The sequence below is a fragment of the Phyllobates terribilis genome, unplaced genomic scaffold (genome assembly GCF_046119375.1).
Source record: "Phyllobates terribilis strain yellow unplaced genomic scaffold, ASM4611937v1 Scaffold_2__4_contigs__length_985480577, whole genome shotgun sequence".
NCBI lineage: Eukaryota > Metazoa > Chordata > Amphibia > Anura > Dendrobatidae > Phyllobates > Phyllobates terribilis.
The window spans coordinates 932,197,307-932,341,485 of NW_027362762.1; the positions used below are offsets into that span (position 1 = coordinate 932,197,307).

The following is a 144,179-nucleotide window of genomic DNA, read 5'->3' on the forward strand; positions in this document are numbered from 1 at the left end:
CAGAAATGTTTGTGTATCAACTCGTACCTTAGAACCCACATCAGCTCTAACCAATCGGTTATTCAGATTCGTAGCTCTATTATTGCAAATTAAGGGAGGTGATAGAAATTCTTCGATCTCGGGATATGATTTCCCTAGTAATAGCCAATGATTACAGATTGCTTGATGGAATAAATATATAAAGGGGTGGTGTGTGTTCATAAAGGTCACCCTAGGGCCCTGAATGGATTGAACAAGGTTTCTGGATTGTGGGTATGTAAGCAGATGTTCCGGATAACCCCTGTTCTTAAATTTATTTTTTATTTCTGTTAATCTCAACTTTTGTGTATCCTCATCACTGACTATACGGCCAACCTGCTTTTTTGATATGTTTCGGATGGCTACTAGAAAAATGAAGAAGGCTATTACGATCTGTTGGTTTTACATACAGATCAGTACGTAATGACCCATTTGTGTTAAGGATAATGTCAGTATCCAGGAAATTGATATGATGACTGTCATAGTGTAACGTAATTTTAATTTCAGAGGTGCTGTTATTGAGTTCCTCCACAAATGTCATAAGTGACCCCTGGTCACCACCCCAAATCAAACAGATATCATCAATGTATCATTTCCAGAACAACTGGTGTCTCTGGAAAAGTACATTGTTATAGACGTGTGTAGATTCAAATTGAGCCATAAAAATATTAGCATACAAGGGAGCTACGTTAGAGCCCATAGCTGTCCCGGTATCCAACAAATGGGATGTATCCTTGAGAAATGAAGGGATGTCAGAAACAAGTGGTGTTAGGATCTTTTCTAACGTACTGGCTAATGGAGAAAGAAATGAATTTGTTGAAACAACAATTGGACAATCGGGAGGATTATTAAGGTCTTTGTGGATTTTGAGGAGGGTGTAGAAAACGGGTGTAATCAGATGTAAATTGACTAGAAAATCCCCCAATTTATGGTCAATGATACTCTGACTTTTGAACCTGTCCACCACCCTGCATATCTCCTGCGAGATCTCACGTGTGAGGTCATATGACAGGGGTGAATATGTGGATACGTTCCCAAGTTTTCTTACAGAATATCGTCCCAGTACCTCCTCATTGCCTGTTAGTAACATTAGATATGAACAATCTACAGTACAGACCAAAAGTTTGGACACACCTCATTTAAAGATTTTTCTGTATTTTCATGACTATGAAAATTGTACATTCACACTGAAGGCATCAAAACTATGAATTACCACATGTGGAATTATATACTTAACAAAAAAGTGTGAAACAACTGAAAATATGTCTTATATTCTAGGTTCCTCAAAGTAGCCACCTTTTGCTTTGATGACTGCTTTGCACACTCTTGGCATTCTCTTGATGAGCTTCAAGAGGTAGTCACCGGAAATGGTCTTCCAACAATCTTGAAGGAGTTCCCAGAGATGCTTAGCACTTGTTGGCCTTTTTGCCTTCACTCTGCGGTCCAGCTCACCCCAAACCATCTCGATTGGGTTCAGGTCTGGTGACTGTGGAGGCCAGGTCATCTGGCGTAGCACCCCATCACTCTCCTTCTTGGTCAAATAGCCCTTACACAGCCTGGAGGTGTGTTTGGGGTCATTGTCCTGTTGAAAAATAAATGATGGTCCAACTAAACGTAAACCGGATGGAATAGCATGCTGCTGCAAGATGCTGTGGTAGCCATGCTGGTTCAGTATGCCTTCAATTTTGAATAAATCCCCAACAGTGTCACCAGCAAAGCACCCGCACACCATCACACCTCCTCCTCCATGCTTCACGGTGGGAACCAGGCATGTAGAGTCCATCCATTCACCTTTTCTGCGTCGCACAAAGACACGGTGGTTGGAACCAATGATCTCAAATTTGGACTCATCAGAGCAAAGCACAGATTTCCACTGGTCTAATGTCCATTCCTTGTGTTCTTTAGCTCAAACAAGTCTCTTCTGCTTGTTGCCTGTCCTTAGCAGTGGTTTCATAGCAGCTATTTTACCATGAAGGCCTGCTGCACAAAGTCTCCTCTTAACAGTTGTTGTAGAGATGTGTCTGCTGTGTAGCATCGGCATCTCTGCTCCCACCCTCTTAAAGGGGCTGCGCGCGCCGTCCTAAGGAGTCCCCGGCCAATGGTCGGAGGACCTCTCATACAAAAGGCACCTCCTCCAAAATGGAGGTGGCTGTGCAAGGTTGTAGCTCTGTGTTCTAAACTCTGCTTCAGCCCTCAGGTCCCGCTGCTAGCCTGACTACCAGTCCAGTCCGCCAGCCTGACTACCAGTCCAGTCAGCCAGCTTACCAGTCCAGTAAGCCAGCCTGTCTACCTGTGTCCGCCAGCCAAGTACACTCTCCAGCCCGACGGTCAGTCTACGGTCCTAACCAGCCAGTCTGTCTATGGGCCAGGCTTGACTGCCTACCCGGAGAACGTACCAGTTACCTGCCGTGCCTACCAGCCAGCCTACCTGGAGGCTCCTGCCAGTTACCCGTGGTGTCTGCCAGTCCGTCTTCCCGGATCACCCGTCAGCCTGCCTGCTGTGCTCATCTGCTGTACCGGTCAGTCCCTGCCTTCTGACCCGTGTGAGTCACCTGCTCTCATACAAGGACTGGTCCAGAGTAGCACCTGGTCCCTCTGCTCGGTCCTTCCCTGGTTCACGGAGTCGATTGAGCCGCCGTGCGACCTTGGTCAGTCCGAGTTGATACCTAGTTACGCCCCTCTGGTCCCTCCTTGCACAGAGGTTCCACCACCCGGATCCGTAACATGCTGCTAGAACTCTGTGTGGCATTGACCTGGTCTCTAATCTGAGCTGCTGTTAACCTGCGATTTCTGAGGCTGGTGACTCGGATAAACTTATCCTCAGAAGCAGAGGTGACTCTTGGTCTTCCTTTCCTGGGGCGGTCCTCATGTGAGCCAGTTTCTTTGTAGCGCTTGATGGTTTTTTCAACTGCACTTGGCACTTGACACTTTCAAAGTTTTCCTAATTTTTCGGACTGACTGACCTTCATTTCTTAAAGTAATGATGGCCACTCGTTTTTCTTTACTTAGCTGCTTTTTTCTTGCCATAATACAAATTCTAACAGTCTATTCAGTAGGACTATCAGCTGTGTATCCACCTGACTTCTGCACAACACAACTGATGGTCCCAACCCCATTTATAAGGCAAGAAATCCCACTTATTAAACCTGGCAGGGCACACCTGTGAAGTGAAAACCATTTCCGGTGACTACCTCTTGAAGCGCATCAAGAGAATGCCAAGAGTGTGCAAAGCAGTCATCAAAGCAAAAGGTGGCTACTTTGAAGAACCTAGAATATAAGACATATTTTCAGTTGTTTCACACTTTTTTGTTAAGTATATAATTCCACATGTGTTAATTCATAGTTTTGATGCCTTCAGTGTGAATGTACAATTTTCAAAGTCATGAAAATACAGAAAAATCTTTAAATGAGAAGGTGTGTCCAAACTTTTGGTCTGTACTGTATATAGTAGCATTAATCGCCAGAAGGGTATAGCATCGGTACGATCTTTTCTGGAACAGAAAGGTTTTTCTGAAACACAAATGGACTTTTGTTTGACATTATTAACTCTAGTACTGACCAAAATTTTTTTCTTATTTAAGGATAAGTTTTACATAGAGAATACTGGGACAGCTATGGGCTCTAACGTAGCTCCCTCGTATGCTAATATTTTTATGGCTCAATTTGAATCTACACACGTCTATAACAATGTACTTTTCCAGAGACACCAGTTGTTCTGGAAATGATACATTGATGATATCTGTTTGATTTGGGGTGGTGACCAGGGGTCACTTATGACATTTGTGGAGGAACTCAATAACAGCACCTCTGAAATTCAATTTACGGTACACATACACTATCACGGTCATCATATCAATTTCCTGGATACTGACGTTATCCTTAACACAAATGGGTCATTATGTACTGATCTGTATGTAAAACCAACAGATCGTAATAGCCTTCTTCATTTTTCTAGTGCACATTTTTATGAGAATTACTATTAGATATTAAAGGATATGATATCCACTTTGGCTTTATTTTATATCAGCCAAATTAATTCTACATCTGATTTGAATCACAAAAGCTGCCAATGTTCCTATAGGTAAGGTAGATCACATATTTGATCAAGCCAGTACATAAAGTTATTAATTAGTGCCAATATCCTTAGATATCTTTATTGGTAGTTCCCAGGTATATGCAGTAAGCATCTTCTTTGAGCAAACCGCACCCGCTACTCATAGCATAGATCGCATCCTATTATACGACGCAGAATGAGCCAAAACTCCCTCAATTCTGGAATTGTTTTTTTCCATTTTCTCCTCCACAGGGGATAATCATATATTGTTCCAGTACGGGTCACTACGATTACAGCGATATCCAGCTTATATCAGATTTTTACATTTTACTGCTTTTGAAGGAGAAAAATCACTTTTTAAAGAAGATATATATTTTTAATTTGCATCATCAGAGACGTAACTTTTTATTTTTTCGGTCACAGAGCTGTAAGACGGCTTGTTTTTTTTTTGCATAACAAGCTGTAGTGTATACTGGCACCATTTTTAAATAAGTAAAACTCTGATCTCTTTTTATTTTATTTTTTTCTGAGGAGGGATAAACAAAATGTAACATCCCTGGCGGTGTGCTTGCATGGCTTACCATCTCCCACCATGCAAGACCGCAATCTTACCTATCAGGCCAGGCTGCACACTTTGCTCCAGTACCTGCTGTTTGTATGTCTCTTGTCTGCTGGCTTAGGGCGGCGGCGCTGTTACTTCCTGATTCTTAAAGCTACAGTGTGCGCAGTCCTAATGCGTCCCCAGCCTATTGCTGTGAGTCACTGGGTACTTAAACCCCCTCCACCCAGTAGGAGGTGCCTGAGCAACACTTTCCATCTGTGTGCTCCTTGCAACTGAGTTGCCAGGTCCTGTCCTGTATCTAGTCTGTTTCTGCCACCCTGGGGGCAGTATACCCAGGCCTGTTACCTGTACCTGTGATGTCTAGTCAGTTTCCGCCACCCTGGGGGCTGAGTTCCCAGGCTCGTTCCTGTATCTTGTTCCTGGTTCAGATCCTGTCTGAACAGTGTCCTAGTCCGTTACCTGTTTGTCTCTATGTCTGTACCTTCCCCTTTTCCTGCAGTATCTGCACCTAACTCCAACTCGTTGTCTCTGTACTTCTGTTTGTGAGTTTTGTGTCCACTCGCTACTTCATTGCAAGTACCTTGTGTGTATCTGGTTCTGCTTGTTCTGTTTCCCTGCCTCCGTATCTAACTCCTGTGTTCCAGCTATCTTCTTGTGTTTTCCAGTCTGTTCCATGTGAACAGAGTCCTGTCCTGTCTACCGCATCTGCGGGTTTTGCTTTGCTCTGCTTGTCTACCGCTTCTACGGGTTTTGCTCAGCTCTGCTTGTCTACCGCATCTGCGGGTTTTGCTCTGCTCTGCTTGTCTACCGCATCTGCGGGTTTTGCTCTGCTTCGCTTGTTTACCGCATCTGCGGGTTTTGCTCTGCTCTGCTTGTCTATCGCATCTGCGGGTTTTGCTCTGCTCTGCTTGTTTACTGCATCAGCGGGTTTTGCTTTGCTCTGCTTGTCTACTGCATCTGCAGGTTTTGCTCTGCTAGTCTACCGCATCTGCGGGTTTTGCTCTGCTCTGCTTGTCTACCGCATCTGCGGTTTTTGCTCTGCTCTGCTTGTCTACCGCATCTGCGGTTTTTGCTCTGCTTTGCTTGTCTACCGCATCTGCGGGTTTTGCTCTGCTCTGCTTGTCTACCGCATCTGCGGGTTTTTCTCTGCTCTGCTTGTTTAATGCATCTGCGGGTTTTGCTCTGCTCTGCTTGTCTACCGCACCTGCAGGTTTTGCTCTGCTCTGCTTGTCTACCAAACCTGCAGGTTTTTCTTTGCTCTGCTTGTCTACCGCATCTGCGGGTTTTGCTCTGCTCTGCTTGTCTACCGCATCTGCGGGTTTTGCTCTGCTCTGCTTGTCTACCGCATCTGCGGGTTTTGCTGTTTGTCTACCGCATCAACGGGTTTTGCTCTGCTCTGCTTGTCTACCGCATCTGCAGGTTTTGCTCTGCTCTGCTTGTCTACCGCATCTGCGGGTTTTGCTCTGCTCTGCTTGTTTACCGCATCTGCGGGTTTTGCTCTGCTCTGCTTGTCTACCGCATCTGCGGGTTTTGCTCTGCTCAGTTCTTCAATCAAAGCGTCATTACAAACAGAGTTTATTTCTGTTAATGTTGATGATTATGGCTTACAGCCAATGAAAACACAAAAGTCATCAGATGGCTTCAGATGCATTTAAAAAGGGCCCTTAGTCTGTTTCAGTAGGCTCTACAATCATGGGGAAGACTGCTGACTTAACAGATGTCCAGAAGGCAGTCATTGACACACTCCACAAGGTCCTAGAGTCTGGAGGAAGAGTGGAGAGGCCGCAATCCAAGTTGCTGGAGGTCTAGTGTGAAGTTTCCACAATCAGTGATGGTTTGGCTATCAAAGCCACCTGGGCTTCCATAACCCCTCAGCAGTGCCACAGGCTGATCGCCTCCATGCCACATTGCCGCATTGATGCAGTAATTGATGCAAAAGGAGCCCCGACCAAGTATTGAGGGCGTTTACTGAACATACATTTCAGTAGGACAACATTTCGGCTTTTAAAAACATTTATCAAACTGTTGTTATAAAGTATTCTAATTTACTGAGATAATGACTTGTGTGTTTTCATTGGCTGTAAGCCATAATCATCAACATTAACAGAAATAAACACTTGAAATAGATCACTCTGTTTGTAATGACTCTGTATAATATATGAGCTTCACTTTTTGTATTGAAGAACTGAAATAAATTAACTTTTTGAAGATATTCTAATTTAGTGAGATGCACCTGTATATGACTTTTTTTTTTAGCTTTGTTTTATTTTTTTTACAGATTAAAACATTTTTTTTTTTTTTTGAGAATGAGAAAATTGGGATTTCGGGGAGGATGTTTTACTTTATAATTGTTTTACTCCATTTTATTAATATATATTAGTTTTTAAACCTTTCATGACATGGCAGGTCAGTTTTACCATATAGGGAACATGGTAAAAAAAAAACAATTGTGAACTTGCACTTTTTTTTAGCAATTTCATCAAACTTAAAAACAATTCTCGTTTTCCGGTGCACTTGTCCCACAAAACAAACACGCCTTTACACGGCCATATTGACAGAAAAATAAAAAGGTTATTGCTCTGAGAAGAAGGGGAGCAAAAAACGAAAACAAAACAATCACCTGGGCTGAAGGGGTTAATATGCAATCTCCTGGTCGCATTGCTAGTGCACAGCACTATATTAGCGGTGCACAGTCAGTGCTTGATTGACAGCCAATCCGGCTCCGCAACCATTCCTTAGTTGTCAGAAAACCGGCAGCCCCATAGACAACGCATGGAGAGGTGACTGCGCATGCGCACTACAGAGCCTTGCTCTTTGTGCGCCGCACACGCCCAGACCACGCTGCCTGCACAGTAACCAGGCCACACAGCAGCACCCGGAGCGCATCGATCAGCGCGCCGCATCGTGCCTTCCCGCCGCCTGTTCAGATCCATCGCTCGGCGCAGCGGCTGCTCAGGTCTGAGGCGCAGTGTTTTGTGGGTAGCCGCCTTCTGTCTCCGCCTCCTGTCTTCTCGCCGGTTGTGTGCCCGTCGTTTGTCTCTGTCTCCCCGGACACCGGAGCCGCACACATGGCGCTGCACGTCCCGAAGGCCCCGGGCTTTGCCCAGATGCTCAAAGATGGAGCCAAGGTAACGAGAGCCGGCGGCCGGGCGGGGAGAGAGGTGCCATGTGCGGCACATGGAAGCTTCCAGAACAGGCCGGGGATGACGGGCACATTACTGGGGGCGCGCACATCACAGCGCGTTATGTGACAAGACGCCCTGTCTGCACATTACTGCTGATGTTACTGCGTTTATGTGCGGTTATCTCATCTATCGGTGTCTAATCAGACATGATAATGTGAAACGCCTCCTGTAGATGTACTGTGCTCCCGGCTGCAGTGACTCCTCCATCACTCCCCTTACATTACTGTAGATGTACTGTGCTCCCGGCAGCAGTGACTCCTCCATCACTCCCCTTACATTACTGTAGATGTAGTGTGCTCCCGGCAGCAGTGGCTCCTCCATCACTCCCCTTACATTACTGTAGATGTACTGTGCTCCCGGCAGCAGTGACTCCTCCATCACTCCCCTTACATTACTGTAGATGTACTGTGCTCCCGGCAGCAGTGACTCCTCCATCACTCCCCTTACATTACTGTAGATGTACTGTGCTCCCGGCAGCAGTGACTCCTCCATCACTCCCCTTACATTACTGTAGATGTACTGTGCTCCCGGCAGCAGTGACTCCTCCATCACTCCCCTTACATTACTGTAGATGTACTGTGCTCCCGGCAGCAGTGACTCCTCCATCACTCCCCTTACATTACTGTAGATGTACTGTGCTCCCGGCTGCAGTGACTCCTCCATCACTCCCCTTACATTACTGTAGATGTACTGTGCTCCCGGCAGCAGTGACTCCTCCATCACTCCCCTTACATTACTGTAGATGTACTGTGCTCCCGGCTGCAGTGACTCCTCCATCACTCCCCTTACATTACTGTAGATGTACTGTGCTCCCGGCAGCAGTGGCTCCTCCATCACTCCCCTTACATTACTGTAGATGTACTGTGCTCCCGGCAGCAGTGACTCCTCCATCACTCCCCTTACATTACTGTAGATGTACTGTGCTCCCGGCAGCAGTGACTCCTCCATCACTCCCCTTACATTACTGTAGATGTACTGTGCTCCCGGCTGCAGTGACTCCTCCATCACTCCCCTTACATTACTGTAGATGTACTGTGCTCCCGGCTGCAGTGACTCCTCCATCACTCCCCTTACATTACTGTAGATGTACTGTGCTCCCGGCAGCAGTGGCTCCTCCATCACTCCCCTTACATTACTGTAGATGTACTGTGCTCCCGGCAGCAGTGACTCCTCCATCACTCCCCTTACATTACTGTAGATGTACTGTGCTCCCGGCAGCAGTGACTCCTCCATCACTCCCCTTACATTACTGTAGATGTACTGTGCTCCCGGCAGCAGTGACTCCTCCATCACTCCCCTTACATTACTGTAGATGTACTGTGCTCCCGGCTGCAGTGACTCCTCCATCACTCCCCTTACATTACTGTAGATGTACTGTGCTCCCGGCAGCAGTGACTCCTCCATCACTCCCCTTACATTACTGTAGATGTACTGTGCTCCCGGCTGCAGTGACTCCTCCATCACTCCCCTTACATTACTGTAGATGTACTGTGCTCCCGGCAGCAGTGGCTCCTCCATCACTCCCCTTACATTACTGTAGATGTACTGTGCTCCCGGCAGCAGTGACTCCTCCATCACTCCCCTTACATTACTGTAGATGTACTGTGCTCCCGGCAGCAGTGACTCCTCCATCACTCCCCTTACATTACTGTAGATGTACTGTGCTCCCGGCAGCAGTGACTCCTCCATCACTCCCCTTACATTACTGTAGATGTACTGTGCTCCCGGCAGCAGTGACTCCTCCATCACTCCCCTTACATTACTGTAGATGTACTGTGCTCCCGGCAGCAGTGGCTCCTCCATCACTCCCCTTACATTACTGTAGATGTACTGTGCTCCCGGCTGCAGTGGCTCCTCCATCACTCCCCTTACATTACTGTAGATGTACTGTGCTCCCGGCTGCAGTGGCTCCTCCATCACTCCCCTTACATTCCTGTAGATGTACTGTGCTCCCGGCAGCAGTGACTCCTCCATCACTCCCCTTACATTACTGTAGATGTACTGTGCTCCCGGCAGCAGTGACTCCTCCATCACTCCCCTTACATTACTGTAGATGTACTGTGCTCCCGGCAGCAGTGACTCCTCCATCACTCCCCTTACATTACTGTAGATGTACTGTGCTCCCGGCAGCAGTGACTCCTCCATCACTCCCCTTACATTACTGTAGATGTACTGTGCTCCCGGCAGCAGTGGCTCCTCCATCACTCCCCTTACATTACTGTAGATGTACTGTGCTCCCGGCAGCAGTGGCTCCTCCATCACTCCCCTTACATTACTGTAGATGTACTGTGCTCCCGGCAGCAGTGACTCCTCCATCACTCCCCTTACATTACTGTAGATGTACTGTGCTCCCGGCAGCAGTGACTCCTCCATCACTCCCCTTACATTACTGTAGATGTACTGTGCTCCCGGCAGCAGTGACTCCTCCATCACTCCCCTTAAATTACTGTAGATGTACTGTGCTCCCGGCTGCACTGACTCCTCCATCACTCCCCTTACATTACTGTAGATGTACTGTGCTCCCGGCAGCAGTGACTCCTCCATCACTCCCCTTACATTCCTGTAGATGTACTGTGCTCCCAGCTGCAGTGACTCCTCCATCACTCCCCTTACATTACTGTAGATGTACTGTGCTCCCGGCAGCAGTGACTCCTCCATCACTCCCCTTACATTACTGTAGATGTACTGTGCTCCCGGCTGCAGTGACTCCTCCATCACTCCCCTTACATTCCTGTAGATGTACTGTGCTCCCGGCAGCAGTGACTCCTCCATCACTCCCCTTACATTACTGTAGATGTACTGTGCTCCCGGCAGCAGTGACTCCTCCATCACTCCCCTTACATTACTGTAGATGTACTGTGCTCCCGGCAGCAGTGACTCCTCCATCACTCCCCTTACATTACTGTAGATGTACTGTGCTCCCGGCAGCAGTGGCTCCTCCATCACTCCCCTTACATTACTGTAGATGTACTGTGCTCCCGGCAGCAGTGGCTCCTCCATCACTCCCCTTACATTACTGTAGATGTACTGTGCTCCCGGCAGCAGTGGCTCCTCCATCACTCCCCTTACATTACTGTAGATGTACTGTGCTCCCGGCAGCAGTGACTCCTCCATCACTCCCCTTACATTACTGTAGATGTACTGTGCTCCCGGCAGCAGTGACTCCTCCATCACTCCCCTTACATTACTGTAGATGTACTGTGCTCCCGGCAGCAGTGACTCCTCCATCACTCCCCTTACATTACTGTAGATGTACTGTGCTCCCGGCAGCAGTGACTCCTCCATCACTCCCCTTACATTACTGTAGATGTACTGTGCTCCCGGCAGCAGTGACTCCTCCATCACTCCCCTTACATTACTGTAGATGTACTGTGCTCCCGGCTGCAGTGACTCCTCCATCACTCCCCTTACATTACTGTAGATGTACTGTGCTCCCGGCTGCAGTGACTCCTCCATCACTCCCCTTACATTACTGTAGATGTACTGTGCTCCCGGCAGCAGTGACTCCTCCATCACTCCCCTTACATTACTGTAGATGTACTGTGCTCCCGGCAGCAGTGGCTCCTCCATCACTCCCCTTACATTACTGTAGATGTACTGTGCTCCCGGCAGCAGTGGCTCCTCCATCACTCCCCTTACATTACTGTAGATGTACTGTGCTCCCGGCAGCAGTGGCTCCTCCATCACTCCCCTTACATTACTGTAGATGTACTGTGCTCCCGGCAGCAGTGGCTCCTCCATCACTCCCCTTACATTACTGTAGATGTACTGTGCTCCCGGCTGCAGTGGCTCCTCCATCACTCCCCTTACATTACTGTAGATGTACTGTGCTCCCGGCAGCAGTGACTCCTCCATCACTCCCCTTACATTACTGTAGATGTACTGTGCTCCCGGCTGCAGTGACTCCTCCATCACTCCCCTTACATTACTGTAGATGTACTGTGCTCCCGGCTGCAGTGACTCCTCCATCACTCCCCTTACATTACTGTAGATGTACTGTGCTCCCGGCTGCAGTGACTCCTCCATCACTCCCCTTACATTACTGTAGATGTACTGTGCTCCCGGCTGCAGTGGCTCCTCCATCACTCCCCTTACATTACTGTAGATGTACTGTGCTCCCGGCTGCAGTGGCTCCTCCATCACTCCCCTTACATTACTGTAGATGTACTGTGCTCCCGGCTGCAGTGGCTCCTCCATCACTCCCCTTACATTACTGTAGATGTACTGTGCTCCCGGCTGCAGTGGCTCCTCCATCACTCCCCTTACATTACTGTAGATGTACTGTGCTCCCGGCTGCAGTGACTCCTCCATCACTCCCCTTACATTACTGTAGATGTACTGTGCTCCCGGCTGCAGTGACTCCTCCATCACTCCCCTTACATTACTGTAGATGTACTGTGCTCCCGGCTGCAGTGACTCCTCCATCACTCCCCTTACATTACTGTAGATGTACTGTGCTCCCGGCAGCAGTGACTCCTCCATCACTCCCCTTACATTACTGTAGATGTACTGTGCTCCCGGCAGCAGTGGCTCCTCCATCACTCCCCTTACATTACTGTAGATGTACTGTGCTCCCGGCAGCAGTGGCTCCTCCATCACTCCCCTTACATTACTGTAGATGTACTGTGCTCCCGGCAGCAGTGGCTCCTCCATCACTCCCCTTACATTACTGTAGATGTACTGTGCTCCCGGCTGCAGTGACTCCTCCATCACTCCCCTTACATTACTGTAGATGTACTGTGCTCCCGGCTGCAGTGACTCCTCCATCACTCCCCTTACATTACTGTAGATGTACTGTGCTCCCGGCTGCAGTGACTCCTCCATCACTCCCCTTACATTACTGTAGATGTACTGTGCTCCCGGCTGCAGTGACTCCTCCATCACTCCCCTTACATTACTGTAGATGTACTGTGCTCCCGGCTGCAGTGACTCCTCCATCACTCCCCTTACATTACTGTAGATGTACTGTGCTCCCGGCAGCAGTGACTCCTCCATCACTCCCCTTACATTACTGTAGATGTACTGTGCTCCCGGCAGCAGTGACTCCTCCATCACTCCCCTTACATTACTGTAGATGTACTGTGCTCCCGGCAGCATTGGCTCCTCCATCACTCCCCTTACATTACTGTAGATGTACTGTGCTCCCGGCAGCAGTGGCTCCTCCATCACTCCCCTTACATTACTGTAGATGTACTGTGCTCCCGGCAGCAGTGGCTCCTCCATCACTCCCCTTACATTACTGTAGATGTACTGTGCTCCCGGCAGCAGTGGCTCCTCCATCACTCCCCTTACATTACTGTAGATGTACTGTGCTCCCGGCAGCAGTGACTCCTCCATCACTCCCCTTACATTACTGTAGATGTACTGTGCTCCCGGCAGCAGTGGCTCCTCCATCACTCCCCTTACATTACTGTAGATGTGCTGTGCTCCCAGCTGCAGTGACTCCTCCATCACTCCCCTTACATTACTGTAGATGTGCTGTGCTCCCGGCTGCAGTGGCTCCTCCATCACTCCCCTTACATTACTGTAGATGTACTGTGCTCCCGGCAGCAGTGGCTCCTCCATCACTCCCCTTACATTACTGTAGATGTACTGTGCTCCCGGCTGCAGTGACTCCTCCATCACTCCCCTTACATTACTGTAGATGTACTGTGCTCCCGGCAGCAGTGGCTCCTCCATCACTCCCCTTACATTACTGTAGATGTACTGTGCTCCCGGCTGCAGTGACTCCTCCATCACTCCCCTTACATTACTGTAGATGTACTGTGCTCCCAGCTGCAGTGACTCCTCCATCGCAGTAATATCCGAACGGTTAGGATCTTCCACCGATAAGCTGTTTTTTTTCTCCCGTGCCAGGTGGAAGCACGGCTCCGTACACTGTTTAGTGGCTTTTCATGGCAGGAAAGATTGAAGTGAGCTAAGCTGCAGTTCCTGGTTGCGAGGTGCACATACAGATCTGTACGGACTGACCCCTCATATTCAGTGCAGCTCCCCTGTAATGCCTTCTGGCCAGTAAATGAACCATTTATTAGTCGCGTCTTCTCTTTTTCTATGAATATACTGATTTCTTGTCTCCACCTTTTCCTTGTAGCACTATTCTGGGTTGGAAGAAGCCGTATTCAGGAACATCCAGGCTTGCAAAGAACTTGCCCAGACGACCCGCACCGCGTATGGCCCGAATGGTATCCGATCCTCGCCTCCTCCTCTTCCTTCCTACCGTTACTTTATGATTCGCTATTAACTCATTTCTTGTCTGTTTCTTCCTTGTTTTCAGGGATGAACAAAATGGTTATTAATCACCTGGAAAAGCTGTTTGTCACCAACGATGCGGCCACCATCATCCGGGAGCTGGAGGTGCGTGATCCTCTGTAGATGTCCTTCACGTTGTACAATGCTGTGGGCGGTCGCTGATTTCTTTCATTACTAATGTTTCACCTCTTTCTATACATTAGGTCCAGCATCCAGCCGCGAAGATGATAGTGATGGCGTCTCACATGCAGGAGCAGGAGGTCGGAGATGGGACTAACTTTGTGCTGGTGTTTGCCGGCGCGCTCCTGGAGCTGGCGGAGGAGCTGCTGAGGATGGGGCTCTCCGTGTCTGAGGTGCGGCTTCTCTCCTGTCACACAACCTGGGAATTGTTTGCTCGTCCCTCACATTTCATGTTATATTAGGGAGAAGATGTAAATGTCGGATGGATGCACCTCTGACTGCGGTGGTCTTCTCTCATCTCTCTGAAAAAGTTATCTCCAAAGTATAAGGAGACTTGTGAGGGGTCTGCTGTGCACCCTCCAGGCTGGTCTGAACAAAGTCCAGTATTGCGGGTCCTAGTCTATGGAGGAGAGGGGTGTATGGCAGATACAGTGGGGTGGCACCGGCTCTTTTAGGCTGTTACTTGAGTTTGTGCCAATCGATTTTCAGACCCCGATCCATCGGCAAGGTCAGTAATCTGTGGCCATCAGACTGGAGCGCTGAGAATCGCCTCCTACCTCCCGGCATCCGCTGGCCTGGTGTGATGTCATTGTTGCTCTGGGACGCACATATGATGTTTCCCTGGGCCGACTAAGCAAAAGAAGAGGCACGATGGTGGGAAGTAGGAGGCTGTTCTTAGGGCTCCTGTCAGACAGATTACTGATGTAGCTGACGGACTGTGACCTGCAAATCGTGTGATTAATGGGGAGCCGACATCACAGAGGCAGATTCTCTGCTGTGCGGCCAGCGAGGCGACGGCTTCTCTGCTGTGCGGCCAGCGAGGCGACGGCTTCTCTGCTGTGCGGCCAGCGAGGCGACGGCTTCTCTGCTGTGCGGCCAGCGAGGCGACGGCTTCTCTGCTGTGCGGCCAGCGAGGCGACTGCTTCTCTGCTGTGCGGCCAGCGAGGCGACGGCTTCTCTGCTGTGCGGCCAGCGAGGCGACGGCTTCTCTGCTGTGCGGCCAGCGAGGCGACGGCTTCTCTGCTGTGCGGCCAGCGAGGCGACGGCTTCTCTGCTGTGCGGCCAGCGAGGCGACGGCTTCTCTGCTGTGCGGCCAGCGAGGCGACGGCTTCTCTGCTGTGCGGCCAGCGAGGCGACGGCTTCTCTGCTGTGCGGCCAGCGAGGCGACGGCTTCTCTGCTGTGCGGCCAGCGAGGCGACGGCTTCTCTGCTGTGCGGCCAGCGAGGCGACGGCTTCTCTGCTGTGCGGCCAGCGAGGCGACGGCTTCTCTGCTGTGCGGCCAGCGAGGCGACGGCTTCTCTGCTGTGCGGCCAGCGAGGCGACGGCTTCTCTGCTGTGCGGCCAGCGAGGCGACGGCTTCTCTGCTGTGCGGCCAGCGAGGCGACGGCTTCTCTTCTGCAGTGTTGCCCAACTCGAGTCCCACCAACAGGTCATTTTTTCAGGATTTCCTTACTATTACACAGGTGATGGAAGTATTGCCTGTGCAATACTAAGGAAATCCTGAGAACATGACCTGTTGGTGGGACTTGAGGACTGGGTAACACTGCTCTACTGTACGAGCAGGGAAGAACTCTGTCACATGATGTTGTAATGGTCAAACCACTACTAAAGGTCAAGTGCCTGGATGCCTTTCTTAATAAATATAATATTAAAGGTTATGGGAACTAGTCTGATTGCTGTAAATGTGGAGTTGGGAAGGCATTTTCCCCCTAGTATGGAGCTATTAGTGTCTTTCCCATGGGGTTTTTGCCTTCCTATGGATCAACATGTCAGGCTATAGGTTGAACTTGATGGACTTAAGTCTACCTTAAAACTATGAAACTAGTGGGAATGATCATTGATTTAGTGCCCCATCCCCATTTTTCAACCATTATAGTAGCCTCCTGGCCATCCAGTAGTGCAGCATGTCCCCATACAAGTAAATTGGGCCGCAGCTGCGGTTTCTGGCATAGAAGATTGTCAGAAGCGCTTGTCTGCAGGAACAATATAGCGGGCGGTACACCAGCGGAGCATCCCCTTTATTATGGTTGGTGAGGATAGCCAAGATCGAGCTCCAACTGATAAGAAATTGATGATATAACCTAGCAAGATGCCAACACTAGGGGATGAGAGGACTCCTTTGTAGAAACGGAAAAGTAGGTAAAAAAAAATGCACAAATATTAATAGTTACGTTGTGATACGGCATAAAAGAGGATTTTTGGTACTCACCGTAAAATCCTTTTCTCGGAGCCCCTGTCACAGCACTAGCCCTGCCGAGTCTCCTCGCCAGCTGCGGCCTCCGATCCAATGCTAGCTACGGCCTACATCATGGCGCTAGCCGCATCCCCTTCAGTGACTGCCACAGCCCCGTCACAGCGCCAGCCGCGGGCTCCGTCACAGCGCCAGCCGCGGGCTCCGTCACAGCGCCAGCCGCGGGCTCCGTCACAGCGCCAGCCGCGGGCTCCGTCACAGCGCCAGCCGCGGGCTCCGTCACAGCGGCTCTTGGCCCTCTTCAACCTCGGCTCCTGTCACTGCTTCAACCTTTAGCCCACAGGCAATCAACACCGTGGTCCCCCACATAGGATAAGGCAGACCCTGTCCCGGCCGTCGGCCCCTCGGGCCCAGTCCCCCTTTTTTCCTAAACTGTCCACAGAGTTTGTGGGCCGTTTGATTCCAAAGCTGTGCCGGGTGTGTGGGCCGTTTGATTCCAAAGCTGTGCCGGGTGTGTGGGCCGTTTGATTCCAAAGCTGTGCCGGGTGTGTGGGCCGTTTGATTCCACAGCTGTGCCGGGTGTGTGGGCCGTTTGATTCCACAGCTGTGCCGGGTGTGTGGGCCGTTTGATTCCAAAACTGTGCCGGGTGTGTGGGCCGTTTCGATTCCAAAACTGTGCCGGGTGTGTGGGCCGTTTCGATTCCAAAACTGTGCCGGGTGTGTGGGACGTTTCATTCCCAAACTGTGCCGGGTGTGTGGGGCAGACAATGCTAAGATTTATGGTATGAGGGTACCTAAATCCATAGGTCAGCAGGAATCTCCGTGCATTGACCGCAACAACCCCAAGCACACAGTTCTCTCCGGAGCTCCCCACCACCAGGATCGAAAGCGGTATTCCAATGGTTGCTGCCTTATTGCAACCTATAGATATTGGTACCCTCATACCATAAATCTTAACATGGTCTGCCCCACAATCTGTACAGTTTTGGGATGTCCCATGAAACGTCCCACACACTCTGTGGTTTTGGAATGAAACGTCCCACACACTCTGTGGTTTTGGAATGAAACGTCCCACACACTCTGGTTTTGGAATGAAACGTCCCACACACTCTGTGGTTTTGGAATGAAACGTCCCACACACTCTGTGGTTTTGGAATGAAACGTCCCACACACTCTGTGGTTTTGGAATGAAACGTCGCACACACTCTGTGGTTTTGGAATGAAACGTCGCACACACTCTGTGGTTTTGGAATGAAACGTCCCACACACTCTGTGGTTTTGGAATGAAACGTCCCACACACTCTGTGGTTTTGGAATGAAACGTCCCACACACTCTGTGGTTTTGGAATGAAACGTCCCACACACTCTGTGGTTTTGGAATGAAACGTCCCACACACTCTGTGGTTTTGGAATGAAACGTCCCACACACTCTGTGGTTTTGGAATGAAACGTCCCACACACTCTGTGGTTTTGGAATGAAACGTCCCACACACTCTGTGGACAGTTTAGGAAAAAAGGGGGACTGGGCCCGAGGGGCCGACGGCCGGGACAGGGCCTGCCTTATCCTATTTGGGGGACCCCGGTGTTGATTGCCTGTGGGCTAACGGTTGAAGCAGTGCCAGGAGCCGAGGTTGAAGAGGGCCAGGAGCCGTTGTGACAGAGGCTGCTGCTGGGTGACGGAGCCCGCGGCTGCCGCGGCGAGGGGGCTGCAGCAGTCATTGAAGGGGATGCGGCTAGCGCCATGATGTAGGCCTTAGCTAGCATTGGATCGGAGGCCGCAGCTGGCGAGGAGACTCGGCAGGGCTAGTGCTGTGACAGGGGCCGCGGTTGGCGCTGAGATGGAGGCCGCGGCAGGCGCTGTGGCGCCGGCAGCGTCTGTAGTTGCGACCCCCGCTGCGGCAGGCGCTAAGATGGAGGCCGAAGGCCGCGCAAGTAATGGCGCCGGCGGGAGAAGGAGGGGGCGGAGTCGAAAAAGTGCGCACAGAGAGCCCGCACTGAGGAAAAGAAAAAACAGCAGGGATTGGATAGAAATAAGGGGGTTAGGAAGAGTCCATGGCTCTGTGGGGCTAATGGTGCGGTGGGGGGCGTGTGGAATGGGACTAGGCCGAAGCCAGGGCCTAAATTTTGAAAGAGGGCTGGAAATGAGGGATAACGACTGGGAACAGTATCCAACTGGCTGTCCTGTGGAGCTCCTGCCACCTGAAGAAAGGACTGTAGAAAGGAGGGTACCTGTCTCTGGAGAGGCCCCGACTCCTTCTTCACAGTCCTGAAGACTGCATCAGCAGCCCGCGGTTGAGGGGGGTCGCTGGAATAGGAAAGTCTTCCTTCCCGCACCATCGCAGTCCCCGGCGGTGCAAAAGGATGAGGGGAGGATCACTGACTAGTGATCACCGTCTTCCTCCCGGCCCGCTCCGAGGAGGGGGCTGGGGTGGGGAAAGGCAGGACTATCCGCCACGAGTCACCCCAAAACGCTTCGGAAGAGTTAGGGGGAAAAAAGGGTCCTGCCTGTTAGACAAGAGAGTGGACGATGTGGGCAACACCACATTGTTCTCTCTGTCCCAAAAGGTGGGAAATCAGGGTGAGCTGTTACACCCTGTTGCCCGAAGTCACAAGCTGAATCTGAAAAAGAAAGGAAAAACATTAATAAAACACAACAAGATGGTAGAGACGGGTCTGAACGCAGACCCATGTCTTGCCTCCTTGGACACTAAGCAAAAACTGGTCAGTTCACTCCCAGTGTGGGTGTAGCCTGCTGGGGAGAAGTAAGCCCTTTTTTTTCTGCCTATTGTCAGCAGCATACACCCATGGTTTCCTGTGTCCCCCAATGAAGCGATAGAGAAAACGTCACAATGCTGCTCAGGATTCAGTAAGACTGTTCATAAGGCCCATATACACTGTGTTCCAAATTATTATGCAAATAATATTTTCTCAGATTTTCCCAAATTACCTATATGAATTGCAGTCATTGTAATTTTCCAGTCAAATAACTATTAGAGTACAATTGAAAGGTTTTTGTATAAACTGCCTATGATAACAGTATATTTTTAAAAAAATAAAACACTCAAACTGCACTCAAAATGCATGTTCCAAATTATTATGCACAGCAGAGTTTTCAACCTTTTCAATTTAATAAAGAACAAAAAAATGGTCATTTTTGAAATTATAAGCATTAGCAGGTTATTACAAACTGAAATCAAACAGTTTTCAACACAAAACTTTATTCTAGGTGATGTTACATTTGCACATAGGACCCCTTGTTCGAAAGGAGCTTCTGAACTCTCTCGTCCATTGAATTTGTCAGGTTTTGGATGGTTTCTGCTTCAATTGTTTTGCATGAGGACAGAATACACTCCCAGAGCTGTGGCTTAGATGTGAACTGCCTCCCGCCATCATAGACACTCCTTTTGATGATGCTCCAGAGGTTCTCAATGGGGTTGAGGTCAGGGGAGCATGGGGGTCACACCATAAGTTTGTCCCCTTTTATGCCCACAGCAGCAAGAGATGCAGATGTGTTATGTGCAGCATGAGACGGGGCATTATCATGCATGAAAATGATCTCGATGGTCCAGATGGATGGAGTGGAGGATGGCTGGTTGATGGACACCCCATGCAAACACGGCTACGGCGCTAACAAGGAGGAGGTGGAGTAATGTTTTGGGCTGGAATCATGGGGAGAGAGATTGTCGGCCCTTTTAGGATCCCTGAAGGGGTAAAGATGAACTCCATAATGTATGTTGAGTTTCTCAAACAGCACTTCCTGCCATGGTTCAAGAAGAAGAACCGTGCATTCCGCAGCAAGATCATTTCATGCATGATAATGCCCCGTCTCATGCTGCACATAACACATCTGCATCTCTGGCTGCTATGGGCATAAAAGGGGACAAACTTATGGTGTGGCCCCCATGCTCCCCTGACCTCAACCCCATTGAGAACCTCTGGAGCATCATCAAAAGGAGTGTCTATGATGGCGGGAGGCAGTTCACATCTAAGCAACAGCTCTGGGAGGGTATTCTGTCCTCATGCAAAACAATTGAAGCAGAAACCATCCAAAACCTGACAAATTCAATGGACGAGAGAGTTCAGAAGCTCCTTTCGAACACGCGGTCCTATGTGCAAATGTAACATCACCTAGAATAAAGTTTTGAGTTGAAAACTGTTTGATTTCAGTTTGTAATAACCTGCTAATGATTATAATTTCAAAAATGACCATTTTTTTGTTCTTTATTAAAATGAAAAGGTTGAAAACTCTGCTGTGCATAATAATTTGGAACATGCATTTTGAGTGCAGTTTGAGTTTTTTATTTTTTTAAAAATATACTGTTATCATAGGCAGTTTATACAAAAACCTTTCAATTGTACGCTAATAGTTATTTGACTGGAAAATTACAATGACTGCAATTCATATAGGTAATTTGGGAAAATCTGAGAAAATATTATTTGCATAATAATTTGGAACACAGTGTAGTGTAAACCATCAGATGTCTGCGGGACAATATGGAGGCACTTTCCGATCTCAAAAGATGCTGTTTGTTACACCCTGACATTTCCTTCACTGATCTTCATATCGTAGATTACAATTAAGGTTGTTAAATAGAAAAAAAAATTAAAGGGCTTGTTAGAGCTAGCTGGGAGTTGTAGTTCTTTGGGTAATGAGCGGGTTGTGTGCCATATATCCAGCAGTGGATCTCACTCTGTAATCCTTGTCCAGGTCATTGAGGGCTATGAAAAGGCCTGTAAGAAAGCGCTGGTGATCCTCCCTGACCTGGTGTGCTGCTCCGCCAAGAACCTCCGCGACCTCGACGAAGCTGCCGCCCTTCTGCAAACCTCCATCATGAGCAAGCAATACGGCAACGAGGCCTTCCTGTCCAAACTGATAGCCCAGGCTTGTGGTAAGAGGCGGCACACGTCCACGCACTGAGCAAATCCTCTCCGGACCACCTTCCTGCTATAATTTCTTGTCTCGTCATCTAGTCTCCATCCTCCCGGAGTCCGGACATTTCAACGTTGATGGCATCCGAGTCTGCAAAATCCTGGTGAGTCCAATCTCCTAAGCGTAGGGCCTGTAGTAATGTATTTGTATATATCAAATGTGTGCGGTCCCTCCCAGGGGTCTGGTATCTGCGCCTCCTCAGTCCTGCACGGAATGGTGTTCAAGAAGGAGACCGAAGGGGATGTCACGTCTGTGAAAGACGCCAAAATCGCCGTTTATTCCTGTCCATTCGATGGCATGGTCACCGAGACAAAGGTAAGTTAAATTTCAGGGTTGGGGAGGGAGAAGGTTGTGGCGTGCGAACATATTTACGACTTCATTCTCGGGTACATTCGATGGCATTCAGTGATTGACTATGACATTTAAATGGTTGCTGTTTTTACAGGCAGATGTCGGCTGTGTTACACAGCCGACATCTGATGCTCATGGCTAAGGCCACTCGATATTGGGGACCTGACATAGGGCGTAATAGTTTTGGGAAGGGATAAAGCACTGCAGCTGTCGGGTCACTATGACATACTTGTGTGTGTTCTCAGGGCACGGTGCTCATTAACAGTGCACAGGAGCTGATGGACTTCAGCAGAGGAGAAGAGAACCTGATGGAAGGGCAAGTAAAAGCCATCGCCGATACCGGAGCAAACATCATAGTCACAGGCGGCAAGGTGGCAGATATGGCTCTGCACTACGCCAACAAGTACAACCTCATGGTGGTCAGGTGAGCCCTGCGACTGATATCTGACTGGTCGTCCATATCTGTAGCCATTCTGCTTCGTGTGTTTTATGCCCTCGTGTTTCTAATGTTGTTTTTTTTTTTTAGGTTAAATTCTAAGTGGGATTTGAGAAGACTCTGCAAAACTGTGTGCGCGACTGCCCTGCCGAGGCTGGTAAGGCTTTATCCATTGTATTAACACTTAAAGGAACACTCCAGAGCTGCCGACCCCCGGGCAAGCCACCACAAGGGGCAGCTAATCCCCTCCACTGAACGCTAGGAGCACCATTGTGCAAGAAATACTTTTGATAGCCAAGCGCTGTTGGACCACCAGGACCCCCACCGTCACATAGATGCCAAATGGAGCATGACCATCTCTCCTTTCAAACCGAGACTCTACAAACCTGTTTTTTGGATCCCTGGGGGGCCACAGCAGCAATATGTCTTGTGGTCTTTGTGGTCAGCCCACTTAAAAGGGTTTGCTGTTTTTTCTTTCTTTTATTTTAGAAAACTTTTCCTGATTTGTAAAACCAAGCAAACTGTGCTGTACTTACCCTTCCGGAGTCTAGTGCTTCATCTCCACTGCTACCCTCGTGTTTGGCTGCAGCGCTGATCTCATGTCGACACGGGTGAGCTCAGCGGCTCTGTCTGTATAGACCGTACAAACCACTCGCAGCCTCTGAGCTCAGCAATTGGCTGCAGCAAAACGATGGGGACCGTGGCACTGCAAGCGATCCTAGGAGGGGAAATAAAGCTCCAGCTTGTTTAAAAAAAAAAAAAAAAATGAACTTTACATCTCAGTAAAAGCTTCCTGAAAAGAGACAACCCCTGTAGGTGTAATGACGATGTGCTCAAAGCGCAGCCAGGATTTGACTTCTGTGTTTTCCCTCCCGCAGACGGCGCCCACGCCAGAAGAATTGGGCCATTGTGACAACGTGTACCTGTCTGAGGTTGGGGACACACAAGTCGTCATATTTAAACACGGTGGGTATCACAAGCTGCCATTATTGTGCTTCCACAGGAGGCCTGCGAGCCCGACCAATATAAAGGGGAGATAAAACAAAACTCAATATTTCATGCAATAATTGTCGATTCTTTTTTTGTAGAAAAAGAAGATGGTGCCATTGCTACCATAGTCATACGAGGGTCTACTGACAATCTCATGGACGACGTTGAGCGCGCGGTGGACGATGCTGTCAACACCTTCAAAGTTCTCACCAGAGTGAGTAAAAGCGATACGGAAATTAGGAACGAACGTATATTGTATATAATTTATCAGCGTATTCAGAGGAAGATTATCGTCGGGGGTCTGTATTTGCCATCCACAATGGTGCAGAGTCTCACTGCAGCCCATAGTTGACTGGGAATTTAGAGCCCCTAATATACTGGGGAAGGCTCCCATAATGATACATTAGGGATTTGTAGGTTTAGCCCCGGGGAAGCTCCACATCCCTTCAGTGTTGCCCCTGACATTGGTTATAAGGATTTTCTTCTTTCTTGATAAAGGATAAGCGTCTCGTCCCAGGCGGCGGCGCCACTGAAATTGAATTGGCGAAGCATATCACTTCCTACGGAGAGGTAAGGTCGTGCGGGCCGGGCTGACTCCACTTATAATCTCTGCATATTACCTACATAACTGCTCACATCGCTCTCTGGTCCTAGACGTGCCCGGGGCTTGACCAGTACGCAATCAAGAAGTTTGCAGAAGCATTCGAGGCAATTCCTAGAGCCCTTGCAGAAAATTCTGGGGTGAAGGCAAATGAAGTGATCTCTAAACTGTACGCAATGCATCAAGAGGGGAACAAGAACGTGGGCTTCGACATAGAGGTAAGGGTGGATGCTGCGGCACCTGATGGCTGCGGCACCTGATGGCTGCGGCACCTGATGGCTGCGGCACCTGATGGCTGCGGCACCTGATGGCGTCTGCTTAACTTTTAGGCTGAGAGCGCTGCAGTGAAGGACATGCTGGAGAGTAACGTCTTGGACACATACCTTGTGAAGTACTGGGGAATCAAGCTCGCCACGAACGCTGCCGTCACTGTCCTGCGAGTAGATCAAGTAAGTGATATCGGGATAGCGTGCAGAAAATTAGCTTGTCTTTTTGCCAGGAACATTAAAGGGGTTATCCTGGGATTTTAACATTGATGGCCTGTCATTAGGATAGGTCATCAATATCTGATCTGTCGGGGTCTGGCACCTTCACTGATCAGCTGTTCCCGGTGTCAGCAGCGGCCGATTCTGCACAGCTCTGCTGATGGAATAGCTCATGCGGCCGGGTATTGCACATCCGCCCCCAATTGATTTGAATAGGCGGTAGATGTGCTCAGCTGCGGCCACCATCAGAAGGCGGAGCATTTCCGGACTCTCCCCGACACCAGGGACAACTGATAGGCGGGGGGCGCAGGTTGTCGCACCCCCACCGATCAGACCCCCACCAATAGGCCATCAATGTTAAAAGTCCAAGACAACACCTTTTTAAGCGTTAGACAAGTGCTGGATAATATTAAGCCATCAGGACTGATGCAGCAGATGGTCATTTCATGTCACCAGTTAGTAAAGTGACTTTCCTGGTAAGGATGACATATCTTGGCTTCCTATTAAAGAAGGAACTTCATCAATTGTCATAAACCCAAACTTAGAAAAATAGCACCACCCCCTGTCTACAGGTATCTGGTATTGCAGCTCAGCTTTATTTCAAAGCAGCAGAGCTATAGTACCACACATGACTAAGGGAGAGCCTTTTCTTTCTAATTATGTACAGTGCCTTTTTAAAGGGGTTACTCATAGAAAGAATGAAACTAGGCAGGGTACATGCTTTTCATCATTGCCGTCCCTGCCTTGTTTTTGCTGAAGCTGTAGTCTCCAAGAAGAATTCTTAGTATGAAGCTCCGGTAGAAAATAATCTGCATTTGGTCTGATAATCAGATGCCATACAGATGTCTCCACAGGCTTCTGGGGTTGTAACTCCGCTCTGTTCGCCTGGATGGGGCTCGGTGCTGCACCAGGCGCCGCGCTTTTCTATATCTTACAATTCTACCAATAATGAATTCTATACAGGACCAAAATCGTGACACTGAAATTCTCGTCAGAACTTGTACGGCCGGGCCTGATGAGTAATATGGAGGAGGTGCCCATGTTTTTTTCTTTTTCTCCACGCTGAATTTTGTAAAACCTTTATAGATTATTATGGCAAAAGCAGCGGGTGGACCAAGAGCCCCAAAGCAGCAAGGACACTGGGATAAAGATGACTGGCAGGATGAGCCCGACCAACCATAGGTCTCTTGTAAAAGAGCAGGTGCCCACATTGTGTGCCACGTTGCACGGACCACGCACTGCATGATGCCACGTTTACTAACAGCCTGGTGTGCCTTTTACTGTGTCATGTTAATAACCTTGAAGTTGTTATTCCTGAAATAGCGCCACTCTTGTGGCTGTGGACAAGAGTGGCATGGCTCTGGGGCGAGGAAGCGGCCATCCTTTGCTGGGAGTAGTAGTGCACTTACATCTTCTACAATGCGTGCAAGATGGCATCTTCTGGATGTTTGACTTTCTTTAGCTGTACAAGTTTTATATCGCCCCTCCACCTCTGATTTGGCCTCTATGTCAGTAATTGCAGTCCCCCAATCTCAGCTGGTGTGTTTTACACCCTGCAGGGCTACAGTAGAAAGGTAGTCAGGACATTATTACAAGGTGTTCCAAAATTAGGGGATTTTAGCGGCAATGTATTTGGTAGCCGTCTATCTAATACAATGACGGCTACACTGGGAATCTCTGGAGACGAGCAGCTCTCTGTACACAGAATAGTCACCGGCCCCCCACTTTGTGTGTAAGAGGGGTAAGTCCTGGCCTTCCAAGTCGCAGGGTGATTTTATCTAGAGCAGGTAATGAAGCTTTTTATCGGATGCTGCATGCAGAACATTTTGGTAACAACTTTTATAAACTTTAAACTTTTTAATTGCCTCCATCAGATAATCATGGCAAAACCAGCAGGAGGCCCCAAGGCACCGACGGGTAAGAAGGACTGGGATGAAGACCAAGACTGAGCCCCCTGTGTTATTTATCTGTACTTTTCCCACTATGGACATATACGGCAGAAGCTGCTGCCCCAAAAGATTTTTTTTTTTTTATTATTATTCTGTTCACTTAAGTTAATACTGTACAATAAAGTCCCACGTTCATAAGATGCCGAGGAGATGAGTTCTTATTTGAGGAAAAAAAATATTTCAGTGTAAATGGGTTTGAATTGTTGTATCTGTGATGATTTAGCCTAAAAGTGGTAAAATGGAAATGGGACCGAGAGCTGCGTCCTGGAGGTTTCTAAGATGCAGAGAAGTCACCGGAAGAAAGGAAAAGATCCTGCTCACCAAATCCCACCTGAGCAAGGAAGGGGGTGGGATAAAATCTGTGATTGAGCAGTGACTGAAGCCGCAGTCTTGATCTGTCGGGGTCTCCGCTGGGCGACACAGATGTCAAAGCAGGAGGCCCGGAAGCAAAGAAATATTATGGACTGTCAGCAGCATAAGAGGCCATATAAGATGGTATTGGGTGCAAAGAAAAACTGACCCAAATGGGACAGAAAGCAAGTGGTTTAACCCTAGAACGCATACCTGGGGCCTCGCAGGCCCGCCCTGTTAATTGTTTTCTATTTTCTGCAAGATTACTTTAGTTAGAATTTTGAAACTCTAGGTATTCCTCAGGTATATAGTTGTTTGTCATTTTTGTTTGAGTTATTCCATGTTATTTGCACATGGGCCTAAAAGGCCACAGGTATGTGAAAAAGATTTTTATGGTCATGCGTTCTAGGGTTAAAAAGGAGGAACAAGTGTAGTATCTTATCAGTTTAATATCTGATATATCCCTTACCTTGGGACCATATATTAAATGGATTTTTAGAACAGGGAGATGGAAAATTAAGATTTATCGGTCGATCATGGCAGCACCACGACGAGCGAGGTTCTGCCCACCAAGGACAGGAAACCTACAAGCTTAAAAGGGTGGCTCTCCCGTCTGTTGGCTTCCTGTCCTTGATGGGGAACCTTGGGCAGGCTTACATGTTAAAGATTACTGCTGGCGGGGTTGAATGTCCCTGTCCTGGCTGGCTTAGGACTCTGACTATGGTGTGCCCAAGGGGGCTGGCACCGTAGTTGGTGTACAGGCTGTTGAGCAGCACCCCTGTCTGGGGGCTGGCACCGTAGTTGGTGTACAGGCTGTTGAGCAGCACCCCTGTCTGGGGGCTGGCACCGTAGTTGGTGTACAGGCTGTTGAGCAGCACCCCTGTCTGGGGGCTGGCACCGTAGTTGGTGTACAGGCTGTTGAGCAGCACCCCTGTCTGGGGGCTGGCACCGTAGTTGGTGTACAGGCTGTTGAGCAGCACCCCTGTCTGGGGGCTGGCACCGTAGTTGGTGTACAGGCTGTTGAGCAGCACCCCTGTCTGGGATTTGGCAGCTCCGGCATCATGCAATGCGGCTTCCGGGTCTCCCCTCTGTGGTTAGGCTGCTGCGCACCTCACTGCAGGAAGTCAAGGGCGCAGCCTGATGTCACTGAGTGCTGTTTTCGACCGGTACCACATCAGGTGACGTGGTGTGCAGCGCACCTGGTAACAGAAGGAGGGGGGAGAGAAAAAAAACTCACCCAGAAGCAATTAAGGAAAAAAGGGCTGGTGCAGCAAGTGAGCATTCTATAGAACCCGGAAGGTAAAAAAAAATAACATAACTGAGAAAAAAGCCTAGAGCTGATGATGAAAAGTGCAGGAACCCCTTGGCCCAAATGTAGAGAGCAGGAACGAAGTGATAGAGTCTGGACGCATGTTGGTATTGGACAGATCGCTAAGACAATTATGAGGACTCTCCAGATGCAAACAGGGAATCTGAGCATCTGAAGCAGCTATTCTTGACAGATGGAGAGCTGAGACGCACTCTGTCCGATTACAATAAATCCAAGAGACCAATAGGACAAGAAGGAAGGGAACGGAGTGAAGATTACTAAAAAAGAAATTGAAGAAAGAGCACTGTAGTATTCAACACCGGATGCAGTGCCCCCCGACCCCTCCAAGGCACACAGGAGGCCGCTAGAGACTTAGTAAGCGTGCACACCTCACAAGAAAACCCGAACAAATGAAACAGAAAAATTTGTTTCCTTGAAAGGAAAGTAGAAACCTGCCCCTAGGAAGCTGAGGAACAAACTAGACACAAGGTCCCATAAATAGGGAGGAAGGGGAAAATAAAAGGCTTTCCCTACTTACACAGTGATTGTAGGAACCGGAGCTTGGATGCTGCATTTTGCAAACGGGCCATGAAACTGGAATGGTCAAATTGAAATAGCAAGAAGAGGGATCTGGAAACAGATATAGAAGTTTCCAAGAGGAGACTGTAAGATATGGTAGACTACCTCCATGCTAGAAGGCAGGAAGAAAGGGGAGGATTTGAGTGTAGGCGACTGCAGAAGTGTTGGAGAACAGCTGCTGAATTGTGGAACCTTCTGAAAAAAGAAAGGGGAAAAAGTTACTGGAAAAAAAAAACGACAAAACCCAAGGTCGATATGGTTCTAGTGGAAGACTCGTGTCCACTTCTTACTGACGCTAAGCTAAAACTGCTCCGGGCACTGGGTGTATACTACTGAGGAGGAGCTAACTTTATTTTTTTGTTGCCTGGTAGCAGCAGCATACACCCATGCTTATGTGCTCCCTAATGAAAAGAGCTTGCTCTGTCCCCTCCATGCATTCACCTGGTATTGCAGTACCTCCAGGATCGGTGCACACAATTATACATAAAATATACACACAAATATATCTCCACAGGAATGTGAATTATATTAATCCTTCCACGGTGGCCTCTCAGGACGTTGCTGGGAAGTGGCTTAGATCTGGCAACCACTTTTGTGGAGTGCATGATGTCTACCCCTAGGATGGGTGACTGCCACACCACCGCGCTAGGAAAGAAAACCCGAGATGGATGCCTCCTATGGACACGAGGCTAAAACACAGCTTGCTGGCGTCTGCGGAGCAGCTGTAAAGCCCACCCTTTACTCACCCTCCTAGTGGCACAGACTAGACCCATGAAATCACAATCCTTTCTTATACCACCACAATATTCTCCATTCCTCCATGTGCGTCTCCACTGTGACATTGGCTACTGACCAGCAAAATGGTAAAGGACAGCAGACATTTCTTCCAAATAACGTGTTGTTTTTTGTTGTTATTTTTAAGGAAGGCTTTTTCATCAAGTAACCAGTTAGTTGTTTTGTTACTGGGTTTTTTTCTTAAACCGGTCAATAGCAGGCGCTGGCATCACCAACACATTTCATACATACAAAATGCATTATAGAAGGAACTGTATATCATTTATTGCATAAGTACTGACACCCCTGTGTCAGAATATAACGGCTATGCTTGTGCTCTTATGTACATATTTAACACTTTATCAGCTCTGAAAGCAGCCGTTGCCTATACACGAAGGACGCGGCTGCCATTGTTTGCACCGTCCGATCCTGGTGAGTAATCTGAAAAAGCTCATGTAAAATAAATATTCCTTGGCATGTGAGTGCATGAGAGCGGAGCCCTGGGCTGGCCTCACAGTATCCTCTCGTAGAAGAGGAGGTAGGCCTGAGAGGTCAGCACTTTGCTTAGTGGCACGGCCTGCACGTGGCTGTCGCTGATGTGGTACCAGTGGCCGTTACTGGGTTCTGCGTTAGATTCTGCAAATAAGAAAGCAAATAGATAAAAGACTTTACAATAAGTTTATGGTGAGATGAGCATCCGGCCACAGGCAACTGATTTACTCCTGTCCAATACAGACCATGATAAATAGGAAGCGCTCCCGTTTTGGTTGCACAAGGACAAGTCGCAACTTAATGTGCAATTTGGGAACTTGCAACTCCTGTGAGACAGTAATAAATAAAATGCAAGTGAGCTGGAGCTGCACACCACATACATTAACCCCTTCCTGCTCCATGACATACTATTACATCATGGCGGGTTATATGGCCATTCTGCACACCCAGCCGGGGGTCTATATCCAATATTGAGCACATCGCTGGCTCCATTCACTTGCATTGTGCCGACATCTATTTGCAGCCATCACCTCAGTGTATCGGTGTCTCAGATGATAGATTCCCCCATATTTCTACTGCAGGGAGGAGACGTTCTAAGTTCATGACAAAAGGAGCTACTAATGGCGATCCTAATAGACAAAACCTCAAGAAGTTCAGGAGATTGTGCCTCTTACCTTCAGGAAACGATCCCCGAACGACCAGCTCGGACAGGTTAGGATTTGGAGTTCGAGATTTCACGTAGGCAGTGTAGTGTCCAGAACGCATGGTGCCGCTGTGCTCAATCACCCCGTACAACGCGTACAGCAGTCTGCAGTCACCATCACAGATAGTCTGGGGGGCAGGCAACACACACAGATCAGTATCCCCATCATGGGCCGACTGGCTGCAACATCGGAGTATCGTCAGTTCCCAGCGTTGTGCTGTGATCCCAAAAAAGGGTTTTGGTTTTTTTTTTTTTGGACCAGTAACCTTCATCGATCAGTATAGGTCTGACCACCAGGTTGCTTTAGAATCCCCCTTTTACATAAGCCAATAGTTTAAATCTGCATTTACAGGATCAGCAAAGGTTGATTTACTTTTCACAGCCCTTAAAAAAAATAAAATAATAGCCACATGGCTCCATGTAAGCAGGGACCTATACAAGGACCAAACCATCGTATTACAGATCCCTACAAGGCTTGTATCATTCCATGTAAAAAGGCAGTTAACTGCTGCTCGTTATGGGTAGAAGTCAGCCCATGATCCAAGGAACCAATCGATTTTTGTACTTACCGTAAAATCCACTTCTTGTTGAATACATTGGGGGCTGACAATAGGGGGGGGGGACCAAATAAAGCTATATCCTCTCTCTGGACACTAGGGAAGCAGATGGGAGCTGGAGGCTGTGTCCCCTAATGTTTTCAACAAAAAATGGATTTTATTGCAAGTCAAAAATCACATCAGTGTAGACACAGAAAAAAACCCAGGTACGGTGGTTATCCTTGGCAGGTTGAGGCTCGGCCTATTCTGACCGACCCTTAGATCCCAGAACCTCGGCTTTAACAGCCACGCCGTTAAGAGGGGTTGAACAGAATACCTCGTGCCCCGTTCCCCAATGCCATCAATGACAAAAAAAAAAAAAAAAATTCTGAAAATAGTCTTAATACATTCTCCCGTTTGTGTACACAGCCCCTGTGCAGTCTGATCCTGCGGTCATGTTAGTCCGCTCCCTGTTCTAGAAGAGGGGGCAGCATTTACCTCGCAGTGTATTGTAATGCCCCCCCCCAACCCTTACCTTACACTTGGCGTTACAGAATGGAGCCAGGTCTATCACCTCAGGAAACTTGATATGTTTGTTCAGTTTATGCAGATTAAAACCGTTCTACAAAAAAAAAATAAAAAATTCAAATTTTACCAGATAAGTCTAAAAATTTGTATCCGGAGTCCCCTGTATTAAGTTTCCTAGACGAGGCCTGTGTGATCAAGACATGAGCAGGAAAGGATCAGAGTCCTTGGAAGTAAAGAAGGTTTCAATTCACTTACAGCAAGCAGAGATCTTACATCGGGCGAGAACTGAAAGAGGAGGCGAAGACGTTTTCCATTATTCTGTGTGATTAGACTTAAAGGGAACCGGACAGCGGACACATCCATGACTTTAAAAGTCGCTGCGGACCGAGCAACACGGGAGACTAGACAGGCAGGCGGGTCCTTGGCGGCATCTCCCCACCCACGATGACAGGTCTCACCCTATACATGCATGCAGGGAGAGACCTGTCACTCAAAAGGGAGCGGGCGAGACGATGCCGGCACGGACAAGACTGGTCCCTGCAGCTTTTATATTCAATCTGTTTTATTAAACATGAACTAAAAATCAATTAAACATTAATTATTAATCATTTTGCAGATCAAGAAAAATATATTGTATTGTATTCGACTTTGAAGAAAACAAAATAGACATAAAAAAAATGTCCAAAGTTCAAAATGGGGTCACTTAATTGTATTGAACAATATGTTTAGAAGAGGATGATATGTTGAGGCAATTTCTATATTGTATCTGAAAAGGCCATATAAGAAGAAAAAACAAAAGGAAGGAGAAAAGAGAAGAAAAGACGAGAGGGAGAGGGAGAGGGGGTCCTTATACCTGTGTGACTGATTATGAACACAAGCACATGTATCTGTTGAAACTAATAGAACCGGGTATGAAAATCAGGCGAGTCCTGGAACAGAATCCATCCGCTCCGAACCCCTCTAATTTATCATTGGTTCCATTACATTCTGCAGACAGTTCTTCCATTCTACATAGATTCACCATTTCCTTGTACCAATCTAATATGTGAAGGGGGTCTTTAAGTTTCCAAAACTGTGGAATTACCGTCCATGCCGCTGTTAAGTAAAATCGAAGTAAATCCTTCTTTTGTACATCTATTGAGGAAGGGAGGATTGACAGAAGGGCTACTTGAGGAGACCCCAATACTCGTTACCTGGGATACGTTGGTAATTATCAAATACCTTCTCCCAAAATGGTTTAATTCTAGAACACTCCCACCATATACGAATCATAGGACCCACTTCACTTTCACATCTCCAACATGTTTCCGAAACTGTAGGGAACATTGCATGTAGTTTGGATGGGTAGAGAAACCATCGTGTAGGTATTTTATAGTTCTTCTCTTGTGCAGTCCCAGCATTAGTAAGCTAGAACCCTTTTGCCCACTCAAGAGGGGATAAACTAACCCCCAAATCCCTCTCCCATGCTGGCTGAAATGCCAGTTTCTCCGTTCCCTGCTCCCTGCCCAATCCCTCATATATCAGAGATCGCGTGAGTCCCACCACTTTCCTGAAGGAACACGTTTTCAATGAAGGTGTAGTTAGAGAATGAATTTGCGTTAGGACTGTGCGCTGCTAGAAAGGATCGCATTTGCAAATATTCGAACCACTGGATTTTAACATTTGGGGATTTTGTTTGTTAAGATATAAATGTAGGTATCATGCTGTTTTCCAAAATCTGAAACAATCGGGTGTCCTCCACTGCCCTTCGACCGAGGAAAGATCCGCGCAAATATCCGGGTAGAAAGGAAGGGTTATAAAATATTGATGTGAGTGGGCCAATAAGTTCTACCTGGAAACCTCTCAATCCTCAGAGAGTGCCATGTTCTAAGTGTTTCCCTAGTTAGATCGCATTTGGCCAAGGTCACCAAGTCTTCCTGGCACCATGGTAGATGTCGTAAAGGGACTTCTGAGCCCTCCTGTTCCACCCCCACCCATTATTTAGAGTCTGCATGAAAGTGCCAATCTAGGATCCTCGGCAGGGCGGAAGACTGAAAAGTACCTGTATAAATTAGGAAAGTCTGCTCCTCTTAATGATTTGTGTTGAGAGAGAACCCTTCTGTTTATGCGGGGTTTAATCTTTCCCAAAATTAATTTGATTAAAGCGGACCTTCGTTTGTGAAAGAAGCTATGAGGTGGAGAGGTCGGAACGGTTTGAAAAATGTACAAAAAAAAAAAAACGAGGTAATAAATCCATTTTGATGGCATTCATTCTTCCAAACCAAGATCGCTTCAGTTTGCCATATTTCAATAAATCTCTATATGTTCTGTGCAATAAAGCTTGATGGTTGAGCTCCAATAATTTAGTAGGGTCCGAGGGAATATGGACCCCTAAATATTTCAATGATTCTCTCTGCCATTTAAATGGAAATTTGGTCATAACTTGTGAGATTTCAGTCTGTGGAATAGATATATTCAAGGCTTCGGTTTTAGAGAAATTGACTTTAAAATTACTGACTGATCCAAACCTATCAAATTCTTTTAGGATCATTGGAAATGATATTTGTGGTTGGGATATGTAAAGAAGCAAATCGTCTGCATCTTGGCAGCTTTTTAAGCACTGGATCGGACGGCATGCCTCAGCTGTCAGGTTCCCTTTAACAGAAATTCTCAATAAAAGGGTTTTCAGGGACTTTAATATTAATGACCTTTACTTAAAAAATGCCATCAATATCAAATTGGAGGATGCGTGAATCCCAGAGCTACAGAGCACCGAGTAGCACAGCTCCTTAGAGCGTGTAGTGACCAAGAACTATCCCAAAGAGCCTCTAATTCATGGCCAACTACTCATATTACGGAGCTGTGTCCTCCCTGAGATAATGTTCCGCTATGTCTCAGAGAAAACAGCCTTCAGATAAGGAAGAAAGCTCATCAAGAATAACTAATTGCAGGATAGAAGCTGTGCTGATATATGAGCAGCAGCTTGGATACACAAACAGCTCACATCCAACCTATATTACAGTAAACGACACTCCCACAATAAAAATGGGTCAAAATCATTCTGTCAAAGGTGACCTTTTAGGTTTTAAAGGAGGGTCTCTGTAGTCTTAGGACATTTGTACCTGCTGAAATCTCTTTAAGTGCAGTGTCAGGATAGGAGGAGGAACAGACACCAGCATCTGCTTTTTGGCATTGGTGTATACGAACTTTTTATCACCTTAAAAAAAAAAAAAAAAATTACATCAAATGTCAGTGAAATATTAGAACATTAGAGATATCCAGCCACAGTTCTTACCTTTAGTGTTATTTTTCACAGTCTTGGCCTGTCTTTGAGTGCACGTGGTACAAAGCAGCTGGTTACTGCCGGCCAGGCTCTCCTTGCGGGTGAAATGATCGAGGCACGCCAGGACAGACCAGTCTTCCAACTGCAGCTTCTTTCTGTCCGAGAGGGTGCAAAACGCCGTTTTGGGGTCATCGTTCACTACCTCGTAGACCTGTGTGCTCAGGCTGTCATCTATTATCTCAATCTTTATCTCATTGGGTTCGAGGCCAGAGCTCAGATTTAGCCGGTTTATGCTTTCCGTCAGCCGATTGGTGTCTTCTTCCGCTTGGGGTCTCTGCGTCACGTCGTACTGAGCCTCCCCATCATACATGTTCACCTGATCCTCGGTGGTTTTACTGCCTGAATCGCACTTATCTTCTGAATTCTCAGAACTTGTTTCGATGTGACCGTCATTCTGACCCCCCGCGCCGTCACTCAGGTTCTCCAGTTCTACATTATTTCTGCAGGTTTTATTGTTCCCTTCTAAAGGATCCTCACTCCGCTCCATAGCAGCTTCATCTTTCACACTTAAGGAGACATCACCATCTGAGGGCTCGACCCGAGACCCGGCGTTATTATCTAATGTGTTATTGTCAGAGATGACGTCTTCCTCATCCTCCTCCTCTTCCTGGCCAGCATTAAGATCCGTCAACAGCAGTGTCTTCCCCTGCAATTTCTGTTGTCGTCGATGATTCTGCAAGATTGTAATACAATACAATAACATGATCAAGCAAAAAAAAAAATAAAAAATTTGACCCTCCTGTAGACAAGGTTAGGAGGGTCAAGTCCCCAAATTGAGACATCCAAATAATTAAAGGGGTAGACATTCAAGGGACATCCACAGGTAATTCTATAAATATAGGGCCTGGTCCTACTAATGCACCTTACCTGCCATACACTGGAAATGATAAAATCCAACATCACCCATCGGTGGACACTTGAAAGACCCCATGAGGATAAGCACCACTTACATGACTAGCCTCCTGCATTTTTTGCCAGTTTTCCTCTACATCTAATTTTCAGTTGTCTCTGAGCTAGTGGGTGGAGTGTAACTGCTATGATGTCTCCCATACACAGCACAGACAGACATCAGGGATTCTTGCCCCCCCCTGTCTCTATGCAGTATGTTCTGGAGGACTTTACACAGTAATACTGAGCAGTATAACTGTGAATCCAGCTCTGGGGTGAGATAAACACTTAATAGGAAAGCTGCATTGTGTGTGTGTTCCATCATCTCTTAATAGCCTTCAATAGGCAACTGTAATTTGATCTCTCAGTGAGCAAGTATTTGTCTGGTCCTGAGCAAGACAGATTTGAGTTGTTTTTTTCAAAGTGAATGATGAGTTCAAGGGGCCGGGTTGGAAGGGTAGAAAACAAGTGACTCAAAAGTAGAGAAATAAAAGCAGACTTCTCAGATCAGATATATTACAAAGTTTCTTATATTCGCTTGTACTATTGATTTATGTAATGTTTTTCGAAAAGACCCTGATCGTCAGCCAAGACATCATTACCGTCTCCTCAATGTCTGTATCTGGTGATTTTGCATAAAAATGGACTTTCAGACCATATTAGGCAGAGTTTTCAGGCCATGTCCTATGGGGGTCATATTATTTTCACAATACATTCACATTGCTCACCTTTGCCTGCTTTTTCGCTTGCTTCTTTGCTTTCTTTTGAAGGTGTTTGCTTGGTCCGGACGCCGAGTCGTTTCTGTCTTTCACATAACCGTTGTCGTCATCATTATCGTCATCATCCTCATTCTTCTGTTCACGGACATTCTTTGATGTTTTGAGGTTATTCTTCTTTGGGGGCTGAAAATTGAAAATAATGAGCATTATATTCTAGTGTCCAGAAGAACTACAGTCATATCTAAAAGTTTTGAGATTTTTTTTTTTTTTTTTACAAAGTCAAAGTTTTCTGCCTTCTATAGCTGCAATTGACATTAATTTTAGATTGCTATGAAGAGTGAAAACAAATTGCATAGTCATTCCTTGCCATGAAAAATCAAAAAAACCCATTTCCACTGAATTTCAGCCCTGCTACAAAAGGATCTACCAACAAGGACCAGGACCGTCTCCTAAAGAGGACTCAGCTACAGTATATAAACACCAGTGCAGAGCTTGCCCAAGGATGGCAGCAGGCAGGAGTCCGTGCATCTGAAAGCACAGTGAGGTGAAGGCTTTTTGAGGCGGCCTGGTGTCAAAAAAAAAAAGAAAAAATAAGTAATTTCTCTCAAAGAAAAACCATCAAGGACAGACTAATATTCTGCAGGAAGTACAGGGATTGGATAGCAGAGGTCGAGAGAAGGTTATTTTCTGTGATGAAGCCCCTTCAGACTGTTTGGGACATCTGGAAAAAGGAGGATTGTCCGGAAAAGAAAAGGTGACGCTGCCATGAGCCCTGTGTCTGCTAACAGTAAGGCATCCTCAGACCATTCATGTGTGGGGGCTTCTCATTCATGGAGGAGGCCCACTCACAATGTTGCTTAAGAACATTAAGGAATAGGATCTAAACCTCCTCCAAGAGCAACTTCTCCCAACCATCCAGGAGCAATATTGTGATTAACAATGTTTTTTTCCAGCATGATGGAGACACAAAACATTTAAATTTTGGGGTCCATGGTCAGAAAATTCTCCAGATCTCAATCCCATAAGAATCTTTGGTTAATCCTCAAAAAGCGGGTGGACAAACAAAATCACAGAACTAGTAAACCTCCAAGCACTGATGAGACAAGAATGGGTCATCAGGCAGGATTTGGCCCAGAAACCAGCTGCCAGGGGGGTAGGCCAAAAGTTTTGAATAATAAGGGTCAGCACTGTAAATATTGAGTCTTCACAAACTTTTTTTTATTGACAATACATCAAGTTTAACAACTTGTGAAATACTTATAATTGTACTTCAGTAACCATAGAAATATCTGACGAAAAGATATAAAACCACGGAAGAAGCAAACTCTGAAAACCAAACTGTGTCAGTCTCAAAACTTTTCACCACGACTGTAGCGAACCTCCCCAGTCAGCAGCAACATTTTTCTTTCCCATTGGTAGTCCAAGCTAGTAGTCATGGCCTTTATTGCTCCAGGTGTCCGATCTATGGCTACTTTATTCTCACAGCTCTTCTCCTTCTATATTGATCATACTCTGCCACCTAGAGGTTATTACTTACGTCCCCCTTTTGTCATTCATTTTAGAAAAGCCAATAAAAATGTGGCGTGAGTGACGTGCCCATTACAGGACCTGCAAGTTAACTGTTCTCACCGTATCATCCAGCACAGGAAGAGACAGGTCAAGAAAAGGCTCATGGACCAAGGATACCTTGAAGAGACAAAAAATATATATATGTATTTTTTATTTGATGTACTGATATCCTGACATCAGGAAGAGACAGGACTGAAGAGAAACAAAGACGACAAAGATAGTACTGAGTAGGGTTTGTTTGTTTTTTTTATTAGTACTCCCTCTGCATTGATCCTATTCAGTCTCGTGTTACAATACAGACTGTATTAATTTATCTGTTTCCCAGGAGATCCACCATTTTCTCCTCTCCTTCTCAAACAAAATCAGGTAAGTCTATTATACACTATGTATTAGGATGAAAAATAATGCTCAAAAAAATTAAATGGAGGGAACATTTATATCACACATTAAACTGTCTATGGCGCTATCTGGCAGCATCGGTTGCACTGATACATAATGACCCGGTGCTTTTCAACTATTTCAGTTCTGGGGAAAATAAAAGCAACTTCTCCAATTTTTTTTTTAGCAGTGTATTTCCAAGTTTTATTTGTCACTCAACTGAGAGAAGAGACAAAAACTCCTCCCAAAGAAGGAGCATTTACTCAAGCAGTTTCCATTAGAAAGCGTCTCATCTTTGACCGCCTCAAAAAAAAAAAAAAAACCTCTAAGCACAAACCTTAAAGGTTTACATTATTGTTAAGCAAAACTACTCAGGGTGCACATATCCTTAAGAGTGTAAAAACTCATCCCAACTTAGTTTGCATTATGTGGGGGGGATTTATGAGTGTGAGCTATAAAACATATAGCGGAAGTGCAATGAACTTACCGTGCAGCAAGTCTCACACATTATCGTACTTGTTAGCTCGCCTCCAAATAAGCGATCCACAAAAGTGGGGATAACTCTTCTTTTCTCACATTCTAAACAAAAGACATGAGAAAGGTTCATATCCACAAACCAGCATTCAGACTGAATGTGTCCCCAATTTTTGGAGTTTTAACACACAGGGCTGTCTCCCAGCTCATCGGACTCCTGCATCTTCCAAGTAATGCGGCTTCATGGTAGGAGTGATCCCCGCAGATCCAGAACAGAATATTCACATGTAAGTTTCACAGTTGTTTATCACGGACCCATTTATATACACATGTGGCTTGCAGTGATCGGAGCACATGCTGCAGAAACAGCCCCACTGTGATGCATGGAGCCAAATTCGGCCATTTGTGAATGTCGGATGTACCTTTAACGAGCTTTTTAACTTCCTCCTCATCCATGTTGTCTGAATCTTCAGTTAATGCCTTGGAAAGTGCCGCAGAGACTCTCTGTAACATTTGAGTATACGTGTGAGGACACAGATAATGCAATCCTCCCCCTATACAAATAACTCAAACATTTTTACACCACACTTTTTTTTTTTTTTTACCCATTTGTACTAACTGAGTAAAAGCCCTAAAACAAGTCTGTGCAGCACGGAGAGGTAGTCTATTGTACAGCAAATAATGCTTGTTCAAGTGCTGACCAGAGAGGAACAAAATTAAAGGAAAGGTGCAGCGATTTTTAATTTTGCATTAATAATTCTATAATCAATTATATTTAACACAATTAAATGTACAACTTTAATAGTTTTTTTTTTAAATTATTTTATATTTCAGCCACTGGGGGCTGCCACTTTCATTTGGGGGTGTGCAAGTGTCTGAGCACAACACTTACACACCTCAAATCCGGCAGCCCGCGGTCGGACGGTGCGGTTGGTATGCACGCGGGTTGATTTGCATATAACTGGATCCGCGGCCCAAACTGGACATTGAGATGTGCAGGTGCTGCGCTGTGGGATCCTCTGCAGCTTTTCCGAGAAGGCCGAGCATGGCCGTTCTTCTCATGGATGATTTTGGCCACAGTATAGAACAGGATGGAAGCAGATTTTTTCCCGATGTATGTGAACAGGGCGCTCACAGTGGGGTGCGAATAGTTTTGATGCAGGTTTCCGCAAGCAATTCACGCCGAAATCTTATTTGCAAATTTAGAACAAGTGAATGGTCCCCAGGAGGGGAGGTAAGAGATAGGACTTCTACCAAAAGTATTTTACTATAGTGGTGGCATGCAGCATTGTGGATCTGGTAAGACGGATTTGATTGGATACCTGGATTTCTTCTCCTCTCATCCCATCTAGGAGGTAGCGGAGCAGCTCCTGGCTATCCTGCTGCTGGTAGCCTCTGAACCGCACTGCCCTGAAAGCACAACATAATTCCTACAGGGCCATATAAAGAAAGCTAACAAATGGCTAAAATCTAGTCGAGCTCAGTGTTATACTTCATTCTTCTTAAACGCATATACAAAATAAAAATAAAAAAAGATTTCAATACCATTCCAGGTCTCATGAAAGCCCCATTCCAATTTCTTTAGGAAGAGTCAAAATCATCCAGTTGTGGAATTTAAAGAGCCGCCGTCGTTGCATAGGTTTCCTGGTGCATACTCACTTTTTACAGACCTGAGAGAAGAGCTCTTTAGGGGTCACTACCCCTTTTTTAGTCTCTTGCATCTCAGTCAGAAACTGCCACATGGCCAAAGTCAGGGGTCCCGGCTGCTGCTCCAGCGTCACCTCTCGGGGTCCCGGCTGCTGCTCCAGCGTCACCTCTCGGTAAGCCTGAAAGTACAAGATGTCCACCATGTCAGGTACAAAAAACGCTGACCGCCACCATTCTTGTTCTGTTAATTTGGCTTATACGAAGGCCAAGTTTCCGCAATGAGTATTTGGTGAGTTTTCGATGCTGTAGCATTTTCTGCACCAACTAGCTAATTAAAGTTACTTACGGCTTTTTTATTGCTTTTTATTTCTTGCTATGGATTGTGTCTCTTATGTCATGTTTTATGTTATAAAACATTGTTTTGGAAATTTTTTAGTTGCTCAATAACTGAATTATCATGAAAATGTTTTTTTGGATAAAGTCATCATGTGCGGATTACATGCGGGTTTTAATTGCATATAGACTGCAGAAGCAATTTTTTTTTTTCTTTCATCTGCAAATATTCCAGATCTGATTCAAGTCTACAGGGAAAGAAAAAATCTGCTAATAAAATACATATGTAGAGAAACGGATAAAAAACCCAAAAAAAACAACGCCGGTCTGTTTCCGCAGCATAAAAATAAAAAAATAAGCACGGTGGGCATGAGGATTATATCAATCCCATACATTTTTCGGGAACTGTAATACACTATGTTTTTTTTTTTTTTTTTTTTATTAGTAGCAGGAATAAAAAAAAAACAAATACGCATTAAATACTTATTGTGGGAAATTAATCTAAAAGTCCCAACTCATAGGATCAACCAAGACCAGATCACAAGAGAGGACACATGGGAATAAAAAAAAAAAAGAAGAAAATGAATGAAAGACTGGCGAAATAAAAATAAATAAAAGCACACTCACAGGCTGGGTATCGGGCACTTGTACAGTCACAATTCTCCCTGGAAGTTTCACGTCATTTAGAAGTTCTCGTAACGCGGGCGTCTGTGACAAGTTCTTAAATGAGAAGAAAAAAAAAATAAAAATCACTCATTATTTTTGGTGATAATGAGAACAGTCCAGACAAAACTCCGACAATGTGATACTGCATACAGGGGCCCAATGTATAAATCGTGCACAGTCTGCTCCCCCCAGAACACAAGTCATTTTTTTTCGCTCTGAGCGACATCATGGAGGCCGCCTGTCGACACTAGAGATGTTGGATTTCTATACATTCTTACCTGCATGACAGCGTTGAAGAAGCAGGTGTTCCCCAAGTTACTGAGCCCTTTAACGGTGACCTCCTTGCTCTCGCTCCGGGTGCCGACTGTTTTTTCCACTTTGGCGGTGGACTTTGTGGAGTCTTCGCCTGTTTGAGGAGTTTCCTTCTCCTCTGTGTTATCGGTATTGCTTATAACTTGGTCCGATTCACCTTCAATAAAGAAAACAGAAAAAAATACACAAAGAGGAGGAAAAGACTGATCCAATAAAACCCTGCAGAATCAGGATAATGTGCACCAAACATCAATAATCATCACGTTCTAGAAAAGTATTAAGAAAAAGTTTGGCCTCATCGTAGTCATACTGACACCATGAATCAAGTTGTCGGGTCATTACTACTGATTAATCAACGTCGTAAAAAAGGGTAATTTAAAAAAAAAAAAAAAAAGTTCGTTTTTTTCTCACAATTTTACCACACTTCTAATCCCGCACCTCCAAACCCCCCAGTAATGGCTGTGTCTAACCATGCAGGAACATGGTCTGATCATACCACAGCTCTTGGGCAGGAGGGGGTGAGGGTTTACTTTTTGAGTGACGAGTTGTAATTTTGAATGACACCATTTATTTTACCATATCGTGTACTGGAAAACGGGGAAAAAAATTAAAGTGCAGTGAAATTGCAAAAAAAGTGCAATTCCACAATTGTTTTTTGGACTTTTTTTTTTTTACCACGTTCACTAAATGCTAAAACGGACCTGCCATTATGATTCTCCAGGTCATTATGAGTTTGTAGACACTAAACATGTATAGGTTCTTTTGTTATTTAAGTGGTGAAAAAAAAAAAAAAAAAAGACACCATTTTCTGAGACCCCTAACATCTCCATTTTTTGGGATCTGGGACCGGGTGAGGGCTTATTTTTTGCGTGCCGAGCTGCTGTCTTTATTGATATTATTTTGGTATAGATACGATGTTTTGATCGCCCGTTATTGCATTTTATTGCAATGTTGCCGCAACCAAAAAAATATATAATTCTTGCGTTTTGATTTCTTTTCTTGTTATGCCGTTTACCAATCGGATTAATTCTTTTTAAGCAGTTGATAGATCAGACGATTCTGAACGAGGCGATACCAAATATGAGTAATTGAATATTCTATGAGATGAAGATCAAGCTCCTGGACGGGGCCCTATTTTGCCATCTAGATGTCATTTAGAGTTGGTTCTCTGGCTATTTCAGAACTACAACTCCCAGCATGCTGCCCGATCCGATGTCAGTGATATTTGACGATGCACACGGAAGCCTCGCACGTCCACAAACCTTTATCTCCGGCGCGGACGTTAGACTTGGACTTTTTCTGGATATATTCCACCAGCTGTCGGAGCCGCCCGGAGCAGTTGTGGTCGACTTCGCCATCGCACAGGTAGCACCTTCCAGAAAATGGGAAAAGGAACAAATATCAGGAGCCGGAAGCTGCTCGTTCTTCTATCCAATGTTTGGTCGCTTCTCGTTCAGCATCACAGCTTATTTCTCACGGGTTGGAATCTATACAAATTTCTCTCTTTTTTTATTAGTTCTAAATTAGTCATTTTATTTCTCCTCCATGCTTTACACTGCAGCTGTTGATCTTTGGATTCTCACCATACATTCCAGTCTCTGACACTGAGCACCAGACAGTGCGGCTCGGACCTGGGGGTGTTGTAATGGTTTAGTGCGTGCTTCTGCTCTGAGTATCTGCCGCAGCCCTGCGAGAAGGACAGAAATGTGACGTTCATATACAGCCGGGGTCCCGTTACATACGTCCTAGGTGACCTGTGCACACTACAAGGTTTCCATTAGCCATCAAATGGAAAAAAAAAAAAAAAAAAAAAGGAGACCTGAAACACTGGGTGCTTGCAGATTTGGGGAAAAAAAACACTTAATTGAATAACATTGTTTTTTTTCTACAGGTTGAAAATATGTTTGCGTGAATGCAGCCGCGTCAGATCTATAAACCGGCACCGGAGGGTCTGCAATGTACCCTCAAAGTTTTCAGCCCCATCTTGCACCAAACAGAGAAAGGCAAGACAACATGGAGGATTTTGTGATATAGATGAATGTACTGATATTGCACATATCAGACATATAAAGTCTGGGTTTCTGGGGGGGTTTGCTCCTGTGGATCGGGTCCCATCGGTTCACCGCAGAAAGCGCCGTTCTGCTCAGACACCTTAAAGAGGTTTGATGGTTTAGGAAAATCCCTCTCCACAAGAGCACTTTGTTTTAAAAAAAAAATGCTTTGTTCACCCTCCCCGGGTCCAACGCCGAGTTCCCTCCACTGCTCCTGGTGTCTGTAATTGTCTGCAGTGTTGAAGTCACCTGAACAACTGAGCTCAGCAGTTCTGCCCGAGTTGACGGCACGAGGTCCTTAGAGCTGCTGAGCTCGGGGGGATCGGCTGCAGCGCTGTCGACGTGCAGACAATATCAGACACAAGGGGTAACAGCAGAGCTGGACCTGGGGAGGGTGAGTAAAAGAACAGGTTTAACTGCAGCCAGGGGATAGTGGAAAAAAACCTTTAAAAAGTAGGGAGTAGAGCGGAGAAGAGCAGACCCGGCCCGGCCATGGTTGCCCATTTAGTGGGGTGGCCAGCCTGTAATACTTCAGATCTGCAGATGAAAAATTCTGGTAAGAGTGTGGAGACCCCCCATTATTAGGATTAAAGGGGGGTATCAGACAGTAAAAATGCACAGATCCTACTATCTAGACTGGTAAAACAAGCGACAGCCTAAAGCTGGAAACTCCCCGTGAACCCTGGAAAATCGCACCCTGTGGCCGCACTTCAGGCAGATCCAGACCGCATCGTCCTCTTCCTCGGAGCTGGCCTTCTCCTGGTAGTCTGTATGGCAGTCCTGACAGACGTTCCACTCCACATTGACCAGCGCCCTCTTCACCGCTCCTTCCTCCACTCCTTTCCGGATATGTCTGCACGTTGGTCCTGAAAGACAAATCTTTAGTGAAGACCCAAGGTCCACGGGGGGGCAGGGAGCCTTACGCTGTGTTCACACCAAATTTTGGACACATGCAGCAATTTTGCAATGGATTAGCTAAGTGGAAAAAAAATCGGCAGAGGAATACAGTGTGTGCCGAGCAGATGATTATTCTATAATCTCAGCAACATGTTGCAGACATTTTCCATGCACAAAAAGTTTTTAAAATCCACAAATTGTGCGACATGTTACGTGACAGATTCAGCTCTGATTTCGCTCACAAATTCAATCGTTAGGGAATAGTGCAGCAAAAATCTGCAACAAATCTGCTGCTTGTGCAGGTAAGTATAGTCCTTCCTCAGACAGGGAGGGTTTTTTTTCAGACAGATTTACGAGAAGAAAACCAGCAGAGTAACTCGGAGATTTCAACCAATCTCACTAAATTAGAATATCATCAAAAAGTTATTTTTTTTTTTCAGTCTTCAATACAAAAAGTGAAACTCATATACTGCTCAAAAAAATAAAGGGAACACAATGTAACTCCAAGTCAATAACACTTCTGTGAAATCTACCTGTACAGTTATGAAGCAACACTGATTGTGAATCAATTTATCCTGCTGTTGTGCAAAAGGAACAGACAACAGGTAGAAATGATAGACCATTAGCAAGATACCCCCTATAAAGGAGCGGTTCTGCAGGTGGTGACCACAGACCATTTCTCTGTTCTCATCCTTTTTGGCTGTTCTTTTGGTCATTTTGCCATTGCTCTCACCCCTAGAGGTACAGTAGCATGAGGCGGTGTCTACAGTACAACCCACAGAAGTTGCTCAGGTAGTGCAGTTCATCCAGAATTGCACATCAATGCGAACTGTGACAAGAAGGTTTGCTGTGTCTGTCAGCATAGTGTCCAGAGGCTGGAGGCGCTACCAGGAGACAGGCCAGTACACCAGGAGACGTGGAGGGGGGCCGTAGGAGGGCAACAACCCAGCAGCAGGACCGCTACCTCCTCCTTTGTGCAAGGAGGAACAGGAGGAGCACTGCCAGAGCCCTGCAAAATGACCTCCAGCAGGCCACAAATGTGCATGTGTCTGCACAAACGGTTAGAAACCGAGGGTGGTAGGAGGGCCCGACGTCCACAGATGGGGGTTGTGCTCACAGCCCAACACCATGCAGGACGCTTGGCATTTGCCACAGAACACCATGATTGGCAAAGTCGCCACTGGCGCCCTGTGCTCCTCACAGATGAAAGCAGGTTCACACTGAGCACATGTGACAGACGTGACAGAGTCTGGAGACGCCGTGGAGAGTGATCTGCTGCCTGCAACATCCTTCAGCATGACCGGTTTGGCAGTGGGTCAGTAATGGTGTGGGGTGGCATTTCTTTGGAGGGCCGCACAGCCCTCCATGTCCTCGCCAGAGGTAGCCTGACTGCCATTAGGTACCGAGATGAGATCCTCAGACCTCTTGTGAGACCATATGCTGGTGCGGTTGGACCTGGGTTCCTCCAAATGCAGGACAATGCCAGACCTCATGTGGCTGGAGTGTGTCAGCAGGTCCTGCAAGATGAAGGCATTGAAGCTATGGACTGGCCCGCCCGTTCCCCAGACCTGAATCCGATTGTCATGTCTCGCTCCATCCACCAACGTCACGTTGCACCACAGACTGTACATGAGTTGGAGGATGCTTTGGTCCAGGTCTGGGAGGAGATCCCTACAGGAGACCATCCGCAACCTCATCAGGAGCATGCCCAGGCGTTGTAGGGAGGTCATACAGGCACGTGGAGGCCACACACAATACTGAGCCTCATCAGGAGCATGCCCAGGCGTTGTAGGGAGGTCATACAGGCATGTGGAGGCCACACACAATACTCAGCCTCATCAGGAGCATGCCCAGGCGTTGTAGGGAGGTCATACAGGCACGTGGAGGCCACACACAATACTGAGCCTCATCAGGAGCATGCCCAGGTGTTGTAGGGAGGTCATACAGGCACGTGGAGGCCACACACAATACTCAGCCTCATCAGGAGCATGCCCAGGCGTTGTAGGGAGGTCATACAGGCACGTGGAGGCCACACACAATACTGAGCCTCATTTTGACTTGTTTTAAGGACATTACATCAAAGTTGGATCAGCCTGTAGTGTGTTTTTCCACTTTAATTTTGGGGGGTGACTCCAAATCCAGGCTTCCATTGGTTAATAAATTTGATTTCCATTGATGATTTTTGTGTGATTTTGTTGTCAGCACATTCAACTTTGTACAGAACAAAGTATTCAATGAGAATATTTCATTCATTCAGATCTAGGATGTGTTATGAGTGTTCCCTTTATTTTTTTGAGCAGTGTATATAGTCATTACACACAGAGTGATCTATTCCAAGTGTTTATTTCTGTTAATGTTGATGATTATGGCTTACAGCCAATGAAAACACAAAAGTCATTATCTCAGTAAATTAGAATACTTTATAACAGCTTGAAAAATGTTTTTAAAATCCGAAATGTTGGCCTACTGAAATGTATGGTCAGTAAATGCCCTCAATACTTGGTCGGGCTCCTTTTGCATCAATTACTGCATCAATGCGGCATGGAGGGATCAGCCTGTGGCTGCTGAGGGGTTATGGAAGCCCAGGTGGCTTTGATAGCAGCCTTCAGCTCGTCTGCATTGTTGGGTCTGGTGTCTCATCTTCCTCTTGACAGTACCCCATAGATTCTCTATAATAGATTCTCTATGGGGTTAAGGTCAGGCGAGTTTGCTGCCAATCAAGCACAGTGATACTGTTGTGTGTAAACCAGGTATTGGTACTTTTGGCCGTGTGGACAGGGGCCAAGTCCTGCTGGAGAATGACATTTCCATCTCCAAAAAGCTTGTCGGCAGAGGGAAGCATGAAGTGCTCTAAAATTTCCTGGTAGACGGCTGCGCTGACTTTGGTCTTGATAAAACACAGTGGACCTACACCAGCAGATGACATGGCTCCCCAAACCATCACTGATTGTGGAAACTTCACACTAGACCTCCAGCAGCTTGGATTGTGGCCTCTCCACTCTTCCTCCAGACTCTGGGACCTTGTGCAGTGTGTCAGTGACTGCCTTCTGGACATCTGTCAAGTCAGCAGTCTTCCCCATGATTGTGGAGCCTACTGAAACAGACTAAGGGACCTTTTTAAACGTGTAGGAAGCCTTTGTAGGTGTTTTTTGTTAATTATTCTAATTTACTGAGATAATAACTTTTGTGTTTTCAATGGCTGTAAGCCATAATCATCAACATAAGGAGAAATAAACACTTGAAATAGATCACTCTGTGTGTAATGACTCTATATAAGAGTTTCACTTTTTGTATTGAAGAACTGAAATAAATTAACTTTTTGATGATATTCTAATTTAGTGAGATGCACTTGTACTGCTGAAGAAGTCTGTGCGAAACCAGGCAGAACTTATCATAAAGTTCTCTATTTGCAAAGGAAACTGTGAAATCTGCCGCAAATTGGCAACAAAATACGGATGTGACAAGTGTGGATTTTGCTGCAGCGACATCTTCTATGTGTGGACATAACCTTAAAGGGAACAGGTCATCAGAAGCCACCTATTGTGTGAATCATGGGATATTTTTTAGCGCAGTTTATAGCTGCGTGTAAGATCATAATTCTATGGAGAAAAGAGTTGATGGCAGCGGCTTAGCACGGCTTTATTCCTACCTGTCTCCGCAGACTCCTGCACAGGGAGGTTCTTTCCTTTCTTCTTTGCCATTTTCCTACTTTAATTCACCCTGGAAAAGCAATAAAGTGAAGTCAGATCCTCCTTTAGTGTATTATCAGCGTTATCGGCTCATCCAGGACACGACGTATGGTTCTCAGAATACAGCCGTCCATGTTTGATCCAGCGAGATCTCCGCTAATTACCTGCTTCTGACACTCGGATTCCATTACTGTAGACACAGGAATGGCGGCTCGGCCATATACGTCTGTGCCCGGTAACGCTGAACTTTTTTTTTTTTTCACCCCTATTAAAAAAAAAACGCTTAATAGGGAATGTGTGTCATCAGAGGAGAATGGCGTATTGTTTATTAGGATAGATGGAATTTTTTAAGTTTTTTTCAGCTTTTTTTTTTTGCTCCAAACTGATTACGACTTTAGCACCATTTTTCCCTTTTTTTTTTTTTTAGTCCTCGTTATAAATGTGTTGGATTTTCTTGTCGTTGATCATAAATCGAATTGCTCGCTGTAGACTTCAATGCAAGTTGCATGGGATGTGTGTTCAACTTATTTGTGATTTTTTTTTTTAACGCAAAACTCAAAGCTCTAAAATAGTCACACGGATGTTTATTTATTTTTTTTTTACACTACTTTTCCGACATCTTCACCAGTCTCAGATCACAATGTAGGGATCGGCTGCAGTTCTCCCGCCCTGAGAGTGATAGCCTCATAGAAATATATGCTAGAGTCGGGAGACTCCAGCATATATTTATTGAAATGCTTTATGTGCCTCAAAATAATACCAATAAAAATCACAGCTCACCATGCAAAAAAAAAAAAAAAAAACACACAACAGCCCTCAGCGGAAAAATAAGTTACAGAAAATACACCATCGACAAAAACCAAAGATCGTATTTTGTTTTAAAAAAATAAATAAGGGCCTTCTTTTAAACCACTAAAATAATAATGACTGCAGAAGTTTGGTATCGCAGCATCTGTATTGACCTGAACAATCACATTTCCAGGTCGTCAGCACAACGAAACCAAAAAAATGGCAGAAATTAGGGAAGGGGGTTCTAGTTTCTCCTCACTTTTATCCCTTTTTCAGTACATTAACGGTAAAATAAATGGGGGGCATTCAAAACTGTATAAAAAAAAAAAAAGTTGTTGGGAAAGTGAGGGGTTAACCGGTGATCCTGAGGCGGCTGACACGTCGGCCCAGAGACGGCAGCGGGACCGACCGACCGACCCACCCGTCGGCCCAGAGGCGGCGGCTGACATGTTGGCCCCACAGTGGCTGATACGTTAGCCCTGAGGCGCCGGTGACTGACATGTTGGCCCCCACAGTGGCTGATACGTTAGCCCTGAGGCGCCGGTGACTGACATGTTGGCCCCCACAGTGGCTGATACGTTAGCCCTGAGGCGCCGGTGACTGACATGTTGGCCCCCACAGTGGCTGATACGTTAGCCCTGAGGCGCCGGTGACTGACATGTTGGCCCCCACAGTGGCTGATACGTTAGCCCTGAGGCGCCGGTGACTGACATGTTGGCCCCCACAGTGGCTGATACGTTAGCCCTGAGGCGCCGGTGACTGACATGTTGGCCCCCACAGTGGCTGATACGTTAGCCCTGAGGCGCCGGTGACTGACATGTTGGCCCCCACAGTGGCTGATACGTTAGCCCTGAGGCGCCGGTGACTGACATGTTGGCCCCCACAGTGGCTGATACGTTAGCCCTGAGGCGCCGGTGACTGACATGTTGGCCCCCACAGTGGCTGATACGTTAGCCCTGAGGCGCCGGTGACTGACATGTTGGCCCCCACAGTGGCTGATACGTTAGCCCTGAGGCGCCGGTGACTGACATGTTGGCCCCCACAGTGGCTGATACGTTAGCCCTGAGGCGCCGGTGACTGACATGTTGGCCCCCACAGTGGCTGATACGTTAGCCCTGAGGCGCCGGTGACTGACATGTTGGCCCCCACAGTGGCTGATACGTTAGCCCTGAGGCGCCGGTGACTGACATGTTGGCCCCCACAGTGGCTGATACGTTAGCCCTGAGGCGCCGGTGACTGACATGTTGGCCCCCACAGTGGCTGATACGTTAGCCCTGAGGCGCCGGTGACTGACATGTTGGCCCCCACAGTGGCTGATACGTTAGCCCTGAGGCGCCGGTGACTGACATGTTGGCCCCCACAGTGGCTGATACGTTAGCCCTGAGGCGCCGGTGACTGACATGTTGGCCCCCACAGTGGCTGATACGTTAGCCCTGAGGCGCCGGTGACTGACATGTTGGCCCCCACAGTGGCTGATACGTTAGCCCTGAGGCGCCGGTGACTGACATGTTGGCCCCCACAGTGGCTGATACGTTAGCCCTGAGGCGCCGGTGACTGACATGTTGGCCCCCACAGTGGCTGATACGTTAGCCCTGAGGCGCCGGTGACTGACATGTTGGCCCCCACAGTGGCTGATACGTTAGCCCTGAGGCGCCGGTGACTGACATGTTGGCCCCCACAGTGGCTGATACGTTAGCCCTGAGGCGCCGGTGACTGACATGTTGGCCCCCACAGTGGCTGATACGTTAGCCCTGAGGCGCCGGTGACTGACATGTTGGCCCCCACAGTGGCTGATACGTTAGCCCTGAGGCGCCGGTGACTGACATGTTGGCCCCCACAGTGGCTGATACGTTAGCCCTGAGGCGCCGGTGACTGACATGTTGGCCCCCACAGTGGCTGATACGTTAGCCCTGAGGCGCCGGTGACTGACATGTTGGCCCCCACAGTGGCTGATACGTTAGCCCTGAGGCGCCGGTGACTGACATGTTGGCCCCCACAGTGGCTGATACGTTAGCCCTGAGGCGCCGGTGACTGACATGTTGGCCCCCACAGTGGCTGATACGTTAGCCCTGAGGCGCCGGTGACTGACATGTTGGCCCCCACAGTGGCTGATACGTTAGCCCTGAGGCGCCGGTGACTGACATGTTGGCCCCCACAGTGGCTGATACGTTAGCCCTGAGGCGCCGGTGACTGACATGTTGGCCCCCACAGTGGCTGATACGTTAGCCCTGAGGCGCCGGTGACTGACATGTTGGCCCCCACAGTGGCTGATACGTTAGCCCTGAGGCGCCGGTGACTGACATGTTGGCCCCCACAGTGGCTGATACGTTAGCCCTGAGGCGCCGGTGACTGACATGTTGGCCCCCACAGTGGCTGATACGTTAGCCCTGAGGCGCCGGTGACTGACATGTTGGCCCCCACAGTGGCTGATACGTTAGCCCTGAGGCGCCGGTGACTGACATGTTGGCCCCCACAGTGGCTGATACGTTAGCCCTGAGGCGCCGGTGACTGACATGTTGGCCCCCACAGTGGCTGATACGTTAGCCCTGAGGCGCCGGTGACTGACATGTTGGCCCCACAGTGGCTGATACGTTAGCCCTGAGGCGCCGGTGACTGACATGTTGGCCCCGTTTCTCACTTCTGCAGCAGCTCAGGGTTCACAGTGTGTTGCGGTTTTACTTTTTCCCCAATATGGTGGCGCTTTCCTTCTGCACCGCTACCAACATGTGCAAATATATCCTAAACATGGTGATAACTACAAATAGGAGTAAAGCGATGGGGAATTCTCCAGCGCAGATCCGGATACACAGGAATTCGCCCCTTTTGCACCGCGCCTCCACATTAGGCGCATTGCTCCCTACATTACTGCAGTCTGTGCATGTCTCTGCCTGTACTGACAGCCCTCAGCGGACGCTGCCACCTACCTCAGCACTTAGGTCCCAGCATATGGCCACAGCTCTCACACAACATCTGGCAGCGATGCCATAAAGTACAGGAGTATTAGATCTGGCGCATGCGCAGTGCGGCCGCGCCCTGTCAGCTCTCCCCACGTGTCGCCGCTGTGCTGTCTCCCGTCGATCCTTCTACACGTTACCGGCTTTCTCTCCGTGCTTAGCTTGGCAGTTCAGTGTGAAATCCAGAGAAAATAAATTGTAGTATGTGGCAAACTTTATGTCTCCATTTGTGTGGCGAAGAAATAATTGGGTCGGCCATTAACTTGGAGATCAACAAATGAAACCTTGTAAGTAATATTCTACGGCAACATGGCGGCATTTAGGACTTTAATCTAGTTTGTTCTCTTAGGATAAAACGTGCAGATGCGTCAGATGACGTATAAAGCAGGAACTGCTTGGTCATTGGTTAGAAATTCGACAGACAGGTAAAACAACCAATTACACTAAAGAAGCCGGATCCAAGCTCCTCCTGATTACGTGTATTACGTTTCAGTGTAACGTGTATATAATAATGTCAACTACGGTCGCAATGGCTAAAACCATCATTGCTAAATAGTTCTGTTTTCTATGTGTGAACACCAAAACGCCATTTTGGATGAGGTCAACTTTATAGCGTGACATTGAAAAATCCTGTAGATTTAATATGCAGTTTGCCCGTACCAAATATGTCCGCCTTGCGTGATTTTTTTTAATTTTTTTACAATAACTTTATTAATACTGTCAATGTCAATCCATTGATAAGCGCTAAACGAAACTATTGCCGAACCCAGTACACGCCAGAGGCTGATCACGTGTTCATGGCATCACCTGACCCTTTCAGACCAATGAGCAGTAGCCTTTACAGACATATGGCTCTAAGCACTCTGGAAGTGCAGCTGTGTTGGTAAGTTAACCCATAAGCTGCCTTGTGGCCCCAGTACCTGTGCTATCTCTCCTACTGGGCCTTGTAGTACTATCACTATAATCATTTCTGTGCCTTGGCTGAGATGAGAGGCATCTTATTTCACTTTTAAAGAGGCTTCCCTAGATATTAATATTGCTGGAAAGGTTTAAACATCTTCGGATGGGGTAAGGAGGTAATTTTTTTTTAACTTTTCTTTAAAACATGGATGTATTTTGGGCTAAAAAATATTTTTGCGATTGGGTTTCTTTAAGAGTTTTGTACCGTTTGTCTTCTGTGGCCTCTGCGTGTTGTGCTGTACATTGCTGCCTGCAAAGTGAGTCACCTGAGGATCCCTCAGTGAGCTCCTCTCAGCTGATTTAAGACCACGCTGGTTTGTGTGGTCCGAAAAGCTTAAAAGAAAGACAGAAGAGTTACACCAGCTCACTGACGGATTCTCAGTTAACTCATTCTGCAGCCAACAATGTGCCGGGAAACAAAGAACCAAACGGTGCAACGTTTTGAATGAAACTCAATTGCATAAATTATTATTATCCCCCAAATACTTGCATTAAAACAATAAATTGCCCCCAAAGGTGCCAATAACCTTTGAAGGGAACCGGTCAGCTGACACATGCTGCCTGAACCACCACTGACAGGCCTCTTTCTATTTGTGTGGTGCGGAGACTAGTCAGTAAAAACACAGAGTTCTTTGAATATTTAAAGTATCGGAGTAACCCATATATGGCTGAAATAATATCGCTGGTGTCTGATTCATGTTGCCCATGGTCTGGTCAAGTTCCCTTTATTCATATCGGTCACCAGATTTCACAATACAAACTGCAGACGTTAATAAATAGATCTTATTGACCTGATGAGGCTGATGTATTTACTTTTAACAATTATGCCGGAATGGCTGCACAGTCACTTATGAAAGTTTAAAGGGATTAAAACTCTGTTTTTTTAATTACTAAGTAAAATAAAAGCTTATAATCACCTCCCACTTTGTCACCGTTACAACGATGTCGGCACCAGGTCTCCTGTAGCTCGTGTGACATTATGTCACCTGAACGCTGCAGCCAATCGGTGGCCACTCTAACAAAATAGTAAAGGCAGCAGGCGGTCAGCGGCCACTGATTGGCTGCAGCGCTCACGTAACATAACAATGTCACACAAGCTACAGGAGACCCGGTGCCGACATCACTGGTGCGGGAGGTGGTTATAAGCTTATAATATTTTATATTATATTCTGCCCAATTAGCCTGACTGACAGCTCCTCAGTGTCTCTCCACCCTGCCGAGATCTCACACTGCTCAGTACAAGCCGCTTCTGTCAGGCTGGGAAGGCAGAGACTGAATACAGTTGGATCATGAGCTCTGTATTCTATATATTCTATAGCCAGACTCCTAAAGTGTTAATCTTAATGTCAACCATTCTGATATGGATTTCAAAATAAGTACATCAGCCTCATCAAGTGGAAGAGATGTATTTGATAAAGTGTAGTTTTTATTGTTAAATCTGATGACTGATCCGCTAGTAGTTTTGTAAAATTCCTTACTGTTCACAGTTTCCACATCTACTCCGAATATTCTCGTCCGGGCCGTACGTGTCCAGGTTTAGGAGACTGACTATTATTCTTGGTTCCTTCAGAGAATGACGAGCTATGAGGAAGCCGAGGCTCAAATATCTGAACTGGACCTTCTATCCAGCATGTTCCCCAATGAGGAAGAGTTCAACATCACCGATGAGTTAGCGCTGGCCGAGCTGCGGGATTACACGGAGAGGCGCGCCGCTGTCACCCCCACATTCCAGATTCAGTTCACTCTGACTATGAAGCTGGGCGAGGCGGACACAGCCCAGGTAAGACCGCCACCGACCCTAGGCTGACTACAAGGGCTCGTTCACACAAGTGTATAAATCAGACAAGTGCAATGCGAGAGAATTGCACTCAGACCAATGTTATTCAATGAGGCCTGGTTTTCTCTGTCTTGTAGCACGTGCTGTCGTTACATTGCTCATACCCGCCGCACTACCCTAACGTGCCTCCAGAAATCGTTGTCAGGTAAAGTTTGCGCTGTCCTATTTCTCTTTATCATATGGAAACTGAACCATCAGTTATATTGTATAGACTGAAAAAAGCCTATAATCCAAAAAATAATTCCAATATGGGTAAGAGCACACAAAATATATCATAGAAGTATCGCTCCCATTTAATCAAACATCAGACAAAATGCAGATATACACAATAAATATTTTGAGATAAAAAAACTACATAATAAAAATAGAATTTTAAAAGTTAATAGTGAAAACAAGAAACAATGAAAGCAAGGGGGGGCCAATGAGAGACAGAAAATCATGAAAATAAGATTACAATACCAAGGCTAGCCACCAGATGGCAGAATATTACCAAGGAGTAATGATAACAGGTATGTATAGGCACATGTGTGTATATGTATATGTGTATATATATATATATATATATATATATATATATATTACAGTTATATGGAAAAGTTTGGGCACCCCTATTAATCTTAAGCTTAATGTTTTATAAAAATTGGTGTTTTTGCAACAGCTATTTCAGTTTGATATATGTAATAACTGTTGGACACAGTAATGTTTCTGCCTTGAAATGAGGTTTATTGTACTAACAGAAAATGTGCAATCTGCATTCAATCAAAATTTGACAGGTGCATAAGTATGGGCACCCTTATCATTTTCTTGTTTTAAATACTCCTACCTACTTATTACTGACTTACTAAAGCACTTTTTTTGGTTTTGTAACCTCATTGAGCTTTGAACTTCATAGCCAGGTGTATGCAATCATGAGAAAAGCTACTTAAAGTGGCCACTTGCAAGTTGTTCTCCTGTTTGAAGAACCTAGAATATAAGACATATTTTCAGTTGTTTCACACTTTTTTGTTAAGTATATAATTCCACATGTGTTAATTCATAGTTTTGATGCCTTCAGGGTGAATGTACAATTTTCAAAGTCAAGAAAATACAGAAAAATCTGTAAATGAGAAGGTGTGTGTGTATATGTATATGTATATATATATATATATATATATATATATATATATATATATATATATATATATATATATATATATATATATATATATATATTTATTTTTTTTATTTTTTTTGTGCATTACATTGCACCAAATCTTTATATATCTAACTTGCAGAAGTGCATTGTAATTAACATTGTGGATATAATATATATCACTACATCTAATTTCTACGTTTAGTAACAAACTGTTCATCTCTCCCTCCATCCTCCCCATCCATCTCGCCTCGTCCTCAGAACTGTTTCTCAGCATTGAATCCTTTGTCTCCAAACAAAGACAGCCACATCATGCCCTCTCCTCCTCCCACCTACTAATACTTTCTCTGCTCCTCCTCACTGCCGGTGATATCTCTCCAAATCCTGGTCCCCCTCACCACATCCCAACAGTCACTTCTACCTCTCATCCACGATCTATCACAAGTTTCCACAACCTTTCTAACCTCATACCCATCCGCCCAGCCCCCACTTCTCCAGTCCCACTAACAGGAGCTCTCTGGAATGCTCGCTCTATCTGCAACAAACTCTCATACATCCATGATCTTGTCATTATTTTCAAACTTTCCTTCCTCGCCATCACCGAAACCTGGCTCACCCCCTCCGACTCAGCCTCTCCAGCAGCACTTTCTTATGGTGGATTCCACCTTTCTCACACTCCCCGCCCCAGCGGCAAGCATGGTGGAGGAGTAGGTTTTCTCCTGTAAGATAACTGCTCCTTCACCCAAATTCCACTGCCACCCTCCATTACTCTTTTTTTTTTTTTTGAGGTGCACTCTGTGCGCATCTACTCCCCCTCCAATTTCCAACTGGCTTTCATGACTTCATCCGCCTCTGTTCCCTATCTAACCTCTCTACCTCACCTCTCCCTCTTTCTGACCACAACCTACTCTCATTCTCTTCCCTCTCCTCTTCTGGCACACAGTCCCACTCCACAAACCTGCACACCCTTGCAGAAATCTTAAACACCTTAATCTACACTCACTCTCTGAGTCCCTTTTCCCTCTTGCAAACATAAGTTCCTTACACGATGCAGATGCTGCTGCCGCTTTATATAAAACCACAACAGCTGTAGCTCTTCAATCGGTCGCCCCCCCTCACAAAGCTCACACAATCAACAGGCAACCCTGGCACACCAGCCTGACCAAAGAACTGAGGCGGGCTTCCAGCGTTGCTGAGTGGAGATGGAAAAGATCCCACTCCAACAAGCACTTCATCACATTCAAACAGTCCCTCACTACTTTAAAATCCACCCTCACTGCAGCAAAGCAAACCAACTTCTCATCTCTCATATCCTCCGTCTCACAGCCCTAAACAGCTATTCAACACCTTCAATTCTCTCCTCTGTTCCCCCAGCACCTCTTCCCTCTCCTCTCATCTCAGCTGAAGACTTTGCCTCATTCTTCAACAGGGCTGTGGAGTCGGTAAGCCAATCCTCCAACTCCTCAATTTCCATGACACCGACTCCAACTCCAACTCCCTCATACACGGCTCATGTTTAAGTGATAGATTTACTGTAGCACAGATTCATCTCAGCTAAAAGTCTAGAGCCTTAGATCAGGAATAGGACAGACATTTATAGGACATTTCATAACTTTCCCAAATTCTTATGAAAAAAATATTCCCCACAAACTGCATTGAACTACTTGCTGTGCCCAATTTATTATATATTTTAGGAGTCGGAGTCGGTCCATTTTATACCGACTCCGACTCCACCAAAATGGACTCCGACTCCACAGCCCTGTTCTTCAAGCAGAAGATCGATCACATCAGAGAAAGCTTTGGCCTACAACCCCCACAACCCCTCCTCATAACTATTCAGTCCTCCTCCTCCAAATCCAGCTCATACACCATTACTGAAGATCAACTTTCCTCTCTACTCTCAAGATCACATGTCACCACCTGTGCGCTCGGCCCGATCCTGACCTACCTCATCTCAAACCTCAACACATTCTTCATCCCAACCCTAACCCATCTCTTCAACCTGTCACTAACAACTGTTGTTTTCCCCTTATGCTTCAAATATGCCTCGATCACACCCATCCTCAAAAAGCCATCCCTTGACCCATCCTCTCTGACTAGCTATTACCTCTTATCACTTCTACCCTATGTCTCAAAACTACTAGAACAACATGTCTTGAACTGTCCTCCCACCTCTCCTCCTGCTTCTCTTTGACCGCCTCCAATCTGGCTTCCGACCGCATCACTCCCCTGAAACTGCACTGACTAAAGTCACCAACGACCTACTAACTGCCAAACTCAAGCGACACTACTCTGTCCTCCTACTCCTGGACCTGTCATCTGCCTTTGACACAGTGGACCATTCCCTCTTACTACAGAATCTCTCATCTATCGGCATCACAGGTTTGGCCCTATCCTGGATCTCCTCATACCTAACAGACAGGACATTCAGTGTCTCCCACTCACACACCACCTCCTCATCTCACCCCCTATCTGTCGGTGTCTCACAAGGCTCAATTCTTGGACCCCTACTCTTCTCCATCTACACCTTCGGCCTGGGACAGCTCATAGAGTCTCACGGCTTTCAGTATCACCTCTGATGACACACAGATCTACCTCTCTGGACCCGATATCTCCTCCTTACTAACCAGAATTCCAGTGTGTCTGTCCACTATCTCATCTTTCTTCACTGCTAAATTTCTAAAACTCAACCTGGATAAAACCGAATTCATCATCTTTCCGCCATCTCACTCAGCCTCCCCATCTGACCTATCTGTCATAGTCAATGGCTGCCCACTCTCCCCAGTCCCGCAAGCCCGCTGCCTCGGGGTAACACTGACCTCTCCTTTAAGGCTAAGTGCCCACGATGCAGAAATGCTGCATATTTTTTCCGCATCTCCCTGGCAGGAAAAACGCATGCGGATTTTACATGTGTTTTTCCCGTCCGGTAGAAGCATTTGTCAAGCGTTTTTGCATGCGGGTTATCAAGTTCTTTTCCAAGCGATTTTAGCATCACTTAGGAAAGTGCTTGAAAACTTGGTCACACCATATAAATCCATGCAACCGGCGTATATAGTGTGACCAAGTTAATAGTTAAAAAAAAAAAAGAATAAGAATGGTAAAAAATAAAGATTATACTTACCTTCTCTGCTGCGTCCCGTCTCTTGTACTGCTCACGGTGGTGTGAAAGGACATTTCATGACGTCATTTAGTCATGTGACTAAATTACGTCATGGAAGGTCCTTTTAGACCATCGCAAGCTGTACAAGAGACCGGATGCATCGTTGAGGAGACCGGGGGCCATCAGAAGGTAAGTATAATCTTTATTTTTTATTTTAAATTCTTCTTTAACAGGTACCATGGTACCCGGGTCTGGAGGAGAGTCTCCTCTTTTCCAGACCTGGGTACCATCCGCACATTGAATCGCTTAATATCCGCATGTGCACATGTAGTGATGCGGATATTATGCGATTCAGTGGCGGCAGTTACGCTGCGTGACCGCAAAATTAATGGACGTGCTGCATATTTTTCCGCAATGATAATCCGCAGCGGAAATTTCCGCAGCATGTGCACAGCACATTCGGATTATCATTGGGGACCATGGGGCACGTGTTACCAAGCGTTTTTAAGCGTTTTCGCTGAGGAAATTCCGCGACGAAAACGCTTGATAAATGCATAGTGGGCACACAGCCTAAACCACATATCCAAGCCCTTTCCACTTCCTGCCGACTCCAACTGAAAAATATTTTCCAGATCCGCACATTCCTCAACCACGAATCTGCAAAAACACCAGTGCACACCCTCATCATCTCCCGCCTCGACTACTGCAACTTCCTGCTCTGCGGTCTCCCCTCTAACACTCTCGCACCCCTCCAATCTATCCTAAACTCTGCTGCAAGACTAATCCACCTGTCCCCCCGCTATTCCCCAGCCTCTCCTCTCTGTCAATCTCTTCACTGGACCCCCATTGCCCAGAGACTCCAGTTCAAAGCCCTAACCAAGACATACAAAGCCATCCACAACCTGTCTCCTCCATACATCTGTGACCTAGTCTCCCGGTACATACCTGCACGCAACCTCCGATCCTCAGAAGATCTCCTTCTCTACTCCCCTCTTATCTCCTCTTCCCACAATCGCATACAAGATTTCTCCCGTGCATCCCCCCTACTCTGGAACCCTCTACCCCAACACATCAGACTCTCACCTACCGTGGAAACCTTCGAAAGGAACCTGAAGACCTACCTCTTCCGATAAGCCTACAACCTGCCGTAACCATCGCTCTACCATACCGCTGCACTACTAGCTCTACCCTCATCAGGGGGCAGGAGGGCAGATGCCCCTCGGGTCGGTCCCCCAGTAGCAGTTTCAGACCACCTGACGCTGTAGAAGCTAGGTGCCAGCACTGTACATACAGAATGTGTACAAGTCCCGGACGGCAGCCGCATCCCAGCATTGCAGACACGTCCACACTGTGTGCAGTGTCTGCTGAACTCACCTCCCCAGCGCCGGATGGCTTCAATTTCTTCTGGCGGGAGACTGCGTGGAGCCGGGGAACAAGATGGAGGTCAGCATGGAGCCGAGGCAGGAGGTGAAGAATTAGGAGGTGACAGGAGAATATTCATGGCACAATCTGCAGTCCCTCTGTCTGTGGCTCTGGCTGATTTATTGCAGCAGCCTGAACCCTCACACAGATCAGGTCAGTGGGGTCTTCAGCTCCAACGTCACCAGATCTGTATGGAAGTCCAGTCTGCAGCAATAACTCAGTGAGGGTCAGATAGAGACTGCAGGCGGCGTATACATCACCCTGCACTGACTGATCATCAGCCTGCAGGACACCATATAGTATATACAGGGCCATATATTATAGCATGTGAGGTCCTGTAGGCCGAGGATCAATCAGTGCGTATTGTATTGTATATATATGCTCAGTGTAACACCCAATATTGTTATATGTCATCTGATGTCTGTAGCCACAGTATAGTATATACTGATCTGTATACTGGCTGTGTCGTCAGATGGTCAGAGGCATAACTAGAGTCCTACGGGCTCTGGTGCAAAATTTGGACCGAGGACCCCACCAGTATGTTGGTCAGATCTATGTAATAACATAGCAGTGACATCATGCGCCATCCATTTCTGGCACGCCGACTTCTGCTGCCAGTCTATGACAGGCCGGCGGCCACTATGGCTATTGCAGTCCGGGGAGCCGGTGCATTTCTGCTTCAACACATTTGATCAGAATGGGCATCTGCGGACGCACGTTAGCTGCAGGCGCCGGTGGCCCCCTGACTCCATGGGCCCGGTCACAGTCACACCCTCTGCGAGCGTGATCTGTGCGCCCCTGCAAATGTTATATACAGGATTATAAGGGCCCGTATATTATCTGATGTCTGTAGTCACAATATATAATACACCAGTGATATATTACCTGTATACTGAATGTGGTATAAGATGTGCACAGATATCAGATGTTATATACAGGATACTATATGATGTCTTTACTCATAGTATAGTGTACAACAGTCATATCATCCTGTATATAACATCTGTCTGTGCACATAGTAGAGTTTAGAGTATATAGGAGAATACATGACCATTATATGATATACTGTGACTACAGATATTAGACAGTATATACATGATAATATATGAAGGTATATATTATACTATGTGCACAGATATCAGATGTTATATACAGGATACTATATGATGTCTGTACCCATAGTATAGTGTACAACAGTCATATCATCCTGTATATGATATTGGGTGTCTGTAGTCAGTATATCATATATCGGTCATATATTATCCTATATAATTTATGTGCTGTACTATGAACCGATATCAGATGTTATATACAGGATATCCTATACTATGACCTTTTTGCATTGAAAAAAAAAAGCACAAAAAAGGTATTTAGAGGTACAGATATTATGTAGTCCCCCATAATTATGTGTGAAAACCTTTATCCCAGGTATACGCTTTTTTTTTACAGGACAGCAGTTTTCCGGGTTCTGTAGACGAGCTTCTGTAGTCCCTCTGTCACTGCAGACGGCTGAGTCTCGGTAGCGCGCTGTGCACACACTGTCACGATTCCCTTCTATTTCTAGCGTAGTGAACACAAGTGTACAATCTGCATAGTCGCAGTCACGTGCCGACTGGAGTCTCAGCTGCTTCTATCAGTAGAAAATTGAGAGAAGCGGATGAAAATCTAGTTAGCATTTGACCACAATTATGAAAATCACATACAGTCTGTACGGAAAGTATTCAGACCCCTTTACATTTTTCACTCTTTGTTTCATTGCAGCCATTTGGTAAATTCTAAAAAGTTCATTTTTTTTCTCATTAAAGTACACTCTGCACCCCATCTTGTCTGAAAGAAAACAGAAATGTAGAAATTTTTGCAAATTTATTAAAAAAGAAAAGCTGAAATATCGCATGGTCATAAGTATTCAGACCCTTTGCTCAGTATTGAGTAGAAGCCCCCTTTTGAGCTAGTACAGCCATGAGTCTTCTTGGGAATGATGCCACAAGTTTTTCACCCCTGGATTTGGGGGTCCTCTGCCATTCTTCCTTGCAGATCCTCTCCAGTTCCGTCAGGTTGGATGGTGAACGTTGGTGGACAGACATTTTCAGGTCTCTCCAGAGATGCTCAATTGGGTTTAGGTCAGGGCTCTGGTTGGGCCAGTCAAGAATGGTCACAGAGTTGTTCTTTTAGTTGTGTACTTAGGGTCATTGTCTTGTTGGAAGGTGAACCTTCGGCCATATCTGAGGTCCAGAGCACTCTGGAAGAGGTTTTCATCCAGGATATCTCTATACTTGACCGCATTCATGTTTCCTTCAATTGCAACCAGTCATCTTGTCCCTGCAACTGAAAAACACCCCCATAGCATGATGCTGACACCACCATGTTTCACTGTTGGGATTGTATTGGGCAGGTGATGAGCAGTGCATGGTTTTTTCCACACATACCGCTTACAATTATCACCAAAAAGTTCTGTCTTCGTCTCATCAGACCAGAGAATCTTATTTCTCATAGTCAGGGAGTCCTTCATGTGTTTTTGAGCAAACTCTATGAAGGCTTTCATATGTCTTGCACTGAGGAGGGGCTTCCGTCGGGCCACTCTGCCATAAAGGCTCGACTGATGGAGGGCTGCAGTGATAGTTGACTTTGTGGAACTTTCTCCCATCTCCCTACTGCATCTCTGGAGCTCAGCCACAGTGATCTTGGGGTTCTTCTTTACCTCTCTCACCAAGGCTCTTCTCCTACGATTGCTCAGTTTGGCTGGACGGCCAGGTATAGGAAGACTTCTGGTGGTCCCAAACTTCTTCCATTTAAGGACTATGGAGGCCATTGTGCTCTTAGGAACCTTGAGTAATGCAGAAATTCTTTTGTAACCTTGGCCAGATCTGTGCCTTGCCACAATTCTGTCTCTGAGCTCCTTGGGCAGTTCCTTTGAGCTCATGATTCTCATCATTTGGTCTGACATGCACTGTGAGCTGTGAGGTCTTATATAGACAGGTGTGCGCCTTTCCAAATCAAGTCCTATCAGTTTAATTAAACACAGCTGGACTCCAATGAAGGAGTAGAACCATCTCAAGGAGGATCACGAGGAAATGGACAGCATGTGACTTAAATATGAGTGTCTGAGCAAAGGGGCTGAATACTTACGACCATGTGATATTTCAGTTTTTCTTTTTTAATAAATTTGCAAAAATTTCTACATTTCTGTTTTTTTTCAGTCAAGATGGGGTATAGAGTGTACTTTAATGAGAAAAAAAATGAACTTTTTAGAATTTACCAAATGGCTGCAATGAAACAGAGTGAAAAATGTAAAGGGGTCTGAATACTTTCCGTACCCACTGTATATGTGATCGCTAGATTGCTCGCTGGGAACACAGGGGAATCATTGGCAGTGTTTCTGAAAACCACCTCATGGGTATGTGCACACAACAACTGGTTAGCCAAGTTTTCTAGGCAAAGATGCTTCAGGAAAATGCCGGCTTTCTTTTTCTTGAGGCAGTTTCACTGGTGGCTTTGCAGTACTTTTCTGTAGTGGCCCCCGGCCACCGGAGTCTTTTCTCTTCATTTTATACAATAGTGGTTAGTACCTTCAGCAAAGAATGAACATGTCACTTCTTTTAGACTCTTCACAGTCTCAATACCCTGAAGCAGTTAAAAGAGGTAAAAAAACACTGAAGACATGCACAGCAATGTTGATTAAACATTGCTGTGCATTATGTTAATTTTTTTTTTTTGTGGCATTTTTGCAGCTCTTTTTCCGGTGGAATCCACCTGACAAAGATGTGCATCTACCCCGAGCTTGGTTTTGATACCATATCTGTGTAGCAGGTTTGGGCCTTTCACTGCTTCTATGTAGCCCCCTGAATGGTGAATTTCATACTGTAGACACAATAAGAATGGGCCGCTGCTGTCTGCTTGCCTCCCAGGCTAAAAATTTTCCATCCAGCCCCTGACCCTCACCTAATGTATCCTCCCCCATCCCCTGTAGACTGTGAGCCCCCGCGGGCAGGGTCCTCGCTCCTCCTGTACCAGTCATTGACTTGTATTGTGTAAGATTACTTGATTTGTTTTTCTACAAGTTAAATATGTAAAGATTTGGTGCAATGTAATGCACAAAAAATCAAAATGCAGATACATTATAATCAGATATACCAACCAAAAAGAGTAATAATAGACTGTATCACCACATCAGCCTCCATCTCAGAAACCGACGCGCGTTTTGATCCTACTTCATCTGGGGTCCAATTATTATCATGTATTATATAAACTGTAATAAAACTTGCTGTGCCTTTTAAAATGGATTCCGGGTGGGATCTGCCTGAAAAAGACGTCATCTGCACCAGGGCTGTGGAGTCGGTAAACCAAACCTCCGACTCCTCAATTTCCATGACACCAACTCCGACTCCACGACTCCGACTCCCTCATACACGGCTCATGTGATGGTGATAAATTTACTGGAGCACAGATTCATCTCAGCTAAAAGTCTAGAGCCTTAGATCAGGAATAGGACAGACATTTATAGGACATTTCATAACTTTCCCAAATTCTTAGGAAAAAATATTCCCCACAAACTGCATTGAGCTACTGTACCCAATTTATTATATATATTTTAGGAGTTGGAGTCGGTCCATTTTATACCGACTCCAATTCCTCCGACTCCACCGCCCTGATCTGCACAGAGCCTAACCAAATAAAATGGTTAACTTTGGGAAAAGAAACCCACGCCCCTAAAAACAAATAAGTAGTTGGTATCACACCCCTCGCTATAAACCTATTTCATTCGCTATTTATCCTTTATTGTAATAGAAAGTAATCAAAAAGTCGCTCCAAAGGTTAGTAAAACATAAAAAAACAATATAAAGTGGATATTTTCTATAATTCTGTCACGGTTCTCAGAATGTGGTGATACGAAAACATTTTTTTTTTTTTTCAGTTTATTTTTTACATAATTAGCGTAAAATTTAAAATGTAAGAAAAAGTCAGAATTGATTTTTTTTCTTCTCTTCCTTCTCATTTAAAGGGAATCTTTCAGCATGTTTTTACTATGTAATCTGAGAGCAGCATGATGTAGAGGCAGAGAGCCTGATTCCAGCAATGTGTCACTTACTGGACTGCTTGGTGTAGGTTTGATAGAATCCCTGTTTTCTCTGCTGCAGAGCTCAAATGCTGAGCTGTATAACCCCGCCTACAACACTGATTGGCAGCTTCCTATGTATACTGTCAGCAAACTGCCAATCAGTGGTGGGGGGCGGGGTTACACACTTTAACTGGACTGCCTGGCGTGTGAGATCTAGTCCTCCAGTGATGATCTCCTGCTCATAAAACACTTATTGTATTGAAACTACAGCACACAGCCTAATAAGTGACACATCCCTGGAATCAGGCTCTCTGCCCCTATTTTATGCTACTCTCAGAATAAACAGCAAAACCTGCTGATAGATTCTCTTTAAGTTAGATGACTAGTTATATGTACCCCATAGTGGGGTCTTCTACGTGGACTCGGAGCTCCAGGTAACTTCTAACCATTCCTTGTCTCTTAGGTCGCCATCTCTAGTCCGGTCGCAACAGGCGCAGCTAAATTCTGACCTAAATGCACATCTGAGAAGCAGCTGCACTGGAGATGTCTGCATCTTAAGTGCTACTGAGTGGGTGCAAGACAATGCTAAGACCTACCTAAACTCAGCACCCCCTGCAGATAACCAGCAAGGAGTAGTGGCGGCATCCGAGGACGCCATCTTTACCAGATTGTGGATTTACAGTCACCACATATACAATAAGCATAAAAGGAAATATATATTAGAATGGTCGAAGGAGCTGGGACTCTCTGGCTTCAGCATGCCCGGGAAACCTGGAATTGTGTGTGTGGAGGGGGCACAGGAGCCCTGCGAAGAGTTTTGGTCCAGGTACGTATACAGGGGTTGGAACGCAAATCTCTTCCATTGTTGATTTTTTTTTTTTTTTTAAATATTTCATATATTTTATCCCTTTCACATCACGACCAAGAGTGTTGGTAATGGGTTAACTGTTTAGATGCTGCAATCACTATTGACCGCAGCATCTAAGGGGTTCAACTTCCAAAAATGCTGCACTTACATGTGGGTGTATACCATATAAGCCGACCCACCTAATTTTACCACAAAAAAAAAATGGGAAAACGTATTGATTCGAGGATAAGCCTAGGGTGGGAAATGCAGCACCTACTGGTAAATTTCCCCATCCTAGTAAGCATTGCCCATTCATCACCAATCCTGGTATGCATGGCACCCCTCATCCCCTAATCCTGGTAAGCATTGCCCATTCATCCCCTATCCTGGTAAGCATTGCCCATTCATCCCCAATCCTGGTATGCATGGCCCCCCTCATCCCCAATCCTGGTATGCATGGCCTCCTCATCCCCCAATCCTGGTATGCATGGCCTCCTCATCCCCCAATCCTGGTATGCATGGCACCCCTATCCTGGTATACATGGCCTCCCATCACTGCAAACACAGAATAAACACTTTATACTCTCCTTCCTCCCTCACCTCTGCTCCAGTGCTGCGTTCTGTCTGCCAGCAGCTGATCTCGGCATCTGAGCAGCGCATGACGTCACTGCCATGCGCCTTCAGACGCTGAGGTGAGCTGCGGTGATGTTCACTCTTTTCCACGCCGGGACTATGGACGTGGAGAGGAGTGCATATTCATTCTCCTTAATAGCGCGCACTCTCAGCAGCGGCCGCCAGCTTCTTGCTGCGGCTCAGCTATCTCGTGTGCCCGCTAATAAAAAGAGAATGAATATTCACTCTTCTCCACACCCATGAGAGTGGAGAAGAGTGAATATTCATACTCTATTATCGGGCACAGAGGATCGCTGAGCCGCAGCAAGAAGCCGGCGGCTGTGACTGACAGTGTGTGCTATTAAGGAGAATGAATATTCACTCCTCTCCACTCCCATGGACGTGGAGAAGTGAATATTCATTCACTTTAGCAGTGGGCACACGTGGTACCTGCAGCAGCCGGCTATTGCCTGTGCACCGCTCCTCCGCCGCCGCAACATCCCTCCACAGCCGGAATGTAAGTATATAGTCGAGTATAAGCCGAGGGGGGGCTTTTTCAGCGAGTATATACGGTATATTAACACATGTGTTTTATGGCATGTGGCGGAGAGGCTAATTAGTGAGGGACACAGGTTTTGTAGGAATTTTTGTAAGCTTTTTGGTATTAAATAGAGCAGCCTGGGTCTGTGGCCACTTCTCCCGGGTTAGGTGGAGCCGGACATTAGCTCTGAACACAATTTAATTCTTAATATCTCGGTTGTTTTTTAGAATAAGGAAACTGACCTGGAAACGCATTTTAATAAGACACAGGGAAGACGTCCCATTGTCCTCCTCGGCCTCAGGGACTCAGATGGAAATCCAGAAACTGAGAAAATTTCCGTCTCTGGAAGAGAAGGCATTTGATGTACATGGAAATCGAGGCAACCACATGGACCTGGGCCAGCTCTACCAGTTCCTTCAGGAAAAAGGGTGTGCTGAAGTCTTCCCTATGTACTTTGGTATTGAAGGGCGATAGAAGAGGGCGATCATTGGAAATCCTCTGGCACAAAGAAATTGTTTTACACTTTTTATATGACCTGGGAAATATCCTTTTTATAATCATCTTTTTACTTTTATTTGTTTCTTATTCAATATTTATCATTGTCAAATTGGGGAGGAGACCAACTGGGAAATTTACTACAAACTTTATTTACAGCTGCCAGAAGGGGAAGGAGACCAACCAGGGAACCTCTTTACTATGTTTTCTATCTTTACCACTGCCAGAGGGGAAAGGAGACTGATATTGGAATATGCTAAGGATTATATTTATGGCTTCAAGAAAAGAAAGGGCATTGACTAAGGACTGTATTTATGTAGTAGCTGCCGAAGTTGAAAGAAGATTGATTGATTGAGAGAAATAATAGGTATTATATGTACAGCTATCAGAAGGGAAAGAAGGCAGTACTAGGGGGTGAAGCAGACTGACTTGAGATTTTACTAGGGACATTTTTTACAGCTGCCAGAGGGAGAAGGAGGCTGACAATATTTATAAATACAAGAAAAGGAAGGACAGTGACTGGGGACTATATTTATACAGTAGCTGCTCGACGAGAAAGGAGACTGATTGGGGGAAATAATGATGATTATATATAAAACTGTCAGAAGGGGGAGGGGCATGACAAAAGATCTAAGTTACATCTGCAAGGGGCTGAAGAAGACTGATTGGAAATCTTGCTAGGGACAATATTTACAGCTGCGGAGGGGGAAGGAGGCTGATTAAGGGACTAAGCGGGGATTATATTTACAATAATCCAGGATAATCTGTGTCTTTTACACTTGAATTACCAATAATTGAGATGGTGCAAGTATAAAGACTGTTTGTTTATACAGGTACAGCACGGTGGCTCAGTGGTTAGCACTGTTGCTTTGCAGCGCTGGGGACCTGGGTTCAAACCCCACCAAGGACAACATCTGCAAGGAGTTTATATTCGTGTTTGTTCTGGGTACTTTACTTTCCTCCCACATTGCTGATGGGGAATTAAGATTGTGAGCCCCAATGGGGACAGTGAAGAAAATGTGTATAAAGTGCTGCGGAATATGATGGTGTACTAGATACAAACAAAACAAAAAAGTAATCTACTTCAAAACAATGCAGGGACATGTAGATGGGGCAAAAAGACCATTTACAATCAAAGGCAGCATCACTAAATGGCAGCACAATATAATGGCAGATTTCCAGAGCGGAAAGGTAAATTCAAGTGAATATATTTACAGCTGCCAGAGGGGGAAGGAGACTGATGAGGGAACTTCTTTGGGATTATATTTACAGCTACCAGATGGGAAAGAAGACTGATTAGGGAATTTAGATACTTTATTTAAAGCTGCTAGGAGACTGGCTGATGGTGACATAAAGTGGAAGAGTGGGTTTGGCTGTTGTAGGCATAAAACAAAGAAATGGATGGACAGTACCCGGCAGCCATCCCACAAGATCACTGATGAGCAGTGGTGCTAAATCATTTAACTTCTTAGGGATTATATTTACTGCTGCCAGAGGGGGAAGGAAACTGATTAGGGAACTTAGACACTATATTTAAAGCTGCTAGAGGACTGACTGGTGGTGACATAAAGTGAAAGAGTTTGGCTGTTGTAGGCATAAAACAAAGAAATGTATGGACAGTACCCGGCAGCCATCCCACAAGATCACTGATGAGCAGTGGTTCTAAGGCGGAGAAAGAAAAAAGACAAAAAAATTAAAGTTTTTCAAAAGAAAACTGCAAGTCTTTTAATGGAATGTAAATTAAAATACTGAATAATAAGTTGCTGGGAATTTTTAACTTTACTTGATTTGTGGGACAACAACTTTAACCTGGTAACGACCAAGTGCTGTAAAGGAACCAAGCTCCATGTTGAATTTATGACGTCATATTAAAAGTCTTGCTCTTGCAAACTGTCAGGAGTAAGCTCAGGTCTGCAGCTGTCAGTGATAGCCAATGATCCTGGGGAGAAGACAGAAATGGTTTATTACCACTTCTGTCTTCTCTTTTGTCGGTTACATAGCACTTAATGAGCGCTATGTATTGTCCAGAAGCTTTGGCACTGCTGATGCTTCTGTAAAACCTTGCAATCTCATGATCGCAGGGGTGTCTGTCTGTCATGACTGCCTGGTCCTATAATATAAGACATAGTCAGAAGGCTGCTTTTCCCTGTAACTGGGGATGTCAGTTACAGTGGAAAAAATGTACAGAAGAAATAGTTCAACAGGGTTATTTAATGTGAAAAATTAATAGTAAAAATTAACTAACAAAAATTGGGGGATTTTTTTTTGCTTCACAAAGAAAAATTATATAAATTACATGGTCATTTATAGAAACATCCCCCTCTCAAACAGAACTTAAAAAATAATAAAATGGGCCCTGTATAAAAGAAGTAGATACGGGTGAAATGTAGGGAGGCAAAAAATTGAAAAATCCTTAAGGTCCTTTCAGGCCTGGTCATTTGAAGGTTAATGTAATGGCGCAAGGTTCCAGTTTGAGGGTGTAGAGGGGGTATTATTGTATGTATTCAGTTGTAGATTTCTGATTATTCCTCAAATTGGGGGAGAATGTTTTTCAGGCTGCTTTGATTTGTGTTTTTAAACTTTTCATATTGGTCTGAATCAATGGCAAAATAAAACAAAAATATATTATTCAAAACTTCTTTGGTTTGTCTCTTGAACCCAGCACAAAACGTCTTTTGTTATTGTTGACGGCCGCATAAATCGGAACATAATGCTCGGACTGGCCGACGGCTCTACTGAGCGTGACCACTCGGGCCGCGAGAGCCGCCGGCCAGTCCAACATTGCGTTCCGATCTCGGTGCGATTTATACGGCCGTCTGACTGCGCTCTAATAGAGCTGTTAAAGGTGGTGACTTTAATTTACATTGGGAAAAAAACTTGGTGGCATATATGTGAGTAAGGATATCACTATCCGAAACGCGTGAGGTTTCACTATGTCTTAGAATTCCCATTTTACTCCCATGTATTTTTTAATGAAGCTTGAGTAAAAATTGGAAATTTTTTAATCATTCCTGGTGCCGGACTGTGTCCTTTTTCACTTTCTCAAAACCTTGTGATTGGTTCCCTTTAAGTGGATCTAATTGGTCTGGGCTTTATAGGAAATCATCAATTTCACTATAAACTACAGTACCATTATATTTTAGTATATTATAAGTGTTTAGGATCAGGTTCTCTGGAACCCAAAAAAAATAGTTATAAAAACATTAGAAATTTTGATCACTTTTCCTTTTGCCAATATGAAAATTAAATAAAAAAAAAAAGTATATTTGGTATCGCAGCATCCGTAAAATCCTCATCTAAAAAAATATATAAAATTATTTAACTCGCATGGTAAAGAAAACAAACCGAAATGCTAAATTGATGCTTTTTGGTCACAGCCCCTTAAAGCGAACCTGTCATCAGGTAGTTTTCCCTATGTCATCCACACAGTCTCCCCGGCATCAGGCGCCGGCGCAGGGGTCCTTCTTAGCCCTGACGAGGGCAGAGCAAAGTACTGCAGTGCGCATGCGCTGGGAAAGGTCAAAGAGCCCTCGTCAGGGCATAGAAGTACACCTGTGCAGGAGTGCGATGCCAGGGAGACTGTGTGGATGATGTAGGACGCGTCATCCACATGTAGGAAGAAGGAGGACGGCATCGTAAGAAGGGAGGCGTCACACCAAGAACAACAACACCCCTCGGACCGGACCGCCCCACAGGTGAGTATAACAAAAGCTCCTTTTCTTGTCTTTCAGCTCTGGTGGTGGCTGTATCTCATATCGGCCAAAGCTGGTGACAGGTTCCCTTTTAACCTGAAAAAATGCAATAAAAAGCAATCAAAACATTCTATGCGCCCCTAAATTTTACAACTCATAGCTAGGGATGAGCGGACCCGTGGAAGTTTGGGTTCTGGTACACAACCTGAACTTTATTCCAAAGTTTGGTTCAGGTACCAGAACTGTACCAAAACTTGAACTAGAACCCGAACCCCATTGAAAATAATGAGGACCCAAACTATTGAGCTGGAAAATATTCCCTCTCCCCAACGGACTTCCCCCGGAACTCCGAACATTGCAACAGACTTCTGGGAGAAGTTTGTGTTTGGAGTTTAGCACTGGACACTAACTGTCCGGTACGAACCCCGAACTTTTAAGTTTGTGTTTGCTCATCTCTACTCACAGCTCCATTGGCAGAAAAATACAAAAAATTGGTTCTCGAAATATGGCGACACAAACAAATCTTTTTTTTCCTTTTTTCAACCCTTCTTTAAATTTTATTTAAAACCAGTAAAAAAATATATACAGTACAGACCAAAAGTTTGGACACACCTTCTCATTTAAAGATTTTTCTGTATTTTCATAACTATGAAAATTGCACATTCACACTGAAGGCATCAAAACTATGAGTTAACACATTAACCAGGGGAGGAGTCCTGAGGAGATAATTTGCATATTCCCACTGCATTTTGGGGTAAGTGAAGAGTCTCCGCGAGCTCAAAGAACACTGGATTTTGGCTGTTGGAGCTGAAAAGAGGACATCGGTAAACCAGGGGAGGAGTCCTGAGGAGATAATTTGCATATTCCCACTGCATTTTGGGGTAAGTGAAGAGTCTCCGCAAGCTCAAAGAACACTGGATTTTGGCTGTTGGAGCTGAAAAGAGGACATCGGTAAACCAGGGGAGGAGTCCTGAGGAGATAATTTGCATATTCCCACTGCATTTTGGGGTAAGTGAAGAGTCTCCGCAAGCTCAAAGAACACTGGATTTTGGCTGTTGGAGCTGAAAAGAGGACATCGGTAAACCAGGGGAGGAGTCCTGAGGAGATAATTTGCATATTCCCACTGCATTTTGGGGTAAGTGAAGAGTCTCCGCAAGCTCAAAGAACACTGGATTTTGGCTGTTGGAGCTGAAAAGAGGACATCAGTAAACCACGCACCTACCGGCGCGCGCATTTTGAAGCTTTTTTTTTAAGCTTTTTTCACTGTTTTCAGAACATTAACAATAAGAACATGGAAGAGTCCAGGAGCCATTTGGTGAGCTGCATATCCTGCTACATGTTCACAGACTTGCCAGTGGAAAAGCCAAACTTCACATGCCAGAAATGCAAGCTTGTGTCCCTGTTGGAGGAAAAGTTGCGAAATCTAGAAGAGAGGTTAACTACCTTGAAAATCATTAAGGAAGGTGAAGAGTTCTTAGACAGAGCAGAATTATCTCTTCATGATTCAGAAAGAGAAGAAATTCGAACTGCACCTGACGAAACAGAGGAATGGAAGCATGTGACCCACAGAAGCAGGAGGATCGAGAGGCAGTCAGCACCCATACTGCTCAGGAACCAGTACCAGGCTCTCACACAGGAGAACCATGAAGAAATACAGCAAGATAAGACTTTGCCAGCAATGAATAACCTTGTAAGCCCTCAGAATCCTCCTGGATGGAGAAAGAAGAATGTTGTGAAGAAAAAACGGAGAGTGGTGGTCATGGGGGATTCCCTGTTAAGAGGAACAGAGGCCGCTATCTGCAGACCAGACATAACCTCAAGAGAAATGTGCTGTCTTCCAGGAGCAAAAATTAAAGATGTGTCTGACAGGATATCAAGACTCTTCAGACCTACAGATCACTACCCATTCCTGCTAATACATGTGGGGACAAATGACACCGCAAGAAAGGACCTGGAAACCATCTGCAGTGACTTTGAAGACTTAGGCAAGAAAGTGAAAGAATTGGGAGCGCAGGTGGTCTTCTCATCCATCCTCCCAGTGGATGGCCATGGAACAATGAGGTGGAATAAGATTCTACAGGTGAACAACTGGCTACGTCGATGGTGCCGTCAACAAGGATTTGGATTTCTGGATCACGGAATGAATTACCTATACGATGGACTACTTGCTAGAGATGGGGTGCACCTTACGAAGACTGGAAAACATGTATTTGGAAGTCGCCTTGCTACACTCATCAGAAGAGCTTTAAACTAGAACAATGTGGGAAGGGAAGCAAAAAGCCAGAAAAAGCCATACAGCTGACAAATACTATTGAGATCTCTGCTACTGGAAGTGGAAAAGAAGAACAAAGACAAAAAAATCTAAATAATAAAAATATGGGAGGAAGAGAAACCAATCACAAACTAAAATGTTTTTATACAAATGCACAAAGCATGGGCAACAAACAAGGAGAATTGGAACTACTAATGCAGGAAAAGGAATACGATGTCATTGGAATCACTGAAACTTGGTGGGACGATACACATGATTGGAATAAAAGGCTAAAAGGATACAACTTATTTGCAAGAAACAGACTTGATAAACGAGGAGGAGGTGTTGCATTGTATGTTAGAAAAGCATATATCTGCACAGAGATTGAAGCTTCAGAGACTGGGAGTTCTGTGGAAACTGTTTGGGTAAGAATACAAGGAGAGAACAACGGAAAGGACACCATTGTAGGCATTTACTACAGGCCACCTGGGCAAGCTGAAGATATGGATGAACTCTTTATGTATCAAATGACCAAGTTCTCCAAAAAATACGACGTAGTGGTCATGGGAGATTTCAACTATCCAGACATTTGTTGGGAATCTCTCTCAAGTAAAACTAACAGGTCAAGCAAATTCTTATCCTCTCTTGCTGACAACTTTATCTTCCAAAAGGTAGGGGAGAAAACAAGGGGATCTGCTACTTTGGATCTAATCCTTATAAACAGGGAGGAAATGGTTGAGGAGGTAAAGGTGGCTGGGACCCTAGGAGGCAGCGATCATGCTATTATAGAATTTTGGATAACTAGAGGAGGAAGACATGTGAAGACTCAAACTTCAAGGTTAGATTTTAGAAAGGCAGATTTTAAGAGACTCAGAAAGAGAATAGGAGGGATCCAATGGCTGGATGTCCTTAAGGACAAAAATGTCCAGGAAGGATGGGAAATTTTTAAAAATGAGATTCTCAAAGCACAATCGTTAACAATCCCGAAAAGTAGGAAGAATGGGAAGCATTTAAGGAAACCAGGATGGATGAACACAGAACTTAAACACATGCTAAAAAGAAAGAAAGAAATGTTTATTAAATGGAAAGAGGGAGGCATATCTAAAGAAGATTATAATGCAGTCTGCAGATCCTGCAGGGCACGTATCAGGTTAGCTAAAGCTGACAATGAATTAAGGCTTGCAAGAGATGTCAAAAGCAATAAAAAAGGATTTTGGGGGTATGTCAAAAGTAAAAGAAAAGTCAAAGATGCTATAGGATTTTTACAGGATGAAAATGGAGAAATGGTAAGAGAGGATGTTGAGAAGGCCGAACTTTTTAATTCCTATTTTGCATCTGTTTTCTCTCAGAAAGAAAATGTAACATCAACTGATCTTCACTGTCCTTTTAAAGGAATAGAGGAATCCAAGTTATCAGTAAACAGAAAGATTGTGAGGGAATATTTAGCTAACATAAATGAGTTCAAGTCTCCAGGTCCAGATGAATTACACCCCAGAGTACTGAAGGACATTGTAGAAGAAATTTTAGAACCACTCTCCATAATCTTTGAAAATTCTTGGAGAACAGGAGAAGTCCCAGAAGACTGGAGAAGAGCAAATGTTGTTCCTATCTTCAAAAAGGGGAAGAAGGTGGACCCAGGGAACTATAGGCCGGTGAGTCTGACTTCTATACCAGGAAAGATCTTTGAACAAATTATTAAACAACATGTATGTAAGTACATGGATAAGAATGAAGTGATTAACCAGAGTCAGCATGGGTTTGTAACTAACAAGTCATGTCAGACTAACTTAATTTCCTTCTATGACAGAATCACTGACTGGGTGGATCAGGGAAATGCTGTAGATATAGTATATCTTGACTTCAGCAAAGCATTTGACAAAGTATCTCACATCATCCTTATTGAAAAAATGACCAAGTATGCAATGGACCAGGCAACTGTTAGGTGGATTCATAACTGGCTTAGTGATCGGACTCAAAGGGTGGTTGTAAATGGCTTCACATCCAGCTGGATGAATGTCTCAAGTGGGGTACCACAGGGCTCCGTCCTGGGACCTGTATTGTTCAACATCTTTATCAATGATTTAGATGAAGGAATTGAGGGTAAACTGATTAAATTTGCTGATGACACAAAGCTAGGAGGGATAGCTAATACTAGAGAAGAGAGAGAGAGGATTCAAAAAGACCTAAATAAACTGGAGCAGTGGGCAGCAACCAACAGAATGGTTTTTAACAGGGAAAAATGCAAAGTACTACATCTGGGCAATAAAAATGAAAAAAGCATATACAGAATGGGAGGAATAGAGCTAAGCAACAGTACATGTGAAAAAGACTTAGGTATACTAATAGATCATAGACTGAACATGAGTCAACAGTGTGATGCAGCAGCAAAAAAGGCAAATACAATTCTGGGATGTATTAACAGAAGCATACAGTCTAGATCACGTGAAGTCATTATCGGTCTTTACTCCTCTTTGGTCAGACCTCATCTGGAATACTGTGTACAGTTTTGGGCACCACATTTTAAAAAAGACATCGACAAACTGGAGCAAGTTCAGAGAAGAGCGACCAGAATGGTGACTGGTCTGCAAACCATGTCCTATGAGGAACGGTTGCAGGATTTGGGAATGTTTAGCTTGCAAAAAAGAAGACTGAGAGGAGACTTAATAGCTGTCTACAAATATGTCAAGGGCTGTCACATTGTAGAAGGATCATCTTTATTCTCATTTGCACAAGGAAAGACTAGAAGCAATGGAATGAAACTAAATGGGAGGAGACACAGATTAGATATTAGAAAAAACTTTTTGACAGTTAGGGTGATTAATGAGTGGAACAGGCTGCCACGAGAGGTGGTGAGTTCCCCTTCAATGGACGTCTTCAAACAGAGGCTGGACAGACATCTGTCTGAGATGATCTAGTGAATCCTGCTTTGAGCAGGGGGTTGGACCAGATGACCCAGGAGGTCCCCTCCAACTCTACCATTCTATGATTCTATATACTTAACAAAAAAGTGTGAAACAACTGAAAATATGTCTTATGTTCTAGGTTCTTCAAAGTAGCCACCTTTTGCTTTGATGACTGCTTTGCACACTCTTGGCATTCTCTTGATGAACTTCAAGAGGTAGCCACCGGAAATGGTTTTCACTTCACAGGTGTGCCCTGTCAGGTTTAATAAGTGGGATTTCTTGCCTTATAAATGGGGTTGGGACCATCAGTTGTGTTGTGCAGAAGTCAGGTGGATACACAGCTGATAGTCCTACTGAATAGACTGTTAGAATTTGTATTATGGCAAGAAAAAAGCAGCGAAGTAAAGAAAAACGAGTGCCCATCATTACTTTAAGAAATGAAGGTCAGTCAGTCTGAAAAATTGAGCAAACTTTGAAAGTGTCCCCAAGTGCAGTTGCAAAAACCATCAAGCGCTACAAAGAAACTGGCTCACATGAGGACCGCCACAGGAAAGGAAGACCAAGAGTCACCTCTGCTTCTGAGGATAAGTTTATCCGAGTCACCAGCCTCAGTTCTAGCAGCAGACACATCTCTACAACAACTGTTAAGAGGAGACTTTGTGCAGCAGGCCTTCATGGTAAAATAGCTGCTAGGAAACCACTGCTAAGGACAGGCAACAAGCAGAAGAGACTTGTTTGGGCTAAAGAACACAAGGAATGGACATTAGACCAGTGGAAATCTGTGCTTTGGTCTGATGAGTCCAAATTTGAGATCTTTGGTTCCAACCACCATGTCTTTGTGCGACGCAGAAAAGGTGAACGGATGGACTCTACATGCCTGGTTCCCACCATGAAGCATGGAGGAGGAGGTGTGATGGTGTGGGGGTGCTTTGCTGGTGACACTGTTGTGGATTTATTCAAAATTGAAGGCATACTGAACCAGCATGGCTACCACAGCATCTTGCAGCGGCATGCTATTCCATCCGGTTTGCGTTTAGTTGGACCATCATTTATTTTTCAACAGGACAATGACCCCAAACACACCTCCAGGCTGTGTAAGGGCTATTTGACCAAGAAGGAGAGTGATGGGGTGCTACGCCAGATGACCTGGCCTCCACAGTCACCAGACCTGAACCCAATCGAGATGGTTTGGGGTGAGCTGGACCGCAGAGTGAAGGCAAAAGGGCCAACAAGTGCTAAGCATCTCAGGGAACTCCTTCAAGATTGTTGGAAGACCATTTCCGGTGACTACCTTTTGAAGCTCATCAAGAGAACACCAAGAGTGTGCAAAGCAGTCATCAAAGCAAAAGGTGGCTACTTTGAAGAACCTAGAATATAAGACATATTTTCAGTTGTTTCACACTTTTTTGTTAAGTATATAATTCCACATGTGTTAATTCATAGTTTTGATGCCTTCAGGGTGAATGTACAATTTTCAAAGTCAAGAAAATACAGAAAAATCTTTAAATGAGGTGTGTCCAAACTTTTGGTCTGTACTGTGTGTGTGTGTGTGTGTGTGTGTATGTGTGTGTGTGTGTGTGTGTGTGTGTGTGTGTGTGTGTGTGTATATATATATATATATATATATATATATATATATATATATATATATATATATATATATACAGTGCCTACAAGTAGTATTCAACCCCCTGCAGATTTAGCTGGTTGACACATGCGGAATTAACTTGGCATTGTGACATTTGTACTGTAGATCAGCCTGGAAGTGGGAAATGCACTGCAGCAAATTTTGTTTTTGTTTTTGTTTTTTGTTTTTTTTTTAAAACGTAAAAAGTTAATTCAGAGTGTCATTTATTATTCAACCCCTCAAACCACAAGAATTCTGTTTGGTCCCCCTAAAGTATTAAGAAGTAGTTCAGGCACCAAGAATAATGAGCTTCACATGTGTGGATTAAAGATCTCTTTTGCCAGCCTTTTCTGACTATTTAAGACCCTCCCCAAACTTGTGAACAGCACTCAGACATGGTCAACATGGGAAAGACAAAGGAGCATTCCAAGGCCATCAGAGACAAGATCGTGGAGGGTCACAAGGCTGGCAAGGGGTACAAAACCCTTTCCAAGGAGTTGGGCCTACCTGTCTCCACTGTTGGGAGCATCATCCGTAAGTGGAAGGCTTATGGAACTACTGTTAGCCTTCCACGGCCAGGACAGCCTTTGAAAGTTTCCTCCCGTGCCGAGGCCAGGCTTGTCCGAAGAGTCAAGGCTAACCCAAGGACAACAAGGAAGGAGCTCCGGGAAGATCTCATGGCAGTGGGGACATTGGTTTCAGTCAATACCATAAGTAACGTACTCCACCGCAATGGTCTCCGTTCCAGACGAGCCCGTAAGGTACCTTTACTTTCAATGCGTCATGTCAAGGCTCGTCTACAGTTTGCTCATGATCACTTGGAGGACTCTGAGACAGACTGGTTCAAGGTTCTATGGTCTGATGAGACCAAGATCGAGACCTTTGGTGCCAACCACACACGTGACGTTTGGAGACTGGATGGCACTGCATACGACCCCAAGAATACCATCCCTACAGTCAAGCATGGTGGTGGCAGCATCATGCTGTGGGGCTGTTTCTCTGCCAAGGGGCCTGGCCATCTGGTCCGCATCCATGGGAAGATGGATAGCACGGCCTACCTGGAGATTTTGGCCAAGAACCTCCGCTCCTCCATCAAGGATCTTAAGATGGGTCGTAATTTCATCTTCCAACAAGACAACGACCCAAAGCACACAGCCAAGAAAACCAAGGCCTGGTTCAATAGGGAAAAAGTCAAGGTGTTGGAGTGGCCTAGTCAGTCTCCTGACCTTAACCCAATTGAAAACTTGTGGAAGGAGCTCAAGAATAAAGTCCACATGAGACACCCAAAGAACCTAGATAACTTGGAGAAGATCTGCATGGAGGAGTGGGCCAAGATAACTCCACAGACCTGTGCCGGCCTGATCAGGTCTTATAAAAGACGATTATTAGCTGTAATTGCAAACAAGGGTTATTCCACAAAATATTAAACATAGGGGTTGTATAATAATTGACCCACACTTTTATGTTTAAAATTTAATAAAATTCAACTGAGCAACATAACTTTTTGGTTTGTAAGATTTATGCTTCTGTTCATAAATCCTACTCTCGTTTGCAGTTTGAAGGCTCTAACTTATTTGCATCTTATCAAACCAGCTAAATCTGCAGAGGGTTGAATACTACTTGTAGGCACTGTATATATATAATTATATAAGTTTTGGTATCGCGATAATTGGAGTGTATTTGTGCAGCAATATAATTTTTTTTATAATACACAATTTAAAAATAGAAGTGTTTGTCAATTTACTAGAATTTTAGATGAAAGTGTAGTACTCAGCAGTGGCCACTAAGGTGCTATGGCGCTGTTTTATCCCTCCTTGTATGCTGTTTTTATTACATATTAAGTCCTGCCAGGACAACCCCTTTAAACGATAATGCGTTGTCGATTATCCAACATTACCTGGGGATTTAAATTATACAGACATTTTCCTATTCATGATATAGGGAAAGTAAATTTTCGGACCTTTGCCAGTATCCAGAAATGAACCTGAACAAGCTGCGAGTCCTAATCATATTGTTACAGCTTGTACAGAATTTCTGGCATCATTTTTACAACACAGGGGCAGCCCCCGCCCGCATTGTGGTCTCTGTGTGCCCCGATGGTTACACCAGCAATGTTCCTAAGATCGCTCGTCGCGGTCCCGCGGAGGCCTCCACGGTGTCCAAATTTCGGCCCACTCAATTTTTTTTTTTTACTTGTGATGGAACTAAAATATAAAACATCAAAGGCAAAATATTCAAAATGCAACGAGCCGCAGCGCTTCCCGGACACATATATGGCATCAAAGCTGCGGGAACCACTGTCAGCGGGTTTTGAGAATACAGGGACACCTTGATAGAAAGGTCACTATTTTCCTATGTTGGAGACTGTGACTCACTGTTAGATGTTGTTCTGATTTTTTTTGTAATTTATTTGAATCTGTTTCAGAAAAAAAAAAAAAAGCGGTGGCAGAAAACAATGAAAGGAACTAAGGACCAAACGCAGGGGTGAGGACCCACCGCTGCAAACGTGACGACATCTCACATTTTTGTGCAGATCCTTGATTGTTTCTGTTTCCAAAAATCCCTCTAACCAGCAAACTGTGCTTTACTAATTCTCCCCAAATCCGGTGCCGAGTCTCCGCCGCAACTTCTGGTGTCTGTTATTGTTACATCAACAATCGCTGCAATCAATCAGCGAGCTTAGTCGCTGGTGCCATAAACTTGGGTAAAACCGCTGAGCTCAGTGATTAGCTGCAGCACTGTTGACATGACTTCAGCACTGCAGACAATAACAGACACTGGGAACAGCGGCAGAGACTTGCTGGACATAGAGGGTGAGGAAAGCAGCAGCCTAGTCCAGGAAATAATTATGCTTTTTTAAATTTTATGCATTTAAAAGGGGTTTTCCAGTAGTGGACAAAACCATTAAAGGGATTGTCCATGTTTGTGACGACAGTCTGCATTCCCTCTGTGACTGCAGGATCCTCCGGTGCGGCGAGAGCCTTCCAAGCGTTTTTGATTCAATTTTTCAGTCGTTTTACTTTAAAAAAAATTGCTCCAAAAAGCTTTTAAAAAAGCTCTTTTCACTCACACCCTAAATTATTTGAAATTACACATTATAAATAAATCTTAATTCTTTTTTTTTTTTTTTTTTATAGAATTAGTGCTGCAAATCATGATATTAATTATTCAAAAATATTTAAATCTGAGAGTCCTCAGTGGTTGATACCTTTTAATGGCTAACTGAAAAGATGGTAACAAATAGCAGCTTTCGAGACTACTCGGGTCTCTTTATCAGGCATAGAATAACACAAAATCTGAAGTCACATATTTCTACACAGCAGGGCACAAGGATATTGCAATAGATGAGACAAGCGACGTGAAGCAGAACTATCATTATGGGAGGGGGATAAACAGTTGTGGCCCAAACCCATACACTTTAGAGAAGTGTCTGCTGAACAATCGTTTGTCCCTCCCAACTCTTCCATATACAGGAGCCGAGTACTCTTGTGTTTTCTATGAGAAAGCCACCGCCAGACATCTATGGCGGCAGCTTTTCCTTGCACGGCAAATGTGTCTGTCTGTCCGCCCCCCTACATGCGGCCTTCAGATGGGATATTCTATGTGCTCCTTCTCTCTGGTCTTCAGCGGTGATGTGTGCTTCCCAAAGTGCTCTTCTATGCCCCCCATGTACTCTGCTGCCTCCCCACCTTTGTGTGTGAGGGTTAACCCTTACCTCTCGCTTTTGCACCGAGCTTGTGTGCTATTCTGCTGCATTGTATAACCCGCGCAGCCCCTTACAGTGACCCCTCCTGTGATCTTATCACATCCGCCCCATAGACTTCAATAAAGATTTCTTGTGCTTCTATGCCTGAATCATCTGTATAGCATCTGATTTTTACAGATACATTTCCATTACTAACATAGGACACTATTCGTTCTTGTAAGTTTTATTCACTTCTGATGTGTAAAAATGGATGCCGTACGGATGATAATACAGAGGTTAAATCGTCTGTTTTTCTGGATGATGATTTTTTTTTATACGCTCATGTGAACTTAACCTTATCAGTAGCAGCTAATTACAACCATATAATCAACTGCTTTTTATAAAGCGATATAGTGCAAAATGAAAGGGGTGGTCCGAAACCAAAGGTGAATTTCATACCAAATGTCTATTTAATTCAAGAATCTAAACACTTTTCCAATATACTTCAATTAAAAATTCCCTACCGTTCCCTCTCTACTCTCACTCGTTATTTATTTTTACTTCCAATGATGTTTCATTTGAGAATCCCAGTGCATGCTGTGACACTCACACAGGACAACATCAGGGGGCAGAGGCTGTGGTTACTGCAAAAGCTGCTTTCCCCATCTTGAAACAAAGTTTCATCAGTGACATCTGCTTCAGGGGCTGGGCTAGTCCCTGCTCGCCATGTTGTCTCCTTACAATGTGCACTGACAGTGCGCTCTCTTGCTGGCTCATTACTTCTCTTTGGAGCAAGCAAGGAAGCGCACTGTCACTGCGCATTCAAAGGAATATACCACAGGGAGCTCATACTGAGCAGAAGTCAGAAGTTACATCCAACGCGTGCCCAGTAGAGCAGGGACTAGCCCAGCCTCTGAAATGGACGTCACTGATGACGCTTCGTTTCAGTGAAGGGAGCAGAGGCTGCAGCAGTGACATCCTATTTGAGAATCCCAGCATGCACTGGTAAATCTCAAACGCAATGTCATTGGAAGTTAAGGAAAAAAAGCAGACAGGAAGGCAGAATAGAGAAGGAACGTTGGGGAATTTTTAATTGAAGTATATTAGAAAAGGAGATTAGATTATTACATTACAAAGAGCACTGGGCTCACTAACTCAGAACGACCACCACTCTTAAAGGGGTTGTCCAGGTTTCACACAAAAGTCTGCAGTCACTCTATGACACACACTGTCAGGATTCACCGGTGCTGGCGTCAGGAGCAGGTGGTCATGTGTATATATATTGAGCAAGGCAGCACATGTCTAGTCGAAATGTGGTTGGGAGTATACACATCGCCTACTTGTGGTCACATGACCGTGCACTCCTGGTGGCGGCACCGGAGAATCCTCACAGTGTGCGCTGTGCGACTGCAGACTTTCGTGCCAAACCTGATCAACTTCTTTAATTGTATCAACCATGGTTTCCCTGCTCTGCCGCTCTCTGTTCTGTAGGTTGCGGGTCACTTTAAGCCCGCGCAAGTGGCGCGATGACATTACCACATCGCTCTGCCTGTGCCGAGACTCAGTGCTGGTGTGATCCAGAGTTAGGTGAGTATAAAGTATTTTTTTTTATTATAAGAGTAGTTGTAGGGGTCTGTGGGACCAACATACTGTGGGGGGTGGCTGTAGGGGTATACTACTGTGTTTGGGGGGTACCCTGAGGACATTTACTGCGTGGGGACATCATACTGTGTGGTGGAGTTTGAGCAGGTTGGGAATAGATTTTACACCTGAAGTATAGGGTGGGTGTATCCACATTTAGGAAGAAGCGCAGTATTAGGGAAGGATCAAAAGTTGATAAAAGCCTCTTGTGATTGTAAAGCTTCTTGTAAAGGAGCTGCCAGCAGCAGATCTTGATGATTTGTACAACTGCATTCAGCGCCGCAGAACTTTCCTCAGACAACCAGTAATAACCGTGTAAGTATAAGTGTCGGGATTTCTACATGTGGAGCTCATGCTCCATACTGAATAAATCGAGATGTTTTGAAAATGTTGTTTCCACTTTTTCATCACTTGCACATCAGTAACTTGTCTATCCATCCTGTGACTTCCATCATTCCATGACTTTTCCTTCTTGGTGTTGCAATGTCAAGATTGAAGAATGTTGTATAATGAGTGTGCTATAAATAAGGCAAAACCAAGGTGTCTACTTTTCTACTGATGCAATTAGCCAGCGCGAGCTGCATATTTTAATAAATTATAGGGAGGCGGTAGGAATCATATCAAGGGTAGCAATAAGAAGGTGGAAGCTAAGTATCTTTTGTCTAATTAGACAATGATATTCTGCTGACATCTCTGGACAAAAATTGCACAAGCAACAAGGTCAATCCATGGCAAAGTTCCACGAGGTTTCCAAAATTCCGCTAAGCCTCTCACTTGGATGTTCTATTTTCATTAACAATCTAAATATTTACCGTAATTGTATTCATTTATTTCCAATTTCTTATGTGGCACCGAGATATTCTTCATCGCTGTACATAGATCACAGTCTAATTTCCCTATCTCAGGCGCGCACACACCCTGTCTAATGACATAGGATGACATTTAGCCAGTAACCTTATTAATAAGTTACTGGAACAAGCCAGAGAACCCAGGGGAAGACTTTGCAAAAATGGGGGGAAACTTTCAAACTTTGTTCAAAAGTTACCCCATCGCCACATTTAAACCAGAGATTCCAGTATTGCATCGGAGCGAACCTCTGAGCCTCTATGATCATCCTTATCTTTGGTTTCTCCGTGATTTTTTTTTTTGTACAGCCATTTAAAGAGAACCTGTCAGAAGGATTTAGCCCTATAAACTAAAGGCATGGCCATAATGGCGCTGTGAGGCTGATCAATCTGATACCTGATGTGAAGGGATCCGCTCAGTGGTTAATACTCACCTTATTAAGTTGTCAGACAATGATGTCTTGTGTGCTTCGGGGTGGGATGTGGGGGCAGGGTCTTCTTCTGGTTCTCCGCCCCTCACCAACCTCCTCTGCTTCTTGTACAGGTCACTGATTGTGCACTCCATTCCGACGGGATCATCTTCAGGATCATTGGTAGTCTCAGGTGACATCTCTTAAATACAAAATTACAAATGTAATAGCGGGGGGGTGTGAATTGGTCAGGAATAGTTTACCTAAGACATTGGCAGAGCATTAAATTTGTAGGACACTGTTTACTTTCACATTTTGATTGGCCTTTGAGTTGCTCAAGTATTGTTCAATTTCACTCCTTGGTCGGCCAATGTTTACTTTACACATATCACTAATTTAATTAAACTGTACTAATCCTAATTAAATTATACTAATCCTAAACTGTCATTCTCAGGTGATGAGACCAAGACATTATGGTTTAAACTTGGGAAAATCACAAAAATAAATGGGTTTAACATACTGCTTGTACCTTCTTTTTTTTCACTAAAAATGCAGCAAAACCTGATACCTGCGCTTTTGCACTTACTCATTGCTTTCTATGGGTGAAAAAAACACTGAAAGAAGTGACATGCTGCAGTTTTCAAAAATGCAGAAGCTTTCCAATTCAGTCAGGAAAAAAAACCTGTGTGTGAATGAGATTTCTGAAATCTCAAAGACTTTGCTGGTACTATAAAACGCAGCTTAAAATTTGCATAAAAGCAGCAAAAACGCAACGTGTGAACATGTCCATCACTTGACAACTCCTACAATCTTTGACCTTATCCAGCACTTGAACCCTGCCAGTCGCCATAACGGGAGACTTATGTCCCCTATTCTTGCCTGGCTAAAACGCGTTGGCAAGAAGTTGAATTCAGCAGCAGCAGCCAGTCACTACAAAATTTCTGGATATCACTATTTTCAGGGCTGAGTTAGGGGTTAATACCGGCAGGAAGTCCAAGATTTAAAGATGGCATTGACCATGTGATAGGGGGCGCCGGGTAGGCTAGAGGGCGGGTTATTGCCTCACCTGGGCAAAACCGCTTCAAAAACTAATGAAAAGTTTTTTTACTTGTTACAGAATGCAGGAAAAAGTTGAGTATGAAGAAGTTCGAAAGTTGGGGATCACCTTTGGTGCCATTTTTATGAAGCCATGATTTTCAAGCTGAACTCCATGTTCTACCCACATATAGAAAAGTGACAATAAACGGCGCCGATTTTATGATGCGCCATATTCTTTAATCAATGTACATTACGGAAAATTCTATGGAGCAACGTTTCTGTATAAATCTGTTTTCAGGAGAATACCGATTGTCTTTGCAGAACAAGGGCAAAATTATCACCACTCGGCTGTTTTTACAGACTCGGTGATGGAGAACTGGAATAGCAGAGCTGAGTAGGAGAAGGAAGTTCAGAGACAGAACGGGTCCAGCAGTATAGGCAAAGTAACTCAGCGATATAGCAGAGCTTGGTTTGTCACAGAGTTCAAAATAGAACTGGCACATCAATACAACAGAGTAACCAAGTTATACAACAGAGCTGGGTCTATTATGAAGTCCAAGGGAAAGCTAGCACAGTGATAAGGTATGGGAGCCCAGCGACATATCACAGATGGGTTTGTCGCCGAGTACAAAGCTGAGTTGATCAGGGGCATTGCTGAGCTTGCTTTGTCACAGTATCCAAGGCAGAGCTGACTAGCGGTATAGCAGAGATGCCCAGTGATATTGCAGAGCTGGGTTTGTCGCAGAGTTCAAGGCAGATCTGACCAGCAGTATAGTGCTAAGTTTGTAACAGAGTTCAAAATAGAACTGGCACATAAATAATGCAGGGTGTCCAAGTGATATAACAGAGCTGGGTCTATTATGAAGTTCAAGGGATAGCTGGCACGGTGATAAGGCATGGGATCCCAGTGACATAACAGAGATGGGTTTGTCACCAAGTACAAGACTAAGCTGATCAGGGGCATTGCTGAGCTTGGTTTGTCACAGTATCCAAGACAGAGCTGACTAGCGGGATAGAAGAGTTGGCCCAAGATATAGTAGAGCTTGGTTTGCCAAAGAATTCAAGACAGATCTGACAAGCAGTATAACAGAGTTGCCCAGTGATGTAGCAGAGTTGGGTTTGCCACAAAATTCAAGGCATTTCTGACCAGCAGTATAGCAGAGTTGCCCAGTGATATAACAGAGCTGGTTTTGACACAGAGTTCAAGACAGATCTGACCAGCAGTATAGCAGAGTTGCCCAGTGATATAACAGAGCTGGTTTTGACACAGAGTTCAAGACAGATCTGACCAGCAGTATAGCAGAGTTGCTCAGTGATATAACAGAGCTGGTTTTGACACAGAGTTGAAGACAGATCTGACCAGCAGTATAGCAGAGTTGCTCACTGATATAACAGAGCTGGTTTTGACACAGAGTTCAAGACAGATCTGACCAGCAGTATAGCAGAGTTGCTCAGTGATATAACAGAGCTGGTTTTGACACAGAGTTCAAGACAGATCTGACCAGCAGTATAGCAGAGTTGCTCAGTGATATAACAGAGCTGGTTTTGACACAGAGTTGAAGACAGATCTGACCAGCAGTATAGCAGAGTTGCTCACTGATATAGCAGTGCTAAGTTTGTAACTGAGTTCAAAATGGAACTAGCACATAAATAATGCAGGGTGACCACGTCTATTATGAAGTTCAAGGGATAGCTGGCACAGTGATAAGGCATGGGAGCCCAGAGACATAACAAAGATGGGTTTGTCACCGAGTACAAGACTGAGCTGATCAGGGGCATCGCTGAGCTTGGTTTGTCACAGTATTTAAGGCAGACCTGACTAGCAGGATAGTAGAGTTGGTTCGAGATATGGCCCGAGATATACCGGATCCGGGTTTTCCAAGGCAGAGGCAGAGCTGATCAGCCTTATAGCAGATTTGCCCAACGATATAGCAGAGCTGGTTTTGTCACAGATGTCAAGGCAGAGCTGACGAGCAGTATAGCAGAGCTGACGAGCAGTATAGCAGAGTTGACCAGCGGTAAGGCACCGTTGACAAGTGATGTAGCAGAGGTGTGTCTGTCATAGAGTTCAAGGAAGAACTTACCAGCAATGTAGCAGAGTTGCCGAGACATATAGCAAAGCTGGATTTGCTACAGCGTTCAAGGCAGAGCTGACCAGTGGTATAGAAGAGTTAGTAGCAGAGCTGGGTTTGTTAGAAGGTTGCCGCCTGAGCCAGGTGATACGGCCCGAAATAAAGAAGTCACTTAAGTGCAACAGATTTCCATGGAAACCCGACTCACAGATCCCTAATTTACCAGGTCTCCAAAATTTTAACAAATCGGGCAAATTTGGTTATGACCCAGTCAAAAATAGGTGTGGTTTACATAAACCTTACTCAAACGTGGACACATCTGTCGTTCATCTATTCTACTAACCGAGATTAGTTTATGAAAGGGAATGAGGCCGTCCCAACGTACGTCAGCGGGCAACAACTTCCCCACGATGGGCAATGATGGAGAATTACGGAACCCACTGACTATAATAGGGTCTGTTAGGGTTTCACCATTTGGATGGAAAAAAATAATGATAATGGCAGATGTAAACCTAAGTCGCAAAAAAATGGTCAATGTTATGCACTATCCCCTAATAATGCAGTGCGCTTTCTCTTACTATCTTGTTTCAAAGGTCTCTGATTATGAAAATAAAATTTGCAAAAATAAATTCAACTTTAACTGAATGAAAACAAAAAAAAAAGATAACATGATTCAGATCATCAGAAAAACGAGATGGAAACCAAAACACGCAGAGGCCGGCGGCGGCGGCGCGCCCGGGGCGTTCACGAGCGGCTGCAGCTAATCACGTGATTTCCCCCTCTGCTTCTCCTACTTCTCCACTGTTATTGGTCGGATCAGGTGGCAATCAAATGACTTCAGCCAATCAGAAGACAAGTTATGATCGCTGCTCTCTGGAGGGGAGGGGCGAAGGAGCGGCGCAGTCCGCTGCTTTTCAGCCTGGACAGAGATGAGGAAGATCCCGAGAAGGTGACGAGGCGGCGAGATGTGTGTGAGTCCCCGCGCCCTGTGACGTGTGCTCCGCACGGCATGCTGGGACTTGTAGTTCCAGCAAGTAGTTGTGGTGTATCTGTGCACTGTATGGCGGCATTATTTCCTCCTGTGTGTTATTGGGCGCTGTATGGTGTCACCATTGTATGTTATCATTGTCCTGGCACTGGGGTTCCTCTATATTCTGTAGTGGCACTCTGTCACTTCCCCATGGTATTATTTTGACACCTTAATGTCTCCATTGTATGGTGGAGTTATCCTGGCATAGTATGACGCTGTTATCACCTATTATATGGCGGTATTATTTTGGTTAGTGTGGCGCTGTTATTACCTATTGTATGGCGGTAATATTATGGCACTGTTATCACCTATTGTATGGCGGCATTATATTGGGTACTATGGCACTGTTATTACCTATTGTATGGCGGTAATATTATGGCACTGTTATTACCTATTGTAGGATGGTATTATTTTGGTGTGGCACTGTTATTACCTATTGTATGGCGGTATTATATTGGTTACTATGGCCCTGTTATTACCTATTGTATGGCAGGATTATTTTTGTTAGTATGGCACTGTTATCACCTATTATATGACGATATTATATTGGTTAGTATAGCGCTGTTATCACCTATTATATGGCGGTATTATTTTGGTTAGTTTAGCGCTGTTATCACCTATTGTATGGCGGTATTATATTGGGTACTATGGCACTGTTATTACCTATTGTATGGCGGTATTATTTTGGTTAGTATAGCGCTGTTATCACCAGGGCTGTGGAGTCGGTAAGCCAAACCTCCGACTCCTAAATTTCCATGACTCTAACTCCACGCCTCCCTCATACATGGCTCATGTGATGGTGATAAATTTACTGCAGCACAGATTCATCTCAGCTAAAAAGTATAAGATGTACCGTATAGTACTAAATGGTATAATGAAAAAACAAAAAATAGGAAATGTGTTGCCCAGAAAAAATGGGACAATCCTATATAGGTACAGTCAAAGAGTCCTATGAGATACCCCCTCACAGGTAAGCTGGTAGAGTCTTATAGGTAGTAATAGTGATAGAATCCACCAACAGACCATACCCTTTCTAGCACAATTCCCACCCGGCAGTAAACCATATCAATTACAGAAACCATATCAATTACAGCCACACTATTAATAGGCTTACATACCGATACATGGCCATAGGGAATAGTACAGGCTAACTTAGTACATGTAAGATCAGCCAAACATATATATATGCAAAAAGACAGTCAAATTACGTCTGTGGTTAACTAAACCATGTAACCACATAAAAATTATACCACCATATACTCGTGGTGTCAAAAATACATCATTCGATCATAGAGGAAACCTATTCAACTTATCTGATCCTCCATTGATGATGGTATGAGAAGACATATGTAGGCGGGCTCCCGACGCTTTTCCCTTTTGTCATCAGGGGAGTAAATATGCCCAGATTTATGCCCCCATTTGCTTGAATATGTTGGACGGCTGATTTATTTCCAGAAATGATCATGGTGCTTCTTATACACATGCTGCACGCTAGACCCGGCGGTGCACTTCCGGGTATGACGCAATATCCTGTACGCGGTCACAAATGAGTGACAACATCCGGTCACATGGAGAGCACCATTCCCGCGCATGCGCACATGGTATTCAATAGGATTCCTCTTTCATACCACATGCTGGCAGGGGGCGTGTTGGTAAATACACGCTCATCATGGTGACGCTCCGGATGCAGAGCTCATTACGATATATCCGCATCACAGAGTGATCCAGTGAACTCAAAGCACAAAATCGATGAGATCACTCCGGATCACATACCACAGAGTAAAGTGCAGTACCTGGTCACAGTATTAAGATAGATACATATATATACACAGGATCACTGAGGTCAAGAGATACAATAGATAGAACAAAAAACCTGAGGAATATAGAAAATAATCATGTAGGGGCCCCCCGAGCTCGCATGGACACGACCAGAGGATATGTAAGAACAAGGTGGGAAAAAGTATGAGGAGGACCTATCGTAGCCCTAGATTAAAGCTAATATAGTAGCTGGCCCTACCCAACGCGGAGGTTGGCACCCTATGGGGAACGAGATTGGCGCCCCCACTCGTCGGCGGCTGGCCCTACTTTTCCTAGTCCCTGTAAGGCCCTCTGATTACAAAAAAAGAGATGAAGGATAGTTGTTCATTGAGACCATGTGGTTGCAATGTCTTAAGGCAAAAAATCCATTTACATTCTTTTTGTAAGATCCTTTGGTCCCAATTTCCCCCTCTATCAGAAGGTTTTATCCTGTCCATTCCCATAAACTGGATGTATCTGACATCTCCACCATGCATAGTATTGATGTGGTTAGATGCCGGAGTGTCACCTTTGTTAACAATGTCACGAACATGTTCTCTAATTCTCTTTCTAAACTCACGTTTTGTCTTGCCCACATATTCCATGCCACAGCGACATGTGGCCTTGTATATTACTCCGGTGGTGCGACAATTGATGAAATGTCTTATGGTGTATTCCTTCCCAGTCACATTTCCAAAAAAGGTCCTGCCCTTCGTCACGGACTCACAAGCACAACAGTTTCCACACCTATAGCAACCCTTGGTTTGATTGCCCAGCCATAATGGATCAGGGGTCTCCTTGAAAAAACTATGTACCAGCCTATCCTTGAGTGACCTACCTTTACAAAAAGTGATTTGAGGAAAAGGACCCACTGCCTCTCTGACGTCTGCATCCATAAGCAAAATAGGCCAGTGACGTTTGAGAATCTCTCTGACCTCATTGGCCCCACTGGAGAAAGTGGTGATAAATCTAGAGATATCCACCTCTCCTTTAACAGTCTTAGGGGTCAATAGAGTCTTACGATCTTTTACCAATGAGTTATTGTAGGCTTCTGAAAGAATGTTTTTGGGATAGCCTCTCTCAACAAAACGTTCACGTAGGTCATTGGCCTGTTTTTTAAACACATTAAGGTCAGAACAATTTCTACGTATCCTCAAATATTGTCCTTTTGAGATTCCTCTTTTTAGTGGGCCAGGATGACCACTCTCCCACCTCAAGAGAGAATTAGTGGCCGTAGGTTTTCTAGAATTGCTTGTGCTCAATTCACCATTTTCTTTTCTCTGAATGCAGACATCGAGAAACGGCAGTCTGTTATAATTGCACTCATACGTAAATCGTAGGCCGATATTATTCGTGTTAAGTTGTGTAACAAAGTCACCAAAGAGAGATTCAGATCCTCTCCAAATGACGAATATGTCATCAATATATCGTAGCCAGATGATGACTCTGTCACTCAAAGGAATGGCAGGTTCACAGAAAACCTTTGTTTCCTCCCACCAGCCCAGGAACAAATTAGCATACGAGGGGGCACAAGGGCTCCCCATCGCAGTGCCCCTGAGCTGGTGGAAGTACTTTTTATCAAAAAGAAAGAAGTTTCTGGTAAGACAAAATTCAAGGGAACATAGAACAAAGGTGTTGTGTCTACTAAATTGACGACCTCTAGCACCTAGGTAATGGTCCACCGCTTTAAGACCCATCGCATGTGGAATGGATGTATATAATGCTTCTACATCGATGCTACATAAAATCATGTCAGATTCAAGGCAGACCCCATCCAGTTTACTCAATAGGTCTGTGGTATCGCGAACATGCGAGCTCAGGGACCCCACAAATGGTTTAAGTATACGATCAAGATAAATACCCAAATTTTGTGTGAGACAATTAGTACCCGCCACTATAGGTCTACCCTTCAGGGGATTGCAACCCTTATGTATTTTGGGCAGACAATAGAAAGTAGCCATAGTCTGATACTGTGGACAAAGAAAATCCCTTTCTTTATTAGCCAAAAGTCGAGTGGCAACTCCCTCATCAACGAAAAGCTTCAGCTCCCTTAAAAGACCTGTTGTGGGATTAGTGGCAACAACTTCATAACTCGTACGATCTTTAAGTATACGATAGTTAAGTAGTTCCCACCTTTATCAGAGTGTTTGATAGTAATCTTAGTGTCATTTTCAAGACCACAGAGACTCTGCATTTCAAGTTTCGTGAGATTATTCCTGGAAGTAGGTTTTGTAGAGGGTAGATCCATGATATCTTTCGTAACAAGATCAAGAAAGACATCTATAGATCCAGGGTCACTAGATTGCGGAGGCATACTTCTACTTTTGTTTTTGAGGGTTGTGAAGGGACCATTCCCATCAAGATTACAGTTGCTATCTCCCAGATGGTTAATGGAATCTAACATCTTGAAGTAAATCCTCTGCAATGCCCAATTCAGAACAGGTTCTCCTATTCTCCCGATTTAAAATGTTTTTTCCACCTTAACTTCCTGATGAAAAGATTAAGATCCTTAATTAATGGTTTCAAAGTGATTCAAATCAGTGGTCGGGACAAAGGAAAGGCCTTTACTTAAAACACACATTTCTGTGCAGTTAATGGGCCTGGAGGATAGATTGATAACCTGGGATTCGTGCTGTCCAGGAGAGCTACTGTGGGGTTGGTTAATGTGGGAGTTGGGAGGTAAATATTCTCCAAAAGAGGAGGTACTGCTGGAATTTAGACGGTTGCGCAGAGGATAATTGTACTCTAAAAAACCGTCCCTTTGAGGAGATCTCCTACCACCTCCTCTATTGCCTCGATTACCCCCTCTTCCTCTCCCTTTACCCCTAGAATGTCTAGGTCGAACCTCTGAATCAGAGACCTCAGTCTCAGAAGAAGTGTCAGTCTCAGGTCCCCTCTGAGTGCATCCTATGGATATGGAGTATGCTTTGTTATCCCTGAACTCCTGAAGGTCTCTACTATACAGTCTATGTTTTTGTTCTTTCAGATGAAACTGAAATTTCTCTAGACCATTTTGGAGACCTATCTCCTTGTTTTGGAATTCAGGTTCTGCTGAAAAATTTTTTGTAATTTCAATTTGTTCCTTAAGAGATTCATTCAAATTATGTAAATTCACTCTTTCCTCCTCTAACAAAAGCTTCATAAGTCTCAAGGAACTTTCTGTTGCTTCCTTTTCCCACTTGATCAATAAATTTGGATTTTTATAACGATAGCCTGGTGACAGAGCAATGCTAAGATGGCATGGTACAATGCCCGACTTAATATAATTGTCCAGGCTCTGCACCTGCCACCAGGATACAATCTGATCTCTATAAGTCTTAGTAAGGTCCTTAAAGGCTGTGTTGAATGAGGGAGTATACCTCTTTTGGATAAAAGTACAGTCTGAAAAGACCTCCTTGGCCTCAGTGATCCACACTTTAGTATCAATACCTGTTGACAGGAAACCTGCCATACTATAATAAATATATTAGGATAAGCTAATGTGGTACCCAATCAATTGTACAAAAAATAGCAGAGGGATAAAAATTAACCTTTAATAGAAACGTTTAAAACAGACTCAAAGTGCAATTGTGCATCAAAAAGTATAAGATGTACCGTATAGTACTAAATGGTATAATGAAAAACCAAAAAATAGGAAATGTGTTGCCCAGAAAAAATGGGACAATCCTATATAGGTACAGTCAACCGGAGTAATATACAAGGCCACATGTCGCTGTGGCATGGAATATGTGGGCAAGACGAAAGGTGAGTTTAGAAAGAGAATTAGAGAACATGTTCGTGACATTGTTAACAAAGGTGACACTCCGGCATCTAACCACATCAATACTATGCATGGTGGAGATGTCAGATACATCCAGTTTATGGGAATGGACAGGATAAAACCTTCTGATAGAGGGGGAAATTGGGACCAAAGGATCTTACAAAAAGAATGTAAATGGATTTTTTGGCTTAAGGCTATGTGCCCACGATGCAGAAATGAAGCAGAAAATTTCTGCAGCCTTTCTGCATCTCCCTGGCAGCAAAAACGCATGCAGATTGACAAGAGCTTTCCAGGCGATAGCATCACTTGGAAAGTGCTTGACAACTAGGTCACACTGTATAAATCCATGCAACCGGCATGGATTTTTACAGTGTGAACTGTAAAAATTAAAACAAATAAAGCTATACTCACCCCCGATGCCCCGGCGTGGCTGCAGCGCTGCTTCCTGTCTGGTTCCTGGATGCCATCATATCGCGAGACAGAGCGGTGAAGGGCCTGCGGTCACATGACTGTGACGTCACCGCAGGTCCTCAAGCGATGCCAGCATTCAGAGAGAAGCCGTCGGACAGGTGAATATAACTTTGTTATTTTATTCTTTTTTTACAGGTACAATGGTACCCAGGTCTGGATGAGAGTCTTCTCTCCTCCAGAACTGGGTACCATCCGCACATAGAGACGCATAGAAGCCGCTTGTAAAAATGTACAGTCGCGGTTTCTATGCGTCTCAATGCAAGTCAATGGCGGGAGTTCCGCTGCGCTTCCGCAAAATTAAATGACATGCTGCGGATTTTTGTACGCAGCATAAACGCTGCGGAAAAATCCACAGCATGAGCATAGAACATGCGGAATCCCTTTGGGGACCATGGGGGGCGGATTACCTAGCGTTTCACAAGCGTTTCCGCTGCGGAAATTCCGCAGCATAAACGCTTGAAAAACGCTACATGGGCACCCAGCCTTAGACCATTGCAACCACATGGTCTCAATGAGCAACTATCCTTCATCTCTTTTTTTGTAATCAGAGGGCCTTACAGGGACTAGGAAAAGTAGGGCCAGCCGCCAACGAGTGGGGGCGCCAATCTCGTTCCCCATAGGGTGCCAACCTCCGCGTTAGGTAGGGCCAGCTACTATATTAGCTTTAATCTAGGGCTACGATAGGTCCTCCTCATACTTTTTCCCACCTTGTTCTTACATATCCTCTGGTCGTGTCCATGCGAGCTCGGGGGGCCCCCACATGATTATTTTCTATATTCCTCAGGTTGTTTGTTCTATCTATTGTATCTCTTGACCTCAGTGATCCTGTGTATATATATGTATCTATCTTAATACTGTGACCAGGTACTGCACTTTACTCTGTGGTATGTGATCCGGAGTGATCTCATCGATTTTGTGCTTTGAGTTCACTGGATCACTCTGTGATGCGGATATATCGTAATGAGCTCTGCATCCGGAGCGTCACCATGATGAGCGTGTATTTACCAACACGCCCCCTGCCAGCATGTGGTATGAAAGAGGAATCCTATTGAATACCATGTGCGCATGCGCGGGAATGGTGCGCTCCATGTGACCGGATGTTGTCACTCATTTGTGACCGCGCACAGGATATTGCGTCATACCCGGAAGTGCACCGCCGGGTCTAGCGTGCAGCATGTGTATAAGAAGCACCATGATCATTTCTGGAAATAAATCAGCCGTCCAACATATTCAAGCGAATGGGGGCATAAATCTGGGCATATTTACTCCCCTGATGACAAAAGGGAAACGCGTCGGGAGCCCGCCTACATATGTCTTCTCATACCATCATTAATGGAGGATCAGATAAGTTGAATAGGTTTCCTCTATGATCAAATGATGTATTTTTGACACCACGAGTATATGGTGGTATAATTTTTATGTGGTTACATGGTTTAGTTAACCACAGACGTAATTTGACTGTCTTTTTGCATATATATATGTTTGGCTGATCTTACATGTACTAAGTTAGCCTGTACTATTCCCTATGGCCATGTATCGGTATGTAAGCCTATTAATAGTGTGGAAGTAATTGATATGGTTTACTGCCAGGTGGGAATTGTGCTAGAAAGGGTATGGTCTGTTGGTGGATTCTATCACTATTACTACCTATAAGACTCTACCAGCTTACCTGTGAGGGGGTATCTCATAGGACTCTTTGACTGTACCTATATAGGATTGTCCCATTTTTTCTGGGCAACACATTTCCTATTTTTTGGTTTTTAATTATACCATTTAGTACTATACGGTACTAGACCCTTAGATCAGGAATAGGACAGACATTTATAGGACACTAGATGGACACTAGATGGTGGCCCGATTCAAACGCATTGGGTATTCTAGAATATGTATGCGGTACACCGGGCGCAATCAGCAAAGCGGTGTTTAAATTTGGCGCCAATCGTATTAGTGAGGACCGGGGAGCGGTTCTGCCTGTGCGGGTACTTCCGTTGCGAGCAGCCGGAACATGACCGGCTGCTCGCAGCAGAAGTATCCCAATCGGCGGCGCCGCTCCCCGGTCCTCTCTTCACACTTGCCGTCGGGAGATCAGTGGCCCTAGCCGCTGATCTCCTGACGGTAGCCGCATGAAAGGTCAGCGGCGCCGCCGGTTGGGGTGGTTCTGCTGCGAGGAGCCGGGAGATGACCGGCTGCATCGCCGCTGACCTCCGTGCGGCAGATGAGCCGCTAACGGCCGCCATCTTTTTCTGAAATCCCGCGTCGCTGATTGGCCTCGGCCGGACCAATGAGCGATGCGGGATTTCCTGGACAGAAGGACAGACAGACAGAAAGACAGACGGGATAAGACAATTATATATATTAGATTTCATAACTTTCCCAAATTCTTATGAAAAAATATTCCCCACAAACTGCATTGAATTACTGCACCCAATTTATTATATATCTTAGGAGTCGGAGTCAGTCCATTTTATACCGACTCCACCGAAATGGACACCGACTCCTTATCCACAGCCCTGGTTATCACCTATTGCAGGGCTCGACAAACCCAGGCGCCTGGTCGCCAGTGGCGCCTAGAAAATGTTGTCTGGCGCCTAGCCCACACACCCACCCGCCCACTCACTGTCGGGGCCCGGGCCCACACACCCGCCCGCCCACTCACTGTCGGGGTTGGGCCCACACACCCACCCGCCCACTCACTGTCAGGGCCCTGGCCGCTTCCTCGGCACCTGTTCAGGGACGCAGGCGCTGCTTGATTGCCGGCACTTCCCCCAGACATGGCCGCGCGCTGTCCGGCTGTGTCTGCTAGTAATGATACGGCAGGGTCGACGGCACTGCACCTTTAATTGTGCTTGTGTGTCGCTCCTGCCGCGTCATTACTAGCAGACACAGTCGCACAGCGCGCGGCCATGTCTGGGGGAAGTGCCGGCAATCAAACATCGTCGGAGCGGAGGTCCTGCACAGATGGGCGGGAGGGGCCCGGACCCGACCGCAAGTGGGCCCCTCTGATGTTCCAGGGCCATGAAGTCTGTGACACGCCGGGGGCCCTGCACTGCCCCATACCCGAGGAGCTGCTGGACAGGACACTGGACCGGGGACAGGTGAGTGAGGCTTCCCCAATCCCCATATTAAAAATATTAGTAATGGGTCTGTGTGAGTGCATGTATGTGAATGTCAGTGTATATGACTGTCTATATATATTTGTCTGTTTTATCTATGTGTATGTCTGTATGTGTACATATGTCTGCGTACCGTGTGTGCGCGCATATGTCTGCGTACAGTGTGTGCGTGCATATGTCTGCGTACCGTGAGTGCGCACACATATGTCTGCGTACCGTGTGTGCGCGCATATGTCTGCGTACCGTGTGTGCGCACGCATATGTCTGCGTACCGTGTGTGCGTGCGTATGTCTGCGTACCGTGTGTGCGTGCGTATGTCTGCGTACCGTGTGTGCGCGCGCATATGTCTGCGTATGTGAAGGATGAGGGGGCAGGCTGGGCCATGTGTAATAAATAAATAAATAAATAAATATATATATATATATATATATATTTATTTCTCCGCCGTATCTGTGCATCATGAATCGTGTATGTGTTAAAAGGGCCCACTGAGACTCTTTCGCCCGGGGCCCAGAAAAACCTGGAGCCGGCCCTGGGGGGAAGGATCGCTGTGGCCGGGGGGCCACTACCTGTGTAAGTACATACAAAGGCCGTGCTCCCCGGGGAGACGCCGTGTGTGAGGGGGTCTATATGTACAATTTGTCAACAAAAAAAATTCTGGCTCCTAAATTTTTTGGCTGGCTCCTAGATTCTGAACAACTTTGTCGACCCCTGACCTATTGTATTTCGGTATTATTTGGGTTAATATGGCACTATTATTACCTATTGTATGGCGGTATTATTTTGGTTAGTATGGCACTATTATTACCTATTGTATGGCGGTATTATTTTGGTTAATGTGGCACTGTTATTACCTATTGTATGGCGGTATTATTTTGGTTAATGTGGCACTGTTATTACCTATTGTATGGCGGTATTATTTTGGTTAATGTGGCACTGTTATTACCTATTGTATGGCGGTATTATTTTGGTTAATGTGGCACTGTTATTACCTATTGTATGGCGGTATTATATTGGTTAGTATAGCGCTGTTATCACCTATTGTATTTCGGTATTATTTGGGTTAGTATGTCACTATTATTATCTATTGTATGGCGGTATTATTTTGATTACATTTATGATGTAACAGTTTATTTTTTTTAATTTTTATATTTATTGTCTGTCAAACACCCAGGGATGCTCTATAAACACGTATATAATGGTTTACACTACAGTTATACCGTATACCAACAGGCGACATCCGCAGCAGCAGCAAATGGCGAAGGTTTGTGCGGATCTCCCGATGTGCCCTTTTTTTTTTTGCTTTGGAGCCATAAGTAATCTTCCACTAAGTCGGAACAGTGCATTTCACTGAGGATTTATTCTGAATATTGAAGGTAGTCAGCGGGGGAGTTCAGGGTTACTTTCCACTTGGAAAACTTTCACAGTGTTTAAGGTTTTATTCTCACAGTTTTTGCACATGGATTTTTCAGACTGAAAAATTCACATGAAATTAAATAAAAACACTTCAAATAACGAGCAAGGCTTTTTAAAGAATTTGTGGTGTCTTTTTTTTTTTTTAATTCTGCTTCATCTGATTTAGAAGCCAAAGACCAACAGCTTTTTCCTGAAGTGGCTTCAACCTAGGAAAACCTTGGCGGCTCTGCTACTGGAATTAAAGGGGATGTCCGGCCTTGGGGTACAAGTCTGAAGTCACTCTATTTGACTGCAGACTTGTAAATCGTCACATCTTGCTTACTGAGCGGATTCGCAGGCACGTGACAGCAAATATGTGTTTTGCATACATGCGGTCACATTCCGACTAGATGTGCATTGATGTAGGCTGGACACAGTCTAGTTGGAATGTGGCCGGAAGAATACAAATCACATACTTGCAGTCAGATTACCGCTCTTCAAAGTGCAGAGTGTGCGCGCACGATGTAAGGAATCACAAGTCTGCAGTCACATAGAGTGACCCCAGACTTGTACCCCAAAGCCAGACAACCCCTATAAGACGCTGTGTGCACATTCCCTCAAAGAGTATTGGAATTTTTGAGCAGAATCTGCTGTAAAATGCACTTCAGAAAACTTTTCGCCTTTACCTCTGCTGTATTCTGCTGCAGGCTTTCAGTCCTCAAATCTACTGCACCTTTGTCTCATGTGCATTTACCCTCGGCTCCGTTCACATGGAAGACTTTTTACTTGGATTTTGTCACATGTTTCACACCCAAATCTGCATAATATCCTCCTAATGTTATCATTGGTAATTCATATTTTATTGGAGGGGAAGATAAAACTTAGGAGTCCAGTGGGTGGTCCTACTATCACTCCTCCCACTGGACTCCTAGAAAAAAAAAATACAGATTTTTTTTTTGTTCTCCCACAAATTTGTATATGAATCTGCTCATCTGTAATGTTTCATTCAGACATCCATTTTTTACGTACATATTCTATCCGTGAAAAACACATTTTATTCTATCATTATAGTTTATGGTGCTGTTCACGTGGCAGAAAAAACTTTTCTAAATTAATTTTATTTTGTATATGTACCTAAGAAAGATTATTATTTTGAGAGGAGTTATTTTGTATCGGCTTTTGTTGTTCATTTCCTAAACTCATTAATATGGATGACCTTTTTTTGAGAGTTAAGGCACAGAAAGTATCTAAGATGCATCATAAATGTGGTGCAAGTAATGAAAGACAGTTGTTGTTTTTTTTGGGGGGTGGGGGGGTGGTAGTAGGTGGCGGCACTTTTCCTGCTGGGTGTTCAAGGGAATCTATCTGTCAATAGATTTTTGCTTTGTAATCTGAGAGCATCATGATGTAGGGCCATAGACCCTGATAACAGCAATGTATCGTTTATTATGAAATCCTATCGACCGGCCATATGATATATGGTCCGCAATCCCTATAAAACTAACAGAACCAACAAAAAATCCATTTTGGGAAAAAGAGGTTAAATATAAAAGGGAAAAGAAGAACCCCCTTATTAAAAATAGTTGCCTCAATCTTCCTGTAGGTAGTCTCAAAATGACATGAGAGGGATTTATATCATAAAATATAAACTTTATTAGACAATATTTATTTTGTTACACAGTAGCAATAAAAAGGTGTAAAAGGAGCGGGGGAGGGGAGAGGACAGCTATAGAAGGCAGGGTGAGGTGGAAAAGCCCTGCAAAGAGACTAACATCCCTGGAGCAGCTTACAATATATAACAGGTGTAAGTATATGCTGCCAGCTAGGTAATGCAAAAATAGAAATTCTAGCGTAGACCATACCAGATAATATCAAGTCAGGTTATGCAGAGGAGGCCAATGACGATAAGGGAATAAAACATAACATATGTAGCAAAGACAGTAATTAGCTATAAGTTCAAGAATTGAAAAATACCCATATTGTCAGATCAAAGCAGTAACATTGTAAGGTTTCCATTACCTTGAGTCATGCTGGTCAGGTCTGGGGCAGCGTGGAGTAAGATGCTGGGGGTGTGTGGCAGCCTTGACGCGCGTTTCGCCCGGAAGTGGCTTCGTCAGGAGGCGTGGCTGTCATACGGAAGGGGGACACCTTATGTACGCAATTGTGGCAATCAGAATCCTTCGCGTGGTAAAGCTCCGCCCCCGGCGATGACGCGGGCACAACACGCAGCACGCAACCAGGAATGGGGTGTGGTATCCCCTCCGTCGCCGCGGCAACGCGCCCCACCCACGACACCGTCGGAGCGGAGGCACACACGCGAAGGAGCAGGTGATGCTGGAGTGCGTGAAGTGTCAGAGAACAAATGTGGATAGGCTGGAAGCTATAGAGAGCACAGCACAATGCAAACACACGGAATGGCCACTTCACTGTGTTGCAGAGTGCTGTGCTCTTATCAGCAGGGGATATGATGTCAGAACACTATGAATGAAAGACTGAATATGCTCTTCACTCTTCCTTAGGGGAACAGATGATCCTATATAAAATAGGTCCCCCATATACAGATGGATATAAAAATTATTTGTCCATCAGGAGGTAAACGAGAGTCTACAGACTGTTATTCATATTCAAAATGTCATTCATAAAAAACGGGTAACATTTATTAGGCTGCTGTTTCAATCAAATCAGTGTTTTATCAGCAGGAGATTATCACTACAGGACTAGGTGCCTCGTGCCTCCTGGACCAACCACGCCCCCAACACTGACTGGCTGCTTTCTGCCAATATACAATGTAAACAGAAAGCAGCCTATCAGTGGTGTGGGCGGAGTTATACAGGGGTCAGCATTCAGAGCTCTGCTAGACCTGTGATTCTATCAGATCTGCTGCATCCTGTAATCTAAGTGATACATCACTGGAATCGGGGTCTCTGTCCCTACATCAGGCTGCTGTCAGATTACATAGCACAAACCAGCTGACAGATTGCATTTAAAGGCTTCTTTTTTAAATTGTTTTTTTCCTGTCTTGGTTTTTCTAAAGCTCAAAGACTCTCCATTTGTTTTGTTTTTTTGTTTTTTTTTTTATTTTTATTAAGCATGCTTTATTTATTCATTTTTTCCTTTTTTGAATAAAATGTTTAAAAGTCGCACGTTTGTCTTCCACTGCATAAAATAAAGGCAGATAGGTTTTTTTGCTCCACTAATTGTACAGGAGTACCAATTTACAGATATTTTGCAATATTTCGAACAGTTTCAAATGATAAAGTAGCCGAAAAACCTCTGGATAATGAAAACTGCAAATAATTGTTGAAGTTGAGCAAACTTCAAAAAAGTTGAAAATACCAGCACATAAATGGTACAAGAGCTCTAATAACTCTAATAAAAATGCTAAAACCCAAACTTTTACTGCATAAAAATAAAAAAAGGCTTAAAAGGAATGGTGAATTGGGGGCAGAGAGTAGAGTCTAACGGCTTCGTACACATTAAAGTTGGCCGAACCAGCGGGATCAGGAGCGGGGAGTCTCCTGAGTCTACCCCTTCAGATAATATCTGTGAGAGAAGGAACCTTCCTTCAGCACAGGGGTCTTAAAAAGGACCTGTCAAAAGTGGTCAGTTTTTGGTCTTATTTTTTTCCTGCTACTTCCCTGAATAATACATTTTTTTATTTTTTTTTTAAATCCGCCATACGGTTCCATAGATATGGGCCTTTTTATTCAGGTCTAATTTTCAAGGTGGGCGGAGCTCACCGAACACTCTAAAGACACGCCCCTGAGGACCCTGTGAGCCACACCCCCTAGGTTCCTGTGAGCCACGCCCCCTAGGTAAACATAAAAATTAGCACCAAATCTAAAGGCCCATATCTCTGAAACCGTATGGCGGATTTCTAAAAAATAAAAAACAGTATACTCGGGAGCAACAGGAATTAAGTAAGGGGCAAAAAAAATGGTTACTGATCATCTGGTGACAGGTTATTCTTTAACTTTGAACTAAAAATTAGACAGAATCTGCCTAATTGCTTTGCTCCTAGCGGGGAGATACAGCCGTGAGGTCAGTCTGATATATAGAGGGGAGAAGGAGAAACTCTGTACACAAAGGGTTAAAGTAGTTTCACAAAGACTATAGTAAATGTGGCCTTTTAGTGACTGATGTTCTGCCCTATTCTCATTTCCTCTATTTTCGGCTTCTTCCCAATTCTGTTACTTTGTTTCTGTATTTGTATTATTATTTTTTTTATGTTTTTAAGAATTTTTAGTATGTCGATAGGATATAAAAGACAGATATAGCGCACTTTTCAAAGTTTTTCTCGGCCACCTCTTTTCAGCCACCCCTTCATTCCTGTGTGCGTGTGCCGGGGCACTAATATCAGACATTTATGGGTTATCATATTCATATTACCTGAATGTCCCAGACAACCCCTTTAACATAGAATTTTTGCCTCCATTGAAAAGCATTGTATTAAAGGGGTTGTCTGCATAGGGGGGGAGAGATAGGAAAGTATCTCGCTTTCTACTTGGCATGTCCAGTGCATTAAACAGTCAGAGCTAAAACTTCAGTGGGGGTCCAGAAGAGGGGGCTTGCGGTCACAACGTTGGACCAGATCTAAGCTTCTGTGGACGACCCCCATTGAATTATTTGGTATCTATCGTTTTGATGTCAGCGCTGCATGCGCCGTACTGTCCTTGCCCCATGTGGCGGAACACTTACACTTAGGAACAATAACAAAAAAAATTTCAAAAATTGTGTCATTAACTCCTTAAGAACGCAGACAATTTCAATTTTTCCTTTTTCTTTGTTTCCAACAGTCATAACATTTTTATTTTTGCCTCTTGGCAGCCTTATGAGGTTTGTTTTAGGTTGTTTTTTTTTTTGTGGGACGTGCTGTATTTTTCTTTTTGTAACCATATAATAAACTAAAACAAAAACGTGATTAAAAAAAAAAGTTCCAAGTGCGACAAAGTGATGAAGAATAAATAAAATTCCACCATTGTTTTTTGGGTTACAGGTTAATACCAAACTTGTATAGTATTTTGTTTTATAGTGGTCTCTCCATATGTATGTATGATCCGGCTGCTGAGACCTTTATTGACCATGTGACTGGCGGTCTTACAGTCCCTTTTGTGAATGGAGCTGTAGTGAGCATGTGCGACCATCCCGGTACAGTGGTGGTCGCACATGCTCAGTGCTGCTCTACTCACACAAGGGACTTTGGGCAAGGAAGGGGATCGTTTTCAGAAATTTAAAGAAACTTCCCCAATAAAGGGTAAAGCTGGAGACCTGATTTATAGTGGATCTTGGTGTTGAACCACATGAGGACTTGTGAGGTGAAGCCGGCGGCTCGGTGTTGTTACATCACATGAGATGTAATTTATGTTGTGTATTTTATTAGTGATTTTATTTCCTCTTTTGCAGATTTCAGAACTTGGTCGGGAAAAGGATGTGGCTGGGCGTGTAGCCTGCACCTGGTAGGATGGGGCTTCGAGCTCTTCTGCTAATATGCTGCGGCGTAGTACGAGGTGAGAACCGAACCACACAGAAAGTGACTTGTAAAGAAAACCTGTCTGCTTTAGTAAATCTGCCTTGAAAGAGAATTTTGGGGCATATTTTCTTAAAATCCTGCGTTGTTCTTCTGCTATTCCTCCTGGAATTGACATTGACAACTGGGCGGTACTGTCATCACCATTGTCAACAGGGAGCGACACTCTGCTGAAACTCTGATCAAGAACGCTGGTGAAATTAAGTCCGTTTTTCTTGTATGTCTGAAAAACTGATGTCTGAATAAGTCCTTACTCACCCTCCTCGGCTCCACCGCTGCTATTGGTGTTCGTCACATTGTAGTGATTGTACTCACTCAGGTGCGATGAGAGGGAAAAAGGAGGCATGTTCCTTTAAATGTCCATAGCGGTTTATTAGCTTCATAAACCATCAAAAGAAAAATGCAAACAAACAGCCTTTAGTGCAGGAAAAAGCAAAAGGAAGACAGTCCTGTTAGCAAAGTCTCTGGTAAACCGGACCGGTGGTCACACAGGCTGTTAAGCATCCAGTACACAGCTCAGTCTGGAGACAACAGGAATTGGAAGTTTCGCCCCCAGCAGTTCGCCCCCGGGTACATGTCTCCCCTGCACATTTGGCCCCCAGGATGTTTTGCCCCCTCACATTTCACCCCCATTTCGCCCCCGGATGTTTCGCCACCAGCAGTTTTCCCTTGGATGTTTGTACCCTGTTTTGCCCCCAGAATTTTGTGTTTGGATGTTTCGCCAGTTTGTCTTTGTGGTTCATAAATTCCCGTCCGTCATCAATCCACATGTCACCAAAGTACTGTACCGAGTGCTGCACTTTTGTGACATGTTAAATCAACTGTTTCCATCTATAAACCTCACAACTGATTGCATTTTAGTGTCAGAGCATTTTGCCCGCAATTTTAACAAGACATTTTCCAAAACGTTTCTAAAACGCTTTTGTGTTAGAAAAACATAACAAGAAACAAATAAACGGATTAAAAAAATGTAGTGTGAATGAGGCCTGATTTATGTGGGGAATGTAAACCACTCCAAAATCTAAACATTTTGTGAACTTTTACCTGACCCAGCACTGATCTGCTTTTTTGCAAGTTTTGTTGCAGATGTAACAATTTGCATGTCAGGTGTCCTGCAAGTTGCATTAGGCTATGTGCCCACGATGCGTTTTTCAAGCGTTTACGCTGCGGAATTTCCGCAGCGTAAACGCTTGGTAAATCTTCCCCCCCATGGTCTCCAATGCAATTCCGCACTTTCAATGCCCATGCTGCAGATTTTTCCGCAGCATTTATGCTGCGCTCAAAAATCCGCAGCATGTCCATTAATTTTGCGGAAGCGCTGTGTTTTCGCCGCCATTGACTTGCATTAGAATGCGCCAATTCCGCAAGACTGCATCTGTACTTGCGTAATTGGCACGTTCTAATGTGCGGATGGTACCCGGGTGTGGAGGAGAGGAGATTCTCCTCCAGACCCGGGTACCATTAAAAGATGTTAAAAAAAGAATAAAATCAAAAATAAAGATTATATTCACCTTCCGACGACCCCCAGACTCCTTCTCTTCGCTTGCCGATAGATCGCGCAGCACTGAAGGACCTGCACTGACGTCACAGTCATGTGACGGCAGGTCTTTCAGTAAAGCGTACTGCGATCTGACGGCAGCCAGCACAGGAGCGCAGCAATACAGCAGGGGCCATCGGAAGGTAAGTATTGGTTTATTTTTTTATTTTTAACCACTCTCTCGGGTCACACTATATAAATCCATGCCGGTTGCATTGATTTATATAGTGTGACTAAGTTGTCACAAGCACTTTCCAAGTGATGCTAAAATCGCTTGGAAAGCGCTTGTCAACCCGCATGCAGAAATGCAAGTGAAGAACGCTTCACATCCGCATGTCCCTGGCAGGAAAAACGCATGTACAATCCGCATGTACAATCCGCATGTACAATCCGCATATACAATCCGCATGCGTTTTTTTCTGCCAGGGAGATGCAGAAACGCTCAGGAAAAAATCCTGAGCATTTCTGCATCGTGGGCACATAGCCTTAGACTAGCTTTTATTCCATCTTTACATCAGAATATAGCAGTGTCTAAAATCTCTACAAAGAGAGAGGTGTATGAGCACAAAAAAATCAGTCAACTTTCATAGCAATTCACTGTCTACAAGTATGAATTCAGTTCTATCCAAACGTGGGAAGAAGAAGTTGGTCTACGAGAACGTGCGGGGCCGAATCTTCCTGGGGGAGAAATAATAGGGGTGAAATGATAGGGGCGAGATGTGCGGTGGCGAAATGTACCTGGGGGCAAATTGCTGGGGGCGAAACTTCCTATAACCGCAGTAAGAGGACTAATTGGTGCACCTGGGAGCCGGGTTACAGGTAGTTTAGAGAGAATAGCGGGTCCAGCAACCCACATACCTCGCCCCTGGGTGTGGCTAACAGCCTATATAATGGAGGCTGTTGTTTGGCACATGGTCTGTGTTTGGAGGGAAGAGGCTTCCTATGTGTTGTCTCCGGTTATAGGAAGTTTCGCCCCCTGCTCCATTATATAGGCTGTTAACCACACCCAGAGGTGAGGTATGTGGGTTTCTGGACTTGCCCATCTCTCTAAACTACCCTTAACCCGGATCCCAGGTGCACCAATTAGTCCTCTTAGTGCATGCGTTCACTAGAGAAAATACAGCGGGTTACATCACAGAGACCAGCCATCTGTGTGATACATACCTCCCATCAACTACGCGACCATTAGCCACTCACAGCTCAGACGTCCTATGGATAGCAGGGGCGTGTCAGGCTGTCAGTTCTGTGAGTGACAGCTCATCCACCCTATGGATAGCAGGGGTGTGTCAGGCTGTCAGTGCTGTGAGTGACAGCTCAGCCGTCCTATGGATAGCAGGGGCATGTCAGGTTGTCAGTGCTGTGAGTGACAGCTTAGCCACCCTATGGATAGCAGGGGCATGTCAGGCTGTCAGTGCTGTGAGTGACAACTCAGCCGTCCTATGGATAGCCGGGGCGTGTCAGGCTGTCAATGCTGTGAGTGACAGTTCAGCCGCCCTATGGATAGCAGGGGCGTGTCAGGGTGTCAGTGCTGTGAGTGACAGCTCAGCCGCTGTATGGATAGCAGGAGAGTATCAGGCTGTCAGTACTGTGAGTGACAGCTCAGCCGCCCTATGGATAGCAGGGGCGTGTCAGGCTGTCAGTGCTGTGAGTGACAGCTCAGCCATCCTATGGATAGCAGGAGCATGTCAGGCTGTTGGTGGTATGTTTCCTCCAGGTGTTTTCCTTTCCAGATAATTGCCAGGCTATTTAACTGGCTGGCAATGTCAGGTCATTGCCAATGTAGTTTTAGCTGGTGTGCTTACTCTGTGCTCTGTATTTTGATATTCTGATCTTTGTTGCCGGATCTTGGATTTTCTTTTTGACTACCCGTTTGTATAACCTCTTCTGCCTTTGACATATTTTGACCTTACTTACCAGACTCGGATTTTACCCCTGACTATCCGTTTGTCGTATCCCTCTGTCTGTGACCTACCTTCCTGGTCTTTGACTTTGGACCTCTCGACCTCTGAAGTCCGTGAGTGGTGACTACCGTCACACGGAACACCCCTTTAATTTGCAGTTCTATTAAAGCCTGGCCTGAAACAGTTTGTCATAAATCTCAGTGAATACTGCATTGGAGGTCAAAAAATAAAAGCTATTTAATCCTAGTATACGAGTTGGTGCAAGGCAGTGACGTCACATCCTCCGAGACATCAAGTCACAAGACCAGGACAACCCAAATTAGCTCTGCAGGGTCCTACAGGGCGGTGGGGACCGACACTGCTGCAGATGGAGTGCAGGTCCTGTCTGTGCGGGGGAAAAAGTCAGCGCTCCGTTCCCCTTTTTATTTCAAATGTAAATCCACACTTCCCCTATGACATCTTCTTTTTTTTTTTTTCGTAGTCTTAAATTGTCATAAAACGATCTGATGATTTAAAGAAAGAATTTGGGAAAATATTTATAAATATTGTCATCAAATCCATCATTTTATGAGGCCATGAAAATTGCATCACATTTATAAAATATGCGGCATCTGGAATAAGACATTTGGTTAGCGTTCTCCTCATTCTCCCATCTCATGGCCGGAGTAAAGCAATCACTATTTTGTTTTTCAGACTTCTTGCTTAAGCTCTTTTTCCAGATATTTTCAGAACTGCCGAGAATCTAAAAAGTGTCCGCAAAACATAAAAATAATAATAATTCTAAATAAAAGGTAATTTAGTGCCCACCATTGCTCCACTTTTGTGCAACTTGTCCCTTAAACAAACTGTATCACTTATCCACAGTATAGATGATAAGTATGTAATCAATAGGGTCCGACTGCTGAAACCCCCCACTGATTCCAACAATGGGGGGCCCACAGTCCTACCTGTTAAAGGAGCGATCGTGAGCACTTGTGATCAGCACTCCTACAATAGACCGTGAAGGGGCAGCGGCCGCACATGCTCCAAACTGCTGCATTCACAGGGGGCTCAAGGACCCCGGTTCACGTATCAATGATTCCCAATAATTGTACATATATTATTTATTTTGTAATAGGTGATAAATCATATAGATACACATTAAATTCTGGTTTCTCCTTCAGTCCTGTTGCCCCCTCCCAGTGTATAATATCATGTCCCGATGCCCCCAACATATAACATCCAGCCCCTCACCCCCAGTGTATAACATCCGGCCCCTCACCCCCCCAGTGTATAACATCCGGCCCCTCACCCCCCCGGTGTATAACATCCGACCCCTCACCCCCAGTGTATAACATCCAGCCCCTCACCCCCAGTGTATAACCTCCGGCCCCTCACCCCCGGTGTATAACATTCGGCCCCTTGGTATGTAACATCCGGCCCCTCACCCCCAGTGTATAACATCCGGCCCCCTCGCCCCAAGTGTATAACATATGGCCCCCTCGCCCATGGTGTATAAATGGCCCCTCGCCTTCAGTGTATAACATCCAGACCCTCACCCCCAGTGTATAACCTCCGGCCCCTCACCCCCGGTGTATAACATTCGGCCCCTTGGTATGTAACATCCGGCCCCTCACCCCCAGTGTATAACATCCGGCCCCCTCGCCCCAAGTGTATAACATATGGCCCCCTCGCCCATAGTGTATAACATCCAGACCCTCACCCCCAGTGTATAACATCCGGCCCCTCACTCCTGGTGTATAACATTCGGCCCCTTGGTATGTAACATCCGGCCCCTCACCCTCATTGAATAACATCTGGTCCCCTCGCCCCCAGTGTATAACATATGGCCCTTGCCCCAAGTATATAACATATGGCCCCCTCGCCCATGGTGTATAAATGGCCCCTCGCCTCCAGTGTATAACATCCGGCCCCTCGCCCTGGTTTATGACATCTTCCGCCATTACCTGTGAGTGATATTATTGAGAAGTGGAAGGAACCTCAGCCACGAAGTGGAGACCCCGTAATGTTACAGAGCGGGGGGCCGAGTGCTGAAGAACAGGGGGCAGAAAAGTTACCATCATTCTGCTGACTCCATAACTGCAGACTCCAGGCCTCCTCTGGTATTAACATCAGCACAAACACTGCGCCCCCGCCGGGAGTTTCATGGCCGAGCAGCTGCATGCAGCCGTACATCACCAAGCACAATGCCGAGTGTCGGATGGAGTGGTGTAAAGCCGCCACCACTGGACTCTGGAGGAGACGTGTTCTGTGCAGTGACCGATCACACTTCTCTATTTGGCGTCTGGTGGAGGAGTCTGGAGTGTATTCTGCTGTCTAAACAAATTATGCAATGTGAATTTTGGTTTACATCTTTGGGCACAAACCCTGAGGGCATGTATTTCCTGTCATTTTTTATCTGTTCTACTACGTGGCACATTTTGCAGCTGACTTGTTATACATTTATCCTAAAATCAGCATATTAATATCACATCATGATATAGCAGGAAATGAGCCGGGAAAGTGGATTTATTTGTTTTCTAAATTCTTATGAAGGAAGGGAGGGGAGATGTACAAGGAAATAAAACAACAATGAAGAATTATGTTGCTGCATTAACCCCTTCCCGTCCTATAAGATAACTCCGATCCCAGCAGTTAACGACTTGAGTTCTCCAATCGGCTTTGATCAAAGCATTGTACAAGGGAGACGGTCTCCTTGTAGAGTTGATGCCAGCATGGAGACTTTTTGAGACCTCCTAAAGCTCCCCAGGGTTGTATCTTGTTAAATGCCTATGAATGCAATATTTTGTTGTATGTCCTAATAGACTAGGCATATTTTTGTGCACTCGCTATACCGAAATATGCGGCGTTATTTTTAATGGGGAAAAAAAAATTGTAAAAGGTTTTAGTGTAGCAAAATAAAAGAAAATTCAATGCCGCACATTTTTTTAACTGAATCTGCAATTTCATAAAATAACCCCCTCCACCACCATACATGTGGTATCCCTAGATTATAAGGAAATACTGAGGACAATTAATATATTAGATCCTCAACGAATGCGGATAAAAAAATACCTGCATTTTGCTTTTTTAGCTGCTCTCGTAGCTTTTGGACAGCTCAGACCCCTGGTGCCCCCTGACCTCAGTGGGAAGATTTGAAAGTTCCTCCTAAAATTTCACACCAGTCTTGCCACACACCACCGAGAATGTAAACTTCCCCTTTAATGCATCCTCAAAAACATCTTACGAAACATTCACCTACATTTTTTTCTTGACCTCAAAAATCTCCTTTACCCTCCATGTTGCAATTTTGTAGCAGCTCGTAATAATGCAAATTGTCTGCTTCTTATACATAGGGGATTTTCTTGGGCTCCAAATTGTCAAAATTTGCAGAATACTTATTTCTTGACTTTTCTCCGCCACTTAATGCTGCTATTGTTTTTTTTTTTTTTTTTATGTCTGTGCTGACATGAAGTCCAAAGTGCCAATACAGCAGTAACGCCAGCGACTGGCGTCAGCAATTGCGTGTCCATGCGTGAGGGAACAACTGGCCGAATGGGGACCATATGGTGAAAGTATTTGGTAATTGAGTAGGTGTACAAGGCTTGGCTCTTTCCCACTGTCGCACAGAAAATGGATGGAGTGGTGGCGTGCATGTGCAGCCATTGCCCCATCTTTATTTTTAATTATGGTTTTTCAAGTTTTATAAAGACAAACAATAAAAACTTTGGCCATAGTATTATCCTCTGGAGATTTACCCTTCATTGCATTGAAGCCAAACCCAAAACCCCAATGGGATAAATTGTCCAATTGCAATTAAACTAAATCTCTAGTAACAAAAACTTATCTCTAAATCCTCTTTTTCTAGAAACCCTCCTCTTAATATTCAGTAACATAATATTATCCTCTGGAGATCTACCCTTCACCTTCATCATATTGAAACCAAATGCCAAAGCCCCAATAGGATAAATTGTCCATTATGTAAAGCCCAATCGCAATAAAACTAAATCTCTAGTGACAAAAACTATTCATCTATCTACTCTTGTCCAGAATGTTTCTAGATTTGGGCAGGACCACATCTTATAAATGAGTGTAGCTGGACCCGTTTTTTTTATCTCGGACAACAGTCGTCAGATCTCCTGCCAATGCTCTTCCTCGATGGGCCCAATTTCCCACTCCCATTTCACTCTGCTACATAGAGGGAATTTCTCCAGATACAAATCTAGGCAATTGTTCACACAGCGCAAGGATGATCTCAATATAATTTATGCTGTCAAATGCCTCGGCGGTATCTAACGAGCATCTTAACCTTATCTCCAGAATTATCCGCCGCAATCGTAAGTTAACGTATATTTATTGCTGTAGATCTACCCGGCATAAATCCAGATACATTAATGAATAATGGATGAGACACCTTTAGAGACTCCCTTTAGTGAGAATTTTGATACCTGCAGAAAGCAACGAAATAGGAAAATCTACAGTTTTCGTTCCCATTCATTAGAATGGGTGAAAAACGTTGAAGGAGTTGACATGTTACGAATTTAGAAAAACACCCAGGAGCTTAAAAAGATGCAAGGGAAAAAAAAAAGATTTTCGAAATCTCATTCACTTTGCTGGAGCTGTGAAATGCAGCGTTTATGCCACAGAAAAAAAAACGCAGCAAAAAAAAAAAAAAAAGACGCCACGCATGAATATACCCCTAGGACCAGTGCACACGTCGCAGATTTGTAACATTTTTGTTGTTTTTTTTTTTTTTCTGCACAGATATGTCACAAAGTGAATGAGATTTTTGAAGTCTCACACACACGTTACTTCTTTGTGATTGGCAGATTTAAAGGGGTATTCCCATTTCCAAGATCCTATCCCAATATGTACTAGGTAGAATAACAATATTAGCAAATCCCTCCAGTTAGAAATGTATTATAGTCCTTCTGATTAGCTATGTTGCTTACCCCATGTGCAGGGCATTGCAGTAGCTAAGGAATGGTCGTAACCATGGATACCTCCAATGCCCTGCACATGGGGTAAGCGATATAAATTATCAGGAGAGCTATACTAGATTTCTAATTGGAGATATTTGCTAATATTATTGTTATTACACCTCTTAAATATAGGGATAGAATCTTGGAGATGGGAATACCCCTTTAAATCTGCAGCAAAAATTAGTACAAAAATTCAGCAAAAACACACCTGTTTTACATCAAGAGATGCAGAAACGGTGCAAAAATTTCCGCACCAAATACTTAACATGTGCACATACCCTTATAATGAAATTATTTATAATTTATAACAAACAAAAAGCAGTAAATGACCATAATCGTGAACTGAAGGAGCTCAAAGAATCAAGACCTATATTTAATAAAATCAGAGAATGGTCCTAGAGCTCTCGAGGCAAATAATCTATGGAAACAACTGGCCGACTCACATGTTCACTTCCCAGGATGAGATCAATACAGGAAATCGTATAATAGGTACGTGAGGGACGGGAGAATTGCCCAGTTTTCGGATGTCTTAGGTCAAACTGTCATAACTCATTTAATAAATCACCAAATCTAGATATTGGGCTAATTTCCTTATCGTGGTGACAACGAAGCTGGTCCCAATAGGGATGTATGACATTGTTAAAATCTCGTTCGCGTTCTGATTGGCATTACACGGGATTTGTTAACAAATGTTATAATCTCTCTCAACACTATTTTACTATAAGGGGTACAGTCTCGGACTGGCCACCCGGAGAACAGGAAAATCCTCCGGTAGGCTGCCCCTTTGAAGATCTACCATCATAATCTATCGCAGAGGACAAACGCTCAAAAGGAATCGCTCTGTTAAAGTACGAGAAAGTAGAGTGAAATTGGTGTCTAATCCAGAGTCGATTTAATAGGGACAGTTTTGTTTTTTATCAAAGTGGGTCTCCTGGAGACAAGGAGGAGGTGTTGCATTGTATGTTAGAAAAGCGTATATCTGCACAGACATTGAAGCTTCAGAGACTGGGAGTTCTGTGGAAACTGTTTGGGTAAGAATACAAGGAGAGAACAACGGAAAGGACACCATTGTAGGCATTTACTACAGGCCACCTGGGCAATCTGAAGATATGGATGAACTCTTTATGTATCAAATGACCAAGTTCTCCAAAAAATACGACGTAGTGGTCATGGGAGATTTCAACTATCCAGACATTTGTTGGGAATCTCTCTCAAGTAAAACTAACAGGTCAAGCAAATTCTTATCCTCTCTTGCTGACAACTTTATCTTCCAAAAGGTAGGGGAGAAAACAAGGGGATCTGCTACTTTGGATCTAATCCTTATAAACAGGGAGGAAATGGTTGAGGAGGTAAAGGTGGCTGGGACCCTAGGAGGCAGCGATCATGCTATTATAGAATTTTGGATAACTAGAGGAGGAAGACATGTGAAGACTCAAACTTCAAGGTTAGATTTTAGAAAGGCAGATTTTAAGAGACTAGGAGGGATCCAATGGCTGGATGTCCTTAAGGACAAAAATGTCCAGGAAGGATGGGAAATTTTTAAAAATGAGATTCTCAAAGCACAATCGTTAACAATCCCGAAAAGTAGGAAGAATGGGAAGCATTTAAGGAAACCAGGATGGATGAACACAGAACTTAAACACATGCTAAAAAGAAAGAAAGAAATGTTTATTAAATGGAAAGAGGGAGGCATATCTAAAGAAGATTATAATGCAGTCTGCAGATCCTGCAGGGCACGTATCAGGTTAGCTAAAGCTGACAATGAATTAAGGCTTGCAAGAGATGTCAAAAGCAATAAAAAAGGATTTTGGGGGTATGTCAAAAGTAAAAGAAAAGTCAAAGATGCTATAGGATTTTTACAGGATGAAAATGGAGAAATGGTAAGAGAGGATGTTGAGAAGGCCGAACTTTTTAATTCCTATTTTGCATCTGCTTTCTCTCAGAAAGAAAATGTAACATCAACTGATCTTCACTGTCCTTTTAAAGGAATAGAGGAATCCAAGTTATCTGTAAACAGAAAGATTGTGAGGGAATATTTAGCTAGCATAAATGAGTTCAAGTCTCCAGGTCCAGATGAATTACACCCCAGAGTACTGAAGGAGATCGTAGAAGAAATTTTAGAACCACTCTCCATAATCTTTGAAAATTCTTGGAGAACAGGAGAAGTCCCAGAAGACTGGAGAAGAGCAAATGTTGTTGCTATCTTCAAAAAGGGGAAGAAGGTGGACCCAGGGAACTATAGGCCGGTGAGTCTGACTTCTATACCAGGAAAGATCTTTGAACAAATTATTAAACAACATGTATGTAAGTACATGGATAAGAATGAAGTGATTAACCAGAGTCAGCATGGGTTTGTAACTAACAAGTCATGTCAGACTAACTTAATTTCCTTCTATGACAGAATCACTGACTGGGTGGATCAGGGAAATGCTGTAGATATAGTATATCTTGACTTCAGCAAAGCATTTGACAAAGTATCTCACACCATTCTTATTGAAAAAATGACCAAGTATGCAATGGACCAGGCAACTGTTAGGTGGATTCATAACTGGCTTAGTGATCGGACTCAAAGGGTGGTTGTAAATGGCTTCACATCCAGCTGGATGAATGTCTCAAGTGGGGTACCACAGGGCTCCGTCCTGGGACCTGTATTGTTCAACATCTTTATCAATGATTTAGATGAAGGAATTGAGGGTAAACTGATTAAATTTGCTGATGACACAAAGCTAGGAGGGATAGCTAATACTAGAGAAGAGAGAGAGAGGATTCAAAAAGACCTAAATAAACTGGAGCAGTGGGCAGCAACCAACAGAATGGTTTTTAACAGGGAAAAATGCAAAGTACTACATCTGGGCAATAAAAATGAAAAAAGCATATACAGAATGGGAGGAATAGAGCTAAGCAACAGTACATGTGAAAAAGACTTAGGTATACTAATAGATCATAGACTGAACATGAGTCAACAGTGTGATGCAGCAGCAAAAAAGGCAAATACAATTCTGGGATGTATTAACAGAAGCATACAGTCTAGATCACGTGAAGTCATTATCGGTCTTTACTCCTCTTTGGTCAGACCTCATCTGGAATACTGTGTACAGTTTTGGGCACCACATTTTAAAAAAGACATAGACAAACTGGAGCAAGTTCAGAGAAGAGCGACCAGAATGGTGACTGGTCTGCAAACCATGTCCTATGAGGAACGGTTGCAGGATTTGGGAATGTTTAGCTTGCAAAAAAGAAGACTGAGAGGAGACTTAATAGCTGTCTACAAATATGTCAAGGGCTGTCACATTGTAGAAGGATCATCTTTATTCTCATTTGCACAAGGAAAGACTAGACGCAATGGGATGAAACTAAATGGGAGGAGACACAGATTAGATATTAGAAAAAACTTTTTGACAGTTAGGGTGATTAATGAGTGGAACAGGCGGCCACGAGAGGTGGTGAGTTCCCCTTCAATGGACGTCTTCAAACAGAGGCTGGACAGACATCTGTCTGAGATGATCTAGTGAATCCTGCTTTGAGCAGGGGGTTGGACCAGATGACCCAGGAGGTCCCCTCCAACTCTACCATTCTATGATTCTAAGTCACCGCAGGTACAAGCTGATTAACAAATTCCATTACTGCATACCTTTTATCAGCGCCCCCCTCACACTGCAGCTTGGTATTTGGAGTGTGTTAATCATTTTCGGGAATGACCTCGCCATCATAACTGACCTATAGAAAGTTATCCTGACACCCATCCGAACCTCAATGTCATGTATATTACTAAACGTACCAGAAAGAACATTTGACAGTGCGATGCGTAAGTCAACATCGTTACGTTCTACTCCCAAAACTGTTAAACTCCCCCCAAAAAAAAACAAAAACACACCACCTATATAATATAAACCCTTGCAGGTGAAGGCACTAGTTGTCTGTACTCCTGGTGTAATATCAGACAGATAGTGAGTTCCACCGATGAATTCTCAAAATGGTCATAAGATAGGGAAGAAAGAATCGGAACAGTCTCTCAAATGTCTTCTCTTCAACACTTAAAAGGGGTATTCCCATCTCCAAGATCCTATCCCAATATGTAGTAGGTGTAATAATAATAATATTAGCAAATACCTCCAATTAGAAATGTAGTATAGTTCTTCTGATTCACCATGTCGCTTACCCCATGGGCAGGGCATTGCAGTAGCTTAAGTATCCATGATTACGACCGCTCATATATTGACAGTTAGCTAGTTACTTAGTTATTAGCAGTCGTAACCATGGATAACTAAGCTACTGCAATGCCCTGCACACGGGGTAAGCGACATGGCGAATCAAAAGAACTATACTACATTTCTAATTGGAGGTATTTGGTAATATTATTATAATTAGACTTACTACATATTGTAATAAGATCTTTGAGATGGGAATATCCCTTTAATGAACAAGGCATGTTAGCGTTAACGCTCCTCCCCAGTCCTCTCTTTGTATCCAATCCATGGAGCATCCAAAAAATGTGTGCTTCCCAATGCTGCCATTCCCAATCTCGCCAGGCATAGCTAGTCTTCTCAGTAATAGCCCCTCCCTTACTATTGATTGACAGCTTTCTACTTACGCTGTGCATAGGCAAAAAGCAGCCAATCATTAATCGACGGGGATAGCCAGAGCTCATGAATATTGAGGACTACATAGCAGATCCACATCATTGAGAAGACTAGCAGAGCGGCAGCAGATAAAACAGCATTTTAGCAAAACTACAGCAAGCAGCCCAGTAAGTGATATATCACTGGAATCAAGGTCTCAACCCCAATTTTATTCTGCTTATAAAAACCTGGTATAGCCTAAGAGTGGTCTTGCCCATTATGGCAGCGCATCGTCTGTAAGCTTGTGGATTATACAAAAATGTCCACTTATTAATAAACCTGGTAAGGAAAGAAGAACTAAAATGGTCTCCTACTGTCGTGGTCAGATGGACAGTACAGATAATATATGGCAGAGCCAAAGATATGTTCCGGATAAGTAATAGACTTCCTCAAAGGGATGGTTATTTTTTACACCGCGTGCAAAATTATTAGGCAAATGCGTATTTTGATCACTTTGATACTTTTTATACATGTTGTCCTACTCCAAGCTGCATAGGCTTGAGAGCCAACTACCAATTAAGTAAATCTGGTGATGTGCATCTCTGTAATGAGGAGGGGTGTTGTCTAATGACATCAACACCCTATATAAGGTGTGCTTAATTATTAGTCAACTTCCTTTCCTTTGGCAAAATGGGTCAGAAGAGAGATTTGACGAGCTCTGAAAATTCCAAAATTGTGAGATGTCTTGCTGAGGGAGGCAGCAGTCTTGAAATTTCCAAACTTTTGAAGCGTGATCACCGAACAATCAAGCGTTTCATGGCAAATAGCCAACAGGGTCGCAAGAAGCGTGTTGGCCAAAAAAGGCACAAAATAACTGCCCATGAATTGAGGAAGATCAAGCGTGAAGCTGCCAAGATGCCATTCGCCACCAGTTTTTCCATATTTCAGAGCTGCAACGTTACTGGAGTATCAAAAAGCACAAGGTGTGCGATACTCAGGGACATGGCCAAGGTAAGGAAGGCTGAAAAACCACCACCTATGAACAAGAAACATAAGATAAAACGTCAAGAATGGGCCAAGAATTATCTTAAGACTGATTTTTCAAAGGTTTTATGGACTGATGAAATGAGAGTGACTCTTGATGGGCCAGATGGATGGGCCAGAGGCTGGATCAGTAAAGGGCCGAGAGCCCCACTCCGACTCAGACGCCAGCAAGCTGGAGGTGGGGTACTGGTATGGGCTGGTATCATCAAAGATGAACTTGTGGGACCTTTTCGGGTTGAGGATGGAGTGAAGCTCAACTCCCAGACCTACTGCCAGTTTCTGGAAGACAACTTCTTCAAGCAGTGGTACAGGAAGAAGTCGGTATCGTTCAAGAAAAACATGATTTTCATGCTGGACAATGCTCCATCACATGCATCCAACTACTCCACAGCGTGGCTGGCCAGTAAAGGTCTAAAAGAAGAAAAAATAATGACATGGCCCCCTTGATCACCTGATCTGAACCCCATAGAGAACCTGTGGTCCAGCATAAAATGTGAGATCTACAGGGAGGGAAAACAGTACACCTCTGGGAACAGTGTCTGGGAGGCTGTGGTGGCTGCTGCACGCAATGTTGATCGAAAACAGATCAAGCAACTGACAGAATCTATGGATGGAAGGCAGCTTAGTGTCATCATAAAGAAAGGTGGCTATACTGATCACTAATTTTTTTGGTTTTTGTTTTTGCATGTCAGAAATTTATTTCTAAATTTTGTGCACTGATATTGGTTTACCTGGTGAAAATAAACAAGTGAGATGGGATTATAATTGTTTTTTATTAAGTTGCCTAATAATTCTACACAGTAATAGTTACCTGCACAAACAGATATCCTCCTAAGATAGCCAAATCTAAAAAAACACCACTCTAACTTCCAAAAATATTAAGCTTGGATATTTATGAGTCTTTTGGGTTGATTGAGAACATAGTTACATAGTTAGTAAGCCGAATAAAGACTTGCGTCCATCAAGTTCGACCTGTTAGTTCTGTAATTGCTAAAGTTGATCCACAGGAGGGCAAAAACCCCAAATGATTTAGCCAATCTTCACCTGAGGAAAAATTCCCTCCCGACTCTGAAACCAGCAGTCAGAATAAATCCCTGTATCAACCTACTATTTTATTCTATTTTTAAGTATATGCAGAAATCTGCCTGGTATCTAGAAATGCATCCAGTCCCCGCTTGAACTGGTTTAGTGAATCCGACATTACCGTCTCCTCACTCAGTGAATTCCATATTCTCACTGCTCTTACCGTAAAGAACCCCTTCCTATGCTGGTGCTGAAACCTTTTCTCTTCCAGTCTTAGTGAGTGCCCTCTTGTTACCGTAATATCCCTCCTTTTGAACAAATCCCGGGCAAGGTCTCTATACTGTCCCCTAACATATTTGTACACATTTATTATGTCCCCCCTCAACCTTCTCTTTTCCAGGCTGAATAGTCCTAGTTTTGCCAACCTCTCCGGGTATTGCAGTCCCTCCATTCCCTTTATTAATTTTGTTGCCCTCCTTTGTACCTTTTCAAGCTCATTTATATCCTTTCTATATATTGGGGCCCATAACTGAGCACAGTATTCCAAGTGTGGTCTGACCAGTGCTTTGTACAGTGGAAGAACAATGTTCTCCTCCTTTGCAGCTATACCTCTTCTGATACATCCCATTACCCTGTTTGCCCTTACAGCAGCGGCCTGACTTTGGGCACTCCAATTTAGTTTGCTATCAATCAAGATGCCCAAGTCCTTCTCCATCTCTGAATTCCCCAATGATTTCCCATTCAGTGAGTACTGGTGACTTCCATTCTTCCTTCCCATATGTATGACCTTACATTTCTCCTCATTAAACCTCATTTGCCATTTAATGCTCCACCTACCCAGCTTATCCAAATCCCTCTGTAGGTCTTCACTATCCTCTTTTGTATTAATTGTTTTACATAACTTTGTGTCATCTGCAAATATTAATATTTTACTATTTATCTCGTTGACTATGTCGTTAATAAAGATATTAAATAACATTGGGCCTAGTACAGACCCCTGTGGTACCCCACTAGTGACGCTTACCCAATCTGAGTATATTCCATTTATAACCACCCTCTGCCTTCTATCCTTTAGCCAGTTAGCTACCCACTTGCAGACATTTTCCCCCAGCCCCATCATTCTCATTTTGTATACCAACCTATTATGTGGCACGCTATCGAACGCTTTTGAGAAGTCGAGATACACGACATCCACTGGTTCCCCCTGATCTACTCGAGAGCTAACCTCCTCGTAGAAGTCAATCAGGTTTGTTTGGCAGGAACGATTCCTCATGAATCCATGTTGGTTCGGGGTTAATAGATTATTAGCATCAAGATGCTCCATGATTGCCTCATTAATAAAGCCTTCAAAAATTTTGCCCACAACGGACGTCAGACTCACCGGCCGATAGTTTCCGGCGTCACTTTTCGCTCCCTTTTTGAATACTGGCACTACATTCGCCTGTCGCCAATCAAGTGGTAGAGACCCAGTCTCAACAGAGTCCTTAAATATAAGATATAACGGTCTGTCTATCACATGACTTAGTTCCCTTAGTACCCGTGGGTGTATGCCATCAGGTCCTGGTGATTTGTTTATTTTAATGTTACTGAGGCGTTTCTGTACCCCAGCTTGGGTTAGATTTGTCATACTTAGTGGTGGATTAAGTTTGTCACTTCTCATTTCTCCTGTTAGTTCTTTTTCCTTTGTGAAAGTTGACGAAAAAAATTTATTTAATAGATTAGCTTTATCCTCATCTTTCTCTATGATTTTGCCTTCATCACTTTTTATCGGTCCAATATTATTCGATTTAATCCTTTTACTATTTATATACGTAAAGAACAGTTTGGGATTTGATCTACTTTCCCTAGCAATACGTCTCTCTGTTTCCTCTCTTGCTAATTTTATTTGTTTTTTGCAGGTTCTCGTTTTTTCCTTGTAACACATTAGTGCCTCCTTGCTGTTTTCCTGTTTTAATCTCTTGAATGCCTCTTTTTTGCTATTTAACGCCCCTTTTACGTTCTTATTCAACCATATTGGTTTCCTCTTATTTCGGGCCCTTTTATTCCCATACGGTATATATCTCTCGCACTGAGTATTCAGAATTCTTTTGAAGGTTTCCCATTTACTATTCGTATTTCCTTGATTAAGAACTTTGTCCCAGTCTATAAGTTGAAGGTTTTCTTTCAGCTGATCAAACTTCGCCCTCCTAAAGTTTAATGTTTTAGTTGTTCCCTTATTGATAACCCTACTGAAGGGCATTTTTAAATTGATAATATTATGATCGCTATTACCTAGGTGCCCCCTTATCTGTACCTCAGTTATTCTATCAGGCCTATTAGTCAATATTAAGTCCAACACGGCCTTCCCTCTCGTTGGTTCCTGCACTAGTTGGGAGAGATAATTATCCTTGATATTTGTCAAGAACCTTTTTCCTTTCTGCGATCTACAGGTTTCTGTTTCCCAGTCAATATCCGGGTAGTTGAAGTCCCCCATTACAATCACCTCATTATGTTTTGCTACTTGGTCTATTTGTCCTAATAGCAGATTCTCATTCTCCTCTGTTATATTTGGTGGCTTATAGCAGACCCCCAGTAATATTTTATTATTATTTTTTGCCCCCTCTATCTCTACCCACATGGACTCGACCCCCTCTTCTCCCTCTCCTATATCTTCCCTTAGTCTGGGTTTTAGACATGACTTTACATATAAGCAGACTCCTCCGCCCTTCCCCTGTTTCCGGTCCCTTCTAAATAAACTATAATCTGTTAAATTTACCGCCCAGTCGTAGCTATCGTCTAGCCAAGTCTCTGTTATACCTACGATGTCATACCTCTCCTCCGATATAAGCACCCGAAGCTCATCCGCCTTATTGGTCAGGCTTCTTGCGTTGGTCAGCATGCAAGATAAAACTTTGGGGTTATTTAGCATCCTATTCTTCTCTAACGATCTAACTGTGCTATCCCCACCCCCCTCTCCACCCTCATTATATTCACTTCTCCCCTTCCCCCTTGCTTGCCTCACATCCCACCTATTTCCTTGGTTTCCCCCCCCCCCCCGTCTCTAGTTTAAAAACTCCTCCAACCTATTAGCCATCTTCTTCCCCAGCACCGCTGCACCCTCCCCATTGAGGTGCAGCCCGTCCCTACGGTAGAGCCTGTAGCCGACAGCGAAGTCGGCCCAGTTCTCCATGAACCCAAACCCTTCTGCCTTGCACCAACTCTTTAGCCACTTATTCACCTCCCTAACCTCCCGTTGGCGCTCCTGTGTGGCTCGCGGGATTGGTAGTATTTCTGAGAAAACTACCTTGGAGGTCCTTGCCCTAAGCTTCCTACCTAGATCCCTGAAATCATTTTTAAGGACCCTCCATCTACCACTCACTTTGTCATTGGTGCCAATGTGGACCATGACCGCTGGGTCTTCGCCAGCCCCACCCAGTAACCTGTCAACCCGATCCGCGATGTGCCGGACTCGAGCGCCAGGGAGGCAGCACACCGTTCGGCGATCCCGGTCTTTGTGACAGATTGCCCTGTCTGTCCCCCTAATAATAGAGTCACCCACTACCAGGACCTGTCTAGCCTGCCCTACACTTCCCCCCTCCCCCTCATTACTGGAGCATACACTCCCCCGGCGGTCAGAGGATCTGTTGTGCTCCAATAATGCCGGTTCTGAACCAGCCTTCCTATACTTCTTCCCTCTATCCCTTCTAACTGTTACCCAGCTCCCTGCCTGTTCAGCCTGCGCTTCCCCACTAAGCTCCACCCCCAGTGTTGACCCATTGAGTGTCTGCTCGGTGAGCAGCAAACTCCGTTCCATGTTGTCGATGCTCCTCAGTACCGCTATCTGAGCACTTAGATCCAGGATTTGGGCTTCCAAGTGCACGATATGCTCACATCTCTCGCAGCAGTATGGATCCCTGAGCGGTAGCTCAGGGAATGCATACATTGCGCAAGATGTACACTGCACGGCTCCGGCCAACATGGACGTCATTCTAAATATGGGGATACAGTCAGTATATATGTACAAGTATAGTTATATATATAGTTGTTGATCAATAATAAAAAATAATCCTCTAAAATACAACTTGCCTAATAATTCTGCACACAGTGTAGAGGTCTCTGTATAAATGATATTGTGGTTTATATTTTTTTTTGTTCTACCATTCTTACAGTTTCTGCTCATCTTCTGCCTCCGAGAGACCTTACTATCTCCTCACAAAACTTCAAGCACATCCTGACCTGGAAGGATCCCAACAATTTGACCTCCATCTTCTACCGCGTGATGTATTCCTCAATGTAGTAAGTTCATGAAGTCTCCATACAATAAGACGGTACATGTGATGACCAGGGCTGTGAAGTCAGTCAGTGATCATTTTGGTGGAGTCGGAAGTCAGGGAAATTGAGGAGTCGGAGTCAGTGGTTTGTCTTACCGACTCCACAGCCCTGGTGATGGCCGTTGGTGGAAAAACTTGTAATTTTCGGGGCGTCCCTCTTCCCTTTCCCATGATTGCTAAATTTATTTTTAAAAAAAGGGCTCGGACTGGTATAAAAAATGGTATTCTCATATCCAAGATCCTATCTCAATATGTAGTAGGTGTAATAATAATAATATTAGCAAATACCTCCAATTAGAAATGTAGTATAGTTTTTCTGATTCGCTATGCCACTTGCCCCATGTGCAGGGCATTGCAGGACCTTAGGTATCCATGGTTACGATCACTTGCAACTAGCTGTCACTATATCAGTGGTTGTAACCATGGATACCTAAGGTCCTGCAATGCCCTGCACATAGGGTAAGTGACATGGCGAATCAGAAAAGCTATACATTTCTAATTGGAGGTATTTGCTAATGTTATTATTATTACACTTTCTGCTTATTGGGATAGGATTTTGGAGATGGTAATACTTCTTTAGACTTTTGGATATAGAAGCTTGGAAACCATATAATAACCGATGTTCTCTTGTTAATTTCAAAACCACAACAATGTTTATTACAAGACATTTAGCTAAAACCCTTTTTTCTCAGGGGTTTTCCCTTCTAGTTCATCTATGGCACGTTTCCTCAGCAATTTCTAGAACTCCCATAGAAATGAATGGACAGCTGTCACCCCCTCTCTGGTGCCCAACAGGGCCTTATTCTCGAGTTTGTTGCAGTTTCCTCCTCTGAGATCTGCGTGTATCATACATTTATGGCACATCCTGTGTGTATAACATAAATGTATGAGATGGAAATACCCTTTTAAGGTCTTGATTATTACAACAACCACTATTGGCATAGCATAAACTTTGGTACTCATACAGTAGATAACACAGGAGCCACCATGCACAATAGAGATCACAGTTCACCTCCTCCCCCTCCTGTACAATAACTGATAACACCTCTATACTGTATACAGTAGATAACACAGGATCCACCATGCACAATAGAGATCACAGCTCACCTCCTCCTTCTGTACAATGACTGATAACACCTCTATATACAGTAGATAACACAGGATCCACCATTCACAATAGGTGATGTCACAGGTCACCTCCTCCTCCTCCTGTACAATGACTGATAACACCTCTATATACAGTAGATAACACAGGATCCACCATTCACAATAGGTGACGTCACAGCTCACCTCCCCCTCCTCCTGTACAATGACTGATATCACCTCTATATTCAGAAGATAACACAGGTTCCACCATTCACAATCGGTGATGTCACAGCTCACCTCCTCCACTTCTCTGCAGAGATTAGAGCATGCCCACAACACTTTCACATAGTAATCAATGAACATTTCCAGTTTATTGTTACCTATGGTCCATGTAGTTTCTGTAAAGCATAACTATACTAAATGTTCATAGCAGCTCAGGCAAGATAGCCGCTCCATAATCATGTACAGATAATACTATAAAATAAAATGTGCAAAAAATATATATATATTACATATACGTTACGGTGTGTATATATATAGATGTATCACTATCCAGTTAAAGTGGTTAAAATCTAGATGATACATTCCCTTTAATTCCTTCTCTGAATGGCTTTTACTTTCAGTTAATTCACTGTGGTCTTTGCACCCGGCTGCAGTATATTAGAGAACATAGGCACATAGCCTTGCACATAATCAGTATAACAGCACCATCCTCCCACTCCTTTTCTCCAATTAGCAGGATTTACCCCGCCAAACCGTGACTCATACTCCGTGCACATCCCCCCCCGTGGTCATCAGTAAAATCATCTGAGAATAATTTGTGTACAATCATTTTTTTTTAATCAGCTTTAATTCTACTACATGACAGCAAGCAGAGATCCTAAAGTCCATGGGGGAAATAATACAGAACGTAGATTGTAAATTGCATACATTTTTATTAGTAAATCATTTCATATTTTACTAAATCATAATACCTATTAAATGGGATTTCATCTGTCTGTAGTATAATGATAGATGCGTGATCTCTCGGGGTTCGAACACTGGGACCCCCACATCAGAACGGAGATATCAGACCCCCTATTTACTGTCTATGGCACTGACCTAGATTCCTCATCCTCCACCAATCATATATTTATCATTTACAGCTTATGAAAGTATTCACCCCCTTGGCTTGTTACCTATTTTGTTACATTACAATTTGTGTTTAAATATTTTTGTAATCAGATTTGTGTGTGATGTATCAGCACTAAATAGTTTAAGTTGGTGAAGTGAGAAAAATATAGGAATACATAAAATTTATGAGATCAAATAACTAAAAATTGGCATGTGCATATGTATTCACCCCTTTTGCAATGAAGCCCCTAAAAATTTCTGGTGCAAGCATTTTCCTTCATAAGTCCCATTCTTAGTGAAAGGAAGTCCACCTCTGTGCAATCTAAGTGTCACATGTCTGTCAGTATATACACTTTACCTTTTCTGAAAGGCCACAGAGGCTGCAACACCATTAAGCAAGAGGCACCACTAACCAAACAACACCATGAAGACCAAGGAGACCTCCAAACAACACCATGAAGACCAAGGAGACCTCCAAACAACACCATGAAGACCAAGGAGATCTCCAAACAACACCATGAAGACCAAGGAGATCTCCAAACACCATGAAGACCAAGGAGATCTCCAAACATCACCATGAAGACCAAGGAGATCTCCAAACAAGTCAGGACAGAGTTGTTAAGTAGCAGTCAGGGATGGGTTATAGAAAAATATCCCAATCTCTGATGATCCCCCGGAGCATCATCAAATGGAAAGAACATGGTACCACAACAAACCTGCCACGAGGGTGCCGCCCACCAAAACTTTCAGCCTGGGCAAGGAGGGCATTAATCAGAGAGGCAGCACAGAGACCAAAGGTAACCCTGAAGGAGCGGCAGAGTCTGGAGTATCTGTCCATATGACCACAATAAGCCGTACATTCCATAGAGGTGGTCTTTATGGAAGAGTGGGCAGAAAAAAGCCTTTACTTACACACACAAATTGTACTGCTCATTTTGAGTTTGCCAAAAGATATGTGGGAGACTCCCCAAATGTACGGAGGAAGGTGCTATGGTCAGATGAGACCAAAATTGAAGTATTTGGCCACCAAGATAAACGCTATGTCTGGCACCAAACCAACACAGCTCATCACCCTAAGAACACCATCCACACAGTGAAACATCGTGGCAGCATTATGCTGTGGGGATGTTTTTCGGCAGCAGGGACAGAGAAATGGTCCAAGGGAAAGACAGATGATGTGAAATAAAGGGATATTCTTACGCAAACCCTGTTTTTAGTCTGTCAGTGATTTGAGACTGGGACGGAGATTCACCTTCCAACAAGACAATGACCCAAAGCATACTGCTAAAGCAACACTCCAAATGCTTTAAGGGGAAACGTGTAAATGTTTTGGAGTGGTCGAGTCAAAGCCCAGACCTTAATCCAACTGAGAATCTGTGGTCAGACATGAAGATTTCTGTTCACCAGAGGAAACCATCTAACTTGAAGGATCTGGAGCAGTTTTGCCTTGTGGAATGGGAAAAAAATCCCAGTGGCAAGATGTGGAAAACTCTTAGAGACTTATCCGAAGCAACTTCCAGCTGTAATTGCCGCAAAAGGAGGCTCTACAAAGTACTGACTTTAGGGGGGTGAATAGTTATGCACAGTCAGGTTTTCTGTTATTGTCCTATTTGTTGTTTGCTTCACAATGAAAAGAAAAGCAAATGTTCACAGTTGTCGGCATGTTCTTAAACTGATGCAAACGCTCAAAAAAACAGTGAGACTTGAGATTGTAAGGTAGCAAAACACGAAAAATGCCGGGAGGAGGGGGGTGAATACTTTTGCAAGCCCCCGTAGATGATACATAAGAGAGGAACGACACAATTTAGGATTTTAGCAAGGACTGGTTCTCATTAAGTTAAGCCGGAAATGTCTATAAACTCTAATTTAACAGCGCGCTGTCACTTTTTCCTGTGGTTATTGTGTTACTTTTTTAGATTTTTCCATTGTAATTGTTCAGTCGCATCACCGGCTACTTACTGAAATGTCTCATCAGTCCCACGCCCGGCGCTGACGGTTACAGGGCTTTGGCATTATAGGATGCCGGACAGTTTTGTTATTTTTGGATCACTTACCCGCTCTTTAATTTGTTTTGTTTTAAAGCTTTGAGTACGTAGATGCCACCAATTGCTTCAAAGTCACCACGCAGCGCTGCGACCTGAGCAAGGACCTCATCGAAATCAATGATTCCTATAGAGTGAGAGTTTTATGCTTCACCGACCAAGACTCCTCCAAACCATCCAGCTCCGTCACCTTCACTCCGGTTCAGAACAGTAAGTCCTGAAAGAAAAGCCTTCTAAGAATGTGGTGTAACGTAAGTGTAGAGGTGGATCTCACCCTCCGAGATCCTCTGTACCCAGACCCTGCTAACGGCCACTACATCCAGAGGAGAGGTGGACATGTCATCAGGAGGTCCATCCTCACATCTGCACAATCCTCAGAGTAGGATATTCAGACTACTCATATAAGTACGTCAGCCGAACACTTACTGTCTCTTCCTTACACGTTAACGCTCGGCTCAACATCATCTTTCGAGTAGAGTTGGGAGGCCATCTTCACACATAATAGATGCTTGGCCTATCCCGCCGATATCGGTGAGTTCAGCCGACATTAATCTAATGGGGGGGTCACACATCCACGTTCTCCATGTTGGTGGCCATAACAGTGCTCCCAATTTCAAAAATATAGAGGAGACGCCGACTCAGCTTCCAGCGGTGCACGGATCAGTACGGCCACCAAAAATAAAATCATGTAGGCGGCATAAAAGCAATCTGTAGCTTCATTTCTTCATGCAAGAATTAAAAATCCAAGATTTTAATTTTTGCATGAAGAATTGAAGCTACAGATTGCTTTTATTCCACACACAAATGCTGGATATTTTTGTACGACCGACCAGGAGCCAGACGTCCCCCGATCATAAATTTTACAAGGACGGAGATAAATGGCGGATGACCCTGGATAATAAATTAAGGTGCCGCAGGATTAGTAATGGCCCCCGACCCCTTTTTAGTTTCCTTTTTCCTTGCACGGTAACTCTCCTAGCAGGTGATCTACCGTAATTGTTCACAACCCAATCGATGGGGCCCAGTCTACGCCGCCCGGCCTATAATTCGCATCCACCTACAGGGACGGTGAGCATTTCAACTACTAGCAAACTCAAGCGCTCATTCGCCCACTGCTCGCGGGTTTGGGACCACATCCTTATGAGGCTGTATTGCAGTTTTCTATGCAGTGCCTCATCATAAGGGGTCCTGAGATAGAGAACTTAGCTAGGCCCACCCATCCAGGAGTCCATGGAGCGGTTTTAGGAGTTAGATCCCAAGCAATCACCAAGTTATGGCATAATCGGCACATCCTGACCATTGTGGGAAAAAATGTTCTCCATGCTAAAGTTTGGGAAGCTTTCTGCAGATACCACCATGGCCGGCTCAGTTTGGGAATACAGTGAATTTATTCATCTGTTGGTAGCGACTTCCTCCTTGTGAATGTGCACCAATCGGTCATAACACTACAACCAGGTGAACTGATCAACCTCAATGATCTTGGCGTCTAATAATCGGTGGGATATATCTGGCAGCAGTTGTAGAGTCACTTCTTGAAGTTGATGTGTTAGAAGCTGAAAAATGGGCAAGTGTACGGATCAGAGCAACCTCCGTATTGTCAGAGCGTTGTGGAGCTTTCCTTGGAATCAACGGTGACTAACAGGCAAAAGTGGCCCAAAGAGGGACGGATATCACCCAAGGCTCAACAGTGTGTGTAGAGTGAAGGATGGGCCTGTCTGCTCCGATCCTACAGAAGAAGTATTCACTGCTAGCTATGATAGAAAAGTATCGGAGAGGGTCAGAGGGCCAATGCTGACCTCTGTCTACCACCAAACCACCTACAATGGCCACGTGATCATCAAAAGTAGACCAATGGGCAATGGAAGAAGGTGGAATGGTCTGAAGAATGACATGTAGACGGCCAGGTGCGTGTGAAACACTTACATGGGAAAGAGATGGCACTATGAGAACAAGACAAGCACAGGGGCATGGAGATGTTCAACTTGGTAACCTTGGCTCCTGGTATCATGTGGCTGTGACATGTACCACCTACCTAAGAGTCTCCCTGTTCTTGGCCACCAAATTCCCTAATGGCAGTGCACTTTTGTGCTGCTAAACAAGGCCGATCTTTGGAGGCTGCACAAGCAACGCACAGGACTTTAAAGGAGGTGCCAGGTACCATGGGACTATTTCTTGTGGAGTCCACCTCTCAGCTCTTTTGGTGGCACAGCAGGAGAGAATAATAGATTACATAGGTGGTTTTAATGTTATGACTGATCGATGTATATATTGTGTATGGATACTGGTTGGGGCAGAGCAAGGGCTGTGACCACCTCTGCCCTAAGCCGTCCTCCTGATAATGGTGTCACTAATTCTGCCATTTGTGTGTTATGTTTCCAGCTGTTCTGGGGCCACCAATAGTGGATATTGTGACATGCGACCGCGGCATCCAAGTTTCTATCCAGCCTCCAGTCTCTTCCTTATGGAGAGAAGACAAGATTATCAGCCTGGTTAGCAATAATGTCTTTGCACGGATGAACTGCAGAATTATGGTGCAGAACAATACAGCGGTAAGCAGAGCCAATTTACTTGTTGTTGTTGCTGTTGTTTTTGCCTTTTTTTTGCCCTTTTCCCATTGCTGTGTAAGTGACTTATGTTCTTCGCACATAAATATACCCATTGATCAGAGTAAACACGTTACATCCATGCAAAAAATAGATATTAAAACGGATACAGAAAAAAAAATGCTGATGTGGAATGGCGATCCGCACTCTCCCTCGCTCAGCTCTTTAACCTTTTTCCGACCCCGTGATTTTCCAATTTTGTGCTTTCGTTTTTTCTGCTCTCCTTCTTCCAAGAGTTATAACTTTTTTATTGCTCCGTCCATGTAGCCGTATAAGGGCTTGTTTTTTGCGGGACGAGTTGTACATTAGAAGGACTCCATTAATTTAATCAAGTGATATACTGGAAAGCGGTAAAAAAAAATCCAAGTGCATCAAAAAAAGCGCAATTCCGCAATTGTTTTTTGGGTTTTTTATTTACCATGTTCATTATACGGTAAAACTGACTTGGAAATATGATTATCCAGGTCAGTACGAGTACTCAGAACATGTATATAATTTTTGCTTTTTTTTACTGTAATGAAAGAAAAAAATTTACTTCTGTCTCCATTTTCCGAGACCTGTAACATTTTCAATTTTCGGTCAGTGGGGCTGGGTAATGGCTTATTTTTTGCGCCCCGAACTGACCATTTTGTGGTAGCTACAATGTTTTGATCTCCTCTTTTTTTCTCATTATGCTGTTTGCCGATCGGGTTAATTTATTTTATATTTTGATAGATTGGACTTTTACAAACACAGTGATATCAAATATGTGTATTTTTTATTTCTTCGGAAAAGGTAGTTATTTGAACTTTTATATTTTTATGTTTTTTTATATACTTATTTTTAAAAACATTTTTTATTAACTCTCTACTGTATTCATTAGTCCCTCAGGGGGCTTAAACCTGAGATCATCAAATTACTTGTGTTATACACAGCAATACCAGAGTACTGCTGTGCATAGCAAAAGTATGTCAGAGGTTGACAGCGGCATTTAACAGGTTAACAGCCACACTAGAGCTCCGCATCATGCTGACTGTTAGAGGCAGATGATGGCTGAATAACACAGGTTCACAAGAATATTATTATGGTTGTTAGCTGAGTAAATTTTTTTTCCTTTTTTGTAGCTTTCTAGTATGAAATTTAGGAACTGTAGTATGGAAGGCAGAAACACTAACAGTGAGCCACGAGCTCAGTGTGGTATCAAATTCAGGAACTGTAATATAGAAGGCAGAAACACTCCACGAGCTCAGTGTGGTATCAAATTCAGTAATTGTAGTATGGAAGGCCGAAACACTAACAGTGAGCCACGAGCTAAGTGTGGTATCAAATTCAGGAACTGTAGTATGGAAGGCAGAAACACTAACAGTGAGCCAAAAGCTCAGTGTGGTATCAAATTCAGTAATTGTAGTATGGAAGGCCAAAACACTAACAGTGAGCCACGAGCTAAGTGTGGTATCAAATTCAGGAACTGTAGTATGGAAGGCAGAAACACTAACAGTGAGCCACGAGCTCAGTGTGGTATCAAATTCAGGAACTGTAATATAGAAGGCAGAAACACTCCACGAGCTCAGTGTGGTATCAAATTCAGTAATTGTAGTATGGAAGGCCGAAACACTAACAGTGAGCCACAAGCTCAGTGTGGTATCAAATTCAGGAACTGTAATATAGAAGGCAGAAACACTCCACGAGCTCAGTGTGGTATCAATTTCAGTAATTGTAGTATGGATGGCAGAAACACTAACAGTGAGCCACGAGCTCAGTTTATGCCTATAATATTAGGGTTCCTGAGATTGAGTCATGGCAGTAACAAGTTACAATAAAAGGAGATTATAAAATTGTAGCGCCGGCGTCCCTGCCCTCTGCTAGGCAGGGACGCTGTTCCCCTTACCTCTCTGCTCCGTGCCCGGCGTCCTCCTCCCTCTCTGCTGGCAGCGCGCGCTCCTTCCCGGCCACTGTGCTTAGGGCGCGCGCGCGCGCTCTCCCTCCCTCTTAAAGGGGCCGCGCGCGCCGTCCTAAGGTGTCCCCGGCCAATTGCCGGAGGACCTCCCATATAAAAGGCACCTCCTCCAAAATGGAGGTGCCCGAGCAATGTTGTTGCACTGTTCACTACTCTGCTTCAGCCCTCAGGTCCCGTTGCCAGTTACCTGCCAGAATCCTGCCTGATTATCTGCTACCTGCCTGCTAGTCTGAGGTCCGACGGTCTGCCTTACTACTCCTGTCAGTCTGTCTAAGGACCAGCCTGCCCGCTCACCTGGGAGCGCACATCAGCCACCTGCCTGCTTGCCCGAGGTCCGACGGTCTGCCTACCAACTCCTGTCAGTCTGTCTATGGACCAGCTTGCCCGCTCACCTGGGAGCACACACCTGCTACCTGCCTGCTAGTCTACCTGGAGACTCCCCCGTCACGTGCTGTGACCACCTGCCTGTCCAGTGACTCCTGCTCGCTCACCTGGGAGCGCTCATCTGCTGCCTGTCTGCTAGCCTACCTGGAGGCTCTGCCGTCACGTGCTGTGACCACCCGCCTGTCCAGAGACTTCTGCCCGCTCACCTGGGAGCGCTCATCTGCCGCCTGTCTGTTGGTCTTCCTGGAGGCTCCGCCGTCACATGCTGTGACCACCCGTTCATCCAGAGACTCTCGCCTGCTCACCTGGGAGCTCACGTCTATCATCAGCCGCCACAGGTCGTACCAACCCTTTATTCAGAGACTGCCCCGGTCACTTGCCGTGACCATCAGCCCGTTCATCCAGAGACTGCCCCGGTCACTTGCCGTGACCTCCAGCCCGTTCACTCAGAGACTGTCCCGGTCACCTGCTGTGACCTCCTGCCCGTCTTCCCTGGTCGCCACCCGCTCCCTTACAAGGACTGCCCCCTTGTATAGTAGCTCAGAGGTTCCGCCTCCCAGACCCGTTACAGTTTGCTTGGGCCATGGAACCCGGTGGCACCCAAGCTCCCTCGCTCTCGGACCTGTGTCATGAACTGTCCCGTCAAAGGTCCCAACAGGAGTCCATCCTGGGTCACCTGCGGAATGTCAATACTCGCCTGGACACTCTGACTGCTCCACCAGCAACCTCCGCCAGTGCCATGTCTCGCAATCCGGCAGCCCCGCTGCCCACTAATACCATGGTATCCTACCCCGGACCCCGGCTTTCTGCACCTCCTCGCTTCGGAGTCGACTCCGCCCAGGCTCGGGGCTTCATAAATCAGTGCACCCTGCACTTTGAACTATTGTCCCACCAGTTTAACTCCGACCGGGCCAAAATTGCATTCATCATGTCCCATCTCACCGGGGAGGCCCTGGCCTGGCTAAATCCTCTATGGGAGAGAGGAGACCCCCTGGTGTCCGACTTGCCTGCCTTTCTCACGGCTTTCCGGAAAGTCTTCGACGAACCCGGACGGAAGACCTCATCCGCATCATCTCTGCTACGCCTCCGTCAGGGAAGTCTCACCATGAGCCAATATGCCATACGGTTCCGTACCCTTGCCTCGGAGCTGGCCTGGGATAACGACGCTCTGGTATCCGTCTTCTGGGAGGGTCTGTCCGGCCGTATTAAAGATGAACTTGCCGGTCGGGACATCCCTACCACTCTCGATGACATAACTCTTGCCACCCGGATTGACCTACGGTTCCAGGAGCGTGCCAAAGAGGTCACCCGTGAGAGGAGGTTTCCACGTCTAGTTCCTACTTTTCAGAAACCCGTCACTCCATCCGTCTCTCCCCAGGTACACTCTCCTGAGCCTATGCAGGTCGACCAGACCAAGATGGTCAAAACCCGTCAGGACTTACGCCGTGCCGAAGGGAGCTGCTTCTACTGTGGCAGTAAGGAGCACCGGATCCGTACCTGCCCGGAGAAGTCGGGAAACGCCTGTGTCTAGGTTCGCTCAGAGAGGTCAACCTAGACACGAATAAATCCTCTCCATCTCTGCTACTGTCAGTCTCAATTATCTGCGGGGAGAATCGTTATTTCGAACTAGCCCAACTTGACTCTGGAGCGGCCGGGAATCTTATCTCACAGTCCCTGGTAGAAAAATACCGCATTCCCACCAAACCTCTGGCTGTACCAATACCTGTCGCTGCTGTGGATGGGGGCCTCTTACCACGTCCCATCCAACTCATCACCGAATCCGTAACTCTGCAAGTGGGAATGCTGCATTCTGAGAGCATCTCCTTTCATGTTCTGCCTGGACTCTCTCACGCCCTCTTGCTAGGCCTACCTTGGCTCCAGAGACATGCACCCGTGCTTGACTGGCAGACCGGAGAAGTCCTTCGCTGGGGACAGGACTGCCATAAGACCTGTCTGGTTCCCGTCCATCCCGTCCGTCCTTCTCCTACCCCAGCTAATCTACCTGGACTTCCGATTCCTTATTGGTCTTATGCTGATGTCTTTAATAAAAAGGAAGCAGAGACACTACCTCCTCATAGACCATACGACTGCCCTATCGACCTGTTACCTGGTACTACTCCTCCCCGTGGGCGTATTTATCCTTTATCCGCTGCTGAGACCCGGTCGATGTCCGAATATATTGAGGAGAATCTGGCCAGGGGATTCATCCGGAAATCTACCTCTCCGGCGGGAGCAGGCTTCTTTTTCGTCAAAAAGAAGGACGGCTCTCTCCGTCCCTGTATAGACTATAGAGGCCTTAACCAGATCACGGTGAAGAATAAGTACCCCCTTCCGCTCATTCCGGAGTTATTTGATCGCCTGAGGGGGGCTAGAATCTTCACCAAACTGGACCTCCGTGGGGCGTACAACCTGGTTCGTATCCGTCAGGGGGATGAATGGAAGACGGCATTCAACACCCGGGACGGCCACTATGAATATCTGGTAATGCCCTTTGGTCTCTGTAACGCTCCTGCCGTCTTTCAAGAGTTGGTCAATGACATCTTCCGGGACCTTCTCTACTCCTGCGTAGTGGTGTACCTGGACGACATCTTGGTCTTCTCTCCGGATCTCCAGACTCACCGGAGGGACGTTCGTCAGGTCCTGCTCATCCTCAGGCAGAATCACCTCTTCGCTAAATACGAGAAGTGCCTCTTTGAGCAGACCTCGCTTCCGTTTTTGGGCTACATTATTTCTCAGACCGGCCTACGAATGGATCCAGAGAAACTGTCTGCCATCGAGAAATGGCCTCGACCGGAGGGGTTGAAGGCCATTCAGCGATTCCTGGGCTTCGCCAACTACTACCGCCTCTTCATACCACACTTCTCTTCCCGGACTGCCCCAATTTCCGCGCTCACCCGTAAGGGTACTAATCCCAAAGAGTGGCCGCCCGAAGCAGAGGAGGCCTTTCTTTCCCTAAAACAGGCCTTCTCTTCCGCCCCGGTGCTGCATCGCCCGGACGGCAACAAGCAGTTCTTCCTGGAAGTTGACGCCTCCTCCTCCGGAGCCGGAGCGGTACTTACTCAAAAATCATCTTCCGGGAGAATGGTAACTTGTGGCTTCTTCTCCAAACTCTTCTCCTCTTCTGAGCGCAACTATTCCATAGGAGACCGAGAGTTATTGGCCATCAAACTGGCATTGGAGGAGTGGCGTTACCTACTCGAGGGGGCTCTTCACCCGGTAATAATTTACACTGACCACAAGAACTTGGCTTACCTCCAGCATGCCCAGAGACTTAACCCGCGCCAAGCCCGGTGGTCCTTGTTTTTTGCTCGCTTTGATTTTGTTCTTCATTTTCGCCCGGCTGACAAAAACGTCAAAGCAGATGCCTTGTCCCGATCCTTTCTGGTGTCCGATCTCGAGGAAGAACCTAAACATATCATCGATCCCGCCAGAGTAATGCAGGTGGCTCCCGTGAGTCTAAATCGTCTCCCTCCCGGTAAAACGTTCGTATCAGTACCTGATCGGGAGAAGATCCTACACTGGGGTCACTCGTCTAAACTAGCTGGCCACGCCGGTCAGAAAAAGACCCTCCAGCTTATTGCCCGGCACTACTGGTGGCCTACCCTGCACAAGGACGTAATAGACTTTGTTTCTGCCTGTGTGTCCTGCGCCCGCAACAAAGTTCCGAGACACCTGCCAGCCGGTCGCCTTCTTCCGCTTCCTGTGCCTGCTGCCCCCTGGCAGCATATTGCTATGGACTTCATAACTGATCTCCCCGTCTCTGCCGGTTGTACGGTCATTTGAGTGGTTGCTGACCGCTTTTCCAAGATGGCTCACTTTATTCCCGTGCCTGGCCTCCCATCTGCACCCGAGCTGGCTAAAGACTTTATCCGCCACATCTTCCGTCTTCATGGCCTGCCCCTCCACATCGTGTCGGATCGTGGGGTACAGTTCACCTCACGTTTCTGGAGAGCCACTTGTAAACTGCTAGACGTCACCCTGGACTTCTCTTCCGCTTACCACCCACAGTCCAATGGTCAAGTGGAGCGGATCAATCAGAACCTGACCAGTTACCTCCGGCACTTCGTTAATGCCCATCATTCTGACTGGGTGGATCTCCTACCTTGGGCCGAGTTCTCCTATAACAATCACGAGAGCGAATCCTCCTCCAAATCCCCGTTTTTTGTAGTCTTCGGTCAGCATCCTCGGATTCCTTTTCCTGTCTCCACCTCTGTGGACAACCCGGCTGCGGAATCTCTCGTTAGCAAATTTTCCTCCATCTGGTAGAGTACCCGGTCCGCACTCCTTCAGTCGTCCGAACGGATGAAAAGACACGCTGACAAAAAACGCCTGGATCCTCCACAATTTCGTCCTGGAGATAAAGTCTGGCTCTCATCTAAATATGTCCGACTCAAGATACCTTCTTACAAGTTAGGGCCTCGGTTCATCGGTCCTCTGGAGGTCATCAGTCAGATCAACCCGGTGGCCTATAAATTAAAACTCCCGGCCAACTTACGGATCCCTAACTCCTTCCATGTATCTCTCCTCAAACCTGTGGTACTTAACTCTTTTTCCAAGTCTACAGGTACGCCTCCTGCTCCGGTTTCTGCTGAGGATGAGTTTGAGGTAGAGAACATTCTTGCCACCAAAAGGGTAAGAGGAAAGACCTTTTTTCTAGTAGATTGGAGGGGGTTTGGTCCTGAGGAGAGAACGTGGGAGCCCCGGGAGAACATCCATGCCCCTCTCATCCTTGCTAAATTTCTGTCTGGCCTAAAAAAGGGGGGGCCTAAAGGGGGGGGTACTGTAGCGCCGGCGTCCCTGCCCTCTGCTAGGCAGGGACGCTGTTCCCCTTACCTCTCTGCTCCGTGCCCGGCGTCCTCCTCCCGCTCTGCTGGCAGCGCGCGCTCCTTCCCGGCCACTGTGCTTGGGGCGCGCGCGCGCGCTCTCCCTCCCTCTTAAAGGGGCCGCGCTCGCCGTCCTAAGGAGTCCCCGGCCAATGGCCGGAGGACTTCACCATATATAAGGCACCTCCTCCAAAATGGAGGTGCCCGAGCAATGTTGTTGCACTGTTCACTACTCTGCTTCAGCCCTCAGGTCCCGTTGCCAGTTACCTGCCAGAATCCTGCCTGATTATCTGCTACCTGCCTGCTAGTCTGAGGTCCGACGGTCTGCCTTACTACTCCTGTCAGTCTGTCTAAGGACCAGCCTGCCCGCTCACCTGGGAGCGCACATCAGCCACCTGCCTGCTTGCCCGAGGTCCGACGGTCTGCCTACCAACTCCTGTCAGTCTGTCTATGGACCAGCTTGCCCGCTCACCTGGGAGCACACACCAGCTACCTGCCTGCTAGTCTACCTGGAGGCTCCGCCGTCACGTGCTGTGACCACCTGCCTGTCCAGTGACTCCTGCTCGCTCACCTGGGAGCGCTCATCTGCTGCCTGTCTGCTAGCCTACCTGGAGGCTCTGCCGTCACGTGCTGTGACCACCCGCCTGTCCAGAGACTTCTGCCCGCTCACCTGGGAGCGCTCATCTGCCGCCTGTCTGTTGGTCTTCCTGGAGGCTCCGCCGTCACATGCTGTGACCACCCGTTCATCCAGAGACTCTCGCCTGCTCACCTGGGAGCTCACGTCTATCATCAGCCGCCACAGGTCGTACCAACCCTTTATTCAGAGACTGCCCCGGTCACTTGCCGTGACCATCAGCCCGTTCATCCAGAGACTGCCCTGGTCACTTGCCGTGACCTCCAGCCCGTTCACTCAGAGACTGTCCCGGTCACCTGCTGTGACCTCCTGCCCGTCTTCCCTGGTCGCCACCCGCTCCCTTACAAGGACTGCCCCCTTGTATAGTAGCTCAGAGGTTCCGCCTCCCAGACCCGTTACAAAAATGAAGAGCAAAGTCAGAAGTTCCTGAAATAAAATGACCTGTACGGGTGGGTCTACCTCGGGAAGAGAGAGAACTCGACAGTATCCTGGACTGTATATGCAGAACAGTGTCCCAGGGAAGGTGTAAAATTTTAGCGAGATCGGCACGGATTAGCTCTTCTGACCCATCCGCCATAGGGTGCCGTACTCCAGTGCCTGCCAGGCTCATTCATACTGTGCAGTGCCTGGCAGCTGTCATGTTTCTGACTCCTGTCTTAAGCCGTGGCTGTCACTGTTACGAAACACGTGGCAGGTCTTATTTTTGTGATCATATTTCGGCACCATGGGGACACAAAGTTTCGGTAACGTTGTGTTGGCAAAAAATTTTGATGATTTACATCTGGGGCGTAAGAAATGTTATTGGGCAGCTTTCCCTGAATCTGAAGGAATTGTATATTTCATTCATAAAAGGAATCATCTCTATTTATTAGATGGGACCGTTGACAATAAACTGATCATAAGCGATCAGCTGTAATCTGTGATGAAAGTTGGCGGCAAGTGTTCAGTCTCCCTACAGTGCCCCTGCAGGGGGAATTAAGTATTACACATTAACTATTCATATCAATGTGTTGTTTGTGTAATGCAGTACAGGACGGGTCCTCCACAGCGAAGGATGCTCTTTTTTTTACATGGGATCACCCTATGGAAAATGGGTTTTCTCACAGAAATATATTGTATGACTGCCAATGGGCCACTTTTCATTAACCCCAATCCTTTATTCACAGGTGTCATTCCAGGATGAGCATATCAGTGAGGAGAATACTACATTTATCTACTCTGTGCTGCCAAATACCAACTATTGCGTGTCCGTAAATGTAACCGCAGATTCCAACTCCAGGCCTCTAAAGCCACCAATACCATCCACGATGAAATGTGTCACCACAGACAGCCTTGTGAGCAGTAAGTGGAAGTCCTATGTGATGATAGCATGGGCACTGCAGTGTAGACATCACATAACATGGGTTCCCCACTTGGCACCTTCTCTATGCGCCGGTGGCTCTCTCTCTCGCAGACTTGGGCCATCTACGCTTAGTGGCCACTTGATTAGAGACACCGGACCTTTCACGATTGGGTTTTCTTAGAAGAAGAATTGAGTGATCTGAGAGTCTTTGACTGAGGCCAGGTCGTCATTGCTGGACAAGTCAGGGAGAGTTTTTCACAAAGTGCCAAAGTTGTGGGGTTTTCTCTTGCCATGTTGTGACCAAGGAACAATATCCAGCTAAGGGGGATCCTGTAGACTCCAAGGGATCAAAGGAGGTTGTGAAGAATCACTCTAGATAAATGCTCCTGACTACAACGTTGGTATCCAACTGACGTGTCGTTGCTTAACATGGACAGTCTATAAGAGTAGACTACAAGTTTCATGGCTATTACTTTTTAATTATTATTATTAATGGACTTCAGCTCGATCTCGAGCCATGGCGACTTGATGGATGAACGCTCTGTAGGAAGATCGATCTTGTGTAAGCCTAGATAGGTCCACCAGGGTCTCTGCCAGTATCATCGGGTTGCTGGTCTTCCTCTTTGCCTTGTTCCTCCTATTACTTTTTAAAGGCCCCTATAAACATTACATAAAAGTCAGTTAAATCCATCGATTTCTGCAGGGTCAGTCGATCATCTAATTTTATTTCAGGCTATAAATTATGGTGGGGGACATAAGGATCGGGAAGTTGGAATTCAATCGTCTGATCCTTTTTGTTTGAAGGAGAGCTGAAAATCATCTGGTAGCGGCTCTCTCGTAGGGAACACAGGAGCGCACGGCCGAGCCTTCCTATGTGTGGCGGTGTCGAGAGCAATGACTGACGGCCGTACGGTCATTTGACCAACAGCCATCGAATGTGTATGGGCAACGTTAGGGAAACAAAGGCAAAACTCAAGTGGGCAAAAATGGCAGTGGAGAAACATCGCTTGGTCAGATGAATCCAGAATACTATTGTGCCATGTGGAAGGAAAAGTCGGAATTTGGAACAAGCGGCATGAATCGATGACCCCCTTCCTGTCCACAGTTCAGGCTGATGAAGTAATGATGGGGGTGGGGGGTTTGGCAACTCACGGGGTCCTCTTACACCAATAGATGGACACGAGCTTACCCTAAGAATTGTAGCTGACCCAAGTTCATCTCTTCTTGGCAGCAGTGCCCCATGCTATAAAGGTCGTATAGTTGTGGATCTTTTCCAGGAACATGGCAGCCAGTTTTCTTAGCCTCTCGGGACTTCACAGTCCTCAGATCTTACTCCTGTAGATCATCTCTGGGGTGAGGTAGAATGGGTTCTTCAGCACATCTCAGGACCTCCAGCTTATTTTAGGTATCTGGGAGAAGCGATTTTGTCCACATGGGCCAATATTCCTGTAGAATGACCCAAGGACTTCACAGTCCCCAGATCTTACTCCTGTAGGTCATCTCTGGGATGAGGTAGAATGGGTTCTTCAGCACATCTCAGGACCTCCAGATAATTTTAGGTATCTGGGAGAAGCGATTCTGTCCACAAGAGCCAATATTCCAGTAGAATGATCTGAACACCCAGTAGAAGCTTTAAAACTATAAATTGCTGCAGTTCTAAAGGACAAAGGTGGTCCAACGTGCTACTAGATGGGTGTCTCCACTAAAGTGGCCAGTCAATAGATATATCATGTGGACGGTCTTCATCTGAACTCCCTCTAATAAGTTTCTAATAAGATATTTGAAAATGGGTTTTCTATTGCAGACAACAGCCTGTATTGAACATTTCCAGCACAGATAGAAAGTATTTCTGTACCGGCTGTGACTAATAGCTGAGTTCTATGTCAGAGGACCGGATCGGAGAGAACTCTGATCCTAACTGTCTAGATACCTGCACAAGCATACCCTCCTATCCACCCGTCCCTTTCTGGCCTGAACTATCAGTGAGACCCAGTCTGTATATTATTTGCACATTTAACTTAAAATTCTTTTCTTCTTCCAGGGAGCAGCACGGTGTATATAATTGTATCGGTAGTCTGCGGAGTTCTGCTCCTGGTTGGTTTAGTCTTGTGCTTATGTGGACTGGACAAAGCGGGGTTTATCTGCACAGTGAAGACTCGAATCCCAAAGGTTTTGGTATGTATGGTCTTTCTTTTTATAGGGGACTAACTTTATGACTTTCTATGATCTTTTTTCTCTTATATCCCAGAGCAATACACACTCATCTTGGCCGAGCATGCATATGTGTTTTTAAGCTGGTCATACACATTGGGTGGCTGTCCATCAATCGGCCGGCACCCCCCATACATGTTAGACCGTCGGCTTAACCCATCCATATCGGTCCATTAGTCTAATGTTTATGGGAGCCTTTAATTTGAAGAAGAGTGAGTTTAAGCTGCCCAAGAAAAGATTGGGAAGCTAAATACCTTCTGTCTGACCCTTATGTTCCCCTATATCTGCTGCTGGATAGAACCAGGAGGCCCCATTACTTATTAGATGGTCCAGTTATCCAGCCAATATTGCCAAGTCTGATAGTCTTCTTTTTCTAGGTCCAGCGTTAGAAACACAATCCATAAAGGGGTTTTCCAGGACTTAAATATTGATGACCTATTCGTAGGACTCTTAGGTCATTAAGCCTCATTAGGAGCTGAGCTGCAGTACCCGAGTGTGACCACTATGCAGCGTACGGTGCTGTGCTTTGTACTGCTGAACCCGCAAACAGCTGATTGGTGGAGGTGTCGGACCCCCATGATCTGACATCCTAAGGACAATCCCCTTTAAGACCCGGAATTAAAGGGTAAACTGAAAGCGCAAGCCAGATGTGCTGAAAACAGAGGCACAGGCAGTGAGCCATTTATGATGTCTATCCGGCTGCTCGTAAAAAAAAACAAAAACAATTTTCTTCATTATTTTTTTTAAATTTTAGATGCACTGAAGCAATAAAAAAAAATTGTCTGTGAAGGAGGATACGGCCTTCACTGGATTTCCCCTTTGACTGCATGTGAATTATTTTCTAGTTCTCTTCCGTTCAGTATCTTTAATTGGTCCATGGCTCGGCATCAAAGGGAGAACGCGGAGAGGGGTATGTCAAGGTCGTAGGGAGAGCCGTTCACTTCACATAATACCAGCAGTCTGCCAAAAAGAATTTCTTTCATTGCTAAATGATTAGATATAAGTATAAATATAGACTATATTCTAATTTATATATAACATATGACTAGTCGGGGTATAGAAAATACTAAATATCATTAGCAGAGAACCTACACAGGAAACTGCAGGATCATGGTTTTGGCTGTGATGATATAAAAGAAAGAGAGAAAGAAAGTAAGAAAGAAAAAGAGACAAATAAAGATAGAGAAAGTAAGAGAGAAAGTAAGAGAGAGTGAGAAAGAGAGAGCAAAATAAAGATTGAGAAAGAGAGAGAAATAAAGATACAGAAAGT

At 45.1% G+C, this 144,179-nt stretch overlaps 4 protein-coding genes and 1 pseudogene across 8 annotated transcripts in view; 4 read left to right on the forward strand and 1 right to left on the reverse strand.

Annotated features, from left to right (window-relative positions):
• The first annotated feature begins 7,576 nt into the window (after window positions 1–7,576).
• CCT8 (chaperonin containing TCP1 subunit 8) lies at window positions 7,577–26,321 on the forward strand. Of its 3 annotated transcripts, none has more exons than XM_073668332.1 (16): window positions 7,577–7,762; window positions 13,911–14,001; window positions 14,094–14,173; window positions 14,272–14,421; window positions 21,148–21,328; window positions 21,411–21,472; window positions 21,547–21,684; window positions 21,966–22,144; window positions 22,247–22,313; window positions 23,035–23,122; window positions 23,245–23,360; window positions 23,645–23,716; window positions 23,801–23,965; window positions 24,077–24,196; window positions 25,319–25,433; window positions 26,107–26,321. In XM_073668332.1, exons 1-15 carry the CDS (start codon window positions 7,703–7,705, stop codon window positions 25,412–25,414), a joined length of 1,665 nt encoding a protein of 554 aa, XP_073524433.1. In that variant the 5' UTR covers window positions 7,577–7,702; the 3' UTR covers window positions 25,415–25,433; window positions 26,107–26,321. The 3 variants fall into 3 exon arrangements, with proteins under 3 accessions (XP_073524433.1, XP_073524434.1, XP_073524435.1); XM_073668333.1 differs by having other exon boundaries at window positions 25,319–25,414; XM_073668334.1 differs by lacking the exon at window positions 25,319–25,433.
• A 609-nt stretch (window positions 26,322–26,930) lies between these two features.
• Window positions 26,931–27,106, forward strand: LOC141255740 (U2 spliceosomal RNA; annotated as a pseudogene).
• Window positions 27,107–29,454: 2,348 nt separating this feature from the next.
• On the reverse strand, window positions 29,455–52,425 carry USP16 (ubiquitin specific peptidase 16). Its single transcript, XM_073668335.1, has 18 exons — window positions 52,112–52,425; window positions 48,359–48,429; window positions 44,509–44,678; window positions 43,345–43,448; window positions 43,024–43,133; window positions 41,728–41,918; window positions 41,411–41,503; window positions 40,463–40,629; window positions 40,126–40,213; window positions 39,226–39,307; window positions 38,817–38,908; window positions 38,012–38,068; window positions 36,392–36,565; window positions 34,728–35,448; window positions 34,555–34,649; window positions 31,461–31,547; window positions 30,361–30,517; window positions 29,455–29,830 (listed from the first exon to the last, which is right to left on the reverse strand). Exons 2-18 carry the CDS (start codon window positions 48,408–48,410, stop codon window positions 29,706–29,708), a joined length of 2,565 nt encoding a protein of 854 aa, XP_073524436.1. The 5' UTR covers window positions 48,411–48,429; window positions 52,112–52,425; the 3' UTR covers window positions 29,455–29,705.
• A 476-nt stretch (window positions 52,426–52,901) lies between these two features.
• Window positions 52,902–70,771, forward strand: RWDD2B (RWD domain containing 2B). Its single transcript, XM_073668336.1, has 5 exons — window positions 52,902–53,024; window positions 54,672–54,881; window positions 55,016–55,083; window positions 66,112–66,474; window positions 67,876–70,771. The coding sequence occupies exons 2-5, from the start codon at window positions 54,675–54,677 to the stop codon at window positions 68,120–68,122; spliced, it is 885 nt and encodes a 294-aa protein (XP_073524437.1). The 5' UTR covers window positions 52,902–53,024; window positions 54,672–54,674; the 3' UTR covers window positions 68,123–70,771.
• An 18,383-nt stretch (window positions 70,772–89,154) lies between these two features.
• The window catches only part of LOC141237401 (uncharacterized), a 59,293-nt gene continuing 4,268 nt past the window's right edge, over window positions 89,155–144,179 (forward strand). The window contains exons 1-7 of one of the 3 annotated variants that reach the window (XM_073668337.1): window positions 89,155–89,278; window positions 105,277–105,380; window positions 124,574–124,700; window positions 129,017–129,186; window positions 131,356–131,525; window positions 140,523–140,697; window positions 142,740–142,873. In XM_073668337.1, the coding sequence (XP_073524438.1) occupies window positions 105,335–105,380; window positions 124,574–124,700; window positions 129,017–129,186; window positions 131,356–131,525; window positions 140,523–140,697; window positions 142,740–142,873 (822 nt within the window). In that variant the 5' untranslated portion in view covers window positions 89,155–89,278; window positions 105,277–105,334. Of the gene's footprint in view, window positions 89,279–105,276; window positions 105,381–115,742; window positions 116,046–124,573; window positions 124,701–129,016; window positions 129,187–131,355; window positions 131,526–140,522; window positions 140,698–142,739; window positions 142,874–144,179 lie in introns of those variants that run through there. The other 2 variants (XM_073668338.1, XM_073668339.1) reach the window with 2 other exon arrangements.

Coding starts and splice junctions, on each gene's coding strand:
- CCT8 (XM_073668332.1), top strand. CDS start 7,703: ATGGCGCTGCACGTCCCGAAGGCCCCGGGCTTTGCCCAGATGCTCAAA. Junction 21,685..21,965: donor GCATGGTCACCGAGACAAAG/GTAAGTTAAATT, acceptor GTGTGTTCTCAG/GGCACGGTGCTCATTAACAG. Junction 23,123..23,244: donor AGTCGTCATATTTAAACACG/GTGGGTATCACA, acceptor CTTTTTTTGTAG/AAAAAGAAGATGGTGCCATT.
- USP16 (XM_073668335.1), bottom strand. CDS start 48,410: ATGGCAAAGAAGAAAGGAAAGAACCTCCCTGTGCAGGAGTCTGCGGAG. Junction 38,909..39,225: donor AGTTAAAAAGCTCGTTAAAG/GTACATCCGACA, acceptor TCTTTTGTTTAG/AATGTGAGAAAAGAAGAGTT. Junction 35,449..36,391: donor AAGCGAAAAAGCAGGCAAAG/GTGAGCAATGTG, acceptor ACAATCTTGCAG/AATCATCGACGACAACAGAA.
- RWDD2B (XM_073668336.1), top strand. CDS start 54,675: ATGACGAGCTATGAGGAAGCCGAGGCTCAAATATCTGAACTGGACCTT. Junction 55,084..66,111: donor CCTCCAGAAATCGTTGTCAG/GTAAAGTTTGCG, acceptor CTTGTCTCTTAG/GTCGCCATCTCTAGTCCGGT. Junction 66,475..67,875: donor TGCGAAGAGTTTTGGTCCAG/GTACGTATACAG, acceptor GTTGTTTTTTAG/AATAAGGAAACTGACCTGGA.